The 125,000-nt window shown below is 42.0% G+C and overlaps 1 protein-coding gene across 1 annotated transcript; it reads right to left on the bottom strand.

Moving 5' to 3' along the window:
• Positions 1-10,564: 10,564 nt before the first annotated feature.
• On the bottom strand, positions 10,565-111,920 carry met (MET proto-oncogene, receptor tyrosine kinase). The gene is made up of 21 exons (XM_034686630.1): positions 111,629-111,920; positions 108,862-110,065; positions 75,553-75,756; positions 66,324-66,452; positions 65,843-66,019; positions 62,407-62,564; positions 61,712-61,826; positions 61,442-61,578; positions 57,878-58,042; positions 57,453-57,552; positions 41,242-41,451; positions 37,246-37,395; positions 33,663-33,816; positions 31,724-31,858; positions 29,599-29,850; positions 23,411-23,491; positions 19,861-20,042; positions 19,033-19,142; positions 18,614-18,779; positions 18,388-18,524; positions 10,565-14,063 (listed from the first exon to the last, which is right to left on the bottom strand). Exons 2-21 carry the CDS (start codon positions 110,062-110,064, stop codon positions 13,769-13,771), a joined length of 4,260 nt encoding a protein of 1,419 aa, XP_034542521.1. The 5' UTR covers position 110,065; positions 111,629-111,920; the 3' UTR covers positions 10,565-13,768.
• Positions 111,921-125,000: the final 13,080 nt, after the last annotated feature.

Below are 125,000 nucleotides of genomic sequence, written 5' to 3'. Positions count from 1 at the left end.
TGATTCATTGTGAAGGAAAATAGAGAAATCATGTTGTGTTTTCACAGAATGGCCGGCTCAATCCTTTGTTGTTGCTACTAAGTCAGCTTGATCTTAAGTATTTTAGACATATTGACACTGATGTAATATTTCAAAACAGGATATGTGAAATATCTCAAGGAGGATGTTTGGAATCAAATCCAAGTGTTTTAACTCAAAGTGAACAAATAGGAGGACTTCCAGGTGGCCTGGGAATAAAAACTCAGACTAAATAAAGCAAGTGGACAAAGTCACCATGACGGTTTACAGACTTCTGTTTTCAAGCCTTGGATTTACCTTTTGGCCATCGCTAAGATGGAGCCAGAAGAGACCATGGTTGGAGGAGAAACTGAATTCGTACTTCTACCTCTCCATCCTAGAACTAGGAGCTTAACTACTACAACAAAAAAAATGTTCCCACATCACCCCACTTTTAGCATCCCTACATTGGCTACCTGTTGTTTTTAGGGCCGATTTTAAGATACTTTTAATCACGTTTAGAGCACAAAATGGACTCGCTCCCTCCATATATTTCTGAGCTTTTATCCCCCTATAAACCAGGACACAGTCTGAGAACTTCTGGCAGTGCCCTGTTGGCTGTTCCAAGGTCTAGACTGAAAACTAAAGGCAACAGGGCCTTTGCTGTCAGAGTCCCCCGACGGTGGAAGAGCCTGCCAGAGGAGTCTAGACTTATATAATCAGTCCATAGTTTCATTTTGCTTATCAAGAAACACCTTTATAGTAAGGCTTTAATTTTGTGAATGTATTCACATTTTTTACTTTTTATCTCTGCTTTTATGAGGATCTATTTTACTTGTATTAAAAAATGATTTACAAATAAAAGTATTATTATCATTATTAGTGTTTTTATTTTATTTTCTATTATTATTATTATTTTTTTTTGTCTGTTTTTTAAACTATTTTAAAAGTGCTTTATGTGTTTTTATTATGATTCTTTTATTTTATTCTATTTTATTTTCTGACAGCGTTTTATGTATAGTCGTGCCCCAGAGCTTTGGTCCCCAACCAAGAGCCGGGCTGCCAGAGATTTCGGGGGGCTCGATGCTGAGCTGTAGCACAGCCATCAAGCCACCTAGCCAGGGCTGTAACAGTAGCTTTGGTTAATGCCCACTACCATAACGCTATAATGCTCTACTACCTGGATGTAAACAAGCACAGATGACGAATGTAAACTTGTGGTATGTGGCAGTATTTTGATCCCAAATATGAAAATAAAGTTGTATGTAGGCTTTGTGTATTTGAACTGACAAATAGCCGCTCAACTAAAGCAATGTGTAAGCGGCGTTCAAGGTCTGAAGGCTGGTGATGATAGCGTTGTTAACATTAGCCATGCTTAGTAACCCTTTTTGAAGTTGTTTACCTTCATGTGATTAGCTGTGTTAAATAATTTGTGCCCAATTTTGACTGATTTCTGAGTGTTTGCTTATCTTCTGACTGCTCAGCTTGTTGGACATGTAAATATGTTGTTTTGGAAGCTTTGTGCACTGAAATAAAAAAAAAAAAAGGAAACATCTGCAATAAGCCTTAAAAGGAAAGCATCAATGAAATGTTCTGCACATGTTAATGCATAGATTTTCCAGTTTCTGTGGAGAGAGAAAGTAGGATCTTCATTTGCAGCTTCATGTTTTCCCATGATAATACAAGGCGATAACTGACTGCATTTAAAATAATGCTGGTTAGCGTGCAGCAAATCTGCCCGAGGAATCATATCAGGGGAAAACACTTAACAATTTGTTAAGTGTTGACGGCAGACATTACAAACAGAAGGCATCCATTGGCTTCATCCCAGTATAAACTTGTCCGTGGGTGAGGGATGACTCATCAGTCTCAATTACCTCTCTGTGTTGCTCAAGGCTTCACTTTTTGTCCTTTCTACGCCAGGATACCTCTATCTGTGTGCTCTATGGAGATAGAATAACAGCCAAAGCACGGCTAAATGGAAAGAAGCCCTGGCTAATGTGAATTAGCTCTATGCTTTTTTTTCTTTTAAGCTGTTCCAGGTGGTGCTGGTTTGAACTTGTCACGTACCGTTCACTAGTTTATCTAGTTGGCAGATATATGTGTGAGACTGAAGGAGGATTAAAGAGAGAGAAAACATATCTGAGGCCAGTTGTGGACATGTGTTTTGAGTTTTTGGGCATCTATCATTCTGCTTCTGTCTCTCAAGTTGAAGTAAAACTAGTTTCTGTAGCACCCCCTGCAGGCCTGGAGCACTTCAGCTGTGATGGCTTCATATGCAGCATTTCCTAGGTGCTTTCTGGATTTATATGCTTTGTACTTTGCATCATTAATGAAATTTGCTAGTCATTTGTGCTGTTGCAGCCTGACTTATGCATTAAATGTACATAAGTGTGTGCAGAAACATTGCAGCACCAATAGGAGGCGCCAACAATCAACCATCTGATGTGGTTTGATCGCTTAAACACAGAGTATCTGATGAGATTCCTTGATGGAGGCAGCTGTCGTATGTGTGTGTGTGTGTGTGTGTGTGTGTGTGTGTGTGTATGTGTGTGTGTGTGTGTATATCTGTGTGTATGTGTGTGAGTGAGTAATGGGAGGGTGGGCATTCCTTTACCACCCTGTACCATCTACCACTCCGCCTTCCTTTGGGCCAATACTCATTAACAGTTTAATGAGTGTGAGTTGACTCAGCAGGTCAGAATGGCTCTCGCTGGCTTTGGTTGCTTTATCAGATTATGAGGATGTGCATGTGTGTGCCAGTATGTGTGTCTTTGTGTGTCATTGTGTTACAGTGATACATTCTCACCCATCACCGAACACTCAGCCCCCTTATAGGCCTCAAGGATGACTGTTTAACTGCACTTTTGTCTCTCACAAAGTCAAGTATTGCGACAGTTATCTAATGAATATCAAACCATTATTAAAACACACAGCCTCTTACCTCGATCATCTGTATGCAGCTGTATATACAAAAAGGCTTGTAAAGGTTAACTTAACACACTGCTTTCACTGTAATCCCCTTTTGACAGACATATGATATGACATTATTGGGATAGATTAAATTGCAAAACAGTTTAAAACTCTATTTGATGGTACACTGCCTTTTAATGGTTGTAATGCTGCCACTTTCATTGCCAATAAATCTTTGGATGTCTTTTGTTGAGTGAGTGAATGCGAGTGAACATGATCTCTGAGGAGAGGGAAGAGAAGAGGAGAGGAGAGGACGTGCAAAACATGGTCACTGAAGCAATCAAGCGCCGTCTTTGGAACCCACAGGGGACTCGTTTAAATGTTTAGGTGGGCATTAATCCACAGATACTACATAAATATGTAGAAAAATAAATAACCTGTAGGCAGGAGTTTGAGTTTTAGCATGGGAAATGTTCTGGTGACAGTTTGTCCAAGTAGTTCTGACCAATCACGTTAAAGCATGGTTTGAAGTATGCAGGAGAAACTGTACTATCTCAATCAACAGATATCTGCATGCAAGAAAAGCTGAATCAAGATTAAAAAAAATGTACTTAAGCAATAAACTGCTTGATGCTGTGGTTGGAAAGGCAATACGTTTTTTAAATTCACCTACTTCCTTAATTGAAAAGTGTATACTGCTGAAGAAAACCAGAGTGAAGCCTCAGTGTAACTTTCTATTTACAGTGAAACTGAGACTCACCAAGAACAAGCCTTCCAAGGATGCAAAGACAGGACAGTCTTTATTTCACATTTGCTGTCACGTTTGAAGGCAAATAAAAGAAGAGGACCCGAATGCAGACAAACTTAAAAGTAGTGATGTTACGAGATGTGCCGAGGCTTCGAAGCGTGTGTCGAGTAATGGAGGGGGCGTTTCCATGAAGCGCGTATCGAGGCTTGTTTCATTGAGGGGAGGAGCCGAAAATGATGACGTCCGAAGCCTCGTTGCCCGGCTGTACCACGTGACTGCTTCGGTAAGTGGTTTGAAGATTTAGGAGTGAGGAGAGGAGGACAGGTAAGACGGAGCCAGCTCGAAAGAGGGGAATGAGGTGCGGACCTGTTGTGACCCTGGTGCGGTCTTGGCCAAATGGTGAAGTGCACGCCCATGAAACATCAGGCCCAGGTTTGAGTCCAACTTGTGGCTTTTTAATTGCATTTTTTTCCTCACTCTCTCCCAGTTTCTACACTGTCCTCTCCTCTATAAATAAAAGGTGTCAAAGCCCAAAAAAATATAACTTAAAAAAGAAAAACAAGAGGAGGATTTCCCCTGTGTGGTAACATTTTGATTTGACAACACAAGCATATTCAGTGCCCTCTTCCTAGTTCCACAATCACTTTTACTGTCCTCTGCCTGCTTATGCAAATGCCATTTTTCTAAAGTGACAGAAAAATATAATTACACAACCTGCCATATCATATGATACTACCATTTTGGGAAAATTTCCACACACAGAATACATTCAAAACTATTGTATCATACACATATATGATCATTTTATGTACAGAAATCATTTGGTCATAGATTTTTTGTAATTCATAGTCATTCCCATAGCAGACACAAAAATTCAATGCATCACATGTGGATTAGATCCAGCTGCCTGTGATTATACACCTGGCCAGTAGGTGGTTTCGTGTGCACATGAAGCTTCGAGAAATGAACCCTTTCTCGAACCAATTGGCTCAAGTGGTTCGATGCCTCATGAGGCTTCATCTCACCATCACTACTTAAAAGGGTTCAATAAAAAAAAAGTAAAAAGGAAACAAATCTTACCCACAAGAAAGTCCAAAGTCCAACAAAATCCACAAGAAAACCCAAACAGGAAACACTAAAAAACACGGATGAAAGACTCAGGGAAGATTTAAGGAGCTGAGAAAGAGAGTTGAACACAGGGAAACTAAATACCCACAGGGTAGTTAACACAGATGGAAAAAGACACAGGTGAAACTAATGAGTGTAATCAAGCAGGAAGGAAGCACACAAGGACAGGAAGTAAAACTAAACCAGACACACAAGGAAGAAGTAATACAAAATAAAACAGGAAACAGTGGAGACTGAACTAAGAAGCACAAGTGAAAATACATACACGAAGCATACAAGAACAAAATTGAAGTAACGATGATCAAGACAACACATGGCATGATTAACAACATAAAACAGGACATGACTAAGAAACAAAAAAACAGGAACACACAAAACTAAAGAAGAGCAAATCATGACACTCTAGGGAGGGAATTTTGCTACTGTGTAGTCGCAGTGAAACTGAGACTGTCCAGGAACAGATGTAAGGGCAAACCTCCATAAGTGCAATGAATGAAGAAATGCAGGTGTTTCCTTTGCAAACATATCTAGAGGGAGGGAATGTTGCTACCTACTACTGTGTAACTTTTTAATCACAGTGAAACTGAGACTCTCCAAAACAGATGAAAGTGCAAACCTTGATGGATGCAATGAATGAAGTAATGAAGGTGTTTCCTTTGTAAAGATATCTTGAGGGAAGGAATTTTTCTCCTTACAACTGTGTGACTTACTATCTACAATGAAACTGAGACTCCCCAGATCAGGTGAAAGGGCACGCCTCCATGGATGCAATAAACAAATAAATGACAGTCTTTATTTTGCAAAAATATCTTAAGGGAGGGAATTTTTCTACTTCCTACTTTTGCTACACTTTTGATGTGAACACATGATCACTCCTTAAGTTGTTCATTAGCTTTAAATGATGTTGTGCACAGAGGAGGCGGTCTTGGCTAACTGCTGGTTCCTAGGTAACACCAGGAAGTTGGTCATCGTTTCAAGAGGCTTACATCAGTGTCTTATGGGTGGAAGATTTAGTTGGGCCATGACTTTAACGTATGCAAAGTGCATGCTGTAGGCCTGTGTGTGTGTGTATGCTTGCTTAGATGTAAGTGTGTAATGTGAGTGAGTTTCAGTGACTCGCATACCACCCAGCTGAATCACTGATGACTCCAGCATAAAACCCTGCATCCCGCTTAACTTCTCCCCTGTGATCCTTTAAACGGCCTCACCTGTCCTCTCTCTTTGAACACACGTGTGGTCGTGTTTTGAGTACTGATCACTTACAACAGGAGATGCAGACACACAAACACTGAACCGAGGCAGGTAGACAACAGGGGGGAGAGAATTAAAGGCTGCTGCTGTTGACTTGAAGAGGGGATTAAGGAGCAGGGAGTGGAGAGGCTGACATGAGAGTTTATGTGAGTTAACTGAGAGTAACAACAAAGTCACTGAACTTTTGATTTTGTTAAGTAATGCAAAAAGTTTTCATACAAACTCAAAGCTCTTCTGTGTCTAAAGGTGATTTTTTTTAAACATTTTTGGAGCATTTAAAACCCAGCTGCAATGTTTCTAAGTGCAAACAAAACTTACTGCATTAGTGACTTTGTTTACGTTCTTCTTTCACATGCATACAAAGGGCTTTACGTTGTCAAAACACCATCTGAAACTGCTGATCATGTAGCACTGAAGGCAGGTTAAGTGAAAGACTGAGAGTGAAGGGGGGGTGAAAGACAAGACAAGCCCAATGTGGCGGGAGAGATAGATGCCCGGAGTGAGACGTAAAGACAGACACGCCTCAAGCTTGTGTTAGCCGGGGCTTAACATGGATTTCACTGAGATAATTTAAGCCTTTGGACAAAGATTCTGCAGCGAGGTGGAAGATAAATACGTCAGATAGAGCATGTTGTTACGATGGCTTGGAAAATTCCATCACAGACTTTTTATTGATGTCTGTTTCTCAATAGATCCATATGGGTCTGGAAATCCTAGTCTAAAGATTTGATGACATTTTTAAAGCTCTTAAATAATGAAAACTTACAACTTATGTCAGATTATAGGGATTGTACCAAGGTTATAAAATGAAAAAAAATAAAGTGTGAAGGACATTTCTTGGGTAGTTTTCAAAGCCAAAAATGGAAGATGTTTTGCATTTGCAGGCTGAGCTGCTTTGTGCCAATTTGTAGTATTTGTTGGGTCTTTTAAAAGTTAGCTGACACTCCCTTTAGATTAACAAAAGTCACTCAAAGATGAAAACATGAGGTGATTCTTTGCAGCTCACAATCTCAGGCTGCTTTCGTTCTTGCCGTTGCTTTTGGGAAACACAAACATTTCATCATTAAATCCTTTGACTCACCGTTTAAAAGAGCTGCAGGCTAGAAAATCACCAAAGCTTTACTGTCAAGACGCATGTTTCTGTAGAGTTGAGAAAAGAATCACAATCCTTCCAGTCAGACTCACATAGTTTTGATTGTGATCCAAGGAACTTTTCAAAGGCTCCAGGGTTCATGACATTTCACTGCAAACACACCAAGATCCTTCAGGTTCAGTTTTTTCTTTCCAACCTCTTTTTTTTCTTCCACAAAATAAAACATTTTTTATGCTTGGCAAACAGAAATAAGTAAAGTCAATAGTACTGACAGCAGTAAGACAAAATAACTCTAAACATTAAAGCTCCTGTGTGGATTCTTTTGTTTGTGTGGAGTTTGGCGCCCCCTGTGGACAAAGTGATACCTTTAAGCTCTACACTGATTTTGTTGCACATGCCTAAACAGTGTTTTAAAACAAAAAACTCATCCTGCTTCTCTTTTTATAATAACTGGTAGTGTATAGATGTCACCTGTGTAGAATCCTTTCAGTGGAAGATGTTCATAATTTCTGTAACATTCAGTTGATCACTTTGTCTGACACCTATCTTGTAGCGGTGGTTTGATGCCAGCTGATAATGGTAAACATGCTGGCTGGGTGTCTGCTGTGTGTTAGCTGCATGTTCTGCATGTTGACTGGCAAGAGAGAAGTTAAACATACCAGCCCGAGCACTGTCTATTCACGTAGAAAGACTGAAATCAGCCGTGTTAACAATGCCACGCCTGCATCAAGCAGCATCCTTCAGTCTTAAAATATGAAGCCCATCGATGGCCAAAGTGCAAAACCTCCTATCTGAAAATTTTACATGTGCATATAGGAGGTGTTGTGCCTCAAAATATTCCCAGCAAACGTGATTGGAGGATTTTGTCAGGTGACTTCTCTGTCACAATGAAGGGTGGGATTACCTTGGAGACGGACTGAAAATGTGCAGCCTTCCTTGTTCTCATCATTTAAAGTGAAATCCGCAAATCAGCAAATTATGCAGATAGGAGGTTTTGCATTTTGGCCATCGCCATGCGGAAGAGATAAAAACAGCAGTTCATCAAGCGTCCACTTGAGGCCTGCTGCAGAAACACACCGGAAACCAGAAGATGAGTGGCGTCACGGATACGACATCTATTTTTTATAAAGTCTATGGCCTGCATGAAGGATCACCTGGCTCTTTAAAGGGAAAGAAAGAAGACAGTAGTTTGGGTCACACCCAAAAACACATTCATGAATAATCAAGGGACATAATCCAACCTCTCTGTGCCCTGCACCTTGCTGCAACAGGGCTTTCAATCTTCAAGCAGCAGACATCAGGAACCCACGTAGACGCCAAGCAACAATGAAAAGGAACCTGCTCTGAAAGCCACGGTCATGGTTCAACACCAGTCTACATCATTGTGCTAAAAGGGGTAATAAGAAGAGAGGGTAACTGGAGGTGAAGGGTCAAAGGTCACACCAACCAATTGGAAGCAAAAAACCTTGTGTTTTGTAAACAAAGGCTGACAGAAAAGGTAATGACCATGTGCTCAAACTGTCGTGCAAGCACAGAGACTGTTGACCCGGGGTTGGGACAATAAACATTTATCTTTGTCGAACTGATGACAGTTATGTTTGGAAATTAAAGGTTTAGAAGCATTTTGAGGTTTGAAGAACCTACACCGGCACACCATTACATTAACAACAGTTCACCCTACTCACACGGCAGCCTTTTCACTCTGCCAGCATGCCCATGGTGGGAATGAAGCTCCTGTTTCTTCAAACTACAAACACAAACAGGGAAATGTTTGTTTGTAGAAATGCTTGAAATGTTATGGTCAAAAGTGTTGATGTTTTGCTGTGGCTTGTTGTAGGCTCCTAAGGTTAAAAACCAAACCAAACTTAAGAAAACTAAGCTAAACATTTTTTTAATTTAATTAAAGGTGACATATCATGCAAAATTGACTTTTTAATGGTTCTCTACCTGAAATATGTGTCCCTGTCTACAAACCCCCCGAGAATGAAAAAAATCCATTCTGCCCGTTTTGATTTCTACACCTTTCTGTAAATGTGTGTGAAACGAGCCGTTTCAGACTTCCGTGTTTTTGTTACGTAACAACAATATCCGGTCTGTCACGGAGTCAGAGCTCGGAGCTTGTTCAGCCCATAGACTGTATAAAATAATACTGAATCCCTCCTCCGTTTTTCATTACCTGCACAAATGTGTGCTAACAAGGAGCTTAGGAGGGAGGCATGCTAGTTGTAGGCTGTCTTAATAAACACAAAGGTCGGTTTTACTCCCCACGTCTGCAGATTTGAAGATCTAGTGGATGATTTTTATTTATCATGGATAAGTGCTAGCGCTAATTAGCATAGCCACATAGCTAAATGTTCATAGCTGTAGCTGTAGCTGTGTACCAAGACACACGTCGACATACTGACAAATAAAACAACAAGAAACAGAATCTGTGACCAATCCTTCAGAAAGGTCCTGCTGCCTTTCTGGCAGAGGTCGGTTTTACTCCCCACGTCTGCAGATTTGAAGATCTAGTGGATGATTTTTATTTATCATGGATAAGTGCTAGCGCTAGTTAGCATAGCTACATAGCTACATGTTCGTAGCTGTGTACCAAGACACACGTCAACATACTGATAAATAAAACAACAAGAAACACTAAATCTGTGACCAATCGTTCAGAAAGGTCCTGCTACAGGCGCCTCTCCGTCAGGATCAGATTCTGGATCAGATTCAGAGGGTTGAAGTAACGCGATCTCTGAGCAGCCGTGTATATTCAGCCAACATGTAAACATTAGATCAACGTGCTGGAGAGCCGAGGCACATCCACTTCCAGAGGGGGCGTGGTCAGAGGGAAAACAGAGTGTTCTGAGGAGGACTGAAGAAGAGGGCTTTTCAGGCAGACCAAAATCTGATTTCAAAGTGTTTTTTTGAGCATAAACTTTAAAGACATGTTTTGGGGACCTCTTAGACCAATATATATTGATGAAAAAAGCGTGATATGTCACCTTTAAATATATATATATAAAACCTGTTACTCTGCCAGTGTCTCTTTTGCCAGTCCCCAAATCAACAGAATACATTTCATTAGTAGTTTTAAACATATTTAGGGTGTTTTTTACTCACTCTTTGTCTCTCCCAGGACGTTACTCGTCTCTCCTACAGCGTCCTTTACAATTTGAATTATGCAAATTAAGTGATGACGCCATTTAGTGACTTCTAGGGACTTTTAAGACAGCCAATGACTACTTTCCTTACTGAGAAGTGCCAACCTGAATTTGACGTCAGAGGAAGTTTTGGTGAATTCGTCACTTTGTTCAACATGACAGTGAGATCTGAAGTAGCTGCACATCAGCTGCACAACATGAAAGTATGAGGCAAGTCTTAACCATGTAGAGGTGTTGTAATTGAATCAACAGGTACTTACTAGTATGTATAAAAGAATAAGAGAGAACTCCTCTGGTAGTATAGCTTTATTACACTGACAAAGTCGATTTGACATTACATAGGAACATGTACCTTCAGGATTTTTTCATGGACAACAAATCATACATATACACACAGAACAGACAGTGTTAAGCACAGACATCTTGGTAGAGCATCACTCTGGTGAAGTGACAGCAGTCTCCAAGAACTGTGTGGGATGTGAGGTGAACATTCAGCAGCAACGATCACAAGCTAAATGAGCGGCCCCTCGTTTGTTAATCCGACAGATTCTCAGCATGCTACAAACCCCCACACAGACCCCTACGATCCCTTCTCCGTATTTACAAAATGGCAGTGGTTCAAGGATTGTTTCGGTGGCTTTGTTCATTGTTCATGGCACTATTCACTCACCGCTGGTCTTTCTTTACAAACCAGATCTAAAGAAGAGGCTCATCATCGATACAAAAATATAGTACAGCAATTTTTCTTGTCATAGCAAACATTCATACCTGTCCGTCAATGGCCCAGTCACATCAGCAGCCATTCAGATAAACACAAAGAATAAAACATAACCTGCTACACAAAGTAAAGACAAAAGGGGCGCTGAGACCTCGTGGGTTTGAGTTTGAACCCACCTGTGACTGACAGATTTGAGATAACTTGATGTTTTATCTGTGGTTCAAATGAGTTGTTGGTTTCTATTTATTTCTTCACAACATTAAGACCAAACTGTTGATTTGCTAGAGTTTTACCCATCATCTTATATGTGGACAATGGAGAGGTGGAAGCAAAAGATGCACACTTTCTATTATATTTAAGTCACAAATATAAACTCATACTCTGAAACTTAGAGTAAGGTAGTGGTTATCATAATTATCATTACTATTACTACCAATATGCATCATTATTAACAAGGAATGAATAACAACTTTTTACTCACAGTAACTTCATACTTGTCATCTTCTAATCAGGGTGCTCCTATATTCAGGACAATACGGTGTTACGTAAGTGAGGCAGATTCAATGAAACGGTCTAATGTTAAATTTTATGCAACTGAAATCCTGCACATTTTTTAATGCATCGACTAATCTCTGGATTAAGTGTGAAAGAATGCCATCTCTGCCAGAAGTTAATGCAACAATTGGCATTTGTCGATTCAACAGTCAGGTGTTACAGTACTGTGCTACATGAAATGCACATGTATCTTTCTGCATTCTTACTGCATCACCACACATAAATAATGCATCACTGACAATATAGAGCTCAAGCAAGTTGCAAGTACACTACCAGTCAAAAGTTTGGAAACACCTTCTCATTCAAGGGTTTGTATTTATTTTAATTATTGTAAACACTGTAGATTAATACCAAAGACATCTAAACTATGAAAGAACATATATGGAATTATTTATTTAAAAAAAAAAGTGTTAAACAAAGCAGAATATGTTTTATATTTTAGATTCTGTAAAGTAGCCCCCTTTTTCCTTCATGACAGCTTTGCACACTCTTGGTATTCTCTCAGTCTGCTTCATGAAGTGGTCTCCTGGACTGGTTTCTAATTAACATGAGCCTTGTCAAGAGTTCATTTGTAGAATGACTTGCCTTCTTAATGTGTTTGAGACCATCAGTTGTGTTGTTCAGAGGTAGGGTTAGCACACAATGTATAGTCCTATTTGAGTACTGTTGTAATCCAGATTATGGCAAAACCATGTTATTTTATAGTTTTGATGTCTTCAGTATTAATCTACAATGTTGAAAATAATTAAAATGAATAAAAAACCATTGAATGAGAAGGTGTGTCCAAACTTTTGACTGGTAGTGTATCTGATTTTCATGCTGCAGATAAATCATTAGAAGTATTTTGCAGGAACACCATGGTGTTTTCTTTTAAAAGTCAAATCTTACTTTGTCATAATTTGATGCACAGTCATCAAAGAGATACAGTAAAAACTACAGCTGTCACTGATGGTCACATAATAACACATTCCTGATTTGAAGCCAGGAATGAATGCTATGAGGTAAAAGTTTGACTTGAAACCGAAAGCTAAGGAGGCTTTCTGAACCTGTTCGATAATTTGTCTTGTATTAATTTCATTATTTAAAATGTCAAAGATGGACTATATGTTTCTCAGGTTCATTGAGCCAAAAACCTTCTAGCTGCAAACCCTAACGTCCTTTGTGGAGGTGTAATTTTCGCAGGTAAAGATCTGCTTAATGTCAAATAAATGTAAGACAAACAAAACAGACATACACTAAGTGATTCATCAACTGACAGAAAAAACCTCCGGGCCATGTCTCTCATTTGTTGTCTTTCTTCTCTCGGAGGAAACCCTCACAGCTTTCAAGCGTGTGCATGTAGTCAGAGTCGCACTGTTTTAACACGACGGGTTTGAATAAAGGAAGAAAGAAAGGCGCTTCTTCTTTTCCGTTTGACTCTGGGAATTTCATACAGGTGAGTCATGAAAAGGCTGTGAGAGAGTTTTTCTTCTTCCAAGCACGTTAAAGCTGATCATCCAAAGATTGTTCTACAAATAAAGCATCCAGTGAACTGCACACAGGCAGCAGGGTATCTTTTCAATGTCCCATCCTCCACCTACACCTTCACCAACCTCCAGAGAGCCTCTTCAACTCACCTGAGGCGCTACAGTCTTTGAAAAAAATAATAATTCTCTCTGAGTGCAGGCGCAGGGCATGCGAGGGAGGTGTATAGTCTTGTTCATGGCGTGTGGAGGTGGGATAATTTCTACATGGCCATTTGTCACATATTCACATTACAGACAGATCCCAGCCACATCCAGGTATCGAAGCACATGCCACCCAGAGGAGAACAGACACCTGAAATCTCCCCCGTGTGTGGGTACAGCAGTCAGTGAGATGGTTTGGATCAATAGTGTTGTGCTCCTGTGACAGTGGCTTTGTCCGCCGGGAGGCTTTGAGGAGGAGTTCTTGTGCCTTGTAATTGTCTTGTAGAGGAACAGGAAGGTTGATATCACTCTCCCCAGGGTCAGAAAGGTCGTCAGAAGGTCAATAAAGCTGGCCCAATAGTTCTCGGAGGACCGGGTCAAAGGTCAACAATCTATGTACATTGAGTGGTCAGTCAAAGCTGCAGAAATGCTTTCCCTCAGCATACAGTGTCCAGTGTTTGGCAAGTACATACAGTAGTTCTTCTTCACTTCACTGCTTCCTCCCACACTCCTCCTTCTTCTTCTTCTCCAATAACGAGTCTTTGTCCTCCTTCAGGTGCAGCACTCTCGCTCCACACGGCAAAACAGGGACGACTGGGTCGGCAGGGACGTGGAGGTGAAGTGGTCGGAAAGCGGATGGGAGGATGTGGGGTCATTGGCGGAGCAGGAGGAGGCGAGGAGGGAGGGGTACGGGCTCATCTTGTCGATGTTGACGTAGGTGGTGTTGAGGAGGACGTAGTGCTCCCCGCTGAAGCTGGAGAAGATCGCTGAGATGCGGGACACCAGCTCCGAGAAGGAAGGCCGGCGCTCTGGCTTTGGGTGCCAGCACTCGATCATCACCGTGTAGCTGGAGGAGAGAGAGGAGGAGAGGAGAGTCAGATATAGGTTAGAGGCAACCTCCTGTCTCAAAATATGAAGTCCATGCAGAAGTGTTATAAACTGCAGTTCATCAAGCGTCTGTTTGAGGCTGGCTGCAGAAACACAGGAAACCACATACACACCCATTCAAAGAAGACGATCTTTACAGCAGAAATAAACATGTTTACAGCCTGGTTCAACAAACGGCTTCAGTCTGAGCTCATTTCTCTATCCGCGCATTGTATGGGGTGGAATTTTTTTCTAACGCGACAGTTTAGAAGATCTTAAGATTACGAGTTTTTCCCAATTTTAGAGCGTGGCTGACTTGATTGACAGGCGAGAACACTGTAGCTGTTGGTGAGGAGGCTCAAAGCCCGCCTCTTTACCTCACACTAGTTCGACTGAAGTTAGGTTGAGTTCAATATTTCCAATATGGCTCCCGCCACCAACTGGCTTCAAAACAGATGGGTGATGTCACTGATACTGCTTCCATTTATGATACAGAATATGGTCCCACTGCATGTTTCTGAGTTACAGGTGAGCATTTTATTTTGAAATTTGCCCTTTTGTGCATCCCTTAACTTGTTAGAGGAAGTCAAACACGCCCTAACTCACCTTGCACCATGCGTTCTATGGGATTTGGGTTGCTTAAAGCTGGGGTTAGGGGCGCTGGTGGCCTAGCGGTCTAAGCGCCCCACGTACAGAGGCTACAGTCCTCGTCGCAGGGGTCGCTGGTTCGATTCCCAACCGGTCGACCATTTCCTGCATGTCTTCCCCCACTCTCTACTCCCCATATTTCCTGTCTCTCTTCAGCTGTCCTATGTAATAAAGGCAAAAAGCCCAAAAATATAACTTAAAAAAAAAAAGAAAAAAGCTGGGGTTGGTAGTCAGATTTAAATACACTTTTTGTTATACTGGTTAAAATGATCTTTATGTCCTGATGGCAATCGATACATAATGTGTTCTTAAAAAAGAGCAAAAAAATCTGCTAACTACAGCTGGAGTAAACCTGGGAAAACACCAACAAATCCCTGCCATCAGGAGTCAAATGATGAAACCAATCAAATCCCGTCCTGACGTTCTGCCCGCCTCCTGCAAAGCGTACATTTCATGTTTGTTTGTGATTTTAACTTTCACTATGAGAATGTTTTCACAAACGATGTGCTGAGGTCCGGTTTTGAATCAGTCACCATCATATGGTCGCGAATCAGCGGCGCTCGTGCATGTGAGCGGGGGGCGTCTGTTTGGAGGAGCTCCAAGGGGAGGGGGGTCCTTCGGAAATGCTACATTCAAATTCATGCTAGTTTTCCATGACTACCAACCCTAGCTTTAAATGTGGCCCTTAAAAAGTTCCCTGATAACATGATCACACAAATGATGATTAATGGTACATAGAGAAGTTTTGTTTCACCTAAATATCAATAATGCATTTTGTTTCCTCCTGTTAAGTCTCTCTGTTGTGTTTTGCAGCGCCTCTTGTTTTCATTCCTCTCCTCTGTTGCTGTTCTCTGACTCTGCATGAGTCCTGCAGCAGCGTGAAACTCTGCCTCCCCTCTCCACAAACAATAAATCATCCATCAGGCAAGCATTTAACCTGGAAACAACTTTATGTTTCCAACTCAATCAGAATGACATCAGTCAGAGATGCTTCCACAGATATCAATATTTATTTCCGTTTATTTTTCTCTCCCTGCTGTCATGCATAAAAAATGAGAGGGTCTCACAATGGCTCATTATTCCAACACGCCTCAGAGATAGGTTTGACTTTTACACCAGCAATCAATCATTTTTATCATTTTGCAACAAAGGTCTGCAGCCTGTCAGAGTTTGACTTATCTGATATTTGAATGATCATTTTTCTCTCTCCGTCTTGGCACCCTATCATCGTTAAAAATGAAGAAAAATGGCTCCATCACAACAAACGCCAGCTATCTGCCAGGGTCTGCTATCACCGAAACATCCAGCCTAACAGTCAGGAGTGAAGAATTGGAGGAATGTTTGCAGACGTGCATCATCTCCTGACGGCTCGGTTTAATTTACAGCTTGGGAACTTTTGGGCCTCTGCCTCCCTCACCTGAACACTCCTACTCACCTCTAATTTACGCAGCACACACACACACACACAAACACACACACACACTACAGACAGGAAGGGAACACTTCAGCGTGTTATCTGCACAGTATGAGATCACAGTTGGCGTCAGTTTCACAGCACCGGTGGGTCAGAGTATAATTGATCCAGATAGAGCAGTGTAAAGTGAGTCAGTGTCAGGGCTTGAGTTCCTTCCCAGGGATTTGATGAGACACTTCTACAGAAACAATTAAAAGTTTTGCTTCTGTGCATTAACTGGATATGGGAATTCCTCTTCTATACATTCACACTACCATGCTTTCTTTTTTTTTAAGTTGTACTACAACAACTTTTTATGTCTACACAATGTTTTTAAGAAACACCCTGCAGAATGGAGTCCTGCAGAAACACTACCGCGCACTTTCTGTGAGTCTGCAGACCTAACTGTGGGACTAACTTATAGTTCACTGCGAACTCAGTGACATGAAGATCATGACTGTCAGTCCTCTTCTAAATGGAGACAAATGTTCTTGTCCTGAAGCAGTGTTCAATAAAAAACAATAATAAAATAAGTTCATTTGTGAGTAACCACATTTAGTTTGATCACTGATGTTAATGTCCTTTTGACTTTTGTTAATTTTCTTAACAAGGCTAAAAACTCGAGGTGACCGAGCCTTTGCGGTGGCTGCACCCACACTGTGAAACAGCCTGCCTCCTGATTTAAGGCATGCTCAGACACTTGAGAATTTTAAATCCCTACTTAAAATGCACCTCTTTGCACTGACTTTTAATACCTACTGAGCGAGACATCTTATATTTTATTTTTGTTTTTATTTATTGTGGCCTTTTCTTGTGTTATCTTCTGTGTTTTTAATATTGGTTCTTTTTTAATTGCTATTTCTTTTTATTGATTGTGTTTTTTAAGCTTGTACAGCACTTTGGCCAACTGAGGTTGTTTTTTAAATGTGCTATATAATTAAAGTTGACTTCACTTAAATACATAAGCATTTTGCTGTAAGACACAAACTGATGCTGGAGATTACCTTTTTATTGTTATTATCTATAGGCGCAGAAACTGCACTGCTCTGCATGCACTTTGCAAGCCCTTCGCACACACAGCACACTCTGCACACTCTGTACACTCTGCACACTCTGCACACTCTGCACACTCTGCACACTCTGCACACTCTGCACACTCTGCACACTCTGCACACTTTGCACACTTTGCACACTCTGCACACTCTGCACACTCTGCACACTCTTCACACTCTTCACACTGCACGCTCTGCACACTCTGCACACTCTGCACACTTTGCACACTCTGCACACGATTAAAGTCGGTGAGGCCTCGGTGATAAGTCTTTAGAGAGGAGACAAGAATCAGTGAAACTTGCTTGCTGATTTCAGTCTTTTTTGTCAATCCCCCCCTTTACCAGAAAACTAAGTTTTCTTGCAGCAGTTCTTTAAACATGAATGTCTGATTACAAGTGCTGCTAAATGTTAGCACTGGCTGCTATTTCAGTAAAAGCCTACCTTTATTTTTAAATGCTACTAACGCTACATGCAGAGAGGGCTAGCTATTACGTGACAAGAGGTCGCATTTCACCAAAAGGGACCAAAATTGGAAGAGAAAGTGAAACTTGGAGGAGTGAGGGGTTAGTGAATGCTCAGATATCAGCTAACTATGGCTTTGGTTTGGTTAGCAAACTGAAGATATGTTAATTGAGATTGTAGTTTTGCCTAGTTAGCAAAAACTGGATTTAATGTTTTTTAATTCAATATTAATTCTAATTTCAAAGATAACTGTCTAAACTTGAACTGTGCTGACAACAATTTGAGCAGCAAGAGTTCAGCAACAGAAATAGACAAAACGAGATGCTGACGCCGCGTTAGGTTTTTAGTTCAAACTTGCTCGTAAAGCAAAAAGTGACTTCTGTTTGACCCCAAACTGTCTAGAGACGCAGCACTTATCTGAAGTGTCGAAGGAGCTGTAAGTGTGTTCAAACTCTAACTGAAGAAGATGATGAATGCTCCAAAGCTGACAGATTTGTATTTACAACTTCCACCGCCTACACCTCTCAGCTTTTCTCACTTCTACTCCTCCTTACTATCCAAGGTTTGTTTCAGTATAGCTCTGCAGCATATCAATCACACTTAACTGTGGCTGTTTGCTAGAGGAGGTAAATGACAGGTGGAGAGTGTAAACATAGTAGTTTGTGCAAGTGTGTGTGTGTGGACTTACAGGGAGTCAGGGCAGAACTCAGGCTGCAGCAGCCTCCTCCCCTGCAGGAGGAACACGGTGATGTCGAAGGAGTTCACATCAGAATAGGGCGGAGCTCCGCGGGTCATCAGTTCCCACAGCAACACACCGAACGACCACTGTTGGAGGAATATTTGAAAAAACATTATAACACCCATTTTGCATCATCTTACAACACGTTATGATGTTTGTGTTTCTGGATCCTCACCACGTCAGACTTTGTGGTGAACTTGTGCGTCTGCAGACTCTCCAGAGCCATCCACTTGACGGGCAGCTTGACGCCGCTCTTGTTGTGGACGCTGTAATATTCTTTATCATACACGTCCCGAGCCAGGCCGAAGTCTGCAACCTTCACTGTGTAGCTCTCATCCAGCCTGTCACAGAAAGAAGAAACTACTCTTTCACTTTTGCTGATATCATCATATTCATTGGTTATCTGCTCTTCTACCTTCTGTTCTTTGTGATTGTCCTCCCTTCATTTTGTGCACCCTTGTCTAACTCTAATTGTCATTACTTTGCACAGCACTCACAGACCTCTACACATATCTGCATGCACACTTTTGCACATGTAACATAGGATAACAAGCAGGACATCATAAAACTGATTCAAACTAAGTGAAAACTCACATGCAGTTTCTTGCAGCAAGGTCTCTGTGGACAAACTTCTTGCTGGCCAGGTACTCCATCCCTCTGGCCACCTGCAGCCCAAAGCCCATCAGGTCCTTCACTGTTGGATTCTGTAGCAGGAGAAGAGGAGGAGATCCAGGGTTAGAGCAAGAGCGGGCACGCACTGAATAATTTGCCATGCACGACTCAAGCTCATTAATGTGCTCACACGGTACGGTCTGACTGGGTTGCATTCAGAATGGAGCTTTTGTTGTCAATAAAGTTCCCTTCTGAAACTCCCACACACGGAGGTTGGAGTCAGAGAATATGACTTCTATAATAAATATGAAGTACGATCGTCACTGTTCTGACATGTCGACAAAAACTGAAAATGTAGAAGCTTCTTAAAAGTGTAATTCATGTTAGAGCTGTCGTATTGGATTGCAATAGACTTCATAGGTGGTTATATGTTGTGGCTGATTGTTGTATATCTGTCGTGCAATCAGAAGAAAAAAGCCCTGAAGTTGGGGAATCGGCTCATGGCTCTGCTTTCACTTTGTGAGAGGATGCATTCAGCCGACCAAAGTTTCTGACATGCCAAGAATTCATCCGAGCATCTGATCGGGTCTTGATCAGCGCTCTTGACCCCCTGGACACTGCACAACAAACGACACACTATCTGACTGAAATTCATCCTGACTTCAAACATCTGTTGTGCAACTCAAAAAGTGGGTCAGCATCAGCCTCAATCTGCACAGTGTAAGCCCGGCCTAATACCATCTCTGAGCAGGAGTCCTTGAAAAGAAAGACAGAAAGACCCTGTAAAAATAAAGTATCAAGACTACGTACGTGTCCCTCGTCACGGATGAAGTTGCGCAGGTCTCCGTGCTTCATGTAGGGCAGGACCACCAGCGGGGAGCCCTCTGGAGGCAGACAGATTCCCAGCAGAGAGAGGACGTTTGGGTGGCTGAAGTCCTTCATGATGATCCCCTCCTTTAGGAACTGGGACACCTCCTCCAGATCTGTGATGCCTTTACAGGAAAAAAGGAAAACCCATTATCATTGTGGAGATAAAGAAATGTTTTAGGATGAAGAAAAGAGGAGAGGTATTTCAAAAGAAGATATCAGTGGGAAGGTCGTTCAGTTTTTACCCGTGGGAGTAAAAGAAAGAAATGAAGAAACCCTCTAAGAAGATCCTCACTCAGGTCTGACCCACAACAAACCCCCATTTGCCAATTGCATCCTGCTTCTGGTGTCCTGCACTTTAGCCCTGCTGACTCTACTGTAATCTGTTTAGGGATGGGAGCCCTTTAGGTTCAGAGAAACCATCTGATCTGCCTTCAGCTGAGGTGAGACCGAGAAGCTGAGATGACATTTGTTTAAGAGACTCAATGTGAAACAAAGAGGATAAATTATGTTATAGCTATGTGCAGGATTCTTTCTTTATCAGACATAAATCACATGTCAGTCTCTTACTTTCAACTCCTTGTCTTTATTATAGTAATCTTGGGGTAAAACATCCCTGATTCAATATTTTTAAAGCATAACAAAGAATGTAGAAACAATGACCCGGCGCCCTGAGAAATCACTACATTTAATATAATCCAAATCCCAGAGGACCGAACCCCGGCAGGTCGAGTGCATTGGCAGCTCCTTGTGTCTGCGTCGAGCTCTCCTCCATATTACTCCAGCATCAATCTCCCTGCAGCGTCTGACAGGTTACACGATTAGAGCGAACCCTAACGTCGTCCTCGCCATCAGACGCTCATTCATCACCATCAAGTCAGCCACAGAGGATTCATAGCGCTCTGATGGGATGAGGTCTTTAATGCAATTGCGGCTTTATGATATAATACAATGATATGCGGTATAAACCGATGAAAAAGGTAATCATGACAGTCGGATGTGAAAGATTTGGATGAGAGGAGAGTGAGATTGGTGAGTGTTCTGAAGGGCAACAATGGAAAGGAAGTGCTGCCTTTAATTTTGGGTCCAAACAATGGAGCTCTGGGCGCAAGCTTAGCCTAATGGTTAAGTTACACGCCCATAAGCGGACGGCCCAAGCTCGATTCCAGCCTGTGACCTCCTTCCCCACTCTCTCCTGGTTTCCTATACTATCCACTGTCCTCTCCTCTATCAATAAAGGTGTAAAAGCCCCCAAAAGATAACCCCCCCCCAAAAAAAACTAAACAATGGAGCCCACTACATTTGAAAAAAGAACCTGAGACACTAAAGGTCACATGAAATCAGATCTCAGGAGCACAAAGATGACAGTCATCATGTTTTAAAAAAACAGACTCTTTCAAACTTCCTGCCAAGCTAAAACAAAATCACATGGATGTGGAGTTGAAGCCATTGTCTTGCTGGCTACAACACCCCCACCTGTCAGTCTAATCATGCATGCCCAAGCGGCAACCTCCGGTCTAAAAATATAAGTCAATGCGGAAGTGTTAGAAGCTGCAGTTCATCGAGGATCCGCTTGAGGCTGGCTCCGGAAGTACCGGAAGTCACATACACATGAATGGGGAAAAGACGATCTTTGCAGCATTAATAAACATGTTTACAGCCTGGTACAAAAGATGAGTGTAGTCTGAATAGCTCATTTCTCGATGTCCTCTCACTGTGAGGGGGGTGAATTTTTTTCTAATTCGGCAATTTCGAAGATATTGAGATTACTAGTCTTCCAATGAGAGGCACAGCTGCCTGTGGGAACACTGCAGCTGTTGGCTAGGAGGCTCAAAGCCCGCCTCTTTACGTCACACTGGCTCGACAGAAGCAATATGGCTGCCGCTCCCGATTGGCTTCAAAACAGCGTTCAGAAACAGATGGGTGACGTCACGGATACTACGTCCATATTTTTTACAGTCTATGTGCATGCCCCCAATTATGTCAATTATATGCGTCCTTTATTTTAGCAGGGAGGACCCACTGAGACTGAGGTCTCTTTTTCAGGGGTGCCCTGCAGCAACACAATAAATACAATGAACAAAACATAAACGCAGTTAAAAATAGTCACAGATACATTAAGATCATATTAATACTTCCAAACCCAAACTGTTCTAAATGCTTTCATTTTTTTAAAACAACTGCAAGTACTTTATTTAACTACTACTTTAAGTAAACTTAAGACTAACCTTTTTAATCTAGATTTTAATTTGGAGTAGTTTATTTTAGCCCTGGACAGCATTATTATTTTTATTATTTTAATCATTATTATTTAAACCATTGTTTTAACATGTATTTATTTATCTTATTCATACAAATGTATTATTTATTTATCTAGTTGTTTTCTTGTGTTCATCTGATCTTGTTAATTCTACCTTATTTTAAACTTTTCTTTCCACTCTTACTTATTTCATTAATTTTACTGTGTTGATTTTCTTTTATTTTTAAGTATTTTTTTTATAATCACGCCTTTTATAATTTTACCATTGCTGTTGTTTTCTGACTGTCTGTCATTCTGTGAAGCACTCTGGGCTACATGTTTATATGAGAAGAGAAGAAAGGTACTTTATTGATCCCCAGGGGGGGAATTCAATTTTTTCACTCGTGCTATATTGGACATGCTACACATACAGTTTTTTTTTTGGTATATACATACAATGCACACACATGCAGTGAACATGCTTAGGGAGAGATGTTAGAGTGAGGATACTGCCGTCAACCAGCGCACCCCGAGCAGTTGGGGGTTCGGTGCCTTGCTCAAGGGCACCTCGGCAGTGCCCAGGCAGGTGAACCAGCACCTCTCCAGCCACCAGTCCACTTGCCAAACTTCGTCCATACTGGGACCGAACCGGCAACCCTTCGGTTCCCAAGCCAAGTCCCTATGGACTGAGCTACTGCCACCCCCGTGGCATATGTGTGAAGTGTGAAATGTGCTATATAAATAAAGTTGAGTTGAGTTGAGTTTATTTAAGAAGTAGCTCAGACTCTTTCAAAACAACAAGATATCAGAGAGGGGAGTTTAGCTGTCATTTGAAAGTTATCTCACATTATAAGAGCAGCATTACCAAAATCACTCTAAACCTTGGTGTTTTTTAAGTAACCCAGTTTTGAGATCTGTTGCAACATGTTTTAAATGGAGAGTTTATACTGGGATCTAAAAGGGTTTCCTTTGCTGCCTCTAGTGGACATTCAGGGAGTAGCAGGTTTTTAAACTTCTGCTGGGGCAACATCTTCCAGCTCTGGAGGCTGCCTCTGGTTATGACCAAAAGTGTTTGTATTTAAAGAGATAACAATCATCTTGACCTCTGACAACCAAAGCAAGAAGAACTCTCCAGAGAGTCTTGAGAAACTGAGTCCACAAAAATGTTGTAGTACTTGTTGGAGCATCACTAAAAGGGAAAATGCAACCCTAAGAGTTTATCTGATTGTGTACGTGTTAATGTTTTGTACTTACGGTTCAGTGATTTGACTGCACAGTGTTGCTTCTGCCCGTCTGGTTCCAGCAGAGTTCCATGAAAAACGCAGCCGAAGTGACCTGCAGGTTACAACAAGACGTATTAGTCAGAATTATTTAGCACCAGTGACTTATAGTGCTCCTTGTTTAAACCTGTAAAGACCCACTGAATACCTCCTGCCCACACATAAAAAGCCTTTAATTAGAGAAAGATTGCAGACAGTGACATATGAAGGGCACCACTTTCTGTTCTCATGGATGTGAAGCCGGGATGTGACGTGGGTGAACAATGGAAGTCAAATAGTGCTCGCCTGAATGTGAACCAGAGAAGTGTTTTATTTGATTTTCCAGCCTACATGTGTTGCAAAGGTAATGCGGTTGTTGGCTGACTACCTGCCTGAACTCATTTTCACCTGGCAGGGAGGTTCTTGCTCCTACAACCCTCCATGCAGGGCTGACCGAGCATGATTCACCATTGGAGCAAAAAGAACACGACTGGCCTCCCATCACCTTATGAAGCCATGTGAGTGCTAAGGAACAGGTTACCATTATTTAAGAGTTTCTCTGTACTTTAGTGGGTAGGGAATTTGCCACCATATCTACAAAGCATCCCATAAACCAATGATTTCATTCACAGGAGTTGTCATAGCCAACATGATGCCATCCATTGATTTATAAACAGCTGTTTCCAAGTCTTGAGGTTACACAACCTGGCTGATGTCATCTTTGTGTTATGGAGACAACAAGACCATATGTAGGCGAGAAGATGGAGGTGGAGCCAGCGTAAAGAACCCTAGTCTGTATAAAAAAATGGATGTAGTATCTGTGACGTCACCCATCTGTTCCTGAAGTGCTGTTTTGAAGCTGGGTGCCATATTGGAAATGCTGAACACAACCTAATTTCGTCCGAGGTGGTGTGAGGTAAAGAGGCGGGCTTTCAATCAAGTGAGTCATGTCCTTATTTGGGCAAAACTCAGAAGTTTAATATCTTCAAAAATACAGAGTTACAAAAAAATTCACCCCTGTACAGTGTGTGCTGATAGAGGAATGAGCTATTTAGACCTAAACAGTTTTTTGAGGTTGTAAACATGTTTATTATTGCTCTTTTGAATGAGTGTGTATGTGGTTTCCGGTGTTTCTGCAGCCAGCCTCTAGTGGACGCTCCATGAACTGCAGTTTTTAACACTTTCAGGTGGGCTTCATGTTTTAAGGCAAGGCAAGGCAGCTTTATTTGTATAGCGCATTTCATACACGAGGGCAACTCAATGTGCTTTACATTAAAACATTAAAAGTATTGGAGACATTCAGACAAGCATGAAAGAACACAATTAAAATGACAAATATAATAAAACAGAAAAGGAAAGGAAAATTAGAAATATATTAAAAATTACATTAAAATTTTAATTTAAAGTGGGTTAAAATGAGCTAAGATAGGAAGGCAGTGGCAAATAAAAAAGTCTTAATCTTTGATTTAAAAGAGGTGAGAGTTGGAGCAGACCTACAGCTTTCAGGGAGTGTGTTCCAGATATGTGGTGCATAATGACTAAACGCTGCTTCACCATGTTTCATTCAGACTCTAGGGACTGAAAGCAGACCAGTACCTGATGGCCTCAGAGGTCGAGGTGGTTCATAAAGCAGGAGCAGATCAGCAATGTATTTTGGGCCTAAACCATTCAGTGCTTTATAAACCATCAGCAGGAGTTTAAAGTCTATTCTCTGACAGACAGGAAGCCAGTGTAGGGATCTAAGAACTGGAGTGGTGTGGTCTACTTTTTTGGTCCTTGTTAGGACTCGAGCAGCAGCATTCTGTATGAGCTGCAGACCTGAGTTGAAGCTTGAAAGAACCACTTCTGAACCAATTAGTTTAACAGTTTTAACGTTTGCGTATTTTTAAAATCACAATATCAATATTTCATTTTTTTAAAAGATAGTTTCAGCCGATACAAGTATCTTGTGACAGCCAGAAAACCTCCAGGAATATTTTAACTTAGTTGAGTTAAAATCTACATTAATTTCCAAACAATCAGAATCCTTTTTGCAACCACTGAAGTTGCCCCCTGCTGGTTATTAATAAGAATGCAGGCTGAATGTCTACTTTTCATTCCAGGAGGCTCCGTCCTTCTTCCTCTAAACTTCCTGTAAACAATCACTGATTTATTCCCAAACCTGCTGGGAAACATTAAAATGTTTGTTGAATTTTTAACATCATGCCATTCCAGAGTCCCTGAGGCCCGAGTCGAATACACAGCATTTGTCATTTGTGTCGCTGCTGCTGCAGCACCATCTGAATTTCATCATGACAAATACAAATGGAGCACGTTCATTCAATTTGGTAGCTTGTGCACACTGAGAGCTCCTCACAGTCACACGTGAGTTCCTGGAATGAATGGACATACTTGGAGAATAAACCTGAATGTGATTACATCAAAGCGAGCGAACGACAGTTTCTGAATCTTGCCCTTAGATGGTAACGACTGCACAATCTGAATTACAATCTCCGCGTTCAGGAAGATGTTGCAGGCTATTTTTGGATTTCATGAGGCGAGCATCTTTCATTTTTGTCTTGGCTTGTTTAGGGCCTTCTTCTCGGCACTATGATTAAGATCGTGCGTTTTGCCAGCTGGCTCCATGAACACAGCAGCTACAGTAATCAGATAAAAATCTCTTTTTTATTTTGAGGATGATGATGAAGGTGATTTCTTTTAGTGCACTCGTATGTATACACTTCTCCTCATGGAAAACAACCAACTCTTGTGTGTGTTTGGACTGTTTTTCCACCTTTCACGCTTCATTCAGTTTATCTTAAATTACCCTCACTCTCACACTAAATCTGCCCCCTCAAGTAACCCAGTACGTAGCTGTATCCATCAATACCCCACAAGCTAATAGCCTACGACAAACCCTCTTGACTTATTGTGCATTTTATTGAATTATATCTCTTAAGACAGGGGGGCTGGCCCCAGACGTTGAGGGGTGCAGGAATTAAATGAGCGTGGTGTTCTCCTATCACGTCCCTGCAGATGTCTAATGGTGTTGGATTACGGCTCCTAACAATGGGCCCTGGGAATACTAGCTGTGAACAAATCATCCTACGCCACTTAAAAAAAATCCTTCCTCCAAATCCAGACTCCTTTCTTCGGGGGATAATTCAGCCGGGGGGGGCAGAAGGGTTTGGGGTCTTTCTCCTCTTTATGTTGAATCGGATCTGTAGGTCTGACCCGCCCACTTAGACAACACAATATGAGATGATCTTGTGTCTGTAGGTCAAATCTGTGCTTTGATAAAGCAGGCAGCTAAACCCTTTCTGGGTGACTTCCGCTTTTGTATAGATCCCCAATTTATTCCTGGATTGCTGCATGATGGTATCACTCCAAATCAGCTTAAACTGCATCATAAATATTTGTAAGAAAATAATGTTTCTATTATGCCTCTTTTGTAGCACTTAAAGCTCCAGTGAAGATTTTTTTAACTGGTTGTGAAACAGATCAAAATTGACGCTGATGCCTCTTTATGGCTTACACTAGCAAACAAATCCATCAGCAACAAGAACGACAATTTCTGTACTGTAATTTTAATGCCTGAAGCTCCTGCAAGGGGGTAGGTGTCGTAGTTTTCCCACAGTTTCAATACAAAAATATTTTAATGTGTCACTGTTGACTGTTAAAGGAAAGCTGGATGATGTTTTGCTGTCAGATAAAATCCACCTTTGTATGTACAGGACAAGATGAGCAAAGCTGTAGGATGTTCATCTTTGCCCACAGGGGGTGCCAGAATCAACACAGACTGAAAGTTCCTCACTGGAGCTTTAAGGTCAGAATTTAGAGACATGCTTTTGTAAGAGGTTGGCTAATGAGAACCATGTTTCAGTGAGAATAAGAGATGTAAATTCAAGTATTTTCCGTGATCGATCTTTGGAAATGTATACTATCAATTATCGATTAATTATTACAAAAAAACTTAAACGTGGTCTATGTCAAAAACAATGCCAAAAGCTCAAAATCTCTGTGGACATACAGTCATAAAAGTGAAGGCTCAGACTTCAACAAGGGAACTAAACAGAAACATATTTAAGACTCACAGAGTCCAGTTTTCTGTCTACTCGTTCTTATTGAGAAAAATAAGCATGTGAACGTGGTCAGGTGTCAGCTGGGAGCGCAACCGGGTCATAATCAGTACGGCGGCGGAGAAAAAAAGCGCTCGTGGAGACCTGTCACTCAGCCGCAGACCCCAGCTGAGCGTCTCTGCTGGGAGCAACACCTTCAGTCAGCTGATTCACATCCAAAAATGCTTTAAACTTAAAACACCTCCCTGATAGCTGAATGAAATATGAGACCACATGATGTTTGTTCCACGTGATATCAAATCGAAACAAAAAATGTGTTCGAGTAAGTTCTTAAAGGTGACATATCACGCTTTTTTCATCAATATATATTGGTCTAAGAGGTCCCCAAAACATGTCTTTAAAGTTTATGCTCAAAAAGACACTTTGAAATCAGATTTTGGTCTGCCTGAAAAACCCTCTTCTTCAGTCCTCCTCAGAACACTCTGTTTTCTCTCTGACCACGCCCCCTCAGGAAGTGGATGTCTCCTCGGCTGTCCAGCACGTTGATCTAATGTTTACATGTTGGCTGAATATACACGGCTGCTCAGAGATCGCGTTACTTCAACCCTCTGAATCTGATCCAGAATCTGATCCTGACGGAGAGGTGCCTGCCGCAGGACCTTTCTGAAGGATTGGTCACAGATTTAGTGTTTCTTGTTGTTTTATCTATCAGTATGTCGACGTGTGTCTTGGTACACAGCTACGAACATGTAGCTATGTGGCTATGCTAACTAGCGCTAGCACTTATCCATGATAAATGAAAATCATCCACTAGATCTTCAAATCTGCAGACGTGTGGAGTAAAACCGACCTCTACCAGAAAGGCAGCGGGACCTTTCTGAAGGATTGGTCACAGATTTAGTGTTTCTTGTTGTTTTATTTATCAGTATGTCCACGTGTGTCTTGGTACACAGCTACAGCTATGAACATGTAGCTATGTGGCTATGCTAACTAGTGCTAACACTTATCCATGACAAATAAAAATCATCCACTAGATCTTCAAATCTGCAGACGTGGGGAGTAAAACCGACCTCTGCCAGAAAGGCAGCGGGACCTTTTCTGAAGGATTGGTCACAGGTTCTGTGTTACTTGTTGTTTTATTTGTCAGTATGTCGACGTGCGTCTTGGTACACAGCTACAGCTACGACATGTAGCTATGTAGCTATGCTAACTAGCGCTAGCACTTATCCATGATAAATAAAAATCATCCACTAGATCTTCAAATCTGCAGACGTGGGGAGTAAAACCGACCTTTGTGTTTATTAAGACAGCCTACAACTAGCATGCATCCCTCCTAAGCTCCTTGTTAGCACACATTTGTGCAGGTAATGAAAAATGGAGGAGGTATTCAGTATTATTTTATACAGTCTATGGGCTGAACAAGCTGCAGCATCAGGGTGTATGTCTGGCTTTTGCAGTAACTAAAGGAGTTTACTACACACAACGGTTCAATTTAACAAAAAAGCACCTTTAAATCTTACAAGTGAAGTAAGAGGTTGCTTTTAACAACTTGTATTCAGATGAACTCACCTGAATTCGCTCTTTAACAGCCTGATCAGTAAAATCTTTAGTGATGAAGTATTTATGTGCTAAATGATCAAAGAGCCAGACTGGGATTATTAAGGAGTCTGTTTTGGCCCACGGGGTGTCTGTTCAATCGGTTTGGTATGTGTTACAGAGCATTTAGATATAAAACCAGTGCATGGTTGGAGTGCAATCACCAGTTTCATCACAATACTGTATGAAAGCGATTTTTTGGACACAGATGTTATATTTGCAAAATCACAAAGTCTGTAAAGATACCAGTTTGATTCAATTTAGGAGCCTACAATCGATTTCAGACAGTTTTATGTGTCCATTAAACTCAACCCGTTACATTTCCCCTTAAAGCGTATCTTAAAATGATGATGTAGATTGATTGGATGATTGTTGAACCAATCAATGGATCCATCCAGATAGATGGATTGTTACGCCCCCCCAATGCATGAGCTGATTTTTCCACAGTTTTATGTCGTCTGTCTCGCAGTGAGTCTGACTTTATTGCATCGTCTATTTTAAGAGTTCAGAGAGTGTTTCTGTTACTGACCTCTGCCGATGACCTGGTTGAGATGGAGCAGCAGATGCTCCCTTGCGATCACCACATGCTGCACCTCAGTCAGCAGGTCTGGGTGGAGGCAGGACGGGTCAATGTGGACCGGGGCCATCAGGAGGGGTGACACCAGCTCGCCCTCCATCCCAATACCTATCCCTCCTCCCAGCCGAGGAGACAGCAGCTCCCCGTTTCCTCCGTAGATGGGAGCAGCTGTTCGGCACGTCTCGGGCCTGTCCGTGCCCTGATCTGAAGAAGCAGAGGAGATGGAGGAGGTCAAAGGTCAGCGACTATATCAGAGGCATCTCCAGAGGTCAAGGTGTGTTACATGACCAACAAAGGGAAAGAGCAACTCGATACTGTAATGAAGCGTAGCTGAGAAAACAAAGCTTCTGATTACTCCTCTCATGCTGTTAGTGGAAGAAAAATAAGTTCACGCAAAAGAGTCTATACTTTATGAAGACACAGCCTCAATAGAGAACGGTGACGACCCACAGACAGAGTAAGAAGTGAGCACAATTATGAACCATTTATAAGTCTCCACAGAGCCTGCTCCCCTGCTCTCCCTGAGGACACACATTAGTTCATTAGTAAGTCTACCTCTTCACAGTTTAAGTCACTTTAGAAGCAGGAAAATTGCTTCGCCCATCATACTCAGGATCATGATACGTGGAGCCCCCCTCATGCCCTCAGGATTCAAGAAAGCAAAACCACGGGTGGGATTACATCAAAGTTTTAGAAGATTGGCCAATTGGATGACTTACTTGTGCCAAGAAAACAGACTAATATCCATCATACCTAGCCTGACTCAACTCCACCTCTTTGTCTGTTTCTAGATTAGCCAGACGTTAGTTGGACTCAGCATTTCCAATATGGCCACCTCCACTGTTGGTCTTCATTACGCCTCTAAAGAAACCAATAAGGACCATCACTGAGACTATGTCCATGCTTCATAAGATCTATGAGCAGTAGGTGCTTTAAATATGTCTTTCAAGATTCAAGATTGCCTTATTGCCATGTGAGCTTGCACACACAAGGAATTTAACATGGTGCTTGGAACACTGGTATTTAACAACAAGACAGTAAGAACAATAAATATAGAAACCTCAAAACAAATCTAAAAATGTCTAAATAAAAATAAAAATACTATCTGTACAAAGAAAGGTGCAGAAGTACTTTTAAAGACAGGAAATAAGTTAAATTAACCTAAGCCAGAGCGCACATTTTAGCAGATTAATATAATAATAAAATATGTTATGGAATAAATTCCAATATTGCACGTGGTTATTTTCCATTTTCCAGCTCAGTTTGGATTTTGGGGGCCACAGCTTTCATAATTAGGTTGATATAATTATAGATATCATCTATTTTTATACCATGGCAACAAAAATGTAACCCGCGCCGAAACCTGGGTAATTCTGCTACCTTGGTTTTTCAACCTCACAGCCAACAGTCCACTTGTCAGGACTTAAAGACAACATATAGGTACTGGGGGCATCACTGTGTCTTTTCTCTCCTTTCAGTCCGTCTGCAATAGACGTACAGATAACAATTGTATCTTCATGTCGAGAATTTGCCAAACTGTAAGAAATAACAGTTTGCATTACAGAGGCTGTGATGGAGGGCGGAGCAGGGTGACACACAGCAGGCAGGGCGAAGTACAACTTCAGCAGCTGTCTTTTTCCCCGCTTTATCTTCCTCACCAGGACTCTCTCTCTTTACTTTATCTGTATGTCGATGGACCACCACTGCTCTCTCTCTCTCTCTCTCTTGGGTTGAAAACATGTCTGTAGATCTGTGTTTTAATGATTCCGGTGCTTTTCAATACCATTGGATGTGAAATAATCACAGTGATTGTATCGTTTTAAAGCATGTGGTATCAAAATGTCTTAAAGTATTGAACATTTTGACCACCTTATTGCTGAAATCACAGTTGTTTCAATGAAGTCAATATAATTCTTCCTACAAGCTAGGTGTTAGTTTAGAATATGTAAGGCATGCGCTGCTAGCATAGCATTTAGCCCCAAAGGGAGGGAAGCAGGCAGACGGGAGGGAGGGAGGTGTGATGTGCGACGGGCGATGACAGGTGGGGTGTTGGGGGTGGGAAGGGCGGCTCACGTACCCTCCAGCAGGTTGGTTCTATAGTCGACTGACTCGTGGGAGACCATTTCGTTTGTGGGGCTGACGCTCCTCGCGTTAGCCAGCCTGTCCAGATGCTGGATGTGACCCCGGCCATCATACCACACCTCAGACAGATCTAAGAAGCATGTAGAGGGAACGAGAAGAGAGGGGAAGACAAGAGAGCAAAGGATGGAGAGAAGACAAGGGGATAAAGGATAAAGGGGGATGGGGAGAGGGGAGAGAATTACTTAGAAAGGCAAAGCAGTTCACCAATGCGCCCCCTACAAAAACCTCTTGTAAACCCACCAGGCAAAACAAACCAAGCTTAAACACATGCACGCAGGGTAGAAAAACTAAATGTGAACATACACACAAACACACTACACACCAGGGCTATGGTGAATTCACTTTAATGTACATTATATAAAATGTGTATACTTGAAACTTTGATCGGCTTATCACAGCCTCTCTACGAATGTTCCTTGTTTTTAATCATTTCTTAAATTTCCTCTGATTGTTGACCTTTTTAAAGTTACTTAATAATAATAATTAAGGACTAGTTTCATCTTGATTCACTCTCATTCCTGACAGAGTTTAGGGTTAGCCATAAGAAGAAATAATGACATGAATTAACAACACCAGGTTGATCTTAAAGCTCCTGTAGCTTTTGTCACATTTTCTACAGCAACAGTTTTCAATGAGTTATATGTTTGATTGTCAAAATTAAGAAGAGAGATGTTTTAGTAAAAAAAAACTGCCTATTCATGTACAGGAGATGTTTAGCAAAGAGGTAAGAGGTACCATTTTGTCCACAGGGGGCGCCAAAATCAACACATACAAAAAGTTCCTCACAGGAGCTTTAGAGTCAAGCTGTTTGCAGATGATACACTACTGTTTGATACCAAAAAATAAGACCCTACTGTTCGATCGGTCGTTATTGAATAATGATTAAAGCCAACATGTCAAGTTATCTAGAATATAATTTAAAATCCTTCTTCTGACCTACAAAGCTCTTAATGATCAGGCACCATCATATCTTAAAGAGCTATTACCCTATTATCACCTATTACCCCTCTAGAACACTACGCTCCCAACATGCAGGCCTGCTGATCGTACTTAAAGTCTCTAAAAGTAGTATGGGAGGTAGAGCCTTCAGTTATCAGGCAGCTCTCCTTTGGAATCATCTACTAGTCAGGGTCTGGGAGGCAGACACCCTTTCTACTTTTAAGAGTAGGCTTCAAACTTTCCTTTTTGATAAAGCTTATAGTTAGAGCTGGATCTGGCTTGGACCAGCTCTTAGTTATGCTGCCATAGGCTTAGACTGCTGGGGGAACTGGTGCCCTGACACACTGGGATCCTATCTCACCTCCTTCCCCCTCTTGCTCATGGTGGATTGAGATGGGGCAAGACTGAGTCTTACCCTGTCTTGGTGTTAAGTCTCTGTTCATAATTTGACATAGAGTGGTCTAGACCTCATATGTTTGTAAAAGCGTCTTGAGATAACGTTTGTTGTGATTTGGCGCTATACAAATAAAGATTGATTGATTGATTGAAGTGTTATGTATAAGGGAAATGTGGATTTTCAACATTACCTCTAGCATCAAGTTGAAAAATCAAGAATGAAGTGATGCTTGTCATGTCGACTTTCATAGAATCTCTTTCCTCATCTTCTATTCCGATTTTTTCTGTGCATGTTTCATAGTTTTTGGTAGATGTTATCAATCTTCTGCCTGCTTCTGACTTGCACTGTTGCCTTCTTAATGTTGAATATCTAAAATTCACTAAAGCTAAAAATTCTTCTCTTAAATCTAGATGTGTAACACAGTACAAAAGACTGTTACTGTCTCTGTTAATGATTAAACCTTCAGTTCAGGGTGTCGCAGAAGTAAACAGCCCTTTGAGCCTAAACCCCTACCACAGTCTGTCATCTCAGCTCTTACCATCAATGTGTTTGTTCCTCCTCCACATGAGCAGCGAGGCCAGCATCATCAGCAGCAGGCTGACACACACGCAGCCCACGACGAGGCCTGTGTAGTCCTGCTCCTGGGCCAGAGTCACCTTGCCCAGATGCCTGATGGAGTCCGCCTGACGCCACTGAAAGGAGCAATGAAACCTTAGAACCACCCTCTCATTTGATGGTAGGCTGAGTAAAGGGTCTAACACAAAATATTAAATATAAATACCATGCTAAATTAAAAAGAAACAATTCATTTGCTTCCTGTTACTCAAAAAAGTAACAAAACTCTTCTAAACTGCACTTCATGTAGACATTTTCCTCATCGACTCCCACAGTATGCATGACACTTAGACGATGCGGTGCTCGCACACGCAAGCATTTAGGAGGCATGAAACTGGCATTCAGACACATGGTATGCAATAACACAGACACACACAGACGGTCTGTTGCCACAGACTGGAGGCAGATTACATCAGTGATATTGCTTCTGCCATTATTAGGTTTAGTGGAAATGAAGTTTCTACTGCCGATGGGAAAGTGTGTGTATGTGTGCATGACGAACGGATGCATGAATGTGTGTGCGTGTGTTGGGATATTGTGTGACCACCCCCTGTGATAAAGGCTTTCTACTCTGAAGGCCACTCCACAAGTGAGCAGTGATGAGGCTGATAACGTGTCTGGTTTGGAGCACGCCTCAGCGTTACTAGAAGCTGATAGCTGGATATTATTTCTAAGAATGACACGAGGGTGTCTAGAGCTCAGTTATATTATTTAATATCATAAAGTTTCCTCTTATCGAACATCTGATGACCTGCAGGGAGACTGCTTGTTCCAATAACACAGAACTATGAGTTGCATTTTAGTGCTTGGATTAAAAAAACAAGATTAAACAGAGATTTGAAATCGCTTTTCTTAAAGGTTCATGAAGTGCATGGAAATCAGTCTAGTATGTTTATCTTAGAGTAATTTCTTTTTTGCCCTGGACTTAATTATTAACATTATTAACATCATTGCCACTATTTTAGCATAATTAAAAAAAAATTTTTTATTCTATCTTATTCTTTCTTATTTTATTTTTGTTTTCTATTTTTTCCTTGGATCTATGTATCTGATTTTATTTGGTTGAATTTATTGTAATGATTTTATTTTACTTTTCTGATTCATCAGGTTTTATTTTAAAGTTTTTGTAATTGTGATATTTCATTTTCTAATATTTATCTGATTTTATTTAATTGATTTCATGTAATGATTTTATTTAATTTTTATTATATTTATCTGATGTTATTTTATTGATGTAATGTTATTATTTTATTTATTTTTTTATGTTATTTATCTGATGTTATTCTATTGATTTAATTTTATGATTTAATTTAATTTTTATAATATTTATCTGATGTTATTTTATTGATTTAATGTTATGGTTTTATTTAATTTTTATTATATTTATCTGATTTTATTTTATTGATTTTATTGTTATGATTTGATTCTATTTTAAGTATTTCAACTTCCTTTCCTCTATCTTCTTTTAGCCTTGTATTATTTAACCTATTGTTTTATGTGTCTGTTTTTTCTTGTGAAGCACTTTGGGCTGCATGCTTGAATGTATGAAAGGTGCTGTATAAATAACAATGAGTTGAGTTGGATGTTTGACTTATACTCTATGATGAGACAGCTGGATGCTGATCCCTCTCACTCAACACACGGTGTAATAAAGTCTCCCTGAGCTGAGCTGATGTTTTCTGTTATAAGGGACTGCATTAGAACAGGAAAGTTATTGAAGTTTCCTGTAAATGATGTGGAACGCTGGAGGAATGTGGAGCTTTTCCCACAGAGCAGGATGAAGAGCTTGTCACTGGTACTGCCTCAGGAAACTCAAACACTTAAACATCTCTTTTCTGGTTTATCTCTTTCACAGGATACAAAAAGTTCAAACATCAAAGCAGAAAAGTGTTTTTGGTTCATGTTCTTCATTATGAAACTAAGTTCAACTAAATGAAATATACTATGAGGATTATAACTAACCAGGTCTTGCACATACTCAGCCCATCCATCATCACCGGGTGTTATGTTGTCACTTTGAGCCAATTCAGCCTCCTCCTCCCTCCACAGTAGCAGGTGCTGTGATCTGATATGATACCTTTTATTGCTGGAATGTCTGCGGTGAGTACGATCACACAAACAGCAGAGAACTTCTGCGTTAGTGCAGTAAAAGTGTCTTCACAGATTCTTATCTGATCCAGTCAATGTTTGAGAATCTGTTCAGACACTAGATGCTTCTCTCTGAGACATCCCTGAAGTATTTGTGCTCATTTTTTGGCATAACTTGTAGTAAATGTTGTTTCTTTTACTTTATTCATGTTATATAATGTCAAAGGTTTATATTGTCCTTACTTTTGGTTGTGTTTTTCATTTATTGGATTGCACAGCTGGAGACTTATCTTATCTAAATGTTTGTAACTACATCTTTTATTATCCTAGTTGTAATATGTTAAAGACGTTTTTAAAGAGACAATAAACTAGTGACTGTATAACTTTCATATGAGGAGCTCTCACTGAGTCTGGTGAAGGACTCATCACAGAGCAGAGTCAGGTGTGTGTGTCTGATTGCCCCTGATTTGGAGCAGGTGTGGGAAGCTTATATATAACTCTTGGACTCGAGGGCCCTGTGCTGACTCATTAGCTCTCCTCCTGAGTTAGTGAGAGGATCTTTTTTCTGTGTGTTCTCTGCGTTGTTGTTTGCATATGCACCACAAAACCTCTCCTGTGCAATTTGCTTTCTATTTCTTTTGCATTCTCTCAAAAGGCATCTTTAGTAGGAGTTTCCTGTCAGCTGCACGACAGCTATGGTTTAGTTTCTCCCTTAACTTTCTAAACTTTGCGTCCCACACTCCCTCATCCTGACATTTACATAAAAAGTTTAGAGTTACCTAACGCGATCATGCACAGCTATTACCGTAAAATACTCCACTATTTGAAAAGCAAACTCCTCACACACCCCTGTGTTCCTTACTTTAAAGGATAATGAGCTGACTCGATGACATTACATTAAAGTAATCATGTCATCAGCAAACAGCTTAACACACCCTGACTGACACGCACTCAAACACACACAGCACAGCTGTCTTAACAGTACTTCAAACACACACTGCTGTCAACATGCAGGGGAGCTGGAACAAGACCTCTATTAAGTGGAGTAGGGAAGATGGCTTCATGTGCATGTGTGCATTTCTCGTGAGCTGGGTGACTTAATTAACAAGAGTGTCTTAATTAAGAGAAGTGTCTTTTTTAACCTCCTGTTACAAACGCCTTGAAGAGCTGGTGTTTGTGTGCACCTGAAAACCGCATTGATATCTACATGTGGGCGTACAGTTGTTTGATTACTTATTGGCTAAGTTACAGAGCTAACCCTTAAGACGCAGAGCCTGAAGACAAAGTCAAGAAAACAGGAAAATAATGTGCAACTATCTATAAAGTGATCACAAAGACCTCTCAAAGCATAAAGGGCAGATAGATCTTTCCACTCCTAATGAAGATGCATGTGTCTGCACACTGCACGTGCTCCTCACCTCCACCTGCAGCTCCTTGGCAGTGGTGGCCTGCAGCTCATTGGGAACCGTGCACTCCAGAGTGTTTCCAACCAGAGTCAGAGTCTCGCAGCTGTGGTTGGAAACAGTCAGAACCTGACACTTCATCGCCTCCCTGTCCATCCGATCACCCTGAGGTGGAGGGAGAGAAAAAAGAGGGTGAGAAAGAGGGAAAAAATGAAGGTTGATGACAGCAAAAGGGAAGATAAGTGGATTAAGAGGCAAGGGGAAAGAATAACAGAGATATTTGAGATCAGCGGTTACAAAAGATTTGATGTCGATGGCTACGATATTAAAAGCAACTGTTTCTAAAAGTGAAAAAAGGTGTGTTCAGAAAGTCGATGGAAAGTGTTTTTGATAAAAACGTTAAAAGAACAGAGAACAGAAACAGAGAACAGCATCCTGGTAAAAGTGAACCAACACAGTACTTTTCAGAGAAATGTAGAGATGTAACCCTTCTGTGAAACACCAAACTCCTTTATCTGCCCACAAGTCTCACATTTAACCTGTTAGATGCACATAAATAAAAATGACAGTATAAAAAATTGTCTTCAAAGGGAAGGAGAAGTTGAGGATATTTTGGCTCTCATTGAACACTTAGGGGTCAAGATGTTTTGTAAAGTTTGTGCTTCCTGCATTTCTGACTGCAGTGACAAAGCAAAAGAACAAAAGTAAAAACATTTCAAGACAAAATATGAATCAACTCAGAGTCCTCTTTACTCCCACTACATCCAAAAATGCCTCTGACTCTTTCTAGTTTGTCTGTTGTGTACATCTATAGGAACACTGAGATGCAAGATGGCAGCCTCTGTGGAAGGGGTCCCGCTCCTTAAGTAGATATAAAAGGCTTATTCTAAGTGATCAAAATCAGAACTATTGTTATATTCAAGTGGTTGTACCCTCATTTGAAAATACCTAGGAATATTAGATTCCATTTATACCAAGTCTGCTCTGCTAAATGTCTCTGAATACTTCACACTGAAGATTTAAATACAAAAAAGTAAGATATTGAGGCATCAATTTGGCTCAGTGGTTGAATCACATGCCTCATGTAAAGAGGATATAGTCCTCAAAGCAGGCAGCCTGCAGCTCTCTGCAGCATGCAACATGTAGTTTCCTCCACTAAAATTGCACTTTATTTGCAAATAAGTTGCACTTTTAAATTTTTGATTGTTTCTACATACTGTCTGTACATATGCCCCATGCTATTGAGTTGTGCTATTTATTTTGACGTGTGCTGCTGACCTCTTGGCCAGGTCGCCCTTGTAAATGAGGTCTTGATCTCAATGGGTCTCATCTGGTTGAATAAAGGTTAAATAAATAAATAAGAATATATACTGTCCTGTCCTCTCACTGAAGGCATAGAGGCCCTAAAACTAAATGTAAAAAAGGGAAAATGAATAATATTCTGTAAAACTATATAAAGGTAGCAAGGTCTGAATTAAAAATACAATAATATAGTAGAGCATACATGCATATATATCGTGCATAAAAGGTTGAACATTAGAAAAACTAGATATATGGACGTAGTCAGCTGCATAAAATGTAAAGTGGGAGATGCTGAGAGCTGGTGAGGATGGCAGGAGTGAGGTCAAACATGACTTGTTGCTCAAGGTCCTCTCTGGAGTTTGACATGTGTACTTTATGAAAATGATCGACCCCCTTATTTAAGTCTCAAACATTTATATTTACCTTTGCAGCTTTTTAACTTTTGATAGGTCAGTAAAGGGACACGGCTGAATGACTGACAAAACACTTTTCAAGTTCTGCAGCATGAACCCGTTTCTACAAACAAACCCACGGCTCATTGAACACAGCAGCCTTTGAGAAGTCTTGATGTGAAAGAGTGTAAAAAGTGAAGTAAATGAGGTGCAGCAGGTTATGAGGGCATGAGTCGCATGTTGGCAGAGTATATTAATTACTCATACTGGCTGAGAGGACTGGGCATGAGCTGAGTTTGCTGATGTGAGTAAGACAGAGCAGCTCACTCTAGTGGCATGACCTCTGGTTGGATGACAACAAACACCCCCTCTGAGCGCTGACTGGAAGCACACACAGCGAAAAAACCCCCAACGTGTGACAGAGTCAGCGAGTGAGTTCTGTTTGACGGGAAGCTGTGAAAAAGAACAACACAGTCTAATTTGTCCTTTTTGCTTTCACTTCTTTTCTCCAGTGTTTTCTCGTCTTATTCATAAACACACTTGTTCGAGTGCAGCAGAGGGCAATAAAGAGGGCGATCGCATTCCTTGCGTGACAGCTTGGGATTTTCCAATTTGACACAGAGTGGAGGCTCGCACCTGTTCCTGCGCTCTCTCTTTCTCTCTCACACGCTGCTGTCTACAAACACAGCTACACAAACCACTTATTCACCCACTCACAATTAAGACACACACAAAGACAACAACATCAATGGATACGTGTTATCCTCATGAGCATCTTCTTGCGCTGTAGGCGTGCGAGACTTGTACACACCTTTTGAGACGTTAATAAAAAGTCAGCACTCCAAATAAAGTTTTACAATCATAATTGGATGTTTAACGCTTCTCGGTCTCCTGTGAGGAGATCAGCAGCGATAAGAGCCTGGCCAAGAGCCAAAACCAACATCCATGCTCCTTCATGTTGCAGAGCTGTCACTCACAGCTAAATATCCCTTTATCTGTCTGTTATTTGCAGCCATGTTTGGGGGGTTGAATTATCAGATGCTGCTAAACTAGCAAAGCAATTGCCCTTTTGATAGAGGCCATCACAGGGCAGGGTTATCAGATGCGTTAAATAAGGCAGTGCAGTGCCTGGTACCATCCCCCCCTTGGGTCAAACTGGGGGCCTGTCTGGGATGAAGGGGGGATGAAGGTTGGGTTGGTGGTGGATTTAGCTCTGAGGCCAAGGTCACGTCTGGGAAAAAAAGAGAGAAAAGAGAAAAAAAAAGGAGCCAGGATCTCAACAGCTGCCTCCAACCATCGAGCCGCAGTCCGTAGAAAAGAAAAAAAAAGAAACAAGGAGAAATATGTATTTCATTGTGTTCCTAAAACAGGCTCTGGGGGATGTGGTGGCTTGTTTGAAAGGCAGCATTAATATGTCAAGAGCTTTGACCTCGGCAGCAGGAACAATGCGAGTGGACAAAGAGAATACATAGAGAGGTATAGCAATGGAGGAGGGACGGGGAGTGTAAACGATGGGAAACAGACTCCACTTCCTGTTTTTCTTTCTGTATTGTTTCCTTCCCAACTTGACCTGAACCATGGGCGGAAATGTACGTGTGAACGTGTGGACCGAGACGCAAAGTGCAGAATGAAGTTCAGCTCCTTTCAAGAGTAGATTCATCTCATTCAGGAAATCTCTTACCTAAAATTGACCTACATTTAATGTATTGCAATGTTTATATATCCTTAAAAGTCAAACACACTTGTAGATTTCTTGATTCAATGAACCAAACAGGAACAAAAATGAACTCTGATCCTCTTTATGTTGCAGTAGAGTCTTTCAGGGCTGTCCCCCTTCTTGAACCTTGACTTCTGGTGCTGTACAGTTGCTCGTCTTTGAAGCACTTCTTAAGCTTTTAAAATTTGCTGCAGCACATAAAAGCAGATTTTCATACCTAACAACCTTAAACTGGACAATAAAAGTCTCCATGGGAGTCCTGAGTTTCTTTCTGCACCACTTTTTTCAGATACTGGAGTTCTTTTCAGCAGGACAAGTCTTTAGACGACCAAGAAACACTTCCTCATATCAACATGGCTGCAAGTTTTCTGTACTGTCCGGCTTAAAGCTTGGAGAAAGTTGTACTGTGTTTTCTTATGCAACTCCTTAAAACAAACCATTATCAGACTGCTTTTGTAGATGCCTCAGCTTCCACCAGCGCATCATACCAGCACCCATTGAGGCAGCATTTTGGCTCCACATCTCACAATAGGAGGAGATGAAGGCATGCCGTCAGTATTATTGTACAGTGATTGGTTAAAAAGTTAACTGCAGTCTCACCTTGAGCTCCACAATGCTCTTGTTGTCCTTAGAGGTTAGCTTTGGGTCCTGGAAAAGGGGGTCCTCCACATAAATCAGGTCCCACTGCTCCGTGGAGTAGCCGTCAAGGACAAACGCCACCTTGGTGACCACAGGTGGCTGCAGACCGAGCTTGGCCAGAGAGGGCGTGGTGCACTGGATGGATGTCCGGTTCTCACCATACACACAGCTCTGCAGGAGTGTCAGGGACACGGAGAGGTGACAATGTAAGGGTTAGAAACACTGAGAAGCCAGACAGAGGTTAAGAAACTTAGCAATATTGAGCGCACTTAATATTTGATGAACAAGTTCCAACTTCCAATTTATCAATAAAACTTTGGTGTTTTCTGCCCTTATAAGGCTCTGTGTCTTGATGCATGATAAGAAGCAATGCAGGCTTTACGCTGTCCTGTTTATATGCACTCAACTTAAGGCTGCAGGAGCATCTGTACTTCCTACAGTTGTTACGAACAAAGAAAGAACAAACAAACATCTTGTCCTGCTCATTTTTAGATTTTGTCATATGTGCACACACATTTTCTTTAAGTGGGTCAAAGCCTTTCTTTTAGACTTCACAGAAACCTAAACCCTGATGTACAGATGGATCAGGGTATAGCTTGTTGGTACGAATCCAGATTTGGAAGGACGGTTCACATTTCCAAAATCTTGTTCGCTGGTTTAAATCATTACATAAAACTAACTTGCCTTTTCTGACTTTATTTGACCAGAAGTGTCGTGCACAGGGTCCTGTTTATTTTTATTTATTTGTATGTTTCTTTTACTCGTAATGGTTCATGCACTAACTGGATGATCCCTTTAAAGGTTCATGATTTTGCACTTGTCCTACTGATGCATTGTGAAGCACTTTGTAATGCAGATTTTGAAAAGTGCTCTATAAATAAAGATTATCATTATTACAAGAAGGTAAATAAAGCACCCAAATGTTGCCTTTTTCTGTTCTAGCAATGACCATCTTCCTACTCTTCTTGCTTTCTGATACTAACTGCTAAATCTAGCTATCAAGACAGCATGCTGAGTGTCACTTCCTTGTACACTACCAGTCAAACGTTAGGAAACACCTTCTCATTCAAGGGTTTGTATTTATTTTAATTATTGTAAACACTGTAGATTAATACCAAAGACATCAAAACTATGAAAGAACATATATGGAGTTATTTAATTAACAAAAAAGTGTTAAACAAAGCAGGATATGTTTTATATTTTAGATTCTGTAAAGTAGCCCCCTTTTTCCTTCATGACAGCTTTGCACACTCTTGGTATTCTCTCAGTCTGCTTCATGAAGTGGTCTCCTGGGATGGTTTCTAATTAACATGAGCCTTGTGAAGAGTTCATTTGTAGAATGACTTGCCTTCTTAATGTGTTTGAGACCATCAGTTGTGTTGTTCAGAGGTAGGGTTAGTACACAATGGATAGTCCTATTTGACTACTGTTGTAATCCAGATTATGGCAAAACCAGATTATTTCATAGTTTTGATGTCTTCAGTATTAATCTACAATGTTGAAAATAATTAAGATAAATAAAAACCATTGAATGAGAAGGTGTGTCCAAACTTTTGACTGGTAGTGTATATCAAATTGCTGTACATCCCCCATCTCACATCTTTCACTGCATGTTCCTCCAGATACTCTCGCCCATTAACATAAACTTTATACATGCATAATAAGATTTTACACACCAACCTCACAGCTCTGCCACTGAGCGCACAAATAGCTCTCTCAAGGCCTTAACTCTGCCACATGCACTGTATACACTACAGCCATGCAGTAATCCTCCGTTTGGCAGCTTCTTTTATACTCAACACATTATATGAGACACCGCCTGTTTTCAGCTGCTGCAGTGTTTACACACACACGGCCTCGGGGCACAACAGAGCTGAATCCCCATGCAGGATTTAGCCCGTGTAGGCCTCACAGGATTTGTCTTAGAATGTACCCCAAGTCCTTTTTACTGAGGTGTGGCAGAGTTACATAGGTATCAAACAGATTTAAAGTTGATGCCTGTGTTTGCTGTGAGAGGGGGGGTGTCCTCAAAAGGCGATGTGTATAGAGCTGGACTCCATGTTCTTCTTGTTTATTTGTTCATGTGCTAATTTTTTTCAGCTGTGCAGTTAATGTAGCGTGCAATGTGTAGGTGGCACAAAGCCACACACTCGCATGCAGGGGTTTGCAGAATAATGTATGTTGGAGTTCCTTAAGCTCTAACCAAACACACAGTAAGCTGCTGTGCTCAACACTCACATACAAGTTGGACAGCAGGAGTCACCTCTGTGATTTTATTCAAATGTCAAGTATTTATACAAACAAATAATTGGATTGCAAATAAAGTTGACTTTGGTGCCATTTGATTTCATCTTTACTGGCACATTACCAAACACCTTTAAAGTTGATCTACATGCTGTTTTCTCACCATGTTTTGACAGCACGTCTCAACATCAGGGTGGGTTCAAACTGTTGCCATAAATCAATACGAGAGATTAAAGTACAAAGTAATTAGGCTGGGTGGCACCAGCGAGGATTAGTCTTTAATCTTAAATTTGTTGCATCATAACCAAAACCAGCTAAAATGAAGAGATTAAATCTGAATAGTTTGGCTTTTAATCTCAAGCCAACTCACATTTGGTTTCACCAGACTCCAAGATCTGATCTAAAATGTGAGGCTCCATTAATTTCATTCTTTTTTTAAAATCTCTTTATTGGGGTTTTTTCTTTTTCCACATACAAATTGCAAAAGTCTGAGGCATTATTATCCATGCCTCAAACTAACATGCAGAATTTTTTTTTTATAAATGTAAGCCAAAGGATGTACAAAACACAACTAAAACAAAATAAAATATCAAAACAATGACATATAAATTAGATTTAAATAGAAATAATACAACAATACAACTTGGAGGATGTCAAGTGCCCTAGATTTTGCTAAGTTCATATTTTTTCATGGGGTTGTTTTTGTTCTAGTGGTCTATAAACGGCTGCCATATCGAGTAAAACATATTTATTTTTCCTCTCAGGGTGAATTTTATTTTCTCTAATTGCAAATGCTTCATTACATCATTCATTACAGCTAGATTTTTTTGTTCCATTAAAGGTGACATATCACGCTTTTTTCATCAATATATATTGGTCTAAGAGGTCCCCAAAACATGTCTTTAAAGTTTATGCTCAAAAAAACACTTTGAAATCAGATTTTGGCATGCCTGAAAAGCCCTCTTCTTCAGCCCTCCTCAGAACACTCTGTTTTCTCTCTGACCACGCCCCCTCAGGAAGTGGATGTGCCTCGGCTGTCCAGCACGTTGATCTAATGTTTACATGTTGGCTGAATATATACACGGCTGCTCAGAGATCACGTTACTTCAACCCTCTGAATCTGATCCAGAATCTGATCCTGACGGAGAGGCGCCTGTAGCAGGACCTTTCTGAACGATTGGTCATAGATTTAGTGTTTCTTGTTGTTTTATTTATCAGTATGTAGACGTGTGTCTTGGTACACAGCTACGAACATGTAGCTATGTGGCTATGCTAACTAGCGCTAGCACTTATCCATGACAAATAAAAATCATCCACTAGATCTTCAAATCTGCAGACGTGGGGAGTAAAACCGACCTCTACCAGAAAGGCAGCCGGACCCTTCTGAAGGATTGGTCACAGATTTAGTGTTTCTTGTTGTTTTATTTGTCAGTATGTAGACGTGTGTCTTGGTACACAGCTACAGCTACGACATGTAGCTATGTAGCTATGCCAACTAGCGCTAGCACTTATCCATGACAAATAAAAATCATCCACTAGATCTTCAAATCTGCAGACGTGGGGAGTAAAACCGACCTTTGTGTTTATTAAGACAGCCTACAACTAGCATGCCTCCCTCCTAAGCTCCTTGTTAGCACACATTTGTGCAGGTAATGAAAAACGGAGGAGGGGATTCAGTATTATTTTATACAGTCTATGGGCTGAACAAGCTCCGAGCTCTGACTCCGTGACAGACCGGATATTGTTGTTACGTAACAAAAACACGGAAGTCTGAAACGGCTCGTTTCACACACATTTACAGAAAGGTGGAGAAATCAAAACAGGGGCAGAATGGATTTTTTTCATTCTCGGGGGGTTTGTAGACATGCCAGGGACACATATTTCAGGTAGAGAACCATTAAAAAGTCCATTTTGCATGATATGTCACCTTTAATTTCATTCTTAATCTAATTTTGTGAGAACTTATCTTGGATTAATTCAAAGTTTATTGATAAAACTCCTCTGCACAGTATCGATAAAAGCTCCAAATTCAACGACAAAGTGTTCTGAAACTCTTACACAATGAGGTACACAGTGTAGCTGACGACTTGGCCGCAGTTATACAAACTGAGTGTGGGAGGAAATTTGACAGGGGTAGCTTTTTGGTAAGCGATCCAAATAAGGGTGTTACTGGGGATCAGGATCTGGGGCAACATTCCCATAAACAAGAAATCAATAGACCAGCTAACTGGGGAATGGAAAGAATGAGTGCGACAGCTGTTGTTGATACAACAGTTGATACAGTAATAGGAGCAGTTAAGAGGCAAATAGTGATTATAAAAATGATCTTTCAACCCTCTTCTGTCTGTCAATAAGCTCCCAGGCAGCAGCACTATACCCTCGATGCTCCATAAATGTGGTTAAACTGGGTTGATAATAAAAGGAAGCAGTTTTTTTACCATTCTGGAGGTTGCGGTTTGATTCATTATGTAAAGTAAATATAAATATAAAGCCGTTAAAGAGCGTCAATCGTGGCATGATCTTCCTCCGCACAGGTGCACCCAGAACAAACCCGACGAGTTTGGCATCGCGCTGAGAGATCAATGTTGATATTTGCTCTGTGGTGTGTGTTTGTCTTCTGGGCTACAAAGGTGCATGTGTCCTTAAGTCTGTATGCCATGAGGACAGAAGGTGGAAAACAATCAATGTGCCTCCTGTAACCTTTGAACACAACAAATTCACACTGTTGTTTTGTGAGTGGATGCTTACTTAGCATTTGTGGTCTCCTTGACAAAGCATGACACTTGCCTGATGATGCAGAAGGGGTCATCTGTTTTAACCTTTAAACTTTGTCTAACTGCTGTTTCTGAGTCTTATGCTAATGGTTGGTAGGTTGTGCGCACTTGTTGAAACACTGGTCATTTCAGTCTTTGTTTTGTGTGACCCTGATCGTCTCAGCACAACCAGTTCCACTGAACACAAAACACTTGTTCATCAAAGGCTGTATAAAACATGGATGTAGTCACCCATTGGTTTGTGAAGCCCAACAGTGGGGGGGTCACCATTTTGGAAATGCTGACTCAGCCCAATTTATGGACGACCTAGAAACAAAGAGGTGGATCTGAGGGAGACTTTTAGCCTCCTGGTTAAAAGGTACCATCAACCCAGCCATTTTTAAATCTCTTTTAAAAACACACTTTCATAGATGTGCTTTTACAGGAGAGGTCACCTGAGCATGTTTTAATCCAGATGTTTTTATTATTTTTCAGGCAGTATCACTCGCTGGTTTTTAGTCTTTTATATTTCTGTTCTTTTAATTGTTTTATTATTTCATCTTTGGTTGTTTTTAGTCTTCCAACCATGTTTTATATTTTTGCTGTCTTGATGTTTTTAAAAGTAAACTTAAGACTCACCTTTTTTATTTAGCTTTTAATTTGGAGTAATTTATTTTTAGCCCTGGACTGCATTATTATTATTTTAATTATTGCTTTAACATTTATTTAACTTATTTATTTATCTATTTATTTCTTGTATTCATCTGATCTTGTTAATGCTACCTTATTTTTAACATTTCTTTCCACTCGTACTTATTTTATTGATTTTACCGTGTTTATTTTATTTTATTTTATTTATAATAATGCCTTTTTAAATTTGACCATGTATGAAAGGTGCTATATAAATAAAGTTGAGTTGAGTTCAGTTAACCTTTTATGCTGTTTTTTTTTCTTAAACTTTTAGTCATTGTCTTCCTCACATTTCTCTTTTATCCAGTTTTAGTTTCTTTCCAATTTGTAAAGCACTTTGTAACCCTGTTTTGAAAAGTGCTACATAAATAAAGATTATTATTGTATCTCCAATTAAGCAAATCCATATAAAACTCTTGCCTTTATCTAGTCTTGACGGATGCTTTATATAAGAAATACCTTATACAATGTGTACAGATAAAGAAATTAGCTATTCATACCAAAAAAACCTAGTGGGAGTTTTTGACTTTTGCTGCCAGCCTCAAGTGGACACAAGAGGAACTCCAGTTTTTGCACCTCTCGGTGATTGCACTTTTCAGCAACAGTGCTTGTTGTTCTTTTATTGCGGTAGACCAAGCTTAAGTTTCAGGACTGTATTTCTAGGACCCTTGCTTTTCAAAACAACCAAGCAAATGGTTGACCCCACAAGACTGAACAAAAATATGACCTTCAATCCAGCTATTTGCAGTTTTCAAACTTAATTTTTGTAAATGCTACATTCTGTCCGAGATGTCTTTTGCAGTATCCAAACACTAGGTGGAGCTGCACAAAATACAGGTTGCCGGAAAAGTCTGGAAAGTTGCAGCTCAGTCTGAAGCAGGTAAAAAACGGGACTTGAACAAGACACAAGTTCAAGTACTCAAGAGACACTGAACTTCTCAGAACCATAAACGTCTGTTCCAACCAGACGTAAACAGCTGTTCTCTTGTGGGCGGTGACAACCTGAGAGATCTTTGAAGTTTTATTGGTTAGTTAAATGTCTGTGTGGTTAGCTTAATGGGCGGGAATTCAACGCAGGTGATGCACTGCTCTGTTTCAAGCCCCAAATGCCCAAGTTGTTAGCAGAGAGAGCAACTTGGTTTCAGTTTTGTGCCACGAGTAGAGACCAGTCATCCATTTTTATATGCAGTGAAAGGGCTGGACCAGTGGAGAACTACTGCACTGAGGATTATGGCCTATAAAGTTTGTTATGCTTCCAAAGAAGTAGGTTACAATCTGACTTCCATCGCATTGAATGTTATGGGACTCCCTGGAGAGCCTGTAGTAGCAGTAGCAGCTCAGAGTGTTGCTGAAACTTCCTCTCACACTTCCTAGTCTGACTCCCCGGTGAGCTGTAGCAGCCCAGATGGACAAACACATACTCAAAGTTGTGTGTGCATCTGCAGAACACACACATGCATGGCTATAGCATGAGCCCCTGTGTGTGAGGGCAGTGCTGGGTCACCCAACAAAAGCAATCCAATTAACCTCTGTCCTCCTACACACCAGTATGAAGCAGGAGAAAGGGACTTCAGGGCAACCAGCACCCCCCTAACAAACCGCCCTCCCAGGAGTGCAGGGAAAGGAAAAATATCCTGTGAATTAGTGGAAATCTCAGTCAGTTTCATTGTTCATTGGATGTCTCCTCTTATTTGAGGGAGAGGAGGTGAAGGGCCTGCAGTTTAGGAGCAGCTGTAAATACAATCACTCTGTGAGCGGGGCAGCGAGCGGGCCAGGGGGTTTACTACGGGGTGATGAGAGAACCAGCGATCCCAAAAACCTCCGCCGTCCCTGAAGTGTCATTAGTGTAACGGCCTGCGAAAAAGCAAAGTCATAACGTAGCTCCCACGTACAGAAGTGCTTGTCAAATCTAGAGTGATTTATGCCAGTGAGGTTGCTGCTGCTTCCTACCACGCTGTGAGGGGTTATTACTGCTTTAGATTTACTGTCTGGGTCTGTGTTTGCTAACTTTAGGTTTACTTTTCTGTCTTTCTTCTTCTGCATCAGATGCTTTTTGTAAGGGCCTCACAGCAGCAGCAGCGGTTTGAGTTGACAGCCAACAGTACGGCATTTTGGTTTTATTTGATGCACGATGCATCTGTGCTTGGCCATGGAGGATGTGTTCCTTCCTTTGCAAGACATTACTTTGAAACATAAATTGCATTTAGCTTCCTTCTAATTGCCAAACGTTAGACCTCTTTTCAAATCTTTAACCATCTTTGCAACTGACCACCAAATCTTTTTTGTGTAGTCTCGTACAACATGGCTTTGATTTAGAAGATGCAACTAGATTTGAGATGGAACATTACTTTACAGGTTCCAGGAGACCAGATAGCAGAATCAATAAGCTCAAAATGTCAAAGTATTTCGGCAAAACTGTGATAAAGTACTTCAAATTAACCAAAATACATCAGTTCATATAATGTCTTCTGAAAAGCTGAATAGGGGAAGCTTCTTCAGAATGTCCCAGAATTACATTCCTGGCTTGGTATAGGGTCACCTTGAGCAGGTAGCGTATAATGGGCCCTATCTAGCACGGGTTTAGACTTGAGTTTCAGCAAGTCTTGTAAAAGTTGGGCCATGAATTCTGTAGGTCTTGGACCCCCTGCCCCCTCAGGCAGTGCTTCCAAATCTTCACATGTTGTGCTCAGGGACTCTCCAGAAGCTGACCTCAGTGGTGTTAGTATGCAGGTTTGCTCGCTGGTTGTCGTGTTTGTTAGCCGAGTGCTTGAGAGGTCTAAAGAAGTCCCGCTTCATGCAGCTACTTTTTACTCCAACAATCTCAGGGTGGCCATCGTTTCATTCTTTATGGATTCTGATATTATGGACTTGAGTTTCGTAATGATTTCAGCCCTTATAACATTTATCATGACCATAATGCTGCGTAACATATCTTCATTGGCATTGTGCTACTCTTGGGACTTGGGCTCCAAGGGCTGGTGTTCTGGCCTACCGTGGACGGACTTGGCAGACTCACTTTTGGCCGAAAACGCAACATTGATAAGGTTATGGCGCCAAAAAAGTAGCGCCCAGTGAAACGCTCTTAACACATAACAGCTGTGATCAATTGACAGATAAAAGAAGTTAGTTAAAGTTTGAATTTGTCACATTCTTGAAAACATGTCCTACATCATCCAACTGATGTCCAACAACTGTGTAAGAATCCTATGTTTGAACCCTCTATCGCCACCCCAAGTGGTCTCTGTCCTTCCCAAGGATTTGGGATTTGAAAGGCTGAAGACCTGGTTGAAAACTCAGTAAGTGATTCTTCAAACCAGGTCAAAATCTGAAAATGCTGCAAGTAAGTGCTTGTATGATAACAATTACTTGTTTTCTATGAGAGCACCTTTTTACCATTAATACATCTACACACACCCTCAACAACCCTGAATAACCACACTCTTTGAAGCTGTGGACCGCTGACAGAGGGGAAAACTTTACTCATTCACCTTCATCAGCGTGCCTCCCTCAGATAACTCACAGCTGCAGGGGGTATGGGAAAAGAAAGGGGCATCGTGGGGCGTTCAGGTGTCAGCTGGATGAGAGGAGGAAGAGGAGTCTGACAGTCTGACATGAATCAAGTCGATTTTGTGAATGCAGGCAACAGGTGTCTGGATACGGTGCCGCCTCCATTTACCCCAAACTATCTGTGATGGTGCAGCCGGGCAGAGCGAGGACTCTGCTCCTCCTGCTTTATGAGTGACCTGTGAAAATGTACAGATGACTTTTTTGTTGTGTTTTTTTAAGTATGTGTAGCCCTCCTTCAGCTTTGTGACCATGCCAGCTTTTCACGACGGGCTGTAAAAAAAACTCTTTCATGTTGTGGGAAAGCTGAGATTGGCTGAGACCTGGCTTTACTCGAGATCTGAGGGGCAGATATCAAGTCAACACTGGGTGGTTTTTTTTTCTTGTTCATGCTCTGGTTCCAGCTGAGACCCTCAAACCTCGTCTTGTGTTTGCTTCTTACCAATCTGCTATGGTGTGAAGATCTTGTTCAATCTTAAGAACACATTTAACCACATCAACTTGAAGCCCATTTTTCTGCTGTGGCATCTTAACCAGTCGCACGGCTGACACATAGGTTTATAAATGCAGCTCCAGAGGCATGACAGGCTGGCTCACATTACTCAGAGTCGTTCCGCTGGCGATGGAAACCTCTGGGAAGTCCGTTTGTGAAAGATCCGTGCCTCTATTTTGAAGGGTTAAGACAATAAGACACTTATACTGTCCCTTCCCAGGCTCAGCTTTAACTCATCCCGTTTACTGGAAGGAATTTAACAGGCGACAGCTGGGGCCCTACAGGGCATGATCCCATGCTAAATCATTAGCCTTATTTTATACAGGCTGCTCACTTCATGCTCCGTCTCTCTCTTTCTCTCTCTTTAGGAAGCTTGACATTTGTTTTTGCAGGTCCTCTCTGGTCTGTTATTCCAGTTTAACATGAATAACAAACGATCAGAGCAAGGGTTCATTTCAACAAGTCACAGTACTGCCAGTCATCCTTCAGATCTTAGCAGAGGAAAGAGGTTTATAACAAAGGTTGTGAAAGCAAGACTCCCAGTTTGTGGACAGTCCCGGCATGGGTTTTACTTGAAAGTGCGTTGACCCCTGACTACCCTTGTGTAAACTCACCGTGCCGTAGCTTCAGGTAACACTTTAAGAAATTTTAACACTCTGCTCCTCTAAGATTACAGGTGAAATTACAGCCTGTAAACTTAGCTGTAACTTTCACGCACATTTCAGGCTAGCCCTCAAGTTGACACTGGATTTTTTCGTCATGAATCAATAATGGAAGATTTCGATTTTTACAATTTTGTGAAGCCTTTCCTAAAAACGTATTCGATCAAATATGTTACAAGTTTAGCAGGCGCCATTAGCTGCAAGTTCAGGGGTTGCATTCCTGCCCATTAAGCTTATCAAACAGATATTTAACTAACCAAAAAAAAACTAAGGCAGAAGTGCAAAGAAAATGCAATTACTCGAGTGTTCATTTTCAGCTGGTTCCAAGAGACAAAGAATCCTGGTAAGGTCCAATTTTAAAATGTCCACTTTTACACCCAAATTAAACACGTTTACAGCCTGCTTGTTCCCAAGAACTCACTTCTTTAACTGTATGGAGGGTTAATTGTTCTATAGCTCATTCATTTTAATTTTATTGGGGCTACTAATCATGCATACATAATTGTTACAATGTCACAAGTTTAGCAGGCGCCATGCACGGCAACTTAGGGTGTTAAAAAAGAAGCCAATGCAGAAGTGCAAAAAACTGCAGTTCCTTGAGTGTCCACTTGGAGCTGGTTCCAAAAGCCAAAGAATCCCTGTTGGGTCCCATGTTTTAATGTCCACTTTTACACCAAAATTAAACACGTTCACAGCCTGCTTGTTCCCAAGAACTCACTTCTTTAACTGTATGGAGAGTTCATTTTTGAACAGCTCATTAGCTTAAGGCTAATAATCTTGTGTACGCAATTGTTAAAATGTCACAAGTTTTGCAGCCGTCATGCACGACAATGTAGGGTGTTGTACTATATTAAACAATGAAGCCAATACAGAAGTGCAAAGAACTGCAGTTTCTTAAGTGTCCACTTGGAGCTGGTTCCAGAATCCAAACAATCCCTATTAGTTCCCATGTTAATAGGGGCGGCAATAGCGGCATAGGGACTTGGCTTGGGAACCAGAGGGTCGCTGGTTCTAGTCCCTGCATGGACGAAGTTTGACAAGTGGAACGGTGGCTGGAGAGGTGCTGGTTCACTTGCCTGGGCACTGCCGAGATACCCTTGAGCAAGGCATCAAACCCCCAACTGCTTGGGGTGTGCTGGTTGATGGCAGCATCCTCACTCTGACATCTCTCCCTAAGTGCATGTCCACTGCATGTTTGTGCATAAAATGTATGTATATACTGTGTTTGTAGCATGGCCAAAAAATAACACGAGTGGAAAAATTTAATTTACCCCATGGGATTAATAAAGTATGTTTCTTCCTTCCTTCCTTCCTTCCTTCCTTCCTTCCTTCCTTCCTTCCTTCCTTCCTTCCTTCCTTCCTTCCTTCCTTCCTTCCTTCCTTCCTTCCTTCCTTCCTTCCTTCCTTCCTTCCTTCCTTCCTTCCTTCCTTCCTTCCTTCCTTCCTTCCTTCCTTCCTTCCTTCCTTCCTTCCTTCCTTCTAATTGTCCACTTTTACACCGAATTTAAAAAAGTTACCAATAACTCAATTTTTCAATAACTCATCCATTTTCACTTTATTAGGGGTTAACACTTATGCCTATATAAGGGCATTGTTAATTGACTGACAGTTGGGTGCATTGCTTGTGCTTGAAGGATGTAGACCAGCCCCAACTCCACGTCTTCGCCTGTTTCTAGCTCTGCTGAACGTTAGGTAAAGTCAGCATTTCCAATATGGTGATCATCAGAAACCAATGTGTGACGTCACTGAGACTACATCCATATAGTCTGAGCACAGGATGGCGTCTCAGTCTGTTAACCTGTGTTACAAACCAATGAGCCAACACTTCTAAACTGCAGGTAACTACAGCAACACATCTTCAGCCTTATTCTGTGTAACCAGAGAAACAGACCTAAACATACTTAAAACATTACGCACTCAAAAGTCTCCTTGATAACAACAGCTAACAGAGAGAGCGCAGCAGTGTATGCAAATCAACATACTCTACTTACAAGCTGAAACGGTGATTGAACCTGTAATTTCTGGAACATAACTTGATTTCAAAGCCCTGTGGTGATGTCTGTTCATGCTGTTTGTGTGTAATGAAGCCTGAGCCCCCCGGAGACCAATCAACAACTGACCTGAACACAGGTCAATGACCAGGGAGAGGGAAACTGAAAGATGAGACACTGCAGGGAGTGTGTGTGCCAAGCTGTGTGTGTGTGTGAGAGAAAAACTGTTAAAGAAAGAGAGAGAGAAAGAGAGAGAGAGGGGGAAAATACAGATCAGAGATAAAGAGAGGAGATTTCATGGACAATAGTTCAGATAAGAGTCTTAATCCAAGAGGGTACGTGTTTAGTTGTATGTGTGTGTACGTGTGTGTGTGTGTGTGTGTGTGTGTGTGTGTGTTTGCCCAGCGCATTATCATCCCCTGACTGGACCTGCTGCAGCGTGTGCCTCAAGATGACAGATAACATCACTACAAAGCACTGCTTGTCCTCAAACCGCCTCCAAAAAGCAAACATCACACACACACACACACGGCGTAAAACACACCTTCTCTGTGAAAGAAGAAGGGCTGTTTGTTTGTTATGACTCATGGAGACATATATCACCTTGCTCTGAAGGAACACGCACTTTTAAGAAGCTAAGTTTAATCACCTAATAAGAAACCAGGTGTTGCAAATCCTCAAAGCAGCGTTAACAGCTTCAAACTGGTAAAAAGAAAGAGTTACAACTCTGGACGTCGCCGTACGATTCCTGGAGGTTAACTTATTTCTTACGTGCAGTTCAACTGATAGTAAAGCTGCTCCTTTCTTTCAAAGGAGGTGGTATCATTTTAGCAGCAACTGCAATGAAACCTAAGCTGTGAGACTGTTCTCCCAGTGTATTATACGAGTGGATCAGCAGGTCAGCTGGTTCACACAGAGGGAAACCATGGTGGGTAGTTTCTGAGGCCAGTTACGATTACCTCAAGCTTTGGCTGCAGCATGAAAACTTGAGTAGTTCTGGACAACAAAGCCAAAGATATAATGTTTTTCCCCCCCTGAATGTTGTGTCTGAAGCCTTCCCATGAAGATTTATATTCTGTTGTTAAAGATGAGTCAAAAAGCAGAGGAGGAGGGAGCACGGCAAACTCATTACTCTCTTATTACCTTATTAAGAAAAACATTCTTAAAGGCTAATATAGAGACTCTACAAAATGTGGATGTAGTCTCTGTGACGTCACCCATTGGTGTCGCCATATAGGGGATGCAACTAACTTCCAACAACTCAAGAAACAGGCAGAGAGGTGAAGTTGTTGCTGTAGCCTTGCTGCCTGGCTAACAGTCTGTACAATAAGTGGACGTAGTATCTGTGATGTCATCCATCTGTTTCTGAAACTCTGTTTTCGTCGGCGGGTGCCATATTGGAAATGCTGAACTCAATCTAACTTCATCCAAGCTAGAGTGAGGTAAAGAGGGGGCTTAAAGGCACAACATCTCATTTACTAAATAATGGGGAACAGTGACAAGTCGGACATTAACAGCTTTAAAGCATGAATAAAGTGAACTCACTGTAAAGGAGCCACCAAAAATGCAACAGTATCTTACTTGGAGAGAGGATATGGTGATTTAATTGCACTCACATTAAGTCAAAGTTACTCTACAGCAGCATCTAATGAAGCAAAAGTCAATCTGTGATCATTACTAACTTCTGTCGAGCTAGTGTGAGGGAAAGAGGCGGGACTTTAGCCTTTTCGCTAACAGCTACAGGGTGCTTGCTTGTCAATCAAGTTAGCCATGCCCTTATTTGGGCAACACTCTTAAGTTTGATATCTTCAAATATAATTAGTTATAAAAGAATCCACCCCCGTACAGTGTGTGCCGATAGAGAAATGAGCTACTCTGACCTAAACTGTTTTTTGAACCAGGCTGTAAACATGTTTATTTCTTCTGTAAAGATCGTCTTTTTTGAATGGGTGTGTATGTGGTTTCCAATGTTTCTCGATTAGCCTCTAGTGGACGCTCGATGAACTGCAGATGTTAGCACTTCCACATGGGCTTCATATTTGAAGATGGGAAGCTGCTGCTTTGCCTAAATATAATCCAAACAGATGAGTTATGTAAAAATTGTTACCAAAAAAGAAATAAGGTATAGCCATAATACCCCCCTTTTTTTTTACTAGGCTGTAGACATGTTCAATTCTGCTTTAAAATAGGTGTTTTAATCAAGTTGCAGCCTCATCTTGAGAAATTATGCAAATGCAGAAGTGCTTAAAACTGCAGTTCCTGGAGTGTCCGCTTGAGGCTGGCTCCAGAAGCCCCGAAAGCCACATACACACCCATTCAATAAAGCCCTGCTGCAGATGTGATGAGTCAGCAGCAGTGATGAAAATTTAAAAAGTGTTTAAAACAAAATCAAAGAATTAGTGTCTTTAACTTACAACATGGAGGACCTTTTGTTTCCTGTTGTAATTAAGCTACATCCAGTTTTTTTGGACACCTGGAGGAGCTCAATACAGCACACTGAATGCCTGTGAAGAATTTAAATCACCCTCTTGTTGGTCTGAGCAGTAAAAGCCGGTCAGTGAACTGCAGCGATGACGAACTGGTGCGTATCATTTTCCTCCCATAAGTAGAAAAACGTCTGACGGAGGTTTGGAGGGCCGGAGCATCCTAAAGACCTCACTCTGCTACCGTGTTTGAGTCAGAGGTGACAGCTGGTTCCTAAAGATCAGACACTGGATTTTTCATTTCCTTTCTTCTCATGTTTGTCTGATACTCAAGCTCTTTTCCATTGTCTTTTTTTTTTCTTCAGGGTGGGGGCGTTAGTATGTATAATGACAAAACCATGTATAGAACAGTCTGGTATTTGGATAAAACAAACACAGAGCCCACTGTCTGCTGGTCATGGATGATATTTCTACAGGTCTCTTTACCCAAAGATACAAGAAACTCTGCAGGAACTACAGGAAAAAAAAGATGCAGACACATTCACACCCGTGTAAAAGTCGATGAGTTGAATCATCAGAGGAGAAGACCTAGACTCAACTTTCATTTGGCTGTTAAGTTTGTGAGCCCTGAGTTTTACAAGGTAAGTCTCAAGATTTAAGTCTTTATCATCCTTTTCAACACGCAAACACCTTTCAAGGAAAAATTCAGCACCCCTTCAGCCCTTTCACCCTTCCTCAGGAGGCATTCAAGAACTGATAGTGAAGGAGAGTTTTGCAACCAGTGAGCTAAAGTTAGTTGCAGCTTGGCTAAGTCAAATTGAATAATTAAAAAGACTTTGACAGGACTTGAAACACAAAAAGTAGTCCCCTGGAAAAGTCTGAATGTCTGAGAGACAAGTAGGACTCATGCAAGACTCTTCCAAACTTATGTCTTACAGGTGAACCTGAAACCCATGTTGGCCCATAAAGACTAAAGCTTTGGGCCAGCCCTGGCTCCAGAAAAGGTTGCATTTCTTGGATATTTGCACAGGTGTGATGAGACAGACAGAATACGGCCTCTACAGTGTTTCTCCAGGGTTAATCCATTATGATGCAATCCCATTTTAAGGGTTTGTACTTTACTTGTCAAAGTAAGTGGTGTTTCCTCAGAGGGCAGGAACCAAAAGCTGTAAATGGTTCTTTCCATCCAATTTCATAAAAGTACCTCAAGATATTCCAAAGCAATGTTTCTTTCCTCAAAATGGCCACAAGATTCTTTTGGTTTCTTTGCTTAATCAAGAATTTAACTCAACACAGATTGAAACTTTATAACCGCTATTTCATTTAAGGATGTAAACCCGTCTCGTACTCACCACATGAAACACCTCGGCATCCTGACCGGTTGTGAGAACCATCTGTGGCTGGAGGCCTGACTGGAGGAAGAAGCCATTAGCCGCCACAGTGCAGCCTCCGCTACAGTGAGGAGGGGGGGGGGGAGAGAAACGGATGTTAGCGTCAGCACCAGACACAGACACAGTAGATCCCCTCTGGGAAGGGCCTGCTGTTAGCGTTAGCAGTTTAGCCACTCTTCACCTCCTACTCATTTCCTCCTGCTGTAAAACCAAAGCATTAATCTGTCTGGGCTTATTCATAATGATTCTCAATCTTGCGTTCTCCCTCGTGTTCTGGCTTTTAGGAAGAGAAAGCTGCTACAGCTCAAACACAAAGGAAAGTATTGGGTTGACAATGACAAAGAGGGAGATCCAAACCATGTTCTTAAAGAGAGTTTGAGCCTCACCTGACGAAGGAGCGCGAGGGCTGGATGCTGTTGATGATGGGGTCTTGGTTATAGGTGAACTGCTCAGGGGCGTGGCGCTCCACTGAATCCACGATCAGCCTCACGGTTTGCTTGGAGGGGACAGCGTGTGGGGGTGTTTTACAGGTCAGCATGGTAGAAGAAAGGCTGATGGTGGGAGATTTGGGAAAGGGGTGAGGGAGGAGGGGGACACAGTCAACAACACACTAGATATATTGTGATAAAATGAACAGTGGTGGGCACAGTCCAAGACCCCTATTCATGCGTTTGTGTTGCGTTAGCTCTGCAGAAAATTCCTCAGAGTTCCTGCTTGAGCGGGAAACACGACAGAAGAAATAAAGGAGGGATAGAAATGAGAGGAAATTTGAGAATTGGCAACACAGAAAATGTATGCAAAGTACTTAAAAGGGCAAAATGTTGACTTCAACTTCCTGTAAATTAGAGCCTCATAGATATAACTGCCAGCTTACATCATCAGGCAGACAGGGGAATTCACAGATGTATCAGTACTTGAAAATGGGTGTAAAATAGAAATGAAAACTACATTTTATTAACATATAATGCAGAAAACGGTGCTTGGGATGATTAAAAAATACTTTAACACGTACATTATCGAACTTAGAAAGCTCTGACTCCATTTTTCACTAAACTCCTAGCACTGTCTTCAACATTAACTTAATTTCTGATGAGGTTAACTGGATTGGGGTGTTGGCTGAGCAGTTTGAGCAAGCGCCCCATGTACAGAAGCTATAATCCTTGCTACTGTTGTCGCAGCCCACATTTCTTGTTTATAAACTAAAGACTTAACTGTTTAATCGGGCTTTTAACCCTGGACTGCATTTAACCATTATTTTAGCACAATTTTTACTTTTTTATTTTGTTCTATAGTATTATATGTTATTTATTTTAATTTCATTTTTCTTATATCTATCTGATTTTATTGTATTTTATTTAATTTTTCTGGTATTAATCTGTTTTAATTTTCTTGACTTTGTTGTACTGATTTCATTTTTTAAAGATTTCATTTTACCGTCCTCTATCTTGTATTAGCCTTGTATCGCATTACCTTTTGCTGTTGTTTTCTGTCTCTGTTTTTTTTTTTGTGAAGCACTTTGGGCTGAATGCTTGAATGTATGAAAAATGCTACATACATAAAAATGAAATGTAAAAATTAGTACAGTTGAGTTGAGTCTCACTTTGGCTAACCATCCATTAAAGCTAGGGTTGGTAGTCTCGGAAAACCAGCATGAATTTGAATGTAGCTTTTCCTCATGACTCCGTCTAACCCCTCCCCTCCTCCCTGGGAGCTCCTCCAAAACGACGCCCCCCCCGCTCACATGCACGAGCGCCGCTGATTCTCGACCATATGATGGTGACTGATTCAAAACCGGTCCTCACCAAAACATTATCATAGTGAAAGTTAAAAACACAAACAAACATGGCTGCTGTTAGTACTCACAACTATCATGCTAGCATTATCCAGTTGTACCGGTGACACGATATCAGGAGAAAAGTTATAACACATATAAAACTGTAACAGCTCTACTGTTTGTTAAACATGTTCAGTGTAGATGTTCTTAATTCCTACAGTGTTGATGGTCAGTGAAGGCATCAGGAGAGGTGTAGAGTGTGTGAGCGGGAGAGAGGAGAGACAAGAGGAGAAGTTCTTCATTCATTCAAACATTGATTGTTGCTTTGTTGGTTGTCGTGATCACGGCCGACAGTGACCGGTTATTAAAGCTCAACGTGTTCACGAATCGGCTCTTCATCACTACAGCGTCCGGACGGACGCTACAATAAATCTATATTTTCTGTAGGACTTACTGAACGTCATTAATTATTCTGCTTGTTGGTGAGAGCTTTTTAGACTCTGATCCGGACTACAGTCCTGAGCAAAGCACCTCATCAGGTCAGAGGGGACAGGCCCGAAGACGAGCGAGAGGGGCAGTAAATAGAGTCTGGGGAAGTAGAGGCAGGAGACGGGGACTCGGAGGAGTGCACGCCGGGGAAATGTACGCGCAGGAGGAGGGCAGAAAGGCTGGATGGGATTTGATTGGTTTAAAATTTGGGGAGCCAAAAAACGCTGATTGGTTGGTGTTTTCCCAGGTTTACTCAGGCTGTAGATAGCAGCTTTTCCCCCTCTTTTTTAGGAACAAATTATGTATTGATTGCCATCAGGACATAAAGATCATTTTAACCAGTATGACAAAAAGTGTATCTAAATATGATTACCAACCCCAGCTTTAAAGGCAAAAATGGATTAAGAAAGCAGTGTTCTGGCTACTTTTGCAAAGCCGTGATGTCGGCCATCGTATTGGTCAACCAGGGATTTTTCCAACAATCAGCATCAGAATTGGCCTAAAAAAATCTCATATCTGTCCAACAGATGACCGAAATTGTTGGGTTTTCATATTTCTCTTAAAGAGTAGGAAGATCCGTATTGTCTAGGGAAAAAAGTTCCCACTAATGGTCTTGTTTTTGATGGTAATACTTGAAAAGGGAGCTTCAAACTTATCATGCCCTGGAGGCCCCCATTGCCTCACCAACAGGAGGGGTGACCATATATCTCTAAATATTCCCATTTCTACACACTGAACTGTTAAAGCGAGAGGAATCGTCAGTATTTAGTTTCAGGAAGGAGTCATGCATCTCTCTTTTTGGACCAGAAACTGGTGTGGTCCCATTTTTACCTGCTATTGATTCTGCTAATGTCGGATACATGAATGCCTCTGCTCATTGTCTCCATACTGAACAGCTGGTTTAAAGGTACACTGTGATACTTCAACAAACTGTGGTTTCTCATCCACTCTTTTGTTTTATTTTCCAAAGTGAATTAGCCGGTTTCAAGTACCTGCCAACTCAAACATTTGGTATCTTTTTACTTACACTGCCATTGTGGGAAAAACATCCAATTACTCACGTATCATCTTTCTAAATCTTAAATGACTGAAATCACAACCACTGGTCGTTCTCTGGATGTTGTGCATTTTTCTTTTCCCAAAGTCTGATCTGAATTTTGAAAGATACTTTGAACTTCTCTGTACCTTCTGCACGGTAAATTCACAGGCTTCTCTTTAACTTGTTTTATCCTTAGCAGAGGCAGCCTGTGTGTACCTATTGGATATTTTGTGGTCACACGGCAATACTGTAAAGTGAGCCAATGCACACATCATCATCACAGGGCTGTCTCTACGTCATTTCATCACAGCCTCCTTTTTCCCATAACGTAGGTAAACAAATGCCAGCATACTGGTTGCACTCGTGAGCCATGGATTGACGCTTGGGCACATAAGCATATTTGTCAAATGTTGGACACCAGTCGAGTCCTGTGATGTTGTATGTGTAGCTCTTCTGCTGATGTTTAATTGGACGGATGGTGAGAAATATAAGCTCAGACGAACTGCTCTGTTGTCCAATTGGAGGCAAGCCAATTCCACCCAATCTAGGTGATCTCGTCTAGCTTGTTTTGACCCGCACAGCACCAGTAATCTTGCAAGAAAAAAAACCAACATAACAAAAGAACACATTTGCAGACTGTAAACTGACCTCTGGATCTTACAGACTGCTTTCCCTATCAGCACGTCTCGCCTGTTCCCGGTATCGAGGAAAGCTCCTCTGATGGTCAGCATGGTGTTTCCAGATTTTGGCCCAAATGTTGGGAAGATCTCGTGGATTACAGGGTCCTGGAAGCAGAAACCATCACACTCTTACAGGGACATCTTAATTATTTTAGATTCTGGTGCTTTAAGTGAAATGTCCAACTCAAAGTAAATATATGGGTGCTATGCTAACACCAACATATATGTACGTTCTTACCACGAAGGTGAAGCCATCCATCTCGACTACCTCGGTGCCGCTGGTGACTTTCACAGTGTGTCCTGATGGAGTGAAGTTCCCACTGAACACCGGGGAACACTGCATCTCAGTCCACCTAACAAAACACACAGGCCAGCTATTATACCACACCACAGCCACCCAGCATTTATCCTAATTCAATGATCTTTTACTGCGCGAGCACAAAGAGGCGATCTTCATCTGGATTCGGTCGGATGGTTGTTTTTTTTCTTTTTCCCTCCAATTTGTCATGAGGTTTGTTTGTAGAAAAAGGGGCCTTTTGAATGGGACATAGCCACAGTGGATTCAGGAGAGAGGAAAGTCTGCATGCAGAGATTTTTTCCAGCAATTTTTCAGTTAGGAGAGTCATGTGTTGAATGCAGGAGAGGAGGGGGGGGGGGCTTCTTGGCATTCTTTCTTCAACACAATAACCCCCATTAAACATATAGGAAGCCAATGCACGGCTCCCTTTATCTGGTAAACAACAACACACACTCTCTGTTTGCCTCTCAAAGGTGGCTCTGCAAATACAATGCAGGAACATTCTTCATTTCAAAATGCAAAGACAAAGCCTGCTGTTATAGAATGCACACTAACTTACATTTCTACAAAAACACAAAACACAGCACTGGATGTATTTAGGAAAAAAGTGGAATGAAAAGAAGAAGCACACTCACCTGTTGATGTAGTCTTGTCTGGGCAGTTTGCAGGGAGTTCCCGCCACCTCCACTGTTACTGAAGACGCTTTGAAGTTTTCCGTCTTGTCAAAGCCAAAGCTGCGGCCGCATATCGTCACCACTGTAGAGCCTCGTATGGGTCCAGATGCTGGGAAAACCTGATGTACACACAAAGAGCATTTTCAACATTTAAAAACCCTTGATTTATTAAGTATCTATTCCAAATGGGGCGGTTTCCCAAGTGTTTGTTTTCCTTGTACCTTTAATGAGAAGGTTGTGTTAAATACTTGATTCTGATTGGTCCAAAACTCATAAAACAGGGATTTACTCTCAACAACAAAAGCAAAGATAGGTACAACCAGATCACACACTCATATTCAATTAAATCAATCCACAGAAACGAGTCTTGCACATTTCATCCCTGCCTGTTGACACTGTGGCAAAAATGTTAGTATCCGTCTCAGGTTGGTCTTCAGAGTGGGGGAATAATGACAGTCAGCGGGCACAGATGTGAGCACAGAGGGACGCTGGTGGCCTAGCGGTCTAAGCACCCTGCATACAGAGGCTATAGTCCTTGTCGCAGGGGTTGCAGGTGTGATTCCAGCCTCCACCATTTACTGCATGCCCTCCCCCCAATCTCTACTCCCCACACTTCCAGTCTCTCTTCAGCTGTCCTATCCATAAAGGCAAATATGCCCCTCCCCAAAAAAAATGTGAGAGCAGCCTGAGGAGCTACTGGACCCCAACCATCTCTGATAAGGAGCAACATCCTGTCCTGTAATCCAGAAATCATCAGCAAAGCTTAGTGATTGTTTCTCTCAGTTGCCAATCCCTGCAAAAGTAACTTCAACCATAAGTGGTAGTGAAAATATAATAATAATAATAATAATAACAAATTTTATTTAAAGGCGCCTTTCTCGGCACTCAAGGACACCGCACAGATATAAATATATACATACACGAATTTACATTAAAGGAAACAAAATCAGAGTCAAAAATGAAAACAATATAAACTAACAAGGGGTAAGAAAAAATAGAAACAACAACAAAATGACAGAGCAATTGGAGTCAGACGGAGTAAGCGGTTTTGAACAGATATGTTTTGAGTTGTGATTTGAAATGGGGGAAAGAATCTGTGTTTCTGAGTTGAGGTGGCAATGAGTTCCAGAGACGGGGAGCAGAGTGGCTGAATGCTCGGCTCCCCATTGTGGTGAGACGGGCGGAGGGGACAGACAGGTGTATGGAGGAAGAGGATGTGAGGGAGTGGGAACATGGAGGAGGTCAGACAGATATGGGGGGGCGAGGTTGTGGATGGTCTTGAATGTCAACAGAAGGACTTTGAACTGAATACGGAACTGAACAGGGAGCCAGTGGAGCTGTTGGAGGACAGGAGTGATGTGGTGGATGGAGGGGGTTCGGGCAATGATACGGGCAGCTAAATTCTGGACCAGTTGGAGTTTATGGAGGGATTTGTGAGGGAGGCCGAAGAGGAGAGAGTTGCAGTAGTCCAGACGGGAAGTGACAAGGCTGTGGACAAGGATGGTGGCAGTGTGGGGGGTGAGGGAGGGGCGAAGACGATTGATGTTACGAAGATGGAAGTAGGCAGTCCGGGTGATGTTATTGATGAGTGATTGAAAGGATAATGTGCTGTCAAGGATGACACCCAGACTCTTAACCTGGGGGGAGGGTGAGACGAAGGACTTATCAATGGTGAGTGAGAATGGATTTGGATAGAGTGGATTTGGTGCCAATAAGGAGAACCTCGGTTTTATTACTGTTTAATGTAAGGAAATTTAGGGTGAACCAGGTTTTTATTTCAGAGATGCAATCAGTGAGGGAGGTGGGTGGGTGTTCAAACTTGTGATGTTTTCCTTGTGTATGTTTAAAAAGATGTCAACGGAAATGTTCAGTTTATTGTTCATTCCTCCCACAAGGAGGCTGACAAGAATCTGTTCCCACGTAAGAGTTATTGTCAGAACTAGAGGGACAATTTTTTCAGCTGTAAAAATAAATCATCTTTAAACCAATAGAGTTATCTTTAAATCAATATTTTGGTTCCATTTGTTTATGTTTTAAGTTAAAAGCTAAGTATTAAGTGGGCTTAGGGTCCTGCTCACCCTGTCTTGTTTCTGATTTGCATAAACCACTCTACATTATCCCTAACGTAAATATTTTGAAGGTAGCTTTCCCATGGCCTCTCATCTCTTGTCTTTCAAAGATATGTGAACCTGTTTTGTGCTGTTCATCAGTGTTAATCTGTGCTGTAAAACCACATTTTAACTTGTTCTAACCTTGAGATCTTGCAACTGCATTGTGAGCGCCTTCGCATTAACAATTATGGCAAACACAACCAAATACTGTGTTTCCACTTTGGTACACTGGACTCTTCTTACAGTTTCCAGCTGCGTAATTTCATCATGTGAAACAGAGGGCACATGCCAGCAAGTTAAACTTACAATGAACTCATTTCAAATAATTTTGGTAAAAGTGATTCACAGTCAAGTGAGCAAACTGGCGTACAGATGTTTTAGTCTATGAATGAAGTAATTCAATGCCAGCTATAGTGGCCTTCTTGGTATTAGTTCAAGATGACGAAGAAGAAGAAGAAGAGGAGGAGGGGGTTGTGTTAACTTCTAGTGAGTGTAACTTCTGGTAAGTGCAAAAATCCCATCTTATAATTCCATTTGCTGACAAAGAAGGTCAACAGTGCAGAGTGTAGTACTTTAAGGGTGAACTAATGGAAGGAATATGAGTGAAAATGTCATGCAACCTTTCTGCAGTGACTTGCAGCTTTTTTTAAATATCTGCCAGAGGACGAGGACGAGGTGTTTTTACAAGTCCATGTCCTTTTGACGAGGACGAGGTGTTTTTACAAGTCCATGTCCTTTTTTGTTTTATTCAGAGCATGGAGGCAGCTTGTTGTTCTTTTATATATATATATATAAGGAGACAGTCTAGCAGCATGTGGTGCTGCATTAAAGTGAGAAAGAATGAGCACCACCCACAGTGAGCTCTGTAAAGTCTCACAGAGGCAAGGCGGTGTTTAACAGAACGACGCTGCTGTAAAAGCTCTGACATTTCAGCTAGGACCATGACCTTCACAGACGCTGCTGTAAAGACAAACACAGTGCAAACGTACCAATCACGGGTTTCACAGACAGACAGGTTATATGAGCTGCTGTTGGGAGGAGAGGAGTGAGGGACAGTTTGAACAACGCTTGAACCTCGGATGATGCGATCACATGATCAGTGTCCCTTAAAAATGAGCTGAACGCTTACATAAGCTCACTTTTGGAGGTTATTTGCCCATTTGTTGTGAAATGAAGAGTAAAGGATTGATTAATTCAGACGCAGGTGAAGCAAGTAATGTTTTTCCAGCATGCAGCTTCTTCTGCAAGAGGATTATTGAGCCGTGGTGACAGGTTGCTGCTGTTACCTTTGTAATAACAGGTGTGCAGGAGTCCTGAGTCCAGACGGAGGAGGACGGACATTCTTTGGCTCTGGTGCAGCGTCCATCGCACCAGCCGCACTCGGTCACACGGGACGACAACAAACAGGAAGTGCAGGTGGTCAGCTGACTGCAACCGGGGCCAATCAGAGGGACCTTGGTGATCTAGGAAAGAATGACGAGACAGGAATTATAACGTGACTCTAAAGTGAAAGGAAAAGTTTCTTCTTCTCTGTTTGACACACAAAGAAGGAGTTTCCCTTTGGACTCAGATGGATCACCAGAGGAACCAAATGTTTTGTTGCACCTTCAGGAAATGTATTCTCTTTAATCTGTTGGCTCTGCTCCATGATCACTGTTGTTTTGTTTATGTTTTAAACATTAGCCCACCAAAAGTAAAATCAAAACTCTCTCTCTGCTTCATTACTATCCAATAAATGACCATAGTTTCTTTATTTTTCCAGCCCACCTTGTTCCCTGTGGCCACAAGAATTGCTCCCTCTGAGTGGTCATCGCCCAGCAGAGCGACACTGGCAGTGACAGGCCTCGAGTCCAGCCGGATGTTGACATGAGGGGAGGCAAATCTGGATAACAGCACCTGGAGGATGACAAAAAAGCATGTTGCATATGTAGAATCATTCAGTTATTAATCATTGGTTGTTGTTGTTGTGTGTTAAATGATGCTATCAGAGCTTCAGCTGACTAAAAGTGTGGAGTTTCAGAGAGAGACTTCTGGCCAGTGTTCTACCCATCAGTCAAAATCATGTTTCTGCTGCAAAAGGCACAAGAGCTGCTTGTTAAATGAATATTTCTCTGACCCTGAGCGTTATTCAATTCAACAGCACGCCACAAATACTTTGATATATGTGACTCCTGTGAAAATCAAGATTTGGTTGTTATGGTTTGAACATTTGGGATAGCTCAAGCACTTATTAAGCACAGAATAACAAGCCCAGATTTTTATTGGGCATGAGCACATGTAACTTTTTAGTTATACAATCTCTGTGGGACCTCCTGTGGACACATCCAGAACAAAAAAAAATTAAATGAACCTGTTTCTATTCAAATGACCAAAGAAACCGGCGATAATTATCTGCTTTCTTTGAAACGTCCTGCAGGAGTCAGTTCTCTGTATTTCTTCAGTTTTTTCCTCTCTGCCTGATGTTTCTCCTTTTAGATTTAATCTCTGGCAACTGGCATGAAATAAAAAGCAGGGATAAAACAATGGCTACATCTGTTTCTTCATACACAGTGTAATTAATCAAATCGAATAGGTTCTCTGTAAGATAAGAGGTGGGTTAACTGTAAAATATTTGCCGTCTGTTCCACGTGAAATGCACAGGTTCATCTGAGGACACCTGACTCAAAGGTGAGGTTTTCTTTATTTGTTGCTGTTTTTCTCTGTTGCTGTGTTTATTTGGAACGCTTCACTGTTTTGGACACTGACGAACGCCATGAATTTAACCACAGCGAAACATTAGAGGGGGTCTGGAGAAGACAACAATGGATCCACAGAATTACATGAAGACAAAAAAAACAAGCCTAAGGATGATAAACGGGAACGTATTAACTCGAGTTTGGGCGTAAGGCCAGAACACCTTGACCGGGAGATGGTGAAGAAACATGATCGAGATTCTGACATCTTTTTCTGGATCGTTCCCATGACAGAGTTTGGCTTAAAGCAGAGTTTAGTTTGATTCATTCTATTGTTTAATAATGTTTTATTGTTAAAATGAGTAATGGAGTTGGTTTAGAGGCAAAATTGTGTGCCATGTGTTGTTGAGGTTAACAGAGTTCACTGCTTGGAAAACTAGGACAAAATTGATGTTTAAAGTGGTTTTAATCATGGAATATACAGTATGTTATCAGCAATATATGTAAACTAATACTCATTTTATTTATTTTTTTAAAAATGTTTTATTTCTTTGGTGTTATTTTAAGGGAATTTTATGTATTTTAAAATATGCTTTATTTTTTTATCTTGCCTTGTTTCCAATTTATGACCCGTTAGTTTTATTTTGCTGCCCATGTAAAGCACTTTGTAACTTGGTTTTTGAAAAGTGCTCTATAAATAAAATTACTATCATTATTATAAGTGCTTAAAAAAAGTTTACACATTAAGAAAATCAATTTTACTTCAATTCAACCAGATATATTTCCAGTTTAGGGTCAAAGTTTTCAGAGTGTTGGGTAAAAAGAACATCAATGTCATATGAAACAACTACCAAGCAAGCAAGCAAGCAAGCAGCAAAAGAGGTCTTCACTCAACTTCTATACTGTCTTTTTCCTTTTTTAGATTATTTTGTGGCTTTTCATCTTTTGATTATTCAGGTGGTAGGACACTGGATAGAGTAGGAAACTAGAAACAGAGAGTTGGTAATGACATGCAGCTCAGAACTAAACCTAGACCAACTGCTTCCAAAACATAGGCGCCTCTTTTAGCCCATTCCAAATTACAAAACCTTTTGATAATTAACTGTAAAGTTAACTTAGACAACATCTTGTAATTGGACAGTCCGAAACCTTCCTAACTTGAACAAACTAAGCTGTTGTTGGACGTATGCACAGCTAGTCGTCTGGCTAACAAGACAAAACATGTACACCAGACAGTTTTGGAGCTCACATATGAATATACTTTTTTTTTTTAGGTTATGTTTTTGGGCATTTTTGCTTTTATTGGATAGGAAAGCTGGAGAGGGACAGGAAACGTGGGGAGTAGAGAGAGGGGGAAGACATGCTGCAAATCGTAGAGGCCAGGAGTCGAGCCTGCGACTACTGCAATGAGGACTATAGCCTCTGTACATGGGGCGCTCGCTTAGACCGCTAGGCAAACGGCGCCCTGAGGTCACATAGTTTGAGTTTGGATGAAGGCTGGCTGTGCTCAGCTTTAGTCTTTGTACTAATACTGCTAACTAAGTAAGGCGACAGAGGCACCTCATGTTAACCTCTTACTTTTCCACATAAATCCTTAAACAGCCTGATGATGTCTTAAGAAAAGTGATGCAGACATTGTCACATATGAATCTCACTTTGTCTGTTTCTGGAGACACTTCAGGAAATGTTTCAAGTCCCTTTTTTTCCTTTTGGCTAGGTCTACTTTAAGTTATCATTCAGCTTCTTTCTCACAGATGAGATGATCCATTTGCGTTCAGTTTGACTCAATAACTACCTCAATAAATCTTTCATATTGGATCAAAATTATGAGTCAATATTGACTTTATTCTGATGCAGGATTCTGAACCTCCTGGCTCATCCTTTAAGATGAACAATAGGGGCCAACTGTTAAGGGTGTCTTCCAAGCTTGTTATTAACTTCCCACAAAGTAAATGGGGGTTGATAGTAAAAGGACAAACTGGTTTTGGGGCACAGAACAAGAAGATGCAGCTGCAGGCAGAAACACCTTGTACTCTGACATGTCGTGAGGCGTTTCAGACACACTCACAAACACAGACAGACACACACACACAGCCACACATCTTCACACATGCAACACACTTTCCATCCTGCCCTCATCAATCTCTCACACGCATGCACACACCTCATATATGTCATAAAAGCACATCATCATACGTGCACATACTCAAATATAAAAGCAGATAACCATGCACACACTGTTTGCACTGTTCCCACTTGTTCTCACACACATCACCCCCCTCTCTCCCATCCATACACAAACACACACACACACACACACACACACACACACACACACACACACACACACACACACACACACACACACACACACACACACACACACACACACACACACACACACACATGCAGTCAACACACCTGGACTAGCATTTATCATTTGCGGTTACGCTGCAATTACAGGCTTGGGAGCAAACAGAACAGAACAGGGTCTCTAATGGGGGTGTGGTTGCTCCAGTTACACCAAGCCTTCTAAATTATACCATTCCCCATACACACACACACACACACACACACACGAAAATAGATATGCTTTATGAACACACACACTCACACACACTCCCTCTGCCTTGTAAAGATGGAGCTGCAAAGCCAGGTCTCTTACAAAAACAAAGCACTGCATTCATATTGTTGTTAGAGAAACAAATCTCACTCATACGTACACAAACACGCAGCAAAACACACACCTGGCTGCCTGAAAACACACAGCTGGGACGGCAGTGATGGTATGTGTGAATTATTGTAAACACCATGCAGTGCACTCCAGTAAATACCTCCAACCCCTCTGCATTGTAAAATCAGAAATGTGATTTTGCAGGTTGGCTGGTACGCCGCTCACCCTCACAAGCGTCTTGTTTTCCAGCATCATCCCCCTCCTCTGTTTGAGCCTCATGATCAACGTTAGCTTTGTGACAACGAGTATAATGGGTGGCTTTCCGCTGGGGACAAGGCCATACAACAGGCATCTCTCTGGAGGTAATAGCGGTGTAAATTACAGCTTATTGTATTAAGCAGGCCGGGGGGAAGTTTGGCCTATAAACACAGCCACTGTGTTATTCCCACAGTGGTCGGGACTGAAGCTGAGGGAAACACTTCCTGAGCCAGAATGGAGTTCATCGGCGGGAACAACGCTCTTTTTCTTTCACTGTGTCAGCTCCATGTTCCCTCTGGGTTGGCTCCTCCGCAGGGAGCAGAGCAGGAAAATGAAATACATGAAAAGTTGACAGGTTCTTTTTATCGTGCTAACAATGAAAAGAGCTGCTGAAGCAAAGGACTGTGGCAGAGCTTTGGGTGGGAGCAGGTGGCCGAAGGGTCGTCAGTTCAAATGAACAGTGTTTGAAAATCCGTGAAGGGAAAGTGATCGGGTCATTGAAGTCACAAAGTGAAGAAAGGTGATTGTTCCACTTTATAGCAACTTTGTCCTTGTCTTTCTCTTTCATTTGTACCACTTAGTGTAAAACTTTGAGGGAAGGCTTGCTGCAAAGTAGGAACTTAAACTACAGATTGTATGGTTGTTGTTTTGAAGATCATAACCGTGTATGCTTTGGTGAGCATGCAACAGTTTGTACAAGGAGAAGATTTGTCTTTCATCCAACCGACTAAAATTTGTGTCCCCAATGAAAACAAATGTCAGGCTGATGTGTAATTCAAACCCACACCAGTTTGGTCAATATTTATTCACAACTAAAGTAACTTCCAGAGATGATCTGAGAGAAGAAAGGAAGAGAGACAGGAAATGCAGGGAGGTGAGATGCAGTTAAGCGTTCAAACCGGTAGTTGATCCTGTACCTACTTCAAAAAGGGCCGCAGACTGGGTACATGGGGCGCCTTAAATGCTAACGGCAAAATTCTACCTAGATAGGTTTCTATTGTAGTCAATGTGTTAACTTCCACTGGATCCACTGTCTCTCTGATGCGGCAGGTCAGAGCCCTCCGGATCAGATACACAAGACTTCTACTTTTGCCGGATGCCGGAGCACGACGCATCAATCTCAACAGATTAAGATCGAGCAGGACAGGAAGTCAGGCACCAAAACAAAATGAAAACCTCCGGTTAATTTTCAGAATAAAACACTCTGTGTTATCACCAGATCGTATTTCACTTAACTACAACAACAAACCGTCATGATGAGCGGAGCCAGGCCTGGAGTCAACAGGTCAGAGGTTTTCAGAGGACCATAAAGGCATCCTCCTGCTGTGGACGTTCCAGACTCGTCTCATCACTATCACCGCTCCCTCTGTCTCTTATTCTCTTCTATCCCTCTTTCCAGACCCAACTCGGTCGAGGCATGATGGCTGTCTAACATGAGTCTGGTCCTGCTGGAGGTTTCTGCCTGTTAAAGGAAGTTTTTTCTCGCCGCTGTAACTAGCTAAATATTGCGATGTGCAATGCTCATGATGGATTAAGCTGGGGTCAGACTGAGTCTTACCCTGTCTTGAAGTTGGGTCTCTGTTCATAATTTGACATAGAGTACAGTCTAGACCTCCTATGTTTGTAAAAGCGTCTTGAGATAACGTTTGTTGTGATTTGGCGCTATATAAATAAAGATTGATTGATTGATAAAGACAACATGGATGAGGAGAGGAGGAGGAGAATCCTTGATTCAGTAATTACCATGGGAAAACCTCGGTCACATGACATGCTCTGTGCAGCATTCTGAAAATGCGTCCAGTGGGCGTTGATGCATGAGAGAGCATGGAGCTAGACAACAGGGGATTGGAGACAGACAAGGATCTGGTGGAAGTCTGACGTAAGCGAAACTGCTAACCTGAGATCATCTTTTATCAACCACACTGCACCCACTTCACAAAAAGAAGCACCACAGTTGCAGTTTGGCATCATGCTAAGGGCTACAGTAATTATCTATAGACTCACTATGATGATATCCGAATACAGAGCCTTTAGCTGAAGACATCACTCAGTCCAGGTGTATACTAATCCTTCTAGATCAGGGTACGTTTTAGTTTCCATTAAGTTTTGCTCACTGTGGGGCTTGTGACTGCACACAGATGAGAGCTCCATCGATGGAAAGGCAAAGAGCTGAATGTAAACTAAAAGCTGTCTCTCATTCACTCTCTGTCAATGATTAGAAAGCACTTGATCAAAATGAAGAGAATTTCAGTGACGGACAGCTGCTCTCCTCTTCAGACCTTCCTAAATCCTTTCAGCTAAAACAAAGAAGTTCAGCCAATTCAGCCAACCACAAAAAAACAAATCAAAACAAAAACTGAAGGAGGTCTGGAGACATGAGGATGGAGGGGGGGGTCGATGGAGGAGAAACACACAGCAACAGCTGCACAGAACTCTCAGAGAGCAGAAATGCCGTGCGAGTGAACGTGTCAGCGAAGCCCGCCGTTCACCATTAACGTGCCGTTCAGCTTGTAAGCCCCCCTCTTACCCCTCTACCACCGTCTGTAGCCCTCCCCATCCTTCCCTCCTTCCCTCCTTCCTCTTCTCTGCAGCTGTCGACCCTTTTTCCCCGTCTCTCTTGGCTTTTCCTTTTTTTTTCCATACATGTCTTTTCATTCTTGTGTTTCAAAAATACGTGAGGTCATTCAGATTTACTTTAAGTTCGCTTCGATTCGTCATAGTTTACGGTCCAGCACTGGACTGATGCACCAGTAGCATGCCACTCACTGCGCTTTAACCCTGCAGCTGGAACCATTGCATGCATACGACTGTGCTTTCAAAGTGGATGCAGAAAATGACTTAAACACCACATGAAAAGCGATGGAAAGTGAGCGCTGTGAGTCACAGAGAGATATGCAGCTACGCAGGCTAGTCATCATAACTTAATTGACTTGAATGCCAAGAGTCTAAATTTGAACCGATGCTCAGCACTTTCATGACTCCTCTAAACAAAACCTTTCAACTAACGGACCTCCAGCAGGCCAAGATCCACAGTCAAACTGCAGGTGCACTGGCACTTAAAGCTTTAAAACTATCTGCGGCGCCAGGTTTCAGTCAAGACAGCCATGAAAACATGTTCTCCTTTAACACTGATTGTGTGATTTGCACACAGACGTACAACTTGGCTGAGTTCAGGTGAAGGGTGACTGTTTTCCAAAAATCTAAATACACAAAAGCACCTTTTGGAAAGTATTTCAATGTGTCTGGGAGACAGTTGTAAGAAGAAACTCTCATATGTCAACCAAATGTGAGCTGATTCAAACCTTATATGCTTCAACATCTTACAAAATCCTGCAATGAAGTCTTACCTGGTAGCCAAATACAATGTTAAAGGAAGAAAAGGCATTTACAAAACTGCACACACTTTAAACCTCTCTTAAAGTCACTAAAGCTCCAGAAAGCATGTATTAATGTCAGAGCTAGCTATCCAGCTATGAAGGATGCATTTCTTGGCGATAAGCTCATAACGTCTGAGAAGAACAGAACAGAAACAGAAGACAGGAAGAGAGCCTGAGGAGCACCAGACTACTCACACTTTGTTAAGAGTTTCCATTCATTCCTGCATTCTCCAAAGTCTGTGTCATTTCTTCCTCCCAAACATCAGACTATGTGAAACCGCCTCTTTGGTTCAGTTCAAGCAAAACTAAATACCAGTCAAAAAGTCAGTTTTAACATTTTTATTTCACTCAGGAGTTCAACATTGGTCTGAAAACCCATGCGCCATCTCCTCCAGTGTCTACTGTCTTTCTACTCCCTCACTTTCTTCGATCATGCAGAACTCCTCCAAACTCGGTCACAATGAAGTGAGTTTTGCACAGAGACTTTTAGCACTTATAAGCAACGTTGGGCCAAAAATGAATACATTCGGGGCGACATTGGCCTAGTGGTCTAAGTGCGCCCCATATACAGAGGCTATAGCCCTCGTCGCAGAGGTCGCAGGTTCGATTTCAGCCTTGACCATTTACTGCATGTCTTCCCCCTCTCTCTACTCCCCAAATTTCCTGTCTCTCTTCAGCTGTCCTGTCCATTAAAAGCAAAAATGCCCAAATATATAAGTTTAAAATAAAATAAAATAAAAATATGAATGCACTCATTGATCATGCTCATATCTTGGTGAACTGAACGGCTCAATTTGCATCTCATGGATGGGGACCTGACTGTATCAATAGTTGCAGAGAGTTACAGAGGATGTGTTTCACTGCAGCCAAAGTCAGATTTACAGCACCTGGCAGACATTTGGCATGGCTTATAGTGCTAGCAATTCAGACGTAGTTAGCCGTGCTAATTAAGCCAGCTCTTGTGAACATTTAAAGGATTTTATGAACGAGTAAGGAAGGATTCAAACCGGCTAAAAACTTGTGAGGTTTTAGAGAGATGTCGTTTTTTGAGAATGGAGAACAATTCACTTTTTGTGATTGTTTGATTGTTCAGAGTTTCTTTACCCTCAGCCCTTTTATATTAGGGGATGTTAAAGCCATCTCCAACACATTGCTTTGTATGAAGCAGATCTTCTCTGGGTATTTGGGTCACCTTTAGCCAAATATTGGGCCAAAAATAACTGTTATCTGTGTGTTCCTACATTTTCAAAGCTGCAGATTATTCCCTGTCTTGTTTGTATTTTCTTGGCTTTTAAACTTAATATCTGTCTGTGATTCTGGAGTAGAATCCAGACAAGTATTAAGATACAATACACAAATCAAACTCAGCAAACTAAACCTTGTGCGAGAACCAGAAAGCTCCCAGGTCTTACTTTAGCTCTAGTAAGACATGAGTCATCCAAAGTTCTCTTTAAACAAGACACAGGATTTATGCAAAAATGTAGAAAAGAGAAGAACACTAAGAGCCTCAGGCCACTGTCTCATTTTTATTCATCTTATCCCAGAACTAAACCTCCTTTAGAGCAGGACTGACAGGTCATGTTCGAGGCACTGAAAGCAGTAGAGAAACAATAAGGAGGGTGAAATCCTCTGTTTGTACAATGATCAACAACATCCACTGTGTTTGCTCAGATGGCGGGCTGGGACATTTTTGGAGGCTCACTGAGCACAGGTCAAAGGTAAGCAAATTGTGCAAACAGAAAGGTCCATGGTGCTCGCTCGTAAAGTTTCCCCCAACCTGCCTCTAAGGCAGAAGCACCTGCAGCTGACTGTGAGCTGTCTCCAGCAGGGAGCTTTCACTTCTCACGTACCAACATCCTGCCACATTTACATGAACAATGAAGGAGGGAAACCACTCTGGCCACTGAAGCCTCAGGGGCTCTGTTTATGCCTAACTGCTAGTATTTTCCATGCAAATTACCCCCCCCCCCCACAGTCTGCCTTTCAAGGAGGACGGAGCTATGTGAGTTCTTTACCTGCATGTGGCGTCCGTCTGCGGTGCCCAGGTATGCTACTGCCCGGCCATGCACAGGAACCACCGTGATGGAGGTAACCAAGGTGTTTGTCAAGTCTTTGTGCCAGTACTCCAGCCGTTGGACAAACTGGGTCACCTGCAGGCGGTAGTTGCCCTCTTTTCCTTCATGGATTCCCTCGTGTAGGTCACAGTCTTCCGATGAACTCTGCAAGGACACACAAAGACATTAGCAAGAGGAGATTTACTTCAGTGAGGTCCAGGAACACAAACAAGGAGACACAGTGCTTCACTTTGGAGTTACAGGCAAGATACTATGATACACATTAGACTCAGAAAGGCCTGCAAAATAATGCTCATGTTTACGTGCATGTAAACGTGGCTCAAATAGAACAATGCATATAACACAACAAAGCAGAGAGTCTCAGTGAGCATCCATCCAAGTAGAAAAAGTATGCAGTGCACCTGCGGGAGCGTGCATACACGGACATATTGCTCACAAATGTGCAGACATTTGGAGCGAGAGACTGGCAGACATATTTATTGAATATCAAAATGTGATGTTTGGTTTGACTTTCGGTATCAGTGTCTCCTGCAGAAATATCAAACATAAGGTGTGGTATCATCCATCCTGTGTTTAAGTCGCCTAAGAATCAAAAGGCTCTCACAGAATTCTAGATCAAGGCAAAAATATTCATGCCCCTTTAACACCTAATCTCAAATATGCAATGCACTGAAGTGTAATGGTGGGGCGAAGTTGTTCCACCTTTTATCTGCCATTGGATGCAGTAACAGAGGCATATTGGGGGGAAGACTATGGCCATGTGTAGCATCAGAGCTGTGTGTTTATGTGTGTATGTGGAGCTCACGCTGTGTGTTTAGCCTACAGGGCCATGCCTCTTGCAATTCTGCAACCCTGTATTGTGATGTAAAATCACACACTGGGACACCAATATCACACCGCTGGAGTTTACAAAGACATCGTGATGGCGGACCTCTGTTGTGGCACTGATGGAAAATTGCAATGTGTAAGAAGCTACAGAGGAGGTAGACGTTCCATCAACTCGACTGATTGGTGACTTGCAAAATCTTGTCCCTGCAAATGCATTGCTAAAAATGAATCTGTGTTGTTACCCAGTGCTGTTTTAAACTCCCCCTGCTAACCCTCAACACTGATCTCCAACAACACACCATCATCAGCCATCACTGAAACCCCACAGCCTAAAATGGAGAAGTTTTCACAGTCACCAGTGATTACCCAGGGCTATTATGCTCGGTTTGCAGATGCTGCTAATGCTGGGAATAAACAGTCATATTGCTGCAGTGTGACTTTTATGTTATGACAGGATGTGTAATGAATATCTCTGCAAAACCAAACCAATACAAGTTTGTTTAAAGAATTGAAATGAGACCACAATTTCATTTTGATTTTAACTTTCCTGGATGCATAATAGTCTGTACTCATGAACCTTTATTGCACAGTCAGAGGGTCATTGTGGATTTGGCTTTCTAGGGGTTTTAACAACCACTTTAGAGTATTAAACCTGCATAAGCATGACAGTCTACAATAAAAGAAGAGTGTATTATTGAGACGATTTTCTAGGAATTGTCAGCAATATCAGATCACTTAGTCCAAACAGTTTGCTCTCCGTTCAAACTGCTCATGATATAATATCATGTTGAGCTATCTTCTTTCATATCTGGCCTGCATGGGGGAGGGTTAAGAGCCAAACCTCCTAAGCCCCCCTCAGCTTCTCTTTCATCGGGCCGTGCTCGTAATGGAGGTCTCGGCGTGATAGTACCTCTAGGGCAAGCACACGCTTTGTTGACTCCATGTCTGAGGACGGCAGGATTTCATGGGAAACAGCGAGAAGACTCTCATGCTGTTTTCCATTCCACAAACTGCCTTTTCCCCCCAACAGGGCAGCTCCATTTTTTTCTTTTTTTACTCCTTCCTCTTCAACCGTCTGCTCACTGGAGTCGAGAGCCAGAATCTGTCGCTCCAGCTCCCCCACTCTGGTTTTTAAATCGTCGCTGGGTTGTGCAGATTGTTGTGTCTGGAGCCTTTGGAGCATACAGTGAAAGCACGGACTGTAGGCAGAGCTGGATTCAGACCCCTTTTTCATCCCTCCCCAACACCCCGCCCCAACACCCCGCCTCTCGCCTCTGACCGCCTAGCCCTTCTTCTCTGTGCTTCAACCCTTTTTGAGTTTAGTCATGGCTTTCTGTCCGAGACTTGGGTTTCATTAATTATTAATGACCCACAGGGTGGCGGGCCTCTTGTGGCTCTTAAGGTCCTTGACCTGGCTGGCTGACCAGGCTTGAGCTTTCTGTTGTTTTCTCAGCTTCAGTGGGTGATGACCTCTTCAGTGGCGTCTCATCCATGGGGGAGGGAGCACAGGTAGAATTGCGAGTGGAAGCCCGACTGAAAGTACCACTAGTGTTTACAGTTTTAGCAGCAAACTTCTTCCTTTCCCTACAGGTATAAGTGTGACTTCAGTTTTGACCTCTTGCTATGTTTCACAGAGTCAAAAGAAAATCTTAGAGCTTCAAACTAAGTCTGTTAAAAGTCCCTCACAGACTCTGTGCCTTTACCTGAAGCATTGCCTCAGCTGCAAGGCTGTTACTTGGAGTTTGTGTGAAACAAGCTGCATCATTTGCATTCAATAGATCTCAAAAGACAATCTTTAGAGAAGAAAAGAACAATGGTGAAGTAATCAATCAGAGAAGTTTCTTTTCTTGCACAAAGAACTGAGCCAAGACAAAGCAGCTGGACTGAATGAGGAGTTTAAGGAAGCAGAGAAATGTGGTGAAGGGGGCAAAAACACATTCTGTACTCGGGTAGAAGTACAGATGATTGAGCAGTGAGGCTAAAGTTAAATTATGAGATATATCTTTACTGTATGTAAGAGTAAAAGAGAACAAGCTCAGAAAAAAGTTAAAGGAAGACCTTTGAAGGGATTTTCATTTTTTTTTAAAGTTATATTTCAGGTCTTTTTGCCTTTATTAGATAGGACAGCTGAAGAGAGACAGGAAATGTGGGGAGGACATGCAGGAATTGACCACGGCCGAGAGTCGAACCAGCGATCTCTGCTACGAGGACTATAGCCTCTGTATGTGGGGCGCTTAGACCGCTAGGCAACCAGTGCCCCTTGAAGGGTTCTTCTAAGGACAGTTTTGGTGCAAAGCGAACTGAACCTCATGTCATATTCCCATTGTGGGGCCCCCTCCACACCACGAGGTGTTCCTGTGTTGTTGGTTGTGTTCTATAGTTCATATCCGGGGTCGTCATCAAGGTGATGAGCTACACCTGAGCCCGGTGTAGCTGTCCCAATAAAGCTTCCTCTCATCCGGCGTGTTGGTCTCTCCCATCGGCTCTAACTTCCCTTGTGGGAATCGCGGCGCAGCTCTTTTGTTTCTTCCTTTCCACTCTATTATTTTCCTTACTTTTATAATAAATCCTTTGTTACTTTTGCACATCCCTTGTTTCGTCTCCGTTTTTTCTTACAGCCTCAGAGCCAGGTTGTAACTCTGTGTTGGTCACAAACATGAACTCTGAACGCTTTTCTCCACAGTCAAGTTTCCCTATTTAGTCTCTGTCATCTTTCTACGTTATTTATAAGGTTTTCATAAAGTGACTTCCATCATGCTTGTTTTGCAGCGGTGGATACGCCAAGAAATTGTCTCTAGCATGTGTAATTGTTAAATCTTTGTAGGTTGGAGATGTGGGGAAGATGGCATCCAGTAGAAAGTAAAGATCTCTGTGCTTAAAGCTGGAGGTAAAGCTTTTTAAAAGATACTCAAATAAGAGCAGACTCCTGAAAGCTGCATTGGTAAAAGTATTTGAACTTTGTTACTCCTCACTTTTGCAGACTGACTGGTAGCAGCAAACCTCGGTCAGATTAAACACCCTGACTGCCGGTGGCTGCAGTTTGAGAGACAGCAGACAAGTCATCCGAAGAAAAACGTGGAGGAAATAAAAAACTGGCAGGGAGTTTTGATGTTTTTATCCAAATGCACAGCTGTGTGTCGGTGCAGCCAGCTGATCTGAACCGAACTACTCTCCGTTTAATGAAGTAGAAGGAGTGCAAAGTGAATGAGAGCTGACAGTTCATGATTTGAATTTGGACAAAGACAAGGACACGTAGACGAAGAGAAGGCGTTTGACCTTTACCTGGAAGTTTAGTTTGTTACACTTCACGCCCTCTTTCTGCACTTTCAGAGCACGCTGGCTAATTTGAGCACACGTGAGAAATCTACCAAGAGTCGCCTCACTTCTCAAAAGTAGAGCAGATAGAAGCGTCATCGCTTCAGAGATTATGCCACGCGGCTCACAAAACAGGCCCTGGGCTGATTATTTTCAGAGCAAACAAACAGGACTTTGGGGTGTTTGTTGAAGCGGAGCAGGACGATGGGAGGGAGGACTGGAAAGGTCTCGGAGGCATTCCTCTGCCTCGGCTGAGGTATTCCTCAGGATCAAGGCGAAGAAAATTGGACAGTGGAAAGGCTGTTTTGACAAGCTTGTTTGAAGCTCTGCTGCTGTTATCCTTGGCTGTTTCTTGGCACGTAGGCAAGGAGTTCTAGAGGACGTCACATCGACACGGACATGGGAGCGCACAGGTTCCTCAGGACAGTCTGAGGTGTACACTAAGTCCAACAAGGAACTTTAATACAATATAAAGATTGAAGATTCAGTCAGATATGACAAGTTCAGCCAAACAGCTATCATCAGTCACTGACAGAAGGATTGACAATGATTGAGTGAAGCAGGATAATTTTACAGTGTGCTTTCACAGGAATTTGACAACTGAATGTTGAGTTTAAAGTTTCCTATTGCTTGAAATCTTCCTGATGAAGATCTAACTTCCATCTCTATTCCAAAAACATTGGAACCCCTGTAGAATAGTTATCAACACTTAATTGATTACTGGTGATGGCGTAAAGATTGATAGTCAGATATTTGATAGATTGGAAGACATCTTGAAACTGGAAGTAATCAGCGCTCTGAGGTTTAAAGAGCTCCAGAGGTGTCAGGTGAGGAAAACACAAGAGTGAATTCATACTCTCCAGTTGCACACATCCGTGCACGTAGTTTATGATCCGTGCAATCGATGCATATGGTTTGGTAAACCATGGGAACAGATTTCTAAATTGAGAGTATGGAGTTACACATTTTGTTTTTCTAACCTGACTCTTGAGAGGGCTTTGTAGTGAAAAAACAGCATAAAGAGAGAACACAACTCTTCAACCTCTGGGCTGATATGTCTGTAAGAGCTGATATACAAGTTCCTATTCAGAAATAGCCGACATATTTTGATTAGCAGCCCAAATGGAAGATAAATCATTGAGTAACTGATCAACCTATAGTAACCTGGTGTGTCTATCAAAGCTCGGTATGATGCCCAATGAGAGTAGTATCCGTGACGTCACCCATCTGTTTCAGAAGCACTGTTTTGAAGCCGATTGTCAGTGGGCGCAATATTGGAAATGCTGAACACAACCTAACTTTGTCCGAGCTAGTGTGAGGTAAAGAGGCGGGACTTTAGCCTTTTTGCTAACCGCCTGTCAATCAAGTCAGCTATGCCCTTATTTTGGCAAAACTTGTTCATTTGATATCTTCAAAAATAATGGGTTATAAAAAAATTCAACCCCTGTACAGTGTGTGCCGATAGAGAAATGAGCTATTCAGACCAAAATTGATTTTTGAACCAGGCTGTAAACATGTTTATTTCTGCTGTAAAGATCGTGTTTTATGAATGGGTGTGTATGTGGTTTCCGCTGTTTCTGCAGCCAGCCTCAAGTGGACACTGGATGAACTGCAGTCTTTAGCACTTTTGCATCAATCAATCTTTATTTGTATAGCGCCAAATCCCAACAAACGTTATCTCAAGATGCTTTTACAAACTAAGGAGGTCTAGACCACTCTATGTCAAATTATGAGCAGAGACCCAACACCAAGACAGGATAAGACTCAGTCTTACCCCACCTTAATCCACTATGAGCATTGCACCCTGTAGTATTTAGCTAGTTACAGCGGCGACGAAAAACTTCCTTTTAACAGGCAGAAACCTCGAGCAGAACAAGACTCATGTTAGGCAGACATCTGCTGAGACCGAGTTGAGTCTGGAAAGAAGGATAGAGGAGAATGCATGGGCTTCATATTTTAAGATTGAAGGTTGGCGCTTGTACAAAACTTATAAAAGAGCAACAATTCATTTTTCTTGCAAAGTGCATCAAACTTTCTCTGCATTTGTGTGCAACTGGACCATAAGGTTTAGCATGAATAAAACTGAGGGGTGCACACTTGCACTACAAACAGACAGCACATGACTGCTCACCTCTGCTCTCCTCAATCAGTCTGTTTTGACAGAATATTTGATTCATTGATTAGTAGAATAAAAAACGCCTTCTCTGACTTCCCTGGTTTCATTAATGACTGCATTTGAAGTCTCAGTTCAGTCTACATTTTTTCATCCCTCTTTCCAACTCATGGGATGATTTACAGTGTTTGCAAGTGCGTCTGATGTTCTACATCTCTGAGGCCATTCCACGAACATGTCTTTGAGCCCTCCAACAGGCACCGTGGGGCAGACTCATGAAATATTGTACACCTTTTTGCCCCATACTTAACCAGCAGCCATTGTCCCCAAAACAACGACGAGGGGATCGAGTTTCGGTGTCGTGAAGCTCCTAAACCCCGTGGCACTGCTCTGGAGAGTCAAGAGAGGGGGTGAAAGGTGATCTGCGCGGTCTAATGTCATTTTCATACTCTCACTGAGGCCCCTGGGTGCAGTGTGAGTAGACACACTAATGCCTGGGTTATAAACCGTGGACTGGGTTACTGGCAGAAGAGGATTTGGAAACAAACACTGTCACTGTGGTGCAAAAATAGTGGTCAAGGCGCTCATGCTAATGTACAAAAATAAACATTGTGTTTCTGGGGCTTAGCTCGAGTTAGCGGACCTGCACTCATGCACCAACCCGTGTAGTCTGTCTCCTCTCTGGCTTCTCAGCTGCCCCTCTCACTGGAATAACCGACCTTTGACCTCAGGACTGCATGTGCAATTGTGCACTCCAGACGGCGGAGTGGTTCGGTTGTCGCTGGGGTGTGTGGAAATGCATTTTAGGGAGAAAGTGAAATGCAAAGGAATGCAGAGTGCACATAATGCTCAGTGTGCATGTGTTGAGGGGGGGCTGTGGCATTGTTGTGGTAATGTTGGGACACACACTACAGTTCTCCACCTGGACTCAGGGTGCACGTTACTCTGCAACCTGACCCCCAGTAGCTCTAATAGCCTTGACGTGTGTGTGTGTTTAGGCACACAGGTGGCTGCATGCAGTAATGCGTTAATGTAAGTCTGTGTGTGTGTGTGTGTGTGTTTGTGTGTGTTGCTGTAGGGGACTGTCAGGGTGTTAGGGACGGCTAAGAGAGTGCGAGGGAAGCTGACAATAAAGCGAGGACAGACCCTGGCGCTTAAAGTGCAGCTGGCCTCAACCTCCAGTGGCCCCCTAAGACGCCAGGCAGGACCTCGGCTTTGTGTGCGATGGGGCCCTGAGGTGGGCATGGGCGACGGCCTCTCACATAAACAGGTCCAAGAGGCGACAGGAGGAGTTATAGGTGGAGATTGTAGGGACAGTTGCTGTTTTCTTTTTGTTTTTGTTCCAGAAATGTGAAATAACTTCGTACAAAGTTAACTAGAAGAGGACTGAAATATGTTTGAGGACCTCCTCATGTTGTTGGCATTGTTTTTTCTGCATAGTGCTTCGTCCTATAGATTGAAACTGAAGGCGAGACAGGGTTCAGATATGTTGAACCTCAATTTAGCTTTTATGAAGGCTGGTGTCAGACATGGAGCCAAAACAAAAGCTGGAGCAGAGACAGGAGTCCTGGAGGAGTCAAACATCCCAGGACTTACACCAGGGGTGTCCTAACTTTTTTCAGAGAGGGCCACATATGATGTTGTCAGAATACCTCAGGGCCAGGGGCTCCTACTGAGACTTTGGAATCCTAAAAGTTATATATGAAATATCTAACAGTAACTAGGAAGTCCTCAGTTTTCAACAACCCATGTAAACATTAGCAAACGTTATCTTCTTCTAGCAGACAACATTTTAAGAACAAATAATTATTTTGCTGCGTTCTGAACATTTTTTATGCACCAAATTTTGCCTTTTCTGAACAATTTCATAATTTTGATCATGTCTTCTGTCCTCTTTTGTGTCTTCTGACCTTTTGTGTTCATCAAGAACATTTTCACATCATAATAAAAACTTTAATTTTAAAACCTGTCAACTTTAAGAGTTCTTGTGTTTCTTCTTTATTGCCGTCTTGCAGAATTCCCACTGCTTTGGCTTTAGACAGGCAGTCCATATGAAGATTTTTGAGACGTTTCTGGTTTGACTTTAGTTTTGTTTTTGCGCTTGATAGAAACTGCAAATGTACACATAATTCAGAAGGTGATTAATTTCTTTGCTATTAATAACACAATTTAAGATGGAAGCTTGGGGCCATAAATAAATGGACCTTGGGCCGCAATTGGCCCCCGGGCCGTACTTTGGACATGCCTGACTTACACAATGGAGACCAGAGTTACAGTTCTGTTTGAGAGCATGGTTAAATTATTGAATTATTATGAAGATAAGTGATTTTATGTATGTTACATGCTTGATCCTATTTCTTTTATAGTTCCCTTTATGCACTGTGCTTTTAATTTGAAAGGACAGCAAGAGAGAGACTGAAAATGAGGGGAGAGAGACAGGGGAATGACATGCACCAAATCATGCATCCGATTGCCTCCTTACATGGGGCGCCCTCTCTAACAACTGAGCTAAACCAGCTGCACCAACATCACATGTACCACATTTTTTATGAACCCAATCTTTGATTAAAATATGACCAAGATTGTCACTGTTTGCTTATATTCAGACGACAAAAATGCTAGATCGATGTTTTTGCTACTTCACATGAAACACCAGCAGCAATCTCCCTCATGTGAGAAAGAACCTTCTAGCTAAAAGGTCTGAAGGCTGCCAGGAACAAAATTGGTGCCACAATCACGTAATGAAGTCGTGCTGACTGATGTTAAAAAGGCTTTTAAGGTTGCTGGTATTGAACTTACTTAAATCATATTGTTTTGTAGTTCTTGCTGACTCACTTTAAAAGCATTGAACACATGACCATGCACAGATGTGACAAAGTGCCGTGTATGAGTTTTATTTTAAACAGACACTGCTCTGTAATTGTCGGTCATCATAGAGTCCGTTTCTGTTGCTGTCTCGGTGCAGGGATGCAGCAAACCAGAGCTTTATAAAATGACTGGTTCTCTCAAAGACGCCGTCCATGTAGAGCACCACAACTGTCGTTTTCGGGCATCTGAAGCTGCAAGCAGCGACTACAGGGAGGTCTGAGCTCAAACCGTACACTGAAATGTTAAAGCAGAGGCTCTAACTCAGCACAGGGAATATGCAAGATTTAGTTATGTGACATTTAAACCAATTAGGTCACCGTCAGGCAAATATCAGGGTAAGAAAAGAGAGACTTCTTCCTTACATGCTTGATATAATGAATCTGAATCTGTCTCTTACTGTAGGATCTGAGACTCACATTTTCACTGCAGGATAAGTAAGCCTCTGGTATATTGGTTTGACTCAACAAGAGTGCAAATGCTCAATTTTTAAGAGTACATTCTGAAACAACAACATTCAAGTCGAATCAAGGTCGGTCTTCACATACTGAGAAAAAAGGCGGTGACTGTGATGGCATGGTACATATTGTCCTGTGAAGGAATGCAGTCTTTACATTATTCATGCTCACAACAGGACTGTACGAATATTGTTGAGACTGTGTTGGGAAAGTAGAAAGGAAAATCCTTTAGCTGTCAAGCATGTTTTACTTTTACCTTCAACGATGCATGAAAAATAACAACAGATGTTTTTTTTGTCCCTTAAAGCTGATGTGAGGAACTTTTGTTTGTATCGATTCTGGCGCCCCCCTGGTGGACAAAGTGATACCTCTTATTTCTTGTCCTATACATGCAAAAGTAGTGTTTTCAACTAAAGCCTCATCCTGTTGTCTTCCACAGTCAATTTTATCAGGCAATGTGATTATTTTCCATGAAAACAGTCAAATAAAGGCTGTTTCTGAAGCGAGATGTCCATCATCTGGTCTGAAACCTACCCCCTCAGGGTGGTTTCAGACATTAAAAATTACAACAGAGAAGGTGTCAGTGTTGCTGCTGATGGTCTTGTTTGCTATTGAAGGTCATAAAGAGGCATCAGTATCATTTTCAGTCTGTTTCCCAGCCAGTTCAAAACTCCTCACAGGGCCTTTAAGTGATCAAAATAGATATTTATTATTTTGATGTATGATTTGATGAGTATGATGTAGGGAAGAGGGAGCTGAGCCAGAAGGCAAAGCTTTCAATTTACCAATCGGGTCTACGTTTCAGCCCTCACCTATGTGTCATGAGCTGAGGGTCATGACCGAAAGGATCAGATTGCGGATACAAGCGGCTGAAATGAGTTTCCTCTGAAGGGTGTCTGGGCTCAGCCTTAGAGATAAGGTCAGGAGCTCAGACATCCGAAGGGAGCACGGAGTAGAGTCGCTGCTCCTTCGAGTCAAAAGGAGTCAGCTGAGGTGGTTCGGGCATCTGATAAGGATGCCCCCCGGACGCCTTCCTTTAGAGGTGTTCCGGGCCCGTCCAACTGGGAGGAGACCCCGGGGTAGACCAGGAACTCGTTGGAGGGATTATATATCCCACCTGGTCTGGGATTGCCTCTGGATTCCCCAGGAGGAGCTGGAAAGTGTTGCTGGGGGGAGGGATTTCTTGGACTGCTACCCCGGATAAGGGGACGAAAATGGAATAGCATGGTTTGTTTAAGCTTGTCGTATCAAAGTATTCTGTTGATGGTGGAAGCTTGAAGACACACGAGGGTATTTGAACTGAAGAATATGGCTCACCCAATTATCAAAGTACATTTTTAGGACTGTATTCTTCTTTTAAAGTAAATACTGTTAAAACCATAAAATAGACACTGAATAAAAAAAACCCTGAGTCAACAAATAAATGTTAAAAACGTAAAAAACAAACATGGTTTGTCAGTATTTTGATTCAGAAAATGGAGATAAAGTTGTATGTAGGCTGTGTGTGGAGCAAAGTGTAACCAGATGTGGACGTTAACCTGCAAGGAGGATCCAAGGCTGGTGGTGCTAGCTCTACTAACCTTAGCCACACTCTGTCATCCTGTATTAAGCTGTGTTTTATAAGGAACTAACACAATTCTGCATGCTCTTGTGTCTTCAGTGTCCTTCCCCCTGACAGTCTTCAGTTAAATTTCCCGAAATACTCTCCTGACCCCCTTCAATTCTTCTCCTGACTGAACACCTTCCTCCTTTTTTTCTGTATTTCCTTTACCTCCCTGCATGAACAGACACACACACACACACACACAGAGTTCTCTGGATTCTTCCACAGGAAAACAAAGCTTCCAGCCCCTCAGTGCCTTTAAATCACCCCAACTGTATAAAACCTGAACGTCTGACCGATGATCCTGTCTCCTCTGCTTCCAATAAGAGTCTAAAATATCATCTGTCACCACTGCTTCACACTGCGTCTCCTTTTCTTGCATGTATCAACATATTTCTTCCTCTTCTCCTCAGAGATTCGGGGGCTTTATGCAATTCAAAACAAGGGAGAAGGTGATGGACTGCTGAGTTTGGTGATCGGGGCCAAAAGACACTATTTCTGCTCGGTCTGAGAGCTTCTTTGATGATCTCTCTTTTTGTGCTTGAGCACATTCTTCAGACAAGCTTTGCAGAGTTACTTTGCGAAGACTCGGTGCGGTCAGACTGACACAGTAGGTAAAGTTACAGTCTGCAGATCAAAGGGAATTAAAAAGGTCAACCCCTTAAGACATTCTTGCATTCACACAGAGAGATGAGATATTCAGGGAGATATTCCAGGAAAGCTTCTGAAATCAACAAGGCCAATTTCTGTGACTGACAAACCAGATGGGACGTTTTCCCAACCATGTTTGATTGTTTCATCCCTGCTGCTCTTATATAGGTGTTTCATAAAAGTTCCAGACATATGAGATACATTACACCATATAAACTCGGACTTTTCATGCTTGGCTTGCACTTCACGCATGAGACGTTCCCACTGGAGTCACACTTTCCTCCCTGACTTTTATTTGTGTGATTTCAGAGCTCTCATCCCATCATTTGTGACACCAGCTGTGAGGATGCTGTGGCAGGAACCCTCATGATGGTAATAACTCACTGCTTGTAAGGTAAGCGAGACACAATTGTGTGCTAATTAAAGTGCTGAGTTAAGTTAGGATCTATTCTATAATGTAATGTTAAATTCTTGTAACCACAGAGGGTGGGTAAGTGTCAGACCCAAACAGCTTTTATGTACTTTTTCCACAGCAAATATTCACAGTGAGAGACATATATATCTTTTAAAAGAGAACAGGACGAGATCTACCAGGTACAGTGTTTCCCCTAGGTTTACAGCCTTGGGGGGGGGGGGGGGGGGGGGGGGGGGGGGGGGTGCAGACAGACTTTGCCACAACTATCTGTCTATCTGTCTGTCTATCTGTCTATCTATCTGTCTATCTGTCTATCTATTTATCTATCTATCTATCTATCTATCTATCTATCTATCTATCTATCTATCTATCTATCTATCTATCTATCTATCTATCTATCTACACTTTTGCTTTTGTAATATCTTATGTTAAATAATCTAGCCTGCAAAAAAGTCAAAAGAAAACATTCTTCATGTGACCACTATATCTGATTCTCTTGATTCAAATAAAAACGCCATGAACGCAAAATATAGGTCTGCTTTGCACTATTACGACGTCCCCTGAATGCACCTGCAGTAACAGGCGCTCTGGACCTCTGGACAGACAGTCAGCTCACGGCACTCTTTGATGACAAGGAGTTGATCAAACTTACTACATGTGTCTGATGTATCACCAAACTGGATTAAATCAAGCTCTAGATGCAGAGCTTTTTACGGTGAGTGCGGCAAAGACGTCAAATATTAAACAGACGTCCCCCGGTTGTGTTTTTGTCACTAACGCACACCGAGGGGGTAAAAATCCTCAATGAAGAGGAGACTGGTTCACACAGCACACCTGCTGCAGGTAGAGAACAAGCTAACACTGCGCCCCTCCAATAATAACTCAGCCAGTCACAGGAATGCAGAGCTTTAATTTCTTAAGATTAGACGCACAGCGGGGAAAATATGAACTCTTAATGTCCGACGGTCCTTCTTAAGTTTTCATCTGAGTTTGTATTATCAGTGATGCACTTAAGCTCGTCATAGTCTCGTTTTCGTCTTGAAAAACCGAGTTGTTGATGAACATTTATCGTATCGTTGTGCTGTGATGTGTGTCTGTGCGCGCATGGAGCGGAACGCTGCCATGCAATACAGAGAGCAGATGAGCATAATGACATCCTGTCATGTAAATAAGATGAATAACATAAGGATATTTAGTCTGTTTACTACTAACAAGTTTAAGACCTGATCTATAAGAGAAGTAACCCTGAATACTTCTGCTGTGATCTGGCAATATGTAGAAAATAAAATTTACTGAACTTCCAAGGGGGGCGGGGGCCGCTGTTGGGGGGGCGCCCCGAAACACTGGAGGTATTACTTTATCCAAAGACTCGAAACAAATAAGAAGACATGTCTGATTTACCTATTTCATGTTTTTTGTATTTTCTTTCTACTTTCTATTTGAGCCTACTTCCTGCCAGCAGTGGACTATGAACACAACACAGAGATCATTGTAAGGTGTATTTTCATTTTAAGATCTAATTGAATATTGTACCAAATTTCCTGAGTCTATAAAGACCATAGAGTGTATACAACATGGACAAAGTCTCAGTGATTTCACCCATTGGTGTCCAAAGAAGTGTTATGAAGCTCAAAGATGGCGGCTGCCATATTGGTAATCCCGACCACAGCTGACTTCAGTTAATCTAGAAACTGGCATTGAGGTGGAGTTGAGGAAACACATCCAACTAGCTAGCCATGCCTCAAATGAAACACTTCACCCTGAATGTGAGGGACAAAGAAGTGAGGTAGACAAACCAAAATTATTGATGTACCAGGCTGCTAACAGGTTTCATTCTGCTGTTTTTATATGGGTTCTAATGGAGATTCTTTGGCTTTTGCAGCCAGCCTCAAGTGGACAGCGGAGGAACTGCAGTTTTTTGACACTCCAGCATTGGCTCTATTTTTCAACATTGTGGATTGCCACCTGATAACAACCTAGGTTAACCATTTATGGATCTGTAAAGACCTCTGGGATCCCTTATTCTTGGTTCAAATAATCCCTCTCCAGGGAGATTTCTTAGTCGTCCTGAAGAAACTCAGGTTTAAGTTTTTTCCATGTAAATGACAGAGGAGGCAGGATTTCAAAATCTGAATATCTAAACCAACATGGCTTCATGAGACAGTGTTTCATGTCATGTGAGGGAGCCTGAACTGTAGGTTTCTGATCTTTCTATAAATAGATCCTGAGGCTAAACAGAGCAACAAGACATAATGCGGATGGACCTGGATATGACGCCCTCAAACACTTTCTTTGAATCTGTTCTGGCTGCACTGTAACTACATGAGGAACGACACTGGGTGATTGTCTGAGTGCAAATGAGCGCTGCATCATGCTTTGCTTTTTCAGCCTGTGTATTACTCACCCGGGACATTATTTAGAGCATTAATGTCTTCCCGGGGTCAGATCAATCTCCGATGTGACAGCCAAGTGGAGCGATCAGTCGTATTTACTGGAGCAGCTGCCATTCCCACATGTGCTCTTAATTATAGAAACACATGGATGTAAATGAAAGGGGGGCGGCGGTGATTTAGTGTTGAGGCACCAATCATCCACTCGCATGTCTTTATTAGCTTTAGAATCGGCCTCTCTTTTAGGTTACTGTATTCAGAGGGGGGTTCAAAAGTACAGCTGATGCTCACCGTGCAGCCATAACAGATTCAGTGAAAATGTCTAAATAATTGCTCCTCTGTGCTGAGGGGAGGACATTTTGATTTCAGGATAGCAAATGCACGCCTTAAAAAGAAGATCTGAACCGACATTTTTCAAAGTTAGTCAGCCAACTCTCCTTTATTTCCAGGATTCCTGCTTCTTAGCAGTCTGGAATAATCAAATCCATCCACCGGTGCAGACACTTGGCCGAGTCCTCACAGTGCAGATTTCACCCTGAATAGAAAACTGCCAAAAAAAGCTGCTGAGGCTGTCTCGCTACCTTTTAAAGCATACAAGTGGCTCGCTCCTCTCCTCTTTTCTTTTTTCATCAGAGAGGCAGACCAAGCGGCGGGGGGTTCGTGCACGAGGTGAGGCAGGGAAAGAGCAGCTGGAGAGCTGAAGCCCGACAGCAGCCGTTGAGGAGCAGCCAGATAACCTCAGGTTGTAAACAGCAGCAGCCTGCAACCCAGCAGTGAGACATCTTATCAACAGAGGGTCAATATAAGGGTCTGAGGACGCGGGCCTCCTCCTCTCAGCACCGTGCTGAAAATGAAATGAGATCGCAGTGCTGGCATTAAGGATGCTTTCGTACTCGGCGTAGATCTATGATCAGAGCCAGATGAAGAAAACAAAACAAACACAAATGCAAAGTGAACAGTGACTGTGCAGGAGTCAGGGACTGAAGTGTTGCTCCTTGGAGTAAAGTGTTGAATGTGCATAAGTTTATATTTGTTCCGTCTGTGAAGTGACAGAGAAGCAAATTAAATATCCCAGCAGCTTTGCAAGGAAACCCACAGAGCTAAATATAATCCAGGAACCACAAACTGCCAAAACCTCATCAAAAAAGCCTTCAGAAAACAGACTGAGTTTTTATGGAAGCAGATCTTTATGAAGGCGCCATAAAATATTTCACTGCTTGTCGTGACAGCTAGCAGGTGGCGACCATTCGTGTTCTTTGGAGTCTCTATATTCCATGACAAAGCAAACAAATATCATCACAGACTCTGTCCTCAGAGAGCTGACCGTGAGCACAAACAAAGCATCATTGTGCTACTTTTTCTGCACTTATAAAACTCCTTTAAGTTGGCACCTGGCTCTGCAGTGTTGCTCAACCTCCTTTTCGCACACTTGTACAAAAATATATCACAGATCTTCAGGGATCAGGCTCAGAATAATTCTGCAGCATCTGCTTGTGCTCACTTACTGAGCCATAAGGCCTAAAGCCAGAGTTTTTATGCTCAGGACTGGAGGATCTCTGACTTTGTTATGAGGGCTCGGCTTCACGCTTTACTTTAAGAATCAACATGCGGGATAGAAGGTGTGTGATGCAACCTCACATAAACAAAGGTTTCTTGGCTGGGAAGCAAACAATAAAAAAAAAACAACTTAAGAATTTCAAACCACACAAAAGATAATTCTGTGTTCCCGTAAAACCAAAAAATTGCAAAAAGCTGTTTTGGAAAAGTTATTTTGGTTTTTCAAATTCTTTGACAATTATGGAAAAGTCCAGCTGCAGACTAAATCAGACTTTCTACCCTCAACTCATCAACCAGTTCAGGTGTGAGCTCGCCTTCCTCTTGCTGCATGATTCAGACCAGCATCACAGACCAAGCCGATAAGATCAAAGTCTGCAGAGACAATGTGAGGTGTCCTCAGGATTAGAAGATAAAGCTTCTCTGTTGGTGATGCATTGTTTGGCTGATAAAAACCGTTGCAAGAGAGAAGTGAGGTGAAGAGGAGGAGGAGGGTTACTTCTTTATTTGCCTCCATTACTTCAGCACACATCCAGGCTCAATCCTCTGCTGGCATTGTGTGAGGATTACTGGTCAAATGGAATCACGGGGATTAGCCCTCATCTGAGGTGAGACCTTCCTCTGGAATGACTCCTGTCTTCTTCCATGTGGTTTAAAAGTGCTGGTTTCTTGATTGGTTATCTGCCTGCTCAGGAAGTAAGCTCAGAACGGTTTAAGTCACTGATAATTGAGCAGATTTAAAACATCTTAAAAGGACTTTAATCATCAGATTCAAACCACAGACAGCATGAAACATGGTTTTAATCTCAGTGATGTCACCCATTCGTTTCTGAAGCTAAGTGTTGAAGTCTAATGATGGCGGTCAAGCTATGCTTTATTGTGCAAAACTTGTAGCCTTCATATCTTCACACAAATACGCTTTGAAGATACTTTTGGAACATTTTTCAGAAGACAGAAGTCAACTCCCGTCATCCAATCTCCACTTTACAGACTACATCAAAATAGACCCTCCAGGGATTCAACAGTGACTCAGACTTTCTTTAAAGGTCTCTCTATTTCCTAATCAAACTAAACAAGCAGGTAAAGCTGGTATAAAAACAGATCAATAGCAAAAATGTGCTCTCAGAGGGGTTGATCAATTTCAGGCTGGTGGCCTGGCTCCCTCCGTCTGCATTTCAAAGTGTCCTGGAGAATTAGCTCCTGATGTGAAGGCCAGTGACTCTGTTCTCCTGTTCTCAAATCTTCAGAAAGCTCTTTTGATCAGCTGTTCTGCTCACAGAACTCATAGAATTAAAGTTGAGCTGACTGAATCTACAGGATGAAGTGGACAAAGCTCTTCGTCCCTTATGTTTTAAGCCGTGTCATCTTTTGGACGATGTAAATAATCCATCCACAAACACTCAAATGAAAAGATTTGAAGTTGTATTTCTGCCCTGCGAGTGTCCACACCTGCAGGCCTGTGGGTTTGCTGCTCTGCTGATCTCTGTGATTATGAGAGCTTCAAAAGGGGCCCAGACTCAGACCTTGTGACAGAGCTTGAAGGAAATGAGAGCAATCCGGGGTCGAGGTGAGGCCGCGGCTCAGGACACGAGCAGGACAAAAAGAGATTGCTTTTGCTCCTTCATTTAGAGCGCGGGGGCTGACAGATAAGCATCCACACGGCTCATTTCAGCGGAGAGCAGGATATCACCATGTGGTGAAATAGGAAAGTAGGAGGCATGCCGCTGATTAGGAAATAGCTAGAGGGCCTTGACTCATAAGCTCAGCGGAGTGAAGCTCCTCCATATTTGACACTAAACAAGTGCATCAGGGATGGCTTCTGGCACTGCTGGCAGACGCCTTCATGCTGCTAAGAAAGCATTTAAGAAATCCAATCAGAGACAAATCTGTCAGCGGGAACGTTTGAGGAAAGTATCTCATTTGCAGGATGGTGTCAAAACAGAAGGATGACAAGACCGCCACACTGATCACCGAGGCGCTTTGTGTAATCAGCTCTGAATCAACTTTTTTATCCTACAACACTGAGGCAGAGAGTTCTAAATTCTTCAGCCATGTTAGAAAGTTTGTAGCAGTTTTGCAAAAGTGAAATCTCAATTGATCAAAATATTGACCCTAAACATGAAGACACAGGGAGATAAACAGGAAAACATCACCTCTATTAAGCCTGATGGCTTGTTTTTGTTCCACTTACATTCCAAAACCAAAGCTTTTCACTTAAAGCTGGGGTTGGCAGTCTCGGAAATCTGGCATGAATTTGAATGTAGCATTTCCTCATGACTCCGTCTAACCCCTCCCCTCCTCCCTCAGAGCTCCTCCAAAACGACCCCCCCCCCGCTCACATGCACGAGCGCAGCTGACTTGCGACCATATGATCGTGACTGATTCAAAACCGGTCCTCACCAAAACATTACCATAGTGAAAGTTAAAAATACAAACAAACATGGCTGCTGTTAGTACTCACAACTATCATGCTAGCATTATCCAGTTGTACTGGTGACACGATATCAGGAGAAAAGTTATAACACATATATAATACTGTAACAGCTCTACTGTTTGTTAAACGTGTTCAGTGTAGATGCTCTTAATTCCTACAGTGTTGACAGTCAGTGAAGGCATCAGGAGAGGTGTAGAGTGTGCGAGCGGGAGAGAGGAGAGACAAGAGGAGAAGTTTTTCATTTATTCAAACATTGATTGTTGCTTTGTTGGTTGGCGTGATCACGGCCGACAGTGACCGGTTATTAAAACTCAACGTGTTCATGAATCGGCTCGTCATCACTACAGCGTCCAGACGGACGCTACAATACATATACATTTTCTGTAGGACTTAGTAAATGTCATTCATTCTTCTGCTTGTCAGAGCCCCCGTGGTGAGAGCTTTTTAGACTCTGATCCGGACTACAGTCCTGAGCAAAGCACCTCATCGGGTCAGAGAGGACAGGCCCGAGGTCGAGCGAGAGGGGCAGTGAGTAGAGTCAGGGGAAGTAGCGGCAGGGGACGGGGACTCGGAGGAGTGCACGCCGGGGAAATGTACGCGCAGGAGGCGGGCAGAACAGCAGGACGGGATTTGAATGGTTTAAAATTTTGGCACCCAAAAAAGGCTGATTGGTTGGTGTTTTCCCAGGTTTACTCCGGCTGTAGATAGCAGCTTTTCTTCTCTCTTTTTTAAGAACACATTATGTATTGATTACCATCAGGACATAAAGATCATTTTAACCAGTATAACAAAAAGTGTATCTTTTTGTGAGTCACCAAATCTCACATAAAGAAGCCAAAGATTTGAAAACAGGGAAGAGAAACAACAACACTTGATGTTTGTGTGGCAGAGTGGTGGTTAGCACTAAACGTCTTATCACCTGTGGCCTATATCTAACAGTATTCGTCTGATGGTCGCTGGTGGTAATTTCCCACCAAGCTCATTGGAAGAACAGCTTGCATGCAGACACTGCAACGGTTTGCATATTTACTACTCTGCTCTTTATCTCGGTGACAAAGATAAGATGTTCATACAAAAGGGCCCATGCAAAGGGATTTACATACACGTCCAGCTTTCCAGCAAAACTAGAAACCAAACTCCTGGACTAATCATTAACTGTGCGGACTGAAAACCAAACACTGACGGTGAGTGGATGTGAAATCATGTAGAAAGCGGTGCAGGAAATGCCTGCAGACACAAACGGACTCACTGCGACTCAATGCAACTTGCTGCAGTTAATGCATAACTTGTAATCTTCTCCATCAAAGAACAATGAAACCTGTCTCTGTAGGTGATCATTAGGAGAGAATAAAGAGAGATTGTGTTGCAGTTGGCACAGCCTTTAGAGTACTCTCATCTCAAGTTGAAAGCTTCTGCATCACCGCTGTTACCCTGGATATAGAAGGTGTTTTTAAGTGTGTGTTCTCTGATGTGGCGTGCAAGCTGGATGTGGGTGCTGACCAACCCTCTCCTCACGCAGAAAGACCTGCCTGGGCACGGCTAGCTAATGACGCAACAGCCCACCTCAGGGTGGAGGGGCGGAGGGCACCCGGCCTCCAGCTCTTGGGGAAACATATCATCATATGGTCATTCTGAGTGTGCAGGGTCATGGACTGTTCATGCTCCCAAAGTTCTGAATGTTGTGTTTTGATTCTCATCTTTATTCAAATGTCCAAAGTTTACTTTTCAAAACTTTCACTCTGCAGTGAAGTCCTGCAGGTTAACGCGGACATTCATGGGCTGAGGCAGACTTATGAAAAATCTTATTTAAGAGCCAGGAAGAAGTATAATTTTGTCATTTTTGTCAGCTTATTGTTTCACCACAAGGATATGTATTTCACCCTAATTTGAAAAAGATGAAATCAGTGCCTGACTGAGCTCCAACTCCACAAAGTCTATCTTATGTTTGTACTTGAGCACAAGAACATGTTAAGATGTGTGATGTGAGGAAGATACAGGCTGCAGAAAGACAGCAGATGAAATCTCAGCCTTATTACACACACTCACACACACACACACTGAGTATTTTTTAAAATGAAAACAGAGCTTTAGAGATGGAAAATGAACCGCACAGGACGGGACAGGCTCGCCTGTATTTTCATTCTTCTGTTGATTCCCGTATTTGGCTGGAGACGCGCCCACCTGCTGAGAGCACCGCCGGGTCCTGCGCCCGACTCCATGATGGTGCGGACAGGCTCGGGCATGTGGGACACAATCTTTGACATACTGTGGTGATGAAGCTTGGGTAAGGCAGCGGTTCCTGGAGGCTAATTGGTCGTATTTTGATGTTTCTGTTAACTCAACTTGAGGAAGAATTGGCGTCTTGTGTGGTGAGACACTGAGATAAAATCTGACAGAGCATTTCCACTTATCAAACATTATCAGATGTTAGTACATTGTACATCAAGAGATCAAGGATTCTTACTAAACTGCTTCCATGAAGACTTCTATCATGCAAAATTACTTCATTTTTCAGTTTTAATAACTCAAATCAAAGCTCATTTGAATGCTTGGATGTTTTCACCTAAGACATGTTGCTTCTTTATGTCCTTCAATCACCAGGTACTGTAATTATTCTCCTACTGAAAATATACTTTTACAATTGAACTCTCTGTAGAGTCAGCACATATTGCAAGTCTGTTTGTTGTGGAGACAAAATGGAAATACTTGGTAACTTTAATCCACAGCAGTGAGTTAGAGAAACAGGAGATACCCAGTGAAAGATGGCACTTTGTGTCTGTCAGTGCTTTAAGTATTGTTTCACAGCTCTAACTTTCTTTTCTCCTGTCTAAATGCTAAAGACAAAAATCAGAGTATTTCAGGATAGACTGCCAACACATTAACAGAGCAAGATTATGATTCAAAAGAACAACCTCTGTCGAAAAAAGAAGGTTAGCTCAATATTTATGCAATGTTTTCTTAATCAGCATGCATATATTTGACCTGTTAGATGGAGTTCTGGTTATAAAGAACATGCAATGTCATTTTGAAGCTCAAACCTTCTGACAGCTATCCTTAGATCAGGTGAAGCAAATGAAGCACTGAAAAATTAGCTGCTTGAATATCAGAGCTTTACTTCTGTCGTTCTTTCTCTGGTTATCTGACCACTCCAAGTGCTTTTACATGACGTCACATTCACCTATTCACACACACTCACACACTGATGGCAGAGGATGCTATGTACAATCTTCATCAGTATTAAGTAATCTCATTCACAACATTTAAATTCCACCAGGAGCAGTTTTTGTTCAGGGACCTGCCCAAGGACACTTCAGGATGTGGACTGCAGGAGCTGGGATTGAACCGCCAACCTTCCAATATAGAGAGGGGGCGACCAGTTGTAGCTTACACGCACTCTCAAACATTTGTTTACTACTGCAACATTTAACAATGCATGCTTTCTCATATCATTCAATCCTGTGTACGAGTCACTGAGAGCTTATGGAGATTATCATACTCAAGATCAGATTGGCAGACTCTTTATCCTCTTTTGAATCTCTTTTAAAAACACATTTTTATAGATGTGCTTTTACAGGAGATTTGATCTGAGCCTGTTTTAATCCTCCTGGCGCTGCTTTTATATTTCAGATTTTATATGTTTTCTCTTTTAATCTCACATCTTTGGTTGGTTTTATTCCTCCTGCTTTCTTTTATTTCTATTGGTGTTGGTTTTAGCATTTTTTAACTTGTATTATTCCTTTTCATCTTTCGTAGTCTACCTTTTTACTTCTCATGTTATGTTCTGTTTCTGCAAATATTATGTTGCTTAATTCCCTGCTGTCACATTTTTTTTAACTTTTAATTTATTTTATTTTGTCATTTGTAAAGCACTTTGTAACCCTGTTTTGAAAACTGCTATAAAAAGTTTATTATTACCATTTGATGCTCCTGTTTTTAAAAAGTTACTCAGATTTAATATACATGAATGTTGTTGGAAATGATGGATGAAGATGAGTAGCCTAACTACATTACAGAGTCCACTTGTAAACTTCATAAAGGAGGTGTTGGTCTACCTGCACTCTCTTCATCTTTTGTCATGCCGGTGTCAGAGGGCTAAACCAAGGATGGTAAAAAGTAGAAGTAAAGTTGTTCTTGTTAAAGGAAAATACCTCAGCATGATGAGATGATTGTTCATTTTTAACTTCATAGGTTTATAAAAGAAGTATTGCATTTATCTGGTATCGTTTTCTATTGTTTATATAGCAGTATATGTTGCTGAACAGAGGATGTTGTAATGTCTGTTTTGATTTCCTGCAGCCTCGGTCATGTTGCTGTTATGCGCCCCAGTAATGTGCATCTGCTTCATGCAGAGGGAGCGTTCAGGCGAACAAATACCAGCTCAGTGATGGCATGAGCAGGCTCGGGCATGTGGGGGCTGAAGACAGAGACATTAACAGCAGAACCCCGTGAATCAGCAGCAGCAGCATTACTTACTGATTCCCAGTATTTAGTTCATCTATTGTCAGGCTGCTGCAGGGCATTTCATCTGCTCCTGGAAAATTGTAATGTATGTCTGTGTGTCAAATCACAGATACTTATTAGTGAATGATTGATCGCTTATTGCTGCTTTAACGGCACATCTTCTATCAAAGGATGAGAAGCTTTGAAACATGCAAATCATTGTGTTCTAGCTGCAAGGCAACTGATGTTTACAGTGTGAAAGCTATTAAATAATACATTTTCGGTGACACGGTGTCATATTAAAGGTGACATATCACGCTTTTTTCATCAATATATATTGGTCTAAGAGGTCCCCAAAACATGTCTTTAAAGTTTATGCTCAAAAAAACACTTTGAAATCAGATTTTGGCATGCCTGAAAAGTCGTCTTCTTCAGTCCTCATCAGAACACTCTGTTTTCTCTCTGACCACGCCCCCTCCGGAAGTGGATGTGCCTCGGCTCTCCAGCACGTTGATCTAATGTTTACATGTTGGCTGAATATACACGGATGCTCAGAGATCGCGTTACTTCAACCCTCTGAATCTGATCCTGACGGAGAGGCGCCTGTAGCAGGACCTTTCTGAACGATTGGTCACAGATTTTGTGTTTCTTGTTGTTTTATTTATCAGTATGTAGACGTGTGTCTTGGTACACAGCTACAAACATGTAGCTATGTGGCTATGCTAACTAGCGCTAGCACTTATCCATGATAAATAAAAATCATCCACTAGATCTTCAAATCTGCAGACGTGGGGAGTAAAACCGACCTCTGCCAGAAAGGCAGCGGGACCTTTTCTGAAGGATTGTTCACAGATTCTGTGTTTCTTGTTGTTTTATTTGTCAGTATGTCGACGTGTGTCTTGGTACACAGCTACAGCTACGACATGTAGCTATGTAGCTATGCTAACTAGCGCTAGCACTTATCCATGATAAATAAAAATCATCCACTAGATCTTCAAATCTGCAGACGTGGGGAGTAAAACCGACCTTTGTGTTTATTAAGACAGCCTACAACTAGCATGCCTCCCTCCTTAGCTCCTTGTTAGCACACATTTGTGCAGGTATTGAAAAACGGAGGAGGGATTCAGTATTATTTTATACAGTCTATGGGCTGAACAAGCTCCGAGCTCTGACTCCGTGACAGACCGGATATTGTTTTTCGTAACAAAAACACGGAAGTCTGAAACGGCTCGTTTCACACACATTTACAGAAAGGTGTAGAAATCAAAACAGGGGCAGAATGGATTTTTTTCATTCTCGGGGGGTTTGTAGACATGCCAGGGACACGTGTTTCAGGTAAAGAACCATTAAAAAGTCAATTTTGCATGATATGTCACCTTTAAAGCTCATATACGTTAAATAGAGGCAGGTGGCTTGGGCTGACATTATCCTATTTTCTCACTTTAGAAATGAATCTAACAGTGGTTATAATTTCAACTATTTCCAGTGATGATTTCAAGGCTTTTGGAGGAAGTTGAAGTTGCTTTTCAAGGCCTTAAATATAAGACGAGTGGGGTGAATACGCAAGTCTTTGGAGCAACTGAATACTGACCCACCAAAAGACACAGCATCCTTAATTCTGTTTAGCTCAAGATCAAGTTCTTGCATTGCATTTAATGCAGTCATACACGGCCTAAATCTTCCCTTCTGAATCTTACTGTTGTTTAGGTCATAATTTTAACCTCATGTCCTTATTCCTGTGACCAGCACACTCCAAACTTGTCAAATAAGGCAGTTTGGTCAATGGCCAAAACTTGTCCCAGATCCCCACACATGCAAAACACCCCTGCTGCATGCTCATCCTTACTTTAGCTAGCTTTATCTTGTGCTGTGTGACATAAATACGTCCTGGAAGTCACAAACGCAGCTCTTTATTTGTTTTCAGCCACAGACAGGAATAGCTGAACAGATAAACAAACATTAATGGGTCTCTGTGACCGCTCGTGGCATCTTTCTGGCCAGCGTTTAAAGTGTGTTCATTAAAACAGGCGAGCTAATTAAAATGACTGTCGGTCAAAAGCGTCTCCAAGCCGGAATTATATTAAACACGCTATAATCAATCAGGTTGTAAATTCGATTTAAAAGCAATCAGTGTTTGTAGGGTTTTTCTCCGATCAATAGTAATCGGATGATAATTCTGACCCTATGGCTTTTCTTTATTTTTAGTCTCAATTGTTCCTGCTCCTTCTGTGGACTTATGGGAATGATTGCCAGGCGCGCTGGGTACGCCACTAAGCCCTGACATGCCTCTGCACACAACATTACCCAGCAGAATGGCCGTATACGTCTGGTCTTAAAGCGATACCATCAGGCAACAGCATATTGAGGGGTCAGATTGAGCTCAGAGAGGGCTTTTAATTTGAAAGGTGGGGCGCTGCTGAGATACTTGGCTTGAGGAACATTTTGGGAAGGACATTAAAATGAGGTTACATTTGAAATTAAGTTTTAGAATTGGGGATTTTAATAGCACATTAACTCTTTGAATGGACTAAGGACTCTGGGTGGTTTTAAAAGAAACCTTAAGACTTACCTTTTTATATGTCTTTTAACTTGGAGTAATTTCTTTTTAGACCTGGACTGCATTATTACCATTATGACCTTTTTTTTTTGTTTTTTTTTAAGTTATATTTTTGGCCTTTTTGCCTTTATTTTATAGGACAGCTGAAGAGAGACAGGAAATGTGGGGAGTAGAGAGCGGGGGAAGACATGCAGGAAATGGTCTACTGGCTGGGAATCGAACCAGCGACCCCTGCTACGAGGACTGTAGCCTCTGTATGTGGGGCGCTTAGACCGCTAGGCCACCAGCGCCCCATTATGACCATTGCTTTAACATCATTTTTATTTATTTTACTTTATTCTTTCTTATTATATTTCTATATTATTTTATTTGACTTCTTATGATTTTATTTGATTGATTTGATCATAATAATTAATTTTTAAGTATATCTTATAACTTCCTTTTTCACTTTTAGCTATTGCTGTTGTTTTTTGTCTCTCTGTTCTTTTGTGAAGCACTTTGGGCTGCATGCTTAAATGTATGAAAGATGCTATATAAATAGAAATAAGTTGAGTTGAGTTGAGAGTTCAGCTGCTTGATATCAAAACAAACGCCAAGTGAGTGAATAGAGGCCTCTCTGATCTAGTTTTGAAGATACCCCAGGTATGCATTTTGCATATTTAAGGGTACGGCTGAGTTGACTGACAGGTGGGACACTGTAGCTGTAAGCAAGAAGGCTAAAGGACGCCTCAACTCTTGCTCGGTCAACCGAAAGTTACACAACATGATTAAAACCACTAAGCGACAGGCTGTGATCTTGAAGGCCTCAGCTGGCTTCCTTTCTTGTCCACACAACATCATGATAGAGATAAACACTACAAGCCATGTTGCTAGTAATTGGTTGATTGAGTGTTTGTGTGACACTGCTCTTTGGGGGCGGAGCTTCTGAAGGATCTAAGACAGAGGGATGTGTTTGTTTGGTGGCTGAGTCCAAATATCAGCTAACTTTCTCTGCAACTGCAAACCCAAACTTCAAGCTTGTTCTCCAACGTAAACACTGATTAAACTACAAACTGTAAATACAACTTTTAAAAGTTAGAAATGTAAATAGAAAGTAAAGATAATTAACAATGCAAAACAGCACGGTTATCCATTGTAGAGCTAAAAGTCTTACAGTGAAGAACAGCTCTTGGGTCCCATGCCTTCACTGAAGTGAGAGCAGCCTGAAACAATAACAACAGATCTGATCCGTCACACAGACAGCTGAAAAGAGCCACTCATCATTACATTTATCAAATCCTGCAGCCTAAACCGGAGTTAAGAGGCACCCCAGAGCTGACAACCAGCACTTAAGAACTTCAAACATGCTCTTACTCTGAGCTTTCAACCTCTTCCAGATCCCTGTTGGGAGGTTCAACTTAGAAATACACAGTTTGCTACAGCAAGCAACAAAAATAACCTCCTGTGTGTCTCCTCTCAGTGTTTACACTTTTTATGATTTTATGGCGCCGCTTATCCCTCCGATAAACCTCATGACAGATGAGTCTATACCTGCCATATGCCACTGATTAGAAAGTCATAAATCTATTAAACAAAGCTATGATTAGCTAAATTGACTCTTACTTTCAGCACGAGCATCAGGGAGGCTGTTGTTGTCGTTGAAGCCTGTTTCTTTTAACCTGGCAGCTGAGAACAAGGGGAATCAGGTCTGTCAGCAATAAAGCACAAATTGAAAAACGACTTTTCAAGAGCTGAGAATTAAAAGCTCTTTTGGCTGCAGCTATTCAGCACTTGACCTGCTGCGTCTGCGTGTTTGGAGGCTCCAAGTCGAACCAAATTTGAAACGGCAGATTTTCTTTTTGTGCCAGTTTGTCTCTGCTGAGTCGTGCAAAGAAAAAATAATCAAGCACTTGTTTTGGTCTGCAAAGGGATCACTTGCAACTTGAAGCTGCAAAAGCATGAAGTCAGCATAGCTTTACATCACACTGTTGTCAGAGACTTCAAAACAAGGCAAAGTACTATGCAGAGGTAGAAACGGAAGGATTCTGTGATAATTATACAGCGTGGGGATGCTCCCCGTACCTCCTGAAGAACTGATGTCACGCTGCACGTCAACCCAGTAATCAAGTGAGTCAAGAGGAAAGAATGTTGAATAAAGGAATAGTGAACTCTCACTTGGAGTGATCATAACAACAGTTTTCATACCTCCAGTCTGTGTGAAAAGGAGGAAGCAGACAATTATTGTTTAGGGTTTCAGGACATAAAGGATTTCTCAGCATTCCTCTCTCAGTATAAAGCAACTCTTGTTTGTTAGTTTGCAGCGTGAGGCGTCAGGATGATTTCTCGCTCGGATCCTGCACACGGTAGCTGAGCTGGCTCCGTGAGTCATCAAACCACTGCATCTGACTTTTTGCATCAAATTTGTTCACATCTGTTAACCAAAGCTGGACGGATCCAGGAGGTCGGCCTGGAAGAGCTCAAGTGTTGAACTGAAGTCAACTCTTCTCTGTGTCGTCCAACGAGCTCTAATCAGGGCCACATTGGATCAAGATGAGATGCCTCAGATTTTTGATACGTGATAAAACGTATTGATCACCCTACATAAGAAGCCTCTTTAGTGTAACTGATGTGACTTCCACTTTCGCCACAGGTGCTGAGAACAGGTGGGGGTCGAGCAGAGCAGTGTGGCGAGCTGCCACAGCGGGTCGAGGGATCATCTTCCGCCCAGCTGCTGATGCCCTGTTATCCCCGAGCCATTCATCACGGCTCGCTGAGAGTCAGATATGTGCTGCCCCCTAAACCTCCCCCCCAGCACCCCCTCCAGCTCCCAGCATTCCTCACTTTCCCCTGTGGATCTCCGCCGCTGATAGCTGTCAGGACCGCACTGATGTACCCAGAACACCCACCCACTATGTATTTGCATGTATTTGCAAAGCTGGTTTGAATCTGTACTTAACCACACGTCGCTCTTCATGTGTGTTTGAGCTCTTCACTGCAGATCTTTATCTTTGCCTGCAGCCACTGGTTTCCATTATTTTCTGTGCAGTGCAAACATCAGATTGTAGACTTCTAAAACTTGCATGAGAAGTTATGAAATACATAATTTTGCATCAACTGTAATATTGGCACATGAGGGTAATTAAGTTTAAGAGCAAACTGACCCATAGAGTAACCTCATTATATCTTTTATTAAAGCTCCTATGAGGAGTTTTTCAGTGGTGTTAAAACTGACTGAATTAATAACTTGAGTACTTCATTAGCTGCAAAGGCGAACAAGACAATAATCAACAAGATAGCTTATTGCTAGTGTGTTGCTTTTAATGACTGAATCTTGAATGCCTGATTTGAATGCCTAAATCTGCTGCTGCAAGGTGTCAGATGAAGTGATTGACTCCATGCTGCCAAAACAGTCTTATCAATGAGTCGTAAATTTAACCGTCAAAGACAGCAGAATGTTTTTGTCATGGACGACCAAACTTAAACAAATACAGCTCAAAAAGCGTCACCACTCTGTCCACAGAGAGCACTAAAATCAACAAACCAAAAGTCCATCAGGGAGCTGTGGCTGCTCACTTCTCACACCGACAAAAGTTACAGCCACCCTCTGCAGGTTTTGACCACTTGGGGCTCTATGCAGAATAAATTTGAGCACAAATGCTAATTTAATTTATATCAGAGAACATGCACATGTAGCAACATGAGCAAAAGGGTTGTTCTCATCCTCCTGTGGACACATAGTGGAGGTATATTATCAAAGGATTGAAGTAATGCACCAAAAACTGGGAAGAGAGGAAGACAGCTAGCCAATCTGTAAATAGACTCCAACATCGAGCTAAAGATACTTTTATAAAATGGCTTATTAAATGATTTGCTTGAAAGAAATGCATTTATACAAGAGCTATCTTAAAGAGAAGTCAAACCGACAACTTGATAGGGTTGTGGATCATCATACAGGCTCAATGTTTCAAGAGTCTGTTGATTTTTAAACCCTTAGAAACGATTGGAAACCAGTGAATATCTCAAACTGTTCATAATGTATTGAAACAGCTGTGATATGACATACATATCGATCTGTGTAAAGTAACACAACTTGTAGTAAACAACACAAAACGTGCAAAAACACAACCAATTTGAGTTGTTGTCTCCTCACAGCCCCTCAGTGAAACGTTGTGGTCTGCTGCCAATCAACAGCCGCTCAGAAATGCTCGAAGCACACGCAGCGATGTTTAAAGTAGCTCATAAAACTAAATTTAGCTTGCATAGTAAAACACACGCACAATGTTTTGACAAGTCTTCCTGTGGCTCGGCCTCTGCTCCTATATGCTCCTGCACATTTGTCAACTTATTCACTTTAACGTATATCATGAATAGAAGGTAATGTGCCGCCTGTCTGCTGATATACAGGAGTGACTGATGCAGAGAGTAAGTAAAGGTGAAGTCAGAGAGAGGGCAGCACTATTCCACTTATTGACAGGCTCTTTTGCAGGAAGGTCTGCAGTTAACTTCATGTCATTATTGATCAGGGGATTCGCTCAATTGATCGAGTCGATGTTGATGGATTGAGGCCGAGTTTGTACAGGAAAGGTAACAACTGCTTTGCAGCAGAATGGAGTGGGGGGTTACTTTGGTTCAATGAGGATGAACTGAAGCGATGAGTCGATGTTAAGTGCCCAGTTTAAATGGGGAATCCCAGTCTTTAAACCTAAGCCCTGTTATATATTTCTTATTTTCAGGTCTAAATGATTCATTGGAACAGAAAAACAGGCATTTCAGCCTGCAGCAGTGAAATGTGCAGTAATGGCTGCGACTTCATCTTTTTGGGCAAATGCAGCTTATTTTAAAATGCTGAGTTTTGCCTCTAAAAAGCTTTGATTGATATTTCAAGGGCTCAAAAAAAATACAAAACTTCTAATCTGATTACAAATTGGAATAATGGCCCAATGGGAATAATCTGGTTAAATAGCCATGTATACATTCACTCAGATTCTATTGGCAGATGTTTTGCACACTTGTTCTTCATCCCTAGTGACTTGAAGTTGCGCGAAAACACTATGAAGCAACATGGTGGCACAAAACGGGCCAGAGAATGAAACAAGGGTCCTTTTGGACATTTAGAAGAATTAAACATTGGGGCATTGGCCGAGCAGTTTAGGTATGCGCCCTATGTGCAGATGCAGCTTTGACTTTGCTGCATGTCTTCCCCCTCTCTCTACTCCTGCAGTTTCCTGCCTCTCTTCAGCTGTCCCATCGAATAAAGGCTAAAATGCCCAAAATACAAACGTTGTTAATTGGCTTAATGGGTGAAAACACAGAAACAATGAACAATGAACACTCAGCCTTCTCTCTTCCACATTGCCCCCAAAAGTAAAAATGTGCAATTTTCACGCCATTTCAAGAAAAACTCGACAAAGACAAAAGCTACTAACCCACGCAAGAGACGCTTGACGCTGTGATGTCACCCTCCTAAGGGTATGATCTGTGCCTCCAGCTTGTAAACTCCAAATCAGAATAGATCCTACCTAAGGTAAACAGGTGACACAGAATTTTCTACCTGAAAGATTTTAATAGAAATAGCAAAAAGTGGGCATTTACACCCACCTCTTGTTAACAGGTGAATTTGAGGGCACATAATTAGCCTTATGATTAAGTTGTGCACCCATATAGCTGGCGTCCCTTGTTCAATTAAAGTCTTCAGCCCGTTTCCAGTATATCATTCCCCCACTCTCTCTCTCGGTTTTCCAACACTACCCACTTTCCTCTCCTCTCTAAATAAAGGTAAACTTGAATGCTGTTGACAACCAGAAACCATCCATCCATCCATCCATTTTCTTCCGCTTATCCGGGGTCGGGTCGCGGGGGTAGCAGTCCAAGCAAATTGACCCAGACATCCCTCCAACCAGAAACACAGGTGACATTTGTCTTTAAAAACCACAATCCTCCATTGACAAATCCTTAAAATTTACTCTTAAAGCTCAGGAGTTGCTTGTCTAATCTGCCTCCACTTGTATTGTTGTTGTTTTTGTGCCATTGTGTAACTTTGGTGTTTTTCAAGCTCTGTTTGATTCCAACACAATATTTGTGTTACACAGAATAACACCAAAAAACTGACCAATAGAAGTAAAGGTAGTCAACAACTCCTGTGTTGTGGTGAGTAAAAGAACTGTTGACAATGGAGAATGGCAGTTTGGATGAAACAGCTGTTTCTGGATTATATCCCTAGTAATCTTTATTGTAGCGTTATCAGTCTCTTATAATAATAACACCCCGGGCCTCTCAAGGATAAAGTCAAACACTGTAAGAGGACTAACTCTGGTCTGGAAAATTTGTCCCAAAGAAGTAATCTTCAGCTAATTGATTATCTGCTGGCAGAAACAAACCACCGGAGCAATTCCTGACAGTCACCTCAAATATGGGAGGTTTCACTTTGACCTCAGAGTCATTGTCTCATATCCAATCAAATGTGCCGCAGTGCCGAGCCAAAACAATACAAAAGAAATCGCCACTTTCCAGTAATCCGTCCATAAACATAAATGATTGTACAAACATGTCAAACATCATTTCAGACTCACTATAATCTGCTGTTTGTTTCTCCACACTTTCCCAACATTGCAGCAGTTTCCTGTCTGCGCTTAACCCAGACGGGTCAGTGATAAAGTCAGGAGCAGGTTATGCTTCAGCGCCTTGCTCAAGGACACTTCAACACAATGAAACAAGGACACAGAGACAGTAGACACACACTGGCTGCTTGGACCTGAGACCACCCAGCAACTGAGACAGTGTTTTCAGCCAACAAACCCACCTGCCTGCAGTGAAGCAACAGCCAAGGCCTTTAACTCTGAGGGACAGAAACCAAGCCATGCGTACACAACAGATGACTGATAAAGGCTAATTTTATGTGTCTCACAGACGTCGTTAAACATCAGGGGTGATGCTCAAACTTGATTGCTGTTCTACAAAGAGCAGGACTTGGTTCTTTTTTTAGATTTAAGTAACATCAGTCTGGATAAAAAAAAAAAGTTACAACCTGAATGTCTACATCACGTTGTTGAGCAAAGACTTTTGCAACTTTCTAAAGTTAGAGTTTGGCTTCAGCTTCAGTTTGCAGAAACAAGTCATTGCCAGCACATGAAGACAGACCAAACACACAGTGGAAAAAAACATGTCCAAATTTCTGCATAGTAATACTGAACTCTGCAAAGAGAAATCCTCAAGTTTGAGTAATAAGAAATATCTGATGTCGCAGCAGTAACTTAGAGGTAACCTTCACAAATAACTCTACAAAATTTAGCTCATTCAGTCTAGAAGCTAGATCTGGTTAAACATATATTTTGGACTCTTTTTCTAATCTATCTCATAAAAATGAAAGCTAGGAATGTCCAGGTCTACAATGAGTAAATCACCCGCCAATTAAATGAATCACTTTTGCTCTAAAGTGGAGAAAATCTCTTAAACATGAAAAGGAAAGACCTTAAGAAAAAGTCTGCCTTCCATATCTTCTACACAAAGTCTTGCTTTAAAATGTCAAACTGCTTTACTGACAGTTGAGAAAAAGGCACATTTGCATTTCTCTCCAAAAAACACAAATGCAAAGCAGTCCAGTACAACAGCTGCCTTTACACGGCCCCCCCCATCCCCCCCATCTCTTACCATGTTGTAGCAGGACCTCTTGTCTGATCCCGTGAAGTGATACGGGTCCACTGTGTTGCACCGCTGCATGTACAACTTGAACATGTAGTTGATGTGTTTCAGCGACATGATGCACACGGCCGAGTTTGGCGTCGGCTCTGGAGAGTTTGGCTGCCCTCTGGCGAAGGCGGCGAACAGCACGTCGTCGTCTTCCTTCACCTTCAGCTGCCTCTGCAGCTCGACGTCATTGCCCACCTTGGTGACGTTGGCCGCCTGAAGGATGTTGAAAACCTTCACTTCTTCGGTGGAGCGTCTGCGCCTCTTATCGGTGCTGATGCATTCGAGGGGCATCTCCACGTAACGGCGGATATCTTGGTCTGCGGAGCACATCCGGACTATGCGAGTGTGGTAGGCCTGGGAGTCTTTGCTCACCCTCTGCACGGTGAGGAAGTAAGTGAAAGGTCCACTGTGGAAGGCGTAAACATAACGCAAGTAGTAGTTTCCACGCAGAGATGGGAGCAGGTCCATGTAGGAGCGTCTGGATACGAAGATGAAGCCGTTTTGGCTCGTCTTCATCTTTCGTTGAGAGATGGTGTGGGGATGTGTTCCACTGCCTGATACGTTTCCTGCTACACTCGGGATTTCAGAGTTTCCAGCAAAGAACTCGCTGATGTTGCTCTCCACGTTGAGAACCCGAGATCCTGAAGGACTCACTACAACATCTGAGTCGCTGGGTTCGCCCTTGCCTTTCCCAACTTTGACAGCAAAGCAGTACACTTCTTCGTCTACGGTTTTTGGGCTGATATCGTCATCCAGGACGTGACGGCGGCAAACACCATTGTCAGCCGAGCCGCAGCTGAACAAGCCCTTATCGTAGATATTCTCCACCACCAGGGCAATGTTGTGGTTGTCTACCCTTTCACCGCTTGTGTTCGCCGGTTTCTGTCCGCAGGTCTCGTTGGCGAACAGCGGCCCCGTGTGGTACTCTGATAGCTTGGTGAGGTCGGGAGCCAGGGCGTAGATTCTGTTCACAGCTCCAACGTAGATGTCCTTGCCTTGCGTCACAATGTTCTCGATTGGGAAGTCTGCTATGAAAGTTGGGAGCTCCCCGTAGCTGACGGAGTGGTTGAGGGAGCTGGTTTCAGATGATTTATCACACTGGCCCTGTGTACTGGGGCACAATGCCCACAGCAGCACTAAGACATGGAGCGAGGGGAGATTCATCCTGTGCCAGAAAGAAGAGACATGAGAAATTAGTCTGTAAAACATCCCGGCTGGAACACAAAGACCTAAAAACATTTCTCACAGATATCTCTGAATAGGTGGCCTCAATTGTATGAGAGGTGACTGTGTGGAAAAGGGCGCTGTGCTGTGATGAAAAGGGGCCACTGAGCAGAAACAAGAGTGACATCAAAATCCCTTTTTAGACTCATAAATGGATCTGTGTCAGGGTGAAAAAAAAACTGGGTTTACTCACTTCACCACAAGCTGTGAAACCACTCGTACTGAAGTGAAAGGATTCTTTATGGGGACACAAAGCTCTAATATCAGCCTCTTAATCACCAGAGCTTCATCTTCTAACTCCACTGACCCTGCAGAGGATGGTTGTGGGGACCTGCTCGAGCACTTCTGCGGTGCTCAGCCCTGCTCCCAAGTGACCACAGTGAGAGGCACAGCAGTGAATCACCCAGAGAGCAGCCACGCTCTGCAGGGCGACACAACCACGGGCCTAAGTTTAGACAGCAAGCGCCTCAAGGGAGGGGAGATAAACTCAATTAAAACAAAAGAGGCTGGAGGGAGAAAGCAAAGGGGACCATCCTACAAAATGATAAATAACCCTAGCCACTAACTGGTAATCCACTGGGAGATGCTTTTAGTGGAGGGAGAGATGGATGGAGGGAGGGGGGGGGGGCGACACCAGAGAATTTGTGAAATGAGCATTTGCATGCTCCCTATCTGGATGTGGTTTTAACACGACTATAGATGTGAACCAAAACAAGGCAATAACATCTAGCAATGCAGGTTGTTTTTACTCATGCCTACAGAGTTGCATAAACTGAGACTCCACGTGTGCATGCAGACTTATTCAGGCCTGATGTTTCTATTGGTATAGCTCATTTGTTTTATAAGTGAAAGTTTAATGGGAAAAATAACTTTCTTGCAAATTCTAAAAATCATTCAGAGAGAATATTTAAATATTTAGACAATCTCTTTTCGAAGTATACAACAGAACTACCAAAAACTAAGAGTCTTTAGCATTAGTACAGGAAAATTTTGAAGAAATTGAAGGTAAAAGTTGCATAAATGCATAAAAAAACAACATGAAGGATTCTGTTAATAGACATTTCACAATGTTTGAGGCGTTATCTTTTTATGTGGGACATGGCTGGATGAAACCTGTCCTGTTTTGATCCAGAATTCTGAGTAATAGTGGGCACAATACTGCGCACCTGCACCATGTACAATACATGCAACTTACAGCCTCGTCACTGTTTTTAAAAAAGGACAAAAGGCGGAGGGGAACAGTGAAAATGTTTTCATTTTGAGAGGAAAGTGACTCACGGTGAACAATTTCAGAAAGCACACATGGGAAGGTGGTGAAGGGGTGTTGAGAGCTAGAAAAAACATTCAGTGATATTCAGAGACAGAGGAGGAGGAGAGGAGAGGGTCAGGGGTTTCAGCCTGGGTCATTTTGTCTGCGCTTTTACGCATAAAAAAGTCAGATTGAGAGTGAAAGAAAAGAGCCAAGTCAATAAAGTGGAAGCAGAGTTTTAGATCAGAAACTCACCTGCTTGCGAGCAACAGAGTCAAAGTTCCCTTGATTCAAATCATATTCCGCTGGTCTCTCCAGGAGCGGGACTTCTTGACTTTCTCATTAAGTCCAAACTGATCGCTGGAGATTCACTCTTCACTTTTCCCGTCAAAATAAACTTCCACAAAAGAAACAGTGAGATCCTTCTTCCTGAATCGGAGTTTTTCCCCCTTTTTTCCCCCCCAAGAAGTTTCACTCTATAGTTCGTTGATCTTCTGTGTGGCACAACACTCCACTGACTAACTGGCTGAGTGCATCCAGCAGACACACGCTGCCGCTGCCGCTCTCACATCCCAGCTCCTCTCGTGGTGCGTAAAAGCTCCTCCCCTCTCTCCCCCAAAACTCTGTGACGCATCCAGGTGCTGCTGCTGCTGCTGCTGCTGTGGGATTCAGGTGAGTCAGACTCACAGGCAGTGAGGAGGACAGGAAAAACTGAGCATACAGTAAGTTATAAGCTGTAGTGTTTATTTTTTATCACGTGCCACAAGACGATGGTCTATTACACTGATCCAGTTTTTTACCTTATAAATTTGTTTGTCATTTTGAAGCAATATGCAGTGGCGGAGCCAGGGGGGTTGGCTATTTGCCATGTCAGAGGCATTACTAATATTGAAATCAGCTATTGTGTTGTTGTGTTTCAACAAGCTGCAGAGAAACTAGTTTCTTTGCATTTGAATATTATTTGTGTTGATGCTTTGACTTTGGACAGTCATCCTCACTTTGAGTCCTTAAAGAGTTCAGTTCAGCAGATTTAAATGTTGACACTCTGTACCGTTACATTTTTAATGTCAACGGTAGACATCTACAAAAATGTAATATTTTTAAAATTATTGTATAAAAGAAGTTAAAGTAGATGTGATTATTGGAAGTAACCCTCTTAGGTTTGGGGTAAGCTCTTAAGTCTGTTTTCCACGCCTGGCCACCCCTTCAACAGTCAGTGCCCCAGTTTGGCCACCCAAGACAAAACTGTCTGGCTCCGCCACTGGCAATATTAACTTTTTAATGACCTCACTTAACCCCAAAAACTTCTGTATCTCCCTTTGTTAGCACTCTTCATTATTTTACAGACTAAACCTTTAAGTGTTGGGTGAATATCTCTTAGATTAAAACTACTTGGTTTGGCAGCAGATCAACTTGAGCAAGACTGAAGTTAACATTTCAAGAAGAAGGTCACAAAGGCTGCATGTAGCAAACTCTTTCTTTCTTCTCCTCCTTCCACCTGATTCTCCTCCTGCTCCCCTGTGAGTCAGACTGCTGCTCGTCATGTTAAAGCGGCTCACTCAGCCATGAATAATGAGCTAAGTTATAAAGGCTAAACCAACTGTGTGTAAGTGTGTGTGTGTGTGTGTGTGTGTCAGTCATGAATCACAGTGGCCAGCACCAAAAAAATGCCTTTGTCCCACATCCTGAATGGAGGGCAGCAGGAATGAAGACTGGAAACCCTGATAACAGAGTGTGGATGGAGAATTAATAGGTGGAGAGAGCGGCACAGCGGCTGTTTGTGCTCACATTCTGACAGACGCACTGACATGTGAGGCTTTAATGAGACAGAGACAGAAGTGTGTTCAAGTTGGCAGACGAGAGATGAGATGGAATCTGGGACATCTTCATAAAAACAGACGGATGAAGTGTTTCAGTGACAAAGTGATAGTTTCCTCTTTCCTCCTCTTTTCACAGTTGTTTAAATACATGCCTAAAACACCTGAAACCACCATCTCTGACTTATTAAACCCAGATTTGTTATCCCTCTCTGCTCTTAACACCTTGATTTCCCAGAGGACACCGCTGTCACCTCTGACTGTCACTGCACATCATGGATCTTTATCTCATTTCAAAGTGTGTCCACTGGAGAGAGGTCTTACTTTACAGAGGCACTGAGATACAAACTATTCAGCACTAATGTAACTGAAAGGAATGACAAATCAAAAATGATGTAAAGGACAAACAATGAAGAAGCAAACAACCTCTAGGTTCAAATTGAAAACGAATAGCATCTAAATTTGAATCTGACCTTGTGCAATAAAATAAATGAAGCAGAAGGAATGAGTTTATCATGAGAGAGTGAAGTGCTAAATAAGTGTACCACATATTTAATCTTCAAAGAATTATCTCTTAAATCCACTACTTTACATAAACATTAAAGCTCCTATATGGGACTTTTGGGTTGTGTTGATTTTTGGCACCCCCTGTGGACAAAGCAGGTTTTGGTCCGGTGCATGTGTCAGTAATGTAGCTCTAGCGAAAGTTCAGACAGGAAGACTATAAAGCAACCACAGCAGTTTAACTCTCTCTCCCTCATTCAATAGCTCACCCGCTTCCAGGCGCATGCTCCGGAGCTGTCATTGGCTAATCAGCAGCAGCGTCATCCAATAGCTCAGTGGCACGCCCTTATCATCAGCCTATCAACTCTCTGCTGTCTTTTTAAATGTGTCTCTCTCTCCTGCTAGTTCCTTCTTGCATTGATGCTGCGCACCCCTCCACCTCCCCGTCTCCACCTGGTCTCTGCAAGTCTTCAATTCCTTGGATCATCAACCACCACCACCACCAGTGACTCTAGGGGGATTTCTTCAAATTCACGCATCCTACGCTCATAACATTATCCCCATAGAGTCTCTCCTGATTAAAGTGTTTTTCTAACAAGAAAACTCATCCTGCTGTATTTCAAATATCTAAAGCTGACCGTCTAGACCAGTCTGCCCAAATGTTTTTATTTCGTGTGGTGCGCCATAGTGATGCACAATCAAGTCCACGTCTGGGACACCTCACGGCCACCTGACAGAAAGCCTGACACGTTTGATCCTTCAACAGTTCGCTCCAACGTCAGTGAGGGAGACCTATGAGAGTACAGAGCGCTTCACACGTGCAAAAAGTCATGAGCGTAAACCAAAGAAAGAGAAATGAAAGAAGCACAATGACGCCAGAGATACAAGATGGAGCTATGAGAGAAAGAAAAAGTTGGACATCAACTTCCTTTTATCTGTGATTTGTTGTCAATGGACTACCGCAACAAACTGAAAGCAGAAAAATGTTGGTGAGAATTGGCAGACACACTTAGTGAGTAATTTCTCCTTTTAGCTTTATCAGGTGTTATCTTGTTTAGCCCCTCCCTCCTTCCTTCCTACATCACCCAGTCAGTTGTGATGATTGTGCCATGTCATGGCACAAATTTGTGGCTCTGTGATCGCCTAATCACACACGGGGACCGTGGTAACAGACAAAAGTGTCATGTAGTCCGACCGCAGCACTCCATGCAACTTACAAAGAATCTTCAGTGGAGGGAAAATTAAAAATGGCTGCCTCTTTGACATGCTAGCCTGACATCTACCCTGTGGCATGTGCGGTAGACTCAGAAATGAACTATTAAAAAATAATGAGTCTTCTTCCTGATTGTTGGGTTTGGTTTTGGAGGTCAGGTAGAGGCATCAGTGATAATTTCACAACAAGCTAAAACTCCTCAGAGGAGCTTTAAAGTGCAATGCATCTGATTTCAGCCAATTCATGGTTTTACAAGGAGTTTTGTTCAGGACCAACTTCTGCAACTGCACTTTGCTTCTGCCTATGCCTGTTGAGTCACCACAGAATGTCTGCACTGAGAGTTGAGTTATTGTGTTATGTATGATGACTGAAGAAAAAGTACTGCTACTACTGCGCTTGCCAGCTGACCAGAGACGCCAAAATAAGTGATTCATACTTTAAGCTTCATGAGGATGAAATGTACACTCAGAAATCCAAACATGAAACCACTGCTGTGTGTCTGTGTCACTCTCTCTTTCCTGGATCAGGCTTTAGCTGCACACAACAAATCAAGTTTTTTGTCTAAAGCTCTGTTTTTAACTTCTAAGTGATGACCCAGAGGTTTCCCGACACACTCCTTCAACTCTTTGTAGTCTGTGTTTGTCAGAGGAACTGTATTTTGCCTTACCTCGGGGCACTTTTGACGCAGTTGCCAAGGGGTGTGTCTTTCACAGCAGGGTGTGTGTTTGTGTCTGACTCCAATAGCCCAGGGGTGTGTCTGTGTGGCTGCTGTGGTGGTTTACTCCGTTTTGGCTTTGGACCCTTGAGTTTGGCGGGCAGAATAAGCAGAAGAAGAAGAGGAAGAAAAGGAAAAGGGAGATGAAGGTTGGTTGGGTGGTGAACCTCACAGCGTTGGCGTGCAGAGTGTGGAAATGCTGAAGTATGACACTCACTACAGGAATGATCTGAATCCTGCAGGCACATCACCTGCAGCACAACAACTGCATACAAGCTGTTTGCTTCTGTACAGGCTGCAGAGGCTGGGATGAAAACATGGAGAGGAAGTCATAAAATTAGCACACATAAAAAGTTACAAAGTGTTGGGACAAGAAGAAAGAGAGCAAAAGCAAATGTTTGGGAGAGTCTGTAACTAATGAATGAAGAGTAAACAGACAAAGAACCTTACATTTTAAAAAAAATAGATAAAAGGAAAAACAAAAGCACAGGATTTATGAAAAAGAGGATTTGCACAAGTGTTTTTCTAGGAGTGATGTTGAACTGGGCACAAATCCAGCATGCCTTGCCTCCTCGGGCAGGGCTCTCAGAAGACAAACTATGGTCTCCTTTAATCTTTAGTCATGGCTTTGGAGCAGATGACAGAGTTTTGTTTGAGGATATCAGGAAGAGTGTTTGGTCATAGGAGGAGAGCGGCTTAGAAAAGGAGGTGCAAAGCAAAACAGCACCTTGATAGCAGCTGAGAGTATTCTAAAATTAATTTTGAATGAGAATAAAAGTTTAATGAGACTTTATTTGGTCCCTCTTGGAAGCAGAGCTGCAGCAGTTTGAGACTAATGGAGACGAGACATGTTCAAGTCAAGTCAATTCAAGTCAAGCTTTATTTATAAAGCACATTTAAAACAACCTCAGTTGACCAAAGTGCTGTACAGTTATTAAGATACAATATAATCACACACAATTATAACAATAAATAAAAACAATAAAAGAATAGTAAGAGCTCAATTTAGGAAATAAAAAGAGTAAAAAGTAAGAAGCCAAGGATTCTTGATTAACTGGGACTGAACGCCAAGGAGAAAAGGTGGGTTTTCAGTCGTGTTTTAAACAACAACAGACTGTGCAGCTCTAACCTGGAAAGGTAGGCTGTTCCACAGCTTTGGGGCCGCCACTGAGAAGGCTCTGTCCCCACGAGTAGAGAGTCTGGACCGAGGTACTGCCAGGAGCAGCTGGTTTGATGACCTAAGTGCTCTGGAAGTACTGCGAGGCTGTACAAGGTCTGATAAATAAGATGGTGCCACACCATTTAAACACTTAAAAACAATTAATAAGACCTTGAACTGTATCCTAAAGTTCACAGGCAACCCGTGTAAAAATGCAAGGACAGGACTGATGTGATCCCGCCGTTTCTTTCCAGTCAGCAGGCGGGCGGCTGCATTTTGGACGACCTGTAGACGGCGCAATGCTGTCTGGTCGAGACCAACAAACAAAGAGTTACAATAATCTAAGCGTTCAGAGTGCTGCACGAGCCAAAATATGATGAGATACACACGTAAACAAACTTTTTCTGCAACAGATGAATATATTTTAAATTTGGATTTTAAAGAATTAAAAATCTAGATCAATCAAATGGTCAAAATACAAAATAGCCGAATGGATGCCAGGATTTATCACCAGAGAGTGTGAAGATGTACGCAGCAGTGACTGTGGATAGTAATCAGATATACTTTTAATGTTGTTGTCCTCATACTTTTGGTCATGTTGTGTCTCCCAACCTATTCATGTGGATTCTAAACCCTGCATGAGTAAATACCACTTAAGGTAATCACCAGCTTTTGCTTCTGTGGTCATTCAAACTGACCTTTTAAACTCCCACTGCAGCATCTGACTTGTTATGGCGCCATCTGCTGGTTCTGTAAGTGAACAAGTATCCTCCCTCTACAGACACACACATGGGGAGCTGCAGGTCAGGCTGATTCCCAGCCACTGAAACAGAAAGTGAAGAGACTAATCTCAGAGACAAAGGGGAGGGATTATCAGGGAGGAGCACTTTATCTTGATTTTACCATCTCTGTGGGCCCTTCTTGTGCTCCTAAACCTGGTCCAGCTGAGGTTATTTATCACCTGCAGGGTCAATACAATCCCTGGTTAACTGCTGACCAGGACAGTAAAGTGATTGATGCGCCTGATCTATCAGAGCCCCCCCTGACTGCTGCTTCATACTGTGGTTACTGTTATTTACCTCTCAGCTGCAGCTTCTTGTAGCTCAGGATGGAGCGGTGATAAAGTGAGAGCCGTCTTCATCACTCAGCTCTTCTTCCACAGGAGCTTTAAAGTGCATGAGAGATAACGACAGTTCATTAAAGCGGACATGAAAACAAGAGGTCAGGAGAGGTTTATGTTGATTCTCTTGTCTGGGCTGTCAGGAACAGTCCAGTGTTAAACTGTGTTTGACACTGCTTAATGGACATGGTTATTTTAATCATTTCTGGGCTCTACGGCGTGTTTGAAATTGAATACAAAAGCTTGAACTAGATTTCTCATTGGGGCTCATATTTAATCTGATGCAGTGGATCCTATATTTGAGTTAAGTGCTGAAAGAAGACCTTCTCTGTGGTAGCCAGTGCTCTGTTCTTTGCTGTGGCGTGCTGGGGGGGAGGCATCAAGACGGGTGATGCCAGCAAGCTCAACAAGCTGGTAAAGAAGGCCGGCTCTGTGGTTGGTCTAGAACTGGACAGTCTGGAGTCAGTAGCTGAGAGGAGGATGATGGAAAAACTGCAAGCCATCCTGGACAACCCCTCTCACCCTCTCCATGATGAGCTGTGGCTGATGGGGAGCTCGTTCAGTCAGCGCATCATTCCACCAAGGTGCAAGACTGAACGCTTCAGGCCCTCCTTTGTGCCCACCGCCATCAGACTGTTAAACAGTAATGGAGGCCACAGACTGCAAAATTCCTCACTGGAGCTTAAAATGTCAACATTTTGTCTTTGTGGCTTCCTTCCACTTTATTCTTGCCATGTAGAATTTATTCTATAAATGATTAAATTACAAAAACAATTGTTTACTTTTCTTCAGCCTGGCACTATCACAGAAAGTTTCACTTAATCCCCAGCATTGTTTTCATGTTGTCACCTCCACTTTATTCTCTAAATTCAAAACACAGAATAAGCTTTTTCTCTTGGACTCACTGCCTGTTGTTGCTGTGCCTTTATATTCTTGAAGGTTTATTTACCTGCCTGTGTAAGCACAAAAGATGATTGTTGAACATCAGAGCAAAACAGTTGAAATGAACAATTTCACACAGCTTTTCTACAATGACTCCCTCCAAAGGTGTTTTTGAAATAGCTGTCTTCATCATGACAGCTTAAATGTCTCATACATACCATCCTGACTTACAGGTAACACACTAGATGATAAACCTTGATCGACTGACCACGAGTGAGGGGATTGTGTTCATGCATAATGAAACATGTGTGACCCGATAGGCGTCTTCTCCAGAACAACAAACCCTCCCCTGTGACCATCCGTCCATCTATCTATTATCTATAACCCCTAACGCCGCTCGAGGGCCCAGTCTGCTGTCAATCAGCAGGGCATGCAGAGACAAACAAACAGACACACAAATCAACACCTACAGTCAATTCAGAGTCACCAATTAACCTCATGAGTGTGTCTTTGGAAGAACCAATGCACACACAAGGAGAACATGAAAACTCCACACACAAAAGCCTAAGTGGCAACCTCCGGTCTTGACAAAGAAACCAATGCTGAAGTGCTAAAAACTGCAGTTCATCAAGAGTCCACTTAGACAAGGCAGGCTGCAAAAGCCTGGGGGCCACAAACACACCCAGCTTCAGAAACCTGGGTGACTTCACTGAGACTACATCCATGTTTTATACAGGGTAGTAACAGTGCTAACCACTGCACCATGCAACAGGTGAGACAGAGCTAGATTGATCTAAACAGCAAAAGAAGATTATCTGCTTGTCCAGAAATCTAAAAGAGCTGCTCTTAATGTGCAAAAGAAACACTGCAGATAAATCTTACTTTTCATATTCCAATCTAAAAAGTACTGTAACATACAAAATGGGCCGTGACCTTTAACCTCACTTCCATACATTTGAATCGTGGGTGATTTAATGAAACTACAAAGAACACTCCTCTGTCTAACAGTGAAAGCCTTTAATCAAGGACTGTTTCATTATTAACAAGGCATGCTTTAAACAAGCCAAGTAACATTGTTCAGGACTTTCCAACACAGCTGAGACGTGTTATAAAAAGTTATTATCATTGGGAATAAAACATTTTGTGCCAAGCTGCTTTTAAACAAAGTCATTCTTTCAAGCGCATGTCCTCCCTGCCGATAGCCACATTGTTTCCTGCACAGACTGAACCCTTTTCACCCTCAGCCCGTCAGTCAGCAGGAGACCCTGCTGGGAGGGTCAGATAGACTCCACATTTTCACATCAGAGCACCCATCTTTATATTACCTGCGTGTTAGATAAACACACTCATAATGAAAGAGGAAATCAAAGGACTACCATCTCATACCGTACAGGAAATGGTTTCCCAGCAGACGGGCGGGAGGACTGTCAGTCACAGGTTTCTATCTGTCCATCTGTCCATCCGTCTGATCACGGACGGAGTCACAACAACAACAACAGAGCTCATATCCAAACTCATCAAAGGCCATCAGTGGAGGTGTGAAAGTAATAAGAAAGAAGCTGCATCAACTCGGGGAAAGAAAACATGTGGCTTCAAGACCACAGAGTTCATCCATATTCAAGTGATGAGATGTTTTATTGGAGATGTAGCTCCATAAAACAAAACACAGTGAATCATCTGCTGCACATGTGATAAAAGTTATGCAAGTAAATCGCTCTTACTCACAAAGCTCTAAGTGCTCATCTTTAAAAGTTTATAGAGCTGGATTACGCAGCTAGAACATCATACTCCCTGAATGCAGGCCTGCAACATCTTTCAAAAGTAGTATAGGAGGTAGAGCCTTCAATTTTTGGCCCCTCAACTCTGGGACACTCTTACCTTCTCTACGAATATAAATAAGGCTTAAAACTTTCCTCATTGACAAAGCTTACAGGACCTGCCAGGCATAGACTAGCCCAGTTTTCCTGCTATAGGCTTGGACTGCTGGGGGTCTGAATTCAGTATGATCTGCCTCCTCTTTTGTCTCTCTCTCTCTATCTGCTACTGTCCACCTCCTTGACTATCACTGCTACAATTATTTACATTTTTATAGTTGTCATTGCTAATATTAGTCATTTTTTATCATTATTATTGGCATTGCAATCAATAGTTTCTAATATCTTTCATGAATTTGTTGCTGTCTTGTTGCCATCTCTGTCCGTCAAGTTTCTGCCCCTGAAAAGGAAGTTTCTTCTTGCACCTGTTGCCACCATTTCACTCATGATGTATAAATATTTAGTCTATACATAATAAAACGAAGAGTAGTCTAAGCTATAGCTGTTAATGTGAAGTGCCTTGAGATGATTGTTGTTCTGATTTGGCGCTAAACAAATAAAAATTGTGGCTTGATTGAGAGATTCATGAGTCTCAAATTGACTTAAAAATCATCTTGAGTATATTTTGATCATTTTGCATGAAGTAGATCATTTTTGTGTTTCAAAATTATAAAAATGTTGTTCATACACAAAATTCCACATAAAAATTCCACTGTATTTCTGCTAAACAAGTTAAATCAATCAATCAATCTTTATTTGTATAGCGCCAAATCACAAAAAATGTTATCTCAAGACTCTTTCCAAACAGAGCAGGTCTAGACCGTACTCTATTATATCACTACCGAAGACCCAACATCAAGACAGGATGAGATCCAGTCCCATCTTACAGACAGGACTCAGTCTGATCTCATCTTAATCCACCATGAGCAGAGCACTTTGCAGCATTTAGCAAGTTACAGTGGCAAGGACAAACTTCCTTTAACAGGCAGAAACCTCCAGCAGGACCAGACTCATGTTAGACACACATCTGCTGAGACCGTGTTGGAGAGAGGGATAGAGGGAGATGAAGAGAGAGAGAGATGATAGTGGTGAGATGGATAGTAGTAGTTGTAGCAGCTGGAGTCTGGCATGTCCACAGCAGCAGGCCAGAGCAAACCTACGGGACAAGAGAGCTCAGGGACATAGTTAAAATAAGTAATCTGCAGCATTACAGGTCAAAGATCTCCGATCGTTGACTGAAGCTACTGTAGTATCCCTCTGAATACATAATTTATTACACTGTTTCTGCAGTCTAAAATAACAATCAAGAGACATTTTTATCCTCATTTTTCCAAAATAAAAGTATTAAGTGTATTAAGTATGAAAGATTGTTCCCTTTCCGTCTCCCTCTGCTGGGTCATTCCTGTCTCAGAGTGTTTATGGGAATGCCTTCAAGAGCACTAAAACTCCCCCGTCCTGGTCGTTTATCTTTGGAAGCTTGGACTAAAATAAACTCACTCAAGTGCCACTGAAATATCACAGCATGACATCGAAGGCTTTGTGCTCTGTGTACATTTACTCTATCTCCTTTTCAACTTGAACAAAAATAGCAATCTAGTATTTATTTGACTGCCTCTTTTTTTGATTTTTATAACTTGGAGAGGATGTTACATTGTAGTTAGCAGCCTTACTGAAGTGCCTTTGTTCTGGACTCAATGAGAACCCTGTTCATTAACCTTGAAAACACTTCCATGCATGATAAAACAAAGCAAAGGTTGTCTGTGAAGTGATCTCAAAGTGCAGAACAAAGCTTCAAAAGAGATGTCACAGTTTCCCCCTGTGAGATTGGTAGTATTACATTGTATCGCAGAAGAGATGTGGTTAACATGACGTACACTTCCAAAGAACAGAGAACCAGGTGTGCTGAATGAGGAGGAACAGCTGTACCAAGGCTGGTGAGCAGCATGGTGAGCTGGAGGTGATGGATGTGTGCCAGCCTTCCTCTGGCCTCGATGTCGTGGCACGCTTCGTTTTCACTATTCACGAGCACAGCTGACGGAGTGAGAGGCCGAAAGTGTTCTTAAATAGATGAACACTAGAGTTTCCTTCTGTGTGTGGCTTGTTTTCATTGCAAAAAGTAAGAAAAGGGCCTCTGATGACAGTAAACTTGAACCAGAAGGGAAAGAGTTAGAAGAAAATACAGCTTCATTCAACTAAAATGTGGTGCAACTTTGCCAAAAAGGGAAACTGTGCTCATTTTTAACTCAGTGGGATGCCTGCAATATCTCTCAAAGTGCCAAGGTTTATATATTTCTGCACAGTTTCCAATGAGGCCAACTATGTAGAGGAGGAACTGTGTCATGTGCGCCTGAAAAACAGCAAATAAAACCAGTCCACTGTGCCGTATGTACAAAGTTCTGTGTGAGTTCAGAAATGACGCCCTGCAGGCAAACAGCCGGAGAGCCTGTCGTGTTTGTTGTGTTTGTTGGGTTTATTGTGTGAGGGGTCGGGGTAAAAGCAGGACAACAGCAGCCTCCCGATGGGTTTGTTTGTTGAAACTAAATACAGAGAACACGCTGCTGAACACAGAGGGCAGTGTGTGATGATCTGACCTGAGAAACTGGCTTTGTGTGAACATAGCAATCTGTTTCAGCTCCAGACGTCTGTTAATGGATCAGGAAGTTTTGACCAACACCGGCAGGAAGAGGATGTGCACTGTGAAAAAAAGAGACAGTGTGATTCAGAGAAAACTGTAGGTTTGAGACAATAAAATGCTAGGCTGGGTAAAGCTAGTATTGAAAAGTTTATGCATTACACAAAAATTCAATGCATCACATTATGTGGATTAGATCCAGCTGCCTGTGATTATACACCTGGCCAGTAGGTGGTTTCGTGTGCACATGAAGCTTCGAGAAATGAACCCTTTCTCGAACCAATTGGCTCAAGTGGTTCGATGCCTCATGAGGCTTCATCTCACCATCACTATTAAGAAACATTATTAAAAAGACAAAAGGTCAAACAAAACTTACTTAAAGCTAGGGTTGGTAGTCTCGGAAAACCAGCATGAATTTGAATGTAGCATTTCCTGAGGACTCCGTCTAACCCCTCCCCTCCTCCCTCGGAGCTCCTCCAAAACGACGCCCCCCCGCTCACATGCACGAGCGCCGCTGATTCTCGACCATATGATGGTGACTGATTCAAAACCGGTCCTCACCAAAACATTATCATAGTGAAAGTTAAAAACACAAACAAACATGGCTGCTGTTAGTACTCACAACTATCATGCTAGCATTATCCAGTTGTACCGGTGACACGATATCAGGAGTTAAGTTATAACACACATATAATACTGTAACAACTCTACTGTTTGTTAAACGTGTTCAGTGTAGATGTTCTTAATTCCTACAGTGTTGACGGTCAGTGAAGGCATCAGGAGAGGTGTAGAGTGTGCAAGTGGGAGAGAGGAGAGGAGAAGTTTTTCATTCATTCAAACATTGATTGTTGTTTTGTTGGTTGGCGTGATCACGGCAGACAGTGACCGGTTCTTAAAACTCAACGTGTTCACGAATCGGCTCGTCATCACTACAGCATCCGGACGGACGCTACAGCACATATATATTTTCTGTAGGACTTACTGAACGTCATTAATTATTCTGCTTGTTGGTGAGAGCTTTTTAGACTCTGATCCAGACTACAGTCCTGAGCAAAGCACCTCATCGGGTCAGAGGGGACAGGCCCGAGGACGAGTGAGAGGGGCAGTAAATAGAGTCAGGGGAAGCAGAGGCAGGAGACTGGGACTCGGAGGAATGTATGCCGGGGAAATGTACGCGCAGGAGGAGGGCAGAACGGCAGGACGGGATTTGATTGGTTTACAATTTGGGGAGCCAAAAAACGGTGATTGGTTGGTGTTTTCCCAGGTTTACTCCGGCTGTAGATAGCAGTTTTTTTTTCACTCTTGTTTAGGAACACATCATGTATTGATTACCATCAAGACATAAAGATTAATTTTAACCAGTATGACAAAAAGTGTATCTAAATCTGATTACCATCCCCAGCTTTAAAATGTCCAAAAAAAAAAAAAAAAAAATGTCCAGAGGGAACAGAGAGCATGAGAGACAATGCAAGGGGGGAAACATAGAGACTAAATACACACTGGGTAACGAGCAACAGGTGTGAACACAGGCCACAGGTGAAACTAATGAGGTGCAATCAAAGAGGAGGGAAACACACAAGGGCAGGAAGTAAAGCAAGGCATGAAATACAAGGAGCGAGGCCTTTCAAAATATGACAGGAAGCAGGTCACACACAGGGAGCACAGGAACACAAGGATGAAGAATGACAACACAAGAAATGAGAACTGAATAACAACACTGGAGAAAAACATGAAATGAAACACAGGGTGAAAAGCACAATTAAACAGGAAA

This window comes from Notolabrus celidotus, chromosome 6 (assembly GCF_009762535.1).
Source record: "Notolabrus celidotus isolate fNotCel1 chromosome 6, fNotCel1.pri, whole genome shotgun sequence".
Taxonomy (NCBI): domain Eukaryota; kingdom Metazoa; phylum Chordata; class Actinopteri; order Labriformes; family Labridae; genus Notolabrus; species Notolabrus celidotus.
The sequence above is the reverse complement of the archived record's forward strand: the minus strand, read 5'-3'. Positions and strand labels throughout refer to the sequence as shown.

What these genes read in the sequence shown, in the direction of transcription:
- met (XM_034686630.1), bottom strand. Translation starts at nt 110,064, where the DNA reads ATGAATCTCCCCTCGCTCCATGTCTTAGTGCTGCTGTGGGCATTGTGC. An exon ending in CCCTCGCGCTCCTTCGTCAG is followed by an intron (nt 57,553 to 57,877) that starts GTGAGGCTCAAA and finishes TCCTCACTGTAG; the next exon opens with CGGAGGCTGCACTGTGGCGG. An exon ending in GAGTTCTGCCCTGACTCCCT is followed by an intron (nt 14,064 to 18,387) that starts GTAAGTCCACAC and finishes TCTCTCCTCCAG; the next exon opens with CTACACGGTGATGATCGAGT.